Source organism: Oncorhynchus mykiss, chromosome 19 (assembly GCF_057628025.1).
Source record: "Oncorhynchus mykiss isolate SJ-2025 chromosome 19, ASM5762802v1, whole genome shotgun sequence".
Lineage (NCBI taxonomy): Eukaryota > Metazoa > Chordata > Actinopteri > Salmoniformes > Salmonidae > Oncorhynchus > Oncorhynchus mykiss.
The window spans coordinates 37,516,750-37,621,664 of NC_143040.1; the positions used below are offsets into that span (position 1 = coordinate 37,516,750).

At 44.0% G+C, this 104,915-nt stretch overlaps 2 protein-coding genes across 4 annotated transcripts; both read right to left on the reverse strand.

Moving 5' to 3' along the window:
• Positions 1-29,034: 29,034 nt before the first annotated feature.
• Positions 29,035-41,078, reverse strand: tmem229b (transmembrane protein 229B). Its single transcript, XM_021573860.3, has 2 exons — positions 40,819-41,078; positions 29,035-30,483 (listed from the first exon to the last, which is right to left on the reverse strand). Exon 2 carries the CDS (start codon positions 30,273-30,275, stop codon positions 29,724-29,726), a length of 552 nt encoding a protein of 183 aa, XP_021429535.3. The 5' UTR covers positions 30,276-30,483; positions 40,819-41,078; the 3' UTR covers positions 29,035-29,723.
• Positions 41,079-42,467: 1,389 nt separating this feature from the next.
• On the reverse strand, positions 42,468-86,551 carry mta1 (metastasis associated 1). Of its 3 annotated transcripts, none has more exons than XM_021573861.3 (18): positions 86,422-86,551; positions 86,229-86,329; positions 79,516-79,583; positions 71,665-71,758; positions 54,552-54,684; positions 54,301-54,364; positions 52,434-52,551; positions 51,766-51,868; positions 51,340-51,439; positions 49,945-50,133; positions 48,926-49,059; positions 48,300-48,490; positions 47,733-47,884; positions 47,364-47,553; positions 47,005-47,094; positions 46,660-46,815; positions 43,417-43,559; positions 42,468-43,183 (listed from the first exon to the last, which is right to left on the reverse strand). In XM_021573861.3, the coding sequence occupies exons 2-17, from the start codon at positions 86,254-86,256 to the stop codon at positions 43,456-43,458; spliced, it is 1,914 nt and encodes a 637-aa protein (XP_021429536.1). In that variant the 5' UTR covers positions 86,257-86,329; positions 86,422-86,551; the 3' UTR covers positions 42,468-43,183; positions 43,417-43,455. The 3 variants fall into 3 exon arrangements, with proteins under 3 accessions (XP_021429536.1, XP_090067067.1, XP_090067066.1); XM_090210941.1 differs by lacking the exon at positions 86,422-86,551 and adding an exon at positions 85,910-86,104 and having other exon boundaries at positions 86,229-86,349; XM_090210940.1 differs by lacking the exon at positions 86,422-86,551 and having other exon boundaries at positions 86,229-86,370.
• Positions 86,552-104,915: the final 18,364 nt, after the last annotated feature.

A 104,915-nucleotide genomic window follows, 5' to 3' on the forward strand; every position in this document is an offset into this window, starting at 1 on the left:
TTGTAAAATCTGAGTCCATAGAGGTGTGCTCAGGTGTTCCGCAAGGTTCTATTTTGGGCCCACTGTTGTTCATTTTGTATATCAACAACATTGGGGATCTTATTGAAACAGTTAATTTTTATGCAGATGATGCTGTTCTTTATTCAAGTGGTAGTAGTTTATCTTTAGCTTTTGAAAATGCCCAAAGAGCATTTAACATCATACAACAGAATCTGTATGATTTAAAGCTTATTCTAAATTCGGGTAAAACAAATTGCATGGTATTTTCAAATGCCGGGCATTTTACTAATCATGTCATTGCCACATTGGCTGGACATACTATAGAGCAAGTTAAAGTGTACAAATATTTGGGTGTGTGGGTTGATGACAAACTGAGCTTCACTGTGCATGTAGAGAACTTGATAAGGAAGCTCAAGCTGAAAATAGGATTTTATTACCGGCATAATGCTTGTTTTTCTTTTGAGGCCAGGAAGGAGCTGGTACAATGCACATTACTGTCGGTTTTAGATTTTAGTGATATTATATATATGCAGGCCTCAGCCACTACCCTGAGAGCACTTGATTCAGTGTATCATGCAACCCTCGGGTTCATTACAAATCAGAAACGTCTAACACATCATTGTGATCTCTACAGCGCTGTTGGCTGGTCGTCATTGACCTTGCGTAGGCTTAAACACTGGTATACACTGATTTATAAGGCCATATTGGGTAAAATGCCACTTTATCTCTGTTCTTTTTTAGTCAGGTCAGTAAATAAATATCAATTACGGTCCCATTCTGATTTGCTTCCAACAGTACCAAAACCTAGAACAGGTCATGGTAGAAATAGTTTTAGTTACTTAGCACCGTGGTCCTGGAATTCTCTCCAGAACATTTTAAAATGTGATGATCTAGTGTTGTTGGTGGAGTTTAAACACTTGATCGATGTATATATCATAGAAGAGTGTAATTGTTTTTAGGTCAGCTGTTTTTAGTCAAGATGTTTGTGTTTTTAATGTAATATGTTTTTGTTGTAATGTATGTGTGTTTATAGCTTTGTTTAATGTTGTGTTAGTGTATGTAAGTTGTTTTGTCTGAAACGTTGTTCCCTCTGCTGCTTTTGGACCAGGTCTCTCTTGGAAAAGAGATGTTATCTCAATGAGAAAAACCTGTATAAATAAAGGTAAAATAAAAAATAAAATCATTTCAGGGCAGTAGCAGAGGGTAGAGGTGTTGGCTGCCCAGGCAGCAGTGCTGATGTGCCGGGGCTGTTGCTGCTCGGGGTTAGAGGGCGTAGGGTCACGGGGTCACCCCCCCTCCACCCCACCCCACGCCCCTCACCCTCTCCTGCAGGTGTCACAGTGTGACCTGGGCCGAAACGCTGTGTGTGTGCCTTGTCCCTTAAGGAGTGTGGGAAGCGGATCTGTGACATGGCCGCTGTGATCTAGGCATGCTGTGGGCCTGGAGTGTGTGTGTGTGTGTGTTTGTGTGCATGTGCATGTGTATGTGTTGTGGGTGACAGACTGGGACCAGTCTGGGCAAGCGGGTCATTTTCCACCGGGCTGCTGGCTCCCCTTTGATGTCTGCTCCTTGGAACGCCTGACAGTTGGTCCCTCTCTGCCCCTTTCTGCCCCTCCAATGGACCCACATCAGACCACCCAGACCCCCAGGAATGTCCCGCCAGGTTTCTGCTTTCCTAGGAATGTGTCTCCCTCTGCCAGGCTCGTCCCTTCCAGACCCCAGCCCATCTGTACCCCTCTTAACCTGGGAGAGTCCGCAACGATCAGTGTTGCTGTGTGTGTGGTGTACAGCGATCCATGTCGCTGTGTGTGTGGTGTACAGCGATCCGTGTCGCTGTGTGTGTGGTGTACAGCGATCAGTGTCGCTGTGTGTGTGGTGTACAGCGATCAGTGTCGCTGTGTGTGTGGTGTACAGCGATCAGTGTCACTGTGTGTGTGGTGTACAGCGATCAGTGTCGCTGTGTGTGTGGTGTACAGCGATCAGTGTCGCTGTGTGTGCGGTGTACAGCGATCGGTGTCGCTGTGTGTGCGGTGTACAGCGATCAGTGTCGCTGTGTGTGTGGTGTACAGCGATCCGTGTCGCTGTGTGTGCGGTGTACAGCGATCAGTGTCGCTGTGTGTGTGCTGTACGACGGTCGGTGTGTGTGTGGTATGTACAATGTGTGTGGCCTGGCCTCTCAAAGTCGGATCATCAACTGACATGAGTTGTAAGTTAATACCTGAGTTTGAATTTTTATCAAGTCTAACAATGTCACCTGAGATAGACTAATGGGCCACCTCCTGTTGTATTACGATGTGTGTCGCTAACGTTATCTGTACCACAATCTTTCCATGTGACTGATTGACTGTGAAGGGTGCAGCAGGCCTTGGGGACTGTAAATGACTCAGGGTTCACCTATGTCTTCTGTTCTGTATTTGTGTTAATAAGTTACTGCATGGTGTGATAATAATGTATACATACTGATGTACTCATCCTTCATGTGAATGCTAAAGAGGAAAGCTCTTTCTGTTACACACACACACACACACATGCACGCACAAACACACACACACACGCACTCACAAACACACACACACACACACTCACGCACACTCACACACAAACACACGCACGCACAAACACACACACACACGCACGCACAAACACACACACACACGCACGCACGCACAAACACACACACACGCACGCACAAAGACACACACACACATGCTCGCACAAACACACACATGCACGCACCAAAACACACATGCACACACAAACACACACACACATGCATGCACAAACACACACACACACATGCACGCACAAACATATATACCCTGCTCCATCGTGTTAATAGTTGTGTGCGTGCATTTGTGTGTGTAAGTCAATGGCAAAGCGGTTTAGTGTGTGTTTTCCTAATCGTTGGTTTGGAGGACTTTAGCCTTTTTCCCTCTGGCACACACACACACAAATACACACTTATTGGTTGTGTTTATAGTCGTCTGGGACAGATATAGAGTGGCGGAGACCATAAAGACAGAGATAAAGAAACAACGCCCGTGTTTGAGCAGAACCGACCAGGAGTATCTGTTGTCTGAATGAGGGGAGAGAGGAACTCCACCCACCCAGGTGCACCTGTCCTGTCTGCAGTGGCCATCATTCAGGGCAAGTGGGGTGGAGCTTGTTTTGGATGTTATTTTGGCATTAATGCGTGTCACATATCAGTTTGCAAACCATATCTATCATTGAGTTAATAAAGACGCATAAAACACGGTCTCTTTTTTTGTTTTCTCGATTAAGGCATCTCCAGAAAATACGGAGCGTTGCGCCATGATTGGCTCAGTGTCACTGTCACTCATGGGGACACTATGTCACCGCCAAGTCTAAAGGTAGAGCTAGTAAAATTCTAGCCCCTTGGGTGCTTCCATAGAGTTATATTAGAAGTGTCCATCCAAGAAGGCTCAAGGTCATTGGCCACAGATAACATGACGTCAAATCACGTTATCTCTACCGTAGCTTTGATTGGACTGATCATGTCAACGTCATACTTTCAAAATCTTAGCTAGCAGTCATCATCATGAATCAAGTCGAAAATCTACTGGCAAATCCTTTTCAATCCTTGTCATATTAAGAGAAATAATGAAGAGAAATTATAGATTAAATGTATAGGTGCTCATCGGCCATTGGACATAAACATTAAGTTGGAAATCGCAAATTCAACAATGAGTGGTTTGGAAGGAATCAGTGACATTGGCTGTGTGGTCCCAAATCTGGGATTAAGGTGCTCTTTTCCAAGTTTAAAATTAAAAACATTCAACATTGGATATGCTGTTAATGAAGCAAGATTTTTGCCGCGCTCAAAACAACTGTTAACTTAGAAGTGCGAAAACTTGATTTCAGTGAGTTCAAAACAACTGGGAAGTCGAGAATAAATGAGCTCCGACTGGGAAAATACGTTTTGAACGGTCATCCAACTCGGAATTGTAAATCCGTCCTCTTTCTCGAGCAATGACCTGAAGATCAATGACGTCATGATTCAACCTGTTTTTTTCTGAGTTCCCAGCTGTTTTGAAAGCAACGTAAATCCATAGAATACCAGACTTTGATGAAAAGATTTGCCCACAAAGAAATGCCGCACCACCTTCCTGTTCAAATGAGCACAACACAACAAGGTGAGTCCACACATGTCTTGTATGCTGCTGCATAAAGGATGTAATATACCAGGGGGGGATATGTTACTGTAGCTAAGAAAGTTATACTCTTAGTAGACCATGTGCCTCACCCTAATAATTTGGTCTATTTACCCCTCTTAATTTCGCCTACTGTTCTGACTTGGTGGTGCACATAACCTGTTTTAGTGAAATGTAATCATCGAATAGTGTAAGAGCTTTCATTGTCTGCTTCTATGCCCCCTTTATTTATTCTATGGTTCTGATTCAGGGAGAACACTGTAGAACGGCCGATGTTCTGAATTCTTTCACTGTACATTTCAAAAGTGCTAAATAAATAGTTATATTGACTACGTCCATCCTAGCTTGCTCATTATTGTCTTAATCAAAATTACGGATGGCCTCTTATGAGCTTGTCGTCCCCTTATGCCATAGTTTGTACATCTCAATTGTCAGTAGAAACCACATTTGTTTAAGCAAGTCAGCCATATCAGCTATGTTATTTTAAAAGGCAGTAAATGAAGCTGAATGAACTGTTTCGCTGCCAGAAAAGGCTCCGCTGATAGCCAGGTGTAGCGGTGATAAGGTGTTGGGACTGCTGTTGGGACTGGACAGTTTGTGGGCACTATTTGTCACCGTTATAGTGCAATGAATGTATTGTAAATGCTGGCATGCACCCCACTTCATTTTTTTCCCCCCACAAAGATTTACATGCTAAAATCTCCACTGCCTTTTCAGGTTCTCAGTGTCTATCAGGGATGGAGTATTGTTCTTCGTTTTTATGGAATCATCCAGAACAGTGCAATGAGGAAGTGAAAGCAGTGCATCTACAGTATGTGGCTCCTCTATCTCTGTCTGTCTGTCTGTCTGTCTGTCTGTCTGTCTGTCTGTCTGTCTGTCTGTCTGTCTGTCTGTCTGTCTGTCTCTCTGGGTCGGCCTGAGTCCTGTGACTATCTGTCTGTCTGTCTTTCTCGGGGACAGCCTGAGTCGCCTGTCTGTCTGTCTGTCTGTCTGTCTGTCTGTCTGTCTGTCTGTCTGTCTGTCTGTCTGTCTGTCTGTCTGTCTGTCTCTTCCTCTGGGATTGCCTGAGTCCTGTGACTATCTGTCTGTCTTCCTCTGGGACGGCCTGAGTTCTGTGACTATCTGTCTGTCTGGAGAAGGAGGACAGGACAGGGCCATGTATACAAACCACTTCCTGACTCTGTGGACACTGGGACGATAAGCCTTCTCTCTCTTTCTCTTTCCTTCTCTCACTCTCTCTCACTCACTCTCTTTCCTTCTCTCTCTCTCTCTATCTCGCTCTCTCTCTTTCCTTCTCTCACTCTCTCTTCCTCTTCCTTTCTCTTTTAGACTACCACAGAGCCGTCCTAGTAATAGCAGGAGCAGTTCTGTGTTGTCCACGCCAGGGTGGTTGTGGGTAAGGTAGTGTAATGACTCCCCCTGCCACCATCAGACATGCCGGTGTGTGTGAATCATAGCTTTTGTTTGGTCTGTGTCTGTCTCTCTGTGTCAGACTCTCCTACAAGGTTGTTGTGGTTGTGTGTCACCAAGTCAGTGCTCTCTGGAACCAAGTTGACTCACTTCACACACACACACACGCACACGCACACGCACACACACACACACACACATGCACACGCGCACGCACGCACACACACACACACACACATGTTGCGTAATGCGTGAAATAGCATTTATAGTACAGTACCTTGTTCTATGTCTTCTCAATGCCAACAGGTATACCATGTATATAGCTAGTCATTACCTCAAACAAAACGTTACCCAACAAAACACAGCAGAGAAAGTGAGGGGAGAAAACGAGTCTGTTTTTTGTGAATGATTCCACCAACGTTTCCAACAGTTTTTGATTCTCTCTCTTTCTGTGTAAAAAGCAAGTGAAATAAGTTCTGCTCCAATATACCCAGAGCTATTTTTCCTATGTTTCCTGTCAGAAAAGGTGTAAAAACAACCACCCTCCTGTAAGAGTTTTCCCCTCACACCTAATGTTCTTTAATTGGTTCTTTAAAACCTTTTACAATATGGCTGACTCGCAGGGCAGCTCACAAAGCTGGCTGGCTGGCAAGCAGTTTGAAGCTTTAGACTGAGTCAATGGGAGCATTATGTTCCCCTATGGTGCTGTGGCCCTATAACTACAACCCTATAACCTGTAGACTACTGCACCACAGCACAGCCAGACTGCTGCTGGGGGGAAAGACCCCATGTGGTACTATGAAACCCAGCAGGGAAGCACACAAACACACACACACACACACACACCCACAACACACACACACACCCACATACGCTCAGTAATGCCCATGCATACGTGCACACACACACACATGTTAATGCCCAAGCACGCACACACACACACACACACACACACACACACACACACACACACACACACACACACACACACGTGCACACACTAATGTCAATGCAAACACGCGCACACATGAGAAAATACACAGGGGCACAGACTCACACGCTTACACAAAAAAAAAACACCCAAACACAACACAACATTTGAGTCATTTAGCAGACAATCTTATCCAGAGCGACTTACAGTAGTGAGTTCATACAAGCGCCATGCTCTACCAACTGAGCCACGCGTATTTCATAAGAGCATCATGACCTGATTATTACTGTGACCACAGGTATTGTGGGACTGGCTAAAGTGACAAGGACACTAGTTCTATTTTTAGACAGTTTCCCCACCCCAGGGCTGCCACTCCAGGTGTGCACTGCAGTATCTGTGTGCATGTGCGTGTGTGTGTGCGCGCGTGCACGTGTGTGTGTGTGTCTGTGCTCTTTCATTCAATTGTGTGTGTGTTTGTAGACCAAACCAATCCATCACTTAAGACGTTTAGAGAGGTCAGAGGCAGACAAAGGCAGAGCCCTCAGGAAGAGTTTCCCTGTGACTCTCAACAAACTCCCCACTCTGTCTGGTGACTGGCTCTGAGCCAATCAGAGCCCAGTGTGAGGTGTCTCCGGGTAGGACAAACAGCACAGTGGGAAGGGCCCGTCGTGATTAGTTGATGGATGTGGATCAAGAGTACTCGTCTTGTTCCCTGTGTGTGTGTAGATAAAGAACAAACCTCACACGTTTCAAATCTCACAGGTCACATCCTGTCTCTCTATCTCTCCCCTGATATCCAGACAATTTGATAGAGCACATCTGTGGGAGGGCCCAGTCTCCTAATCCACAGTCTGAACACGTAGAGAAACCGCTTGGTCATTTGGTGTTATTACACCGGAAGTTCCACATTTCTAAAGTTCCAGACTAACCTTCCGGACTGGTTCCAATCAACAGGTTCGCTCCAGTCACCTGCGGGCAATCACTCATCTCATGTCTCCCATTCACACACACAGACACACACACAGACACACACACAGACACACACACTGAGACACACACACAGGAACTATTATATGGCTCAACCCTAGCGTGCAAAGCTGCAGAAAGCTATATTTTCTTAATGACAAGGGAGATTTGTAAAGGGGGGGTGGGAGGTGAGCTGAAATGTTGTTGAGAGTAGACATGATGTAAAATAACTTGACTGCTTCATAAAGCATGGAGGGAGAGAGAGAGGGGGGAGGGAGAGAGAGGGGGAGGTAGAGAGAGAGGGGGGAGGTAGAGAGAGAGGGGGGAGGGAGAGAGAGGGGGGAGGTAGAGAGAGAGGGGGGAGGGAGAGAGAGTGGGGGGAGGGAGAGAGAGAGGGGGGAGGTAGAGAGAGAGGGGGGAGGGAGAGAGAGAGGGGGGAGGGAGAGAAAGTGGGGGGAGGGAGAGAGAGAGGGGGGAGGGAGAGAAAGTGGGGGGAGGGAGAGAGAGAGGGGGGAGGTAGAGAGAGAGGGGGAGATAGAGAGAGAGGGGGGAGGGAGAGAGAGAGGGGGGAGGGAGAGAGAGAGGGGGGAGGTAGAGAGAGAGGGGGGAGGGAGAGAGAGAGGGGGAGGTAGAGAGAGAGAGGGGGGAGGGAGAGAGAGAGAGGGGGGAGGGAGAGAGAGAGGGGGAGGTAGAGAGAGAGCGAGAGAGAGAGGGGGGAGGTACAGAGAGGGGGAGGTAGAGAGAGGGGAGAGGTAGAGAGAGAGGGGGGAGGGAGAGAGAGAGGGGGGAGGTAGAGAGAGAGGGGGGAGGTAGAGAGAGAGGGGGGAGGTAGAGAGAGAGGGGGGAGGGAGGGAGAGAGAGAGAGAGGGGGAGGTAGAGAGAGGGGGGAGGTAGAGAGAGAGTGAGAGAGGCGGGGGGGAGAGAGAGAGGGGGGAGGTAGAGAGAGAGAGAGAGAGGGAGAGAGAGAGAGAGAGAGAGAGAGAGAGAGAGGAAAAGGGACATTCCCCTAGCGCCAACAGGAGAGTTGGGAGTCACAGGCTGTCTACAAAAAGCAAGCTGAGCTCCACGGACAAAATCAACTTTGGTTATGCCAAGCAGATGCTTCTCTTCCCTCTAAACGATGCTCTTATACTTCACTATTTGACCTTGTTAATAAACAGCGAAAGGCTTCGTCCCAAAAGGCCACCTATTCCCTATATGGTGCACTACTTTTGACCAGAGCCCTATGAGAACAGAGATTACTTTAAGGACTGGAGGAAGGAAAGGACGCATTTGTAACAAATCTGAACATGGCCCTAGAACCCCACAGGATTGGATCAGACTATGACGGGACTTGAGGTTAAACTAGAGACTTTTACTTATAGAATGACAGCTCAACACTGTCCTGGATCATCTAAACTGGCCCTGTTCCAATCGAGTGCACTACTGGCCCTGTTCCAATCGAGTGCGCTACTGGCCCTGTTCCAATCGAGTGTGCTACTGGCCCTGTTCCAATCGAGTGTGCTACTGGCCCTGTTCCAATCGAGTGTGCTACTGGCCCTGTTCCAATCGAGTGTGCTACTGGCCCTGTTCCAATCGAGTGCGCTACTGGCCCTGTTCCAATCGAGTGTGCTACTGGCCCTGTTCCAATCGAGTGTGCTACTGGCCCTGTTCCAATCGAGTGCGCTACTGGCCCTGTTCCAATCGAGTGTGCTACTGGCCCTGTTCCAATCGAGTGTGCTACTGGCCCTGTTCCAATCGAGTGTGCTACTGGCCCTGTTCCAATCGAGTGCGCTACTGGCCCTGTTCCAATCGAGTGCGCTACTGGCCCTGTTCCAATCGAGTGCACTACTGGCCCTGTTCCAATCGAGTGTGCTACTGGCCCTGTTCCAATCGAGTGTAGGGTGCCATTTGGCACATATCCTATATCTCTATCACACTTCTGTCACATCAGACATTTCGGTAAATAAACCCACTCTCCCCCTGAAACTCAGTTTCTCTACTGGTATAATACACGCTCGCACAAACGCACGCACACACACTTGGTCCTCAGCCTGTGTACTGAGATACTAGAGCCACTCTCCCAGTGACCCACAGAGGAAACCAAGCTGTCTTTCTTGACTCTTAATGGCTGTTTTTTATACAGACCGAGTGGTTGAAAAAACAAAGGTGATGAATGTCTCACATATTTCATAATTGGACGTCATACATGAGCCACACACCTGCACAAACAGCACTCCCCCGTAGTCCTCCTGGTCTGACACAGGCCCAATGCCTTCCATAGGACAGTACATTATAGAAGTCCCACTCCCTACTGTCTCTCTCACACACACACACACGCACACGCACACGCACACACACACACACACACACACACACACACACACACACACACACACATACACACACACACACACACACACACACACACACACCCTTAATGAAATTCTGGAGTACCTCAGGAGCACAGTGACGCCCACACACACTGGAGCCAGATTGGACAGTTGGTATGGAAAACTCAACAGTCAACTTTTCTGCTGGAGGAAAACCTTCTTCCACATGCGGATCCTGTCTAGGAGGCTTAAGCAATGAGCTTACAGGCTGCAGGCGTTGTTCGAAAGAGATGACTGGTACAGTAACGTCTGCTTCAGTAGATAGTTCAAGGTTACTAAAGGTTTTAAAAAGCAGGCATTCACCAAGATCCTCCAGTTGTCATCCCTACCCCTAACAGGACCTACAGTGATTGCTGTACATAGTGCCGATATGACTTTATCTCCTTCCAGTCGACCAGGGGAACTAGACTGTGACTAGCTTCTTTATAGACTGACGTGATGGATACAGTATATTCCAACATGTCTGGTTGTACGATCAGGCTCACCATGTGTTGGTTAGCTAGCTAGCCCAAATGGCCTGACTTGGTCTGGGCATGGAGACAGACAGACAGACAGACAGACAGACAGACAGGAAGCCCTGGCGTTTGGAACTTGAGTTTGGACCCTATCAGAACCGCCTCTGACGTCAGAATGGGCTAAGTGTAAGGATCCCCACTTCAAAGTTCTGGCAGTGGGGACTAGGCTCCAGGGTTTCCTCCCAAATGGCACCCTATTCCCTATGTGGTGCACACGGGGCTCTGGTCAAAAGTAGTGCACTGTATAGGGAATAGGGTGCCATTTGAGACTAGCACTGAGCCTGGTCTGTTTGGAAAACCGGTGGAGAATGTGAAGACACTAAGCAGACTGGGGCCACAGGCCAGGGTGACTGAGGAATAGCTGGCATTAGAGCAGGGTGGCGGGTGAAGCATTAGAAGTGTTAAAAAGCATAGCAGGAGAGGCACACACACACACACACACACACACACACACACACACACACACACACACACACACGCACACACACACACACACACACAGGTTGTTGAAAGGTCTAGCACTAGTTAAGCTGAGACCTCGAATACCTCCACACACACACACACACACACACACACACATACAGCTCTCCAAGTAGTTGGCAGAGCGTGAATTATGGAAATGATTTTTTGCAGGATTGAAAATAAGAGCAGTTATTAAAATAAATGGGTGCTGCTTCTCCTGCGGTCTGGGGGTTGGAGCAGGGGTGTGTACCAGCCTTGATGTTAACAGGCCTTGATACAACTAATAGAGAATGACAGAATAAAAAAAGAGAAAGGGAGAGAGAGAGAGAGAGAGAGCGAGCGAGCGAGAGAGAGAGAGAGAGAGAAGTGCACAGACGCGTCAAACACACTTGAGCACTGGTGTTTACTGTACAAACAAAGCTCGCCGGCTCAATTTGAATATGGGAATCGGCGTGATATAAATGAAAAAGGTTGTTTTGGAGGCACACATGACTGTTTGGCAAGTTATCCTTTGAGTACAGGAGGTTGTGATTGAGTACAACGATCTATACTGTTAGCTTGAGACGCACACTACAACAACTACTACGACTGGAGATCCTACATTAACCCTCTGTATTGTGACCTGGGCTGGATGGTTCTGCTGCCTTCAGAACACATGTAGCCCACACTCTGAAGAAGAAGAAAGAAGTGTATTGTGACCCAAATCACCATCTTCAGAGGACCCACAAGGGTGTGCCCTCAGCCCCCTCCTGTACTTCCTGTATACCCACGACTGAGTGGCCTCACACGGTTCCAACTCCATCATCAAGTTCGCTGACGACACGACTGTAGTAGCCTGATTACCGACACCGATGAGGCGGCCTAAAGGTGCCAGGTAAACAACCTCTCCCTCAACATCTGCCACATATGACTATCAATCCAATCTATTCTACTCATGTGACACAGTTGAAGGAGAGGGAAACTGTTGCAGTTCTTCTCTTCTTTATCATGGGACAACCCTGTGTGCCATGATGCAAAGCAGCGTGGGAAACCTCTGTTCTCTCCGCAGTGGCACTGTATCTCGTTATGCAAAGCTTGGTGGGAGATAAGAACATGGCGACAACCGTTTCCATTACGGAAACAGCCTGCTATGAGTGAGCGTGTGCGCGCTCGCCCTAAACTGTTTTGTGTGAAACCTTTTTTTTCTCTGAAAACAACCGTTTCTATTTGACAAATTCAAGTAGGTCCCGCCCCGTTTCGTTCCATTTGCTTACGTTTGGATCACACTGAATACACACCAGGGTAGTACTATTCCACCGAAGGCTATGCACAGAATACAGGCCACAAACAAAACAGGCTCAAGAACATTTAAAAGAAGTGACTTGTCTGTATTGTTTAATGTGCCTTGAAAAGGGAAGTGGGATAAAGAAGGCTGCTTCTCCCAACAGGCCTATTGATTCAGCAATCAAAGTAGCCAATGAAACTCTGAGGAAGACTACTACAGATATGTACATAATAGCGATTTCAGAGATACATGCTAAAAAACCAATGGTGCTATATAGTGCCAAATAGAGGTTATTTGGCTTGTAACCATAGCAGAACCCTTTTTGGTTCTGCTAGCAATAGTAGAGTATTATATTTCTCCTTATTCCATTTGTTAACAAGTTGTATCAGGTGTGCTTGCTCAGGAACAGCTGGCAGTCCCAGAGGAGAGAACTACTGACTTAGTCAAGCATTCTCAAGTAACACAAGGCCCTCCATGAGTCATTTATAAGACATTATCTCTTCCCCTGCCATGTTTCACACTTGATATCATAACACAACAGATTAGATCAACTGGAATGACACTCTTACTCATGGTTGCACAAAAAAAGAGCTGTGTGCAAACCACGCCCCAAAATATTCTAATGAACCACTTCCCCCTATATTTGAATTATAACTAAAAAAGGAAAGAACCCTTTTTTTTCTATCATTGAAGGGCTCAAAGGGTTTTGGGGTCAGTATGTTTCCACATAGAACCATATCCCCTTCCCAAAGAACCCTTGAGGAACCCTCGTTTCTTAGTGCGTAGTCAGTCTAGTCAAAAGCATGAGCTGAAGCACACCAAATGTCTGACTAACAGAGAGTAAACTGTAGAAAAAGAAAGAAAAGACAGTGGTACACTATGTATGGTCCTAACAATTGAATGGGTCAAAGTTCCAGCACATTAGTGCCTACTTCAGGTTAAATTGTTGGGTGTGCGACTTTATTTAAAGGTCACACAGACCCAGAGAGAAAACCATTAAGTTACACTATAGCTCCAAAAGTAGCTGTAATCTATAACCCACACCCTGGTCTTCTGTACAGTCCCAACCAGACTGGAGGAGAAGAGGAGACCCAGTTCAGTTCAGTTTGCCAAGCGGACCAGATGGGGAAAAAGTGACTCAAGAGTCACAGTTTTCCAAAGGTCTCAACTAGACACACACATGAACGCACACACCTAAACTTCTGACTGTCTACGGCTGAGGCATACGAATGTGTTCCAGCGAAATCCAGAGGCATTCATTCATTTATTCAAACACGTCTTTCGCTTGTTTTTTCCCCCCTTTCCTTCTCGACCTGCATCCTGAAGGACAGCGAATGGACCAGGCCTTGGACTTGTTGAAGGAGCGATTCACTTTGGCAACCAACCAATGCTCCCACCCCTCGTACACACGCACACTCCCCCGACAACTAACAAATTCACCGCGGCGTTGTCACTCGCTCCACCTCTCTCCACTGCCAACGCTGACATGCAAGTGTTTAACACGTTTTGAGGACACCTTATACCCCTCTCACACCCCCTCCTCTCCCTTCAGACGCAGGGATCCAGTAACACTATATCTGTTCACCTCATTCATGCCTTTACGAACCACATGTGATGTGGGAAGGTGCTTTAATGTCGCTGTGGCTACTTCCTCCTTGCTGCTTGACTGAATTGGAAACTAGCCAAGACGAACACAAAGAAGTCACAAAAAAATGATCACTACACACACACATGTACACACACGGTTGAAAGACAAGTACAATTGTTCCTGGGAGAGTAGCTTCCATTGTTACAGGTGGACAACACCACCTTTCCATATTTGGAGTGCTGGACTGTGATTGGAGGGGAGATGGTAAAGTAATCCAGGTAAAGAGGTGGGGCATGACCAGGCTCTGTGTGTGTGTGTGTGTGTGTGTGTGTGTGTGTGTGTGTTTTTGTGTGTGTTTTTGTGTGTCTATGTGTGTGTGTGTGTGTGTGTTTTTGTGTGTCTATGTGTGTGTGTGTGTGTATGTGTGTGGTTTTTCTTTGTGTCTTCAAGTGCAGTAGAGCGCAGGGCATAGTGGACACACCCTCACCTGAGATTCAGGTGAGTCATAGGTCTACTAATCCCAGGGACAAGCCCAGGGCCCAGGGGCCAGCAACTGGCAATTAAAGGATTTGTGAAGAGTAATTGACCTAGATTCCAGCTTAAGCGCAAGCAAACACATACACACACATGTATGAGATTCTGACACACACGAAAGGTGAGGGAGGCAGTGAAAGTAGGAGAGGTAGAAGAAACACCATTCAAGGCATTGTCATTGAGATTTTAATAAGAGAAAATAAATTGTCTTTAAAGGACTAACTGAACATAAGATATGATGGAGTGGATGGAAACAGTGCTGGTGTGAATAACCTGTGTTGAGTGTGAAAGTGTTATCGTGTCAGTTTAACTCTGTGTAGAGTAAGGGTGTTTTCACATATAGTCCTCTTTAAACTCTTGGGTAAAAACAAAAAGCTAAATAACTCAGGTCTGTTTGTATTCACACTGTCCTTGCCTTTGAATGAGGGCTCAACTCTTTTGCCAGTTAACTTCACCTATTTTGAGTCGTCTTTGCATTCATATTGCTACGTTTAGAAAGGAAACAAGATTTTTTTCCAAAATTCACTCAATGCATTCTGGGTTTTGAACAAAGTGCAGGACAAGCCATTCCATCAGAACGTGTTATCGGGCAGCTGGACAGACCTACTTACATTTTGGAAGCTAATAGATTGCATTTAGTTAAAAGATGAGACATAATAATTATTTTCAGAAGATAATATTATTTTGTAAATATTATTGGTAACAGAATACGTAGCAGAAGAATAATACCGATTAAATACTGCTGCAATTGAACATTTTACACCCAGTGTAGGCTACTGCCCCTTTAAGGGCTAGCCTTGATTTTTGGGTAGGTGCTATCTGTGATCCTTGGAACGTCCCTCAATCCTAACCCCTACCCTTACCTTAACCGTTACCTTAACCCTTTTAAATGTTAACTTCAGTGGGTTAATGTCAGAGTTTGGACGTCCCAAGGCTCCCGGATAGCAAGCGCCTTGATTTTGTACCCTATGTTCTGATTCTCACCAAATACGAACCGGACCACGGAATTCAAGCAAACCGTAGTTGACAAAACCGCAGTTCACAAAAATTGTCTGAGAAGGACCAAGTGTGAAACAACCTCAAACACGACCCTCAAAAACCACACCCATCATGATCTTATTTCCCAGCATGCTCTACTGGAGATGGATATCAACGCAAGGCCGTATGATAAGCATCGTCGTTGACAATGTTATGAGAACATTTCCCGACCCGTTAGTGGAAGTTTAAAAGGTCTGCGGTTTTGTTGAATCCAATTCAAGTCTTTTTAAACACTTAGATAAGAGTATCTGGCAATTATTTGTTATTGTAATGTCCTTCATCCATCACTGAGAGGTCTTGTCAAAAGGTAGGGGATATCTAGTGATATCCAAGGCTTTCTTGAAGGCTTCAGAGCTTTCACCAAATTGTGCCCAAAAATGCTTCATTACTTTGAGCTTCATTATCAGTTTTACACGTGAGTGAAATCTGCTGCTCATCAATAAATAACAGCGTGTGAGGATCAGATAGATGTTTTTTTCCCCACTGTTTTCATCAGTACTCTGGCGCAGCGGCAAGTTGTTGGCTTTGTTGGCCTACAGTCAGTTGGAATACCAGGTTCGCCTCTTACACTGCTTCGAAGTTAGCTGCTTAACGATTTTGATGCGTGACTCAGAGCTCCGGTATCAAACGTAACATCACTATGGGATCTCAAATTGTAGTTAACAAAGTCAGAAACCCTGCCTATTTATTCAATTTATCTTCTTAAAATGTGATTTTAAACCTAACCTCTGATAACCTCAACCACACTGTTAACCTTATGCCTCACCTTAACCTTAAAAGAAGACATTTTCATGAATTTTGACAATATAGACAATTTTGACTGTGTCACGCTCTGGCTTTAGATATCTCTGTTTTCTTTGTATTTTGGTTAGGTCAGGGTGTGACGAGGGTGGGTATGCAAGTTTTTGTATTGTCTAGGGTTTTTGTATGTCTAGGGGTTTTGTAGGTCTAGGTCATTTGTATGTCTATGGTGGCCTGATATGGTTCCCAATCAGAGGCAGCTGTTTATAGTGGTCTCTGATTGGGGATCATATTTAGGTAGCCATTTTCCCTTTTGTGTTCGTGGGATCTTGTCTATGTGTAGTTGCCTGTCAGCACTCGTTTGTATAGCGTCACGGTTCGTTTTGTTATTTTGTTAGTTTGTTCAGGGTTCATTCTTTTAATAAATAAGAATGTACGTATACCACCCTGCACCTTGGTCTGATCCTTATAACGAACGTGACAGACTGTGGCTGTGGTAACTATTGGAAACCTTGTTAACCCCCTAGAGTCGAATTAGCATAATACAAAATCCCCATAAAAAATCTGTCAATTTAAGCGAGAGATATCTGCACTTCCGCATCTGCGCTGAGAGGTGAGAGCTAGAGCGGTGTTCGTCAGACCATGACACATCCTGAAAATCAGACTTCTCACAAAATTGTCTGTAGCTTCCGAACAGTTTAGCTATTATGGAAAGATCAAATCTTTTTATGGAAAGATCAAATCTCCCGAACACGATGGTGTTCTCTGTTTTCCTCTCCGACCCCCACAAGCGTCTTGGGACTCGTCTGAAAGTCTGTACAGATGATCTGCCAACTTCTGTTGTAGCGGCCGAACAGTTTTGGCTACACACTAACATGACCCCTCATGTACGAACACGTACATGTCGGTTGTTTGGCTCTAGGACGCTCACAAGACTCGTCTGAGGGTCTCCTGGTACCAGTTGAAAAAAATGTATGGAAGTATACAGTGCCTTGCGAAAGTATTCGGCCCCCTTGAACTTTGCGACCTTTTGCCACATTTCAGGCTTCAAACATAAAGATATAAAACTGTATTTTTTTGTGAAGAATCAACAACAAGTGGGACACAATCATGAAGTGGGACGACATTTATTGGATATTTCAAACTTTTTTAACAAATCAAAAACTGAAAAATTGGGCGTGCAAAATTATTCAGCCCCCTTAAGTTAATACTTTGTATTAACCTTTTGCTGCGATTACAGCTGTAAGTCGCTTGGGGTATGTCTCTATCAGTTTTGCACATCGAGAGACTGAAATTTTTTCCCATTCCTCCTTGCAAAACAGCTCGAGCTCAGTGAGGTTGGATGGAGAGCATTTGTGAACAGCAGTTTTCAGTTATTTCCACAGATTCTCGATTGGATTCAGGTCTGGACTTTGACTTGGCCATTCTAACAACTGGATATGTTTATTTTTGAACCATTCCATTGTAGATTTTGCATTGTTTTGGATCATTGTCTTGTTGGAAGACAAATCTTCGTCCCAGTCTCAGGTCTTTTGCAGACTCCATCAGGTTTTCTTCCAGAATGGTCCTGTATTTGGCTCCATCCATCTTCCCATCAATTTTAACCATCTTCCCTGTCCCTGCTGAAGAAAAGCAGGCCCAAACCATGATGCTGCCACCACCATGTTTGACAGTGGGGATGGTGTGTTCAGCTGTGTTGCTTTTACGCCAAACATAACGTTTTGCATTGTTGCCAAAAAGTTCAATCTTGGTTTCATCTGACCAGAGCACCTTCTTCCACATGTTTGGTGTGTCTCCCAGGTGGCTTGTGGCAAACTTTAAACGACACTTTTTATGGATATCTTTAAGAAATGTCTTTCTTCTTGCCACTCTTCCAGATTTGTGCAATATATGACTGATTGTTGTCCTATGGACAGAGTCTCCCACCTCAGCTGTAGATCTCTGCAGTTCATCCAGAGTGATCATGGGCCTCTTGGCTGCATCTCTGATCAGTCTTCTCCTTGTATGAGCTGAAAGTTTAGAGGGACGGCCAGGTCTTGGTAGATTTGCAGTGGTCTGATACTCCTTCCATTTCAATATTATCGCTTGCACAGTGCTCCTTGGGATGTTTAAAGCTTGGGAAATATTTTTGTATCCAAATCCAGCTTTAAACTTCTTCACAACAGTATCTCGGACCTGCCTGGTGTCTTCCTTGTTCTTCATGATGCTCTCTGTGCTTTTAACGGACCTCTGAGACTATCACAGTGCAGGTGCATTTATACGGAGACTTGATTACACACAGGTGGATTGTATTCATCATCATTAGTCATTTAGGTCAACATTGGATCATTCAGAGATCCTCACTGAACTTCTGGAGAGAGTTTGCTGCACTGAAAGTAAAGGGGCTGAATAATTTTGCACGCCCAATTTTTCAGTTTTTGATTTGTTAAAAAAGTTTGAAATATCCAATAAATGTTGTTCCACTTCATGATTGTGTCCCACTTGTTGTTGATTCTTCACAAAAAAATACAGTTTTATATATTTATGTTTGAAGCCTGAAATGTGGCAAAAGGTCGTAAAGTTCAAGGGGGCCGAATACTTTCGCAAGGCACTGTATATGGAGACTGTTTAATACCAAAAATATGGGGTTAAATACCTGTTTTTAATCAGGTATTATATCTCTCAGATATAGTACTGACACTTCAATTCAAACTTCAATGCATTTGTATGGGCTAATAGCAGTAAGGCCCTCAAAAATATATATCTTTTTTTGATACTTCAAGGGGTCAAATAGCAAAATGATCCTTGGTATGACTTTCTTAATTAAAACAATTCCAAAAAGTTTAGTAGAACCCTGCGTATGCTTATATACACCAACAATATATACTAAGAATGATGTGCAGTAGATATATTAGAGTGAGCTATGTCAATAATTCAGTATATAAATATGCAGTGTGTATAAACAGTGTAAGAAAAATGCAATGTACTGTACTGTAGTAGATATACTAGAATGAGCTATGTGAAGAATACAGTATACAGTATGAATACAGTGTGAAAAACAACAGTATAAAATAAATAGTGTCCAGTGTGTGTGTGTGTGTGTGTGTCCGTGTTCGTTTGTGAGTATGGGCGTATGCGTGAGTGTATATGTGAGTACAGGAATCTGTTTGTGTATGAGGTGAGTGTGTGTGTGTGTGTGTTTTGTTTGGGTGAGTCTGTCTTTGTCACTTACTACAGGAGGGCTCCCTCTTCTTTTTCATTTAAATTTAACCAGGTAGTCCAGTTGAGAACAAGTTCTCATTTACATCTGCGACCTGGCCAAGATAAAGCAAAGCAGTGCGAAAAAAACAATAATACAGAGTTAAACATGGGATAAACAAACATACAGTCAATAACACAATAGAAAAATCTATATACAGTGTGTGCAAACGGAGTAAGGAGGTAAGGCAATAAATAGGCCAATAGTAGCAAAGTAATTACAATGTAGCAAATTAACACTGGAGTGATAGATGTGCATGTGATGATGTGCAAGTAGAAATACTGGTGTTCAAATAAAAACATTATGGGGATGAGGTAGGTAGTTGATTGGGCTATTTACAGATGGGCTGTGACCAGCTGCAGTGATCGGTGAGCTGCTCAGATAGCTGATGCTTAAAGTTAGTGAGGGAGATTTTTGCAATTTGTTCCAGTCATTGGCAGCAGAGAATTGGGAGGAAAGGCGGCCAAAGGGGGTGTTGGTTTTGGGGATGACCAGTGAGATATACCTGCTGGAGCGCGTGCTACGGGTGGGTGTTGTTATGGTGACCAGTGAGCTGCAATAAGGTGGAGCTTTACCTAGCAAAGACTTATAGATAACCTTTTCTGTCTCCTGGAGTCCACAATCAGCTCCTTCGTTTTTTTTTTATCTTGATGGAGAGGTTATTTTCCTGGCACCACTCCACCAAGGCTCTAACCTCCTCCCTGTAGGCTGTCTCATCACTGTTGGTAATCAGGCCTACCACTGTCGTGTCGTCAGCAAACTTGATGGTTGAGTTGGAGTCGTGGGTGAACAGTGAGTACAGGAGGGGGCTGAGCACACACCTCTGGGGAACCCCCGTGTTGAGGATCAGCATGACGCAGGTGTTGTTGCCTACCCTCACCACCTGGGGCCGGCCCGTCAGGAAATCTAGGACCCAGTTGCACAGAGAGGGGTTCAGACCCAGGGCCCCGAGCTCAGTGACAAGCTTGGAGGGCGCCAGGGTGCTGAAAGCAAAGCTGTAGTCAATGAACAACATTCTCACATAGGTATTCCTCCTGTCCAGATGGGATAGGGCGGTGTGCAGTGCAACGGCGATTGTGTCATCTGTGGATCTGTTGGGGCAGTGTGCAAATTGTCGTGGGTCTAGGGTGTCGGGAAAGTTGGAGGTGATATGGTCCTGGACTTCATGGGTGTGTGAGGTACAGGCACAATGGTGGACATCTTGTGGGGACAACAGATTGGGATAGGGAGAGGTTGAATATGTCCACACTCCAGCCAGCTGGTCTGCGGGCCGGTAGCCTTCGGAGGATTAACACGCTTGAAAGTTCTACTCACGTCGGCTACAGAAATGAGGAACCCGCGGTCCTCGTGAGCAGAAGGGGACCACGACGGCGGCTATGTGTTGTTTTCCTTGAAGTGGGTGAATAACGTGTTACGTTTGTCTAGGAGGGAGGCGTCTATGTGGCTGGTGTCCCTTTCTAATCCTTGTTTGTCTGAAGTCCATGCCACGTAGGTCCCGTGTCTGAGCCATTTAATTGTGACTCCACCTTGTCCCTGTAATGTCTTTTTTGCCTCTTTGAATGACTTACGGAGGTCGTAGCTGGTCTGTTTGTACTCGTACTCGTTCCCAGTTACCTTCGTGTGGTTAAATGCGATGCTTTCGCGATTTCAGTTTCTTTGCGAATGCTGCCATCTATCTATGGTATTTTGGGTTGAATGTGTTCTAATCCTCACTGTAGGGACAACAACTTGCCTACAGCTAAACTATTGTTATGTTTTTACATTGTTATAATTCTAACACGTTGTCATGAAATGATTTATGTTGTCTTTGGCATATATGACAGAGTCAGGATAGAATGACTGCCCCCTCTCATTGAAGTAACAACGTTCAAGCCAGAATGCAGGCATTGTTTGCAGGAAACAGCAGTCCCATATTATAATGAATAGGAAAATGGCAATCTTCATTGTCAATCTTTCTGTAAAAAAATTAATAATTTGGAGACAATCATGGTACCAATAATTGCTTATTTCACCCCAGATGTATGTCCTTAAACCGATTGTTTTAAAATCGCACACAGAAGAATTTATAAGGATAATTTAGTAACTAATGGCAGCCTGCAGTACCCCGGTCGGCCTTCAACTTAAAATACTCAATTAGAGGATGCGTCACTGAGCTAGCCTCTGCAACGTCACTTCCTGGAGTAGCTCAAACGTCGCATGTAAGACACCATCTACATCGAACACGTACATGTTGGTTGTTTTGCTCTATGACTCCCACAGGTCTCACAAGACTTGTCTGAAGGTCCCGCTTTTAAAACCTTCAGAACAGGTGTTCCTGTTTTGAACATTCACTGTGTAGTTTTGCAACAATTTTTTTTCTTCCATACACATCTAAAATCTATTAATAAAAAAAATCTGAGAACAGTAATATTTTGCACTTCCTTGGCTTCAAATGCACTATTGAGTCTTCACATAGGAATGAATGGTGTCACGTGATCGATGGCTTTGTCCATTCGTATACATGGCACAAGGAGTGGAATGCTACTGAGACTGGTACCCAGGCTACGTTGCCTGACGACTCGGACTGAATTCTTCTGCTGCTCTATCAATCTCTACATACTTCATTAATGCATGAATTACTTCATTTCAGAGTAGAAACGAACGTTCGCGGGTATGTCGTGGCATTTGGCCGGAGCAATGGGCCAGTTTGTTTTGCAACGGGCCCTGTGCCCCGGGTGGGTGGAGGTTTCACTTAAGGACCAATGGAATGGTATAAAATGTGCCAGGTAAAGATGTGACATAGTATGACATTTTGTGGTCATTCAAATACATTATACTGTTTCTAAAAACTTGCTGTAAATGTAAAATAAATGTTTATTGTCGGCCCTTCTCGTTTTGAGGTTCTTTTTATTTCATTTGTGCTGGTTCCACCTGCAGTTGGTTTTTCTGGACCATTTCTGGTTTCAGGGTATTTAAGCCATTTGCTTAAGAAGAAAAGGGAAAAGGGTCTGTGGTACACACAGGCTTAGGAGATATTATACGTTTTTGATCTATGACGTAATCTTCATCTGCTAACATCCCTTTTTGTGAGTTTGAAAGCATTTATATAATTGAAACAAGCATATAAAGCACATAAAGGCTTCATAATTCATAAAGGTCATGTTTAACCGACTGACATTATCTCAAATTTTATTTTCGGCGCATATACCAAAACCTGATTGTTTCCCCATTAATTTCCCCCAACAAACAAGTAGAAAATGTAGAAAATGCTAATTAATGTCAGGTTTTTGGGACTACAAGCTGGCGAGCTATATTAGACTCATGTACAGGAAGAGTTTTTCTGAAGTTCTTGCCGTGTTTGGGCGTTTTGCCATGGTAACCTAAGTCTAATCCTTTTTTTGTCTGGTCTTTTTACATTTTTTAACTACAACCATTCTTGCCCTGAAATTCTGGACTACACATTTAGCAAATATCGTCATACCTTTTGCACAGTGGGCTTAAATAAAAACAGATTTTTTTTCAACCATCTTGCTCCAAAACCCAGCATTCCCACTGGCATCTTCTGACAAGACAAAACCCACTGATCTCATTATTTTGTAGTGCGAGAGCGACACCATGTGGCAGGATAATATCCCTGCAACACTACAGAAAGGTGGGTGAGAAATAATAGTAGCTCACTAGGAAAGTGCATCATCATCACTGCCCTCCGCTGTGTCCTATTGACATGCAGTGGATCTAGGGTTTCTATATTGAGATATAAAATATGTCTGGTCTGCTTACCCTCGTCACCCTCTTGTGTGTTTTAATGTGTTTACCTGGCTTGCAGACAGAGTGGACTTTGTCCGACGACTAACAGAGGAGAAGGAGACAAGAGGTTAGCCGAAGGGGCCTGTCGGTTCCATATAGCATCAATATTGTTAATGATTTCTCCACCCTTGTTAAGCATATGTACATTTACTGTACAGCCAAATGGTTATTTCTAAGTCCCAAAACCAGCTTTTTAAAAAATAAAATAAATAAGTTTATTCCAAAGACTTATTACAAATTAAACACAATAAATACACACTTGAAATGTATGATACAATACAGTGCAGTGTTTTCACAATATTTGTAAAAAAAATAAAAAAAATAAAATAATAATAATAATTAAGACAAATAAATAATTTCAGTGACTGATCAAACCAAGAAAATAGACAACTTGGTTTGGGAAGATTTACAACTGAAAACATTCTGTCATGCATGAGTCTTAGATTTATGTGGTGAGAGATCAGAAACAGCCTCTCTCCCAGCGTCACTAAACATGCAAACATACACACACACGCAACACTACGTGTAAGTTCTCATTTATAACTGAAAAGATGAATTCCAAAAGGCTACAGTACATAGGCATTTTCAGAAATGTTGGTCAATTACTGTTTAAAGAAATTCTGAAAGAGATTGGTGTGTTTTTTTCACTATCTACATAGAATGGGGTTGTTCAATGACAGACATCTATTTGTTTAAAATCTATCACTTGATGGTTTCATTTCAGAGACAAATAATCACGTTTTTTTTCCTAAACGATATATATATCCGCCTCACTCTCAAGAGAAATAAGGAGTACTGCTAGGTTTTACAAAGTCAAATGTAACAAATAACTACATTTTTTAATAAAGAAATGTACAAATGACAGAGCTGGCCGTCTGAAGGAAAACTTCGGAAAGTATTCAGACCCCTTGACTTTTCCCACATTTTGTTACGTTAGTCTTATTCTAAAATGGAGTAAATAAAGAAAATCTAAATCAAATCTACACACAATACCCCATAATGACAACGCGAAAACAGGTTGTAAGAAATAATGGTACATTTATTTAAAAAAATGTAAAACAGAAATACCTAAGTATTCAAACCCTTTGCTATGAGACTCGAAATTGAGCTCAGGTGCATTCTGTTTCCATTGATCATCCTTGAGATGTTTTTACAACTTGATTGGAGTCCACCTGTGGTAAATCCAATTGATTGGACATGATTTGGAAAGGCAGACACCTGTCTATATAAGGTCCCACAGCTAGCAGTGCATGTCAGAGCAAAAACCAAGCCATGAGGTCGAAAATAATTGTCCGTAGAGCTCAAAAATAGGATTGTGTCGAGCCACAGATCTAGGGAAGGGTACCAAAAAATTTCTGCAGCATTGAAGGTCCCCAATAACACAGTGGCCTCCATCATTCTTAAATGGATGAAGTTTGGAACCACCAAGACTCTTCCTAGAGCTGGCCGCCCGGCATAACTGAGCAATCGGGGGAAAAGGGCCTTAGTCAGGGTGGTGACCAAAAACCTGATTGTCACTTTATCAGAGCTCTAGAGTTACTCTGTGGAGATGGGAGAACTTTCCAGAAGGACAACCATCTCTGCAGTACTCCACAATCAGGCCTGGTAGAGTGTCCACACGGAAGCAACTCTTCACTAAAAGGCACATGACAGCCCGCTTGGAGTTTGCTAAAATGCACCTAACGACTCTGACCATTTCAATAAAAAAATGTTTTTAAAGGGAACCTCTACCACTGTGATGCAATGCCTTAATGCCTGCAATGCTTTAAACCGCTGCGCCACTCTCTGGTCTGATGAAACTAAGATTGAACTCATTGGCCTGAATGCCAAGCATCACGTCTGGAGGAAACCTGGCACCAACCCTACGGTGAAGCATGGTGGTGGCAGCATCATGCTGTGGGGATGTTGTTCAGCGGCTGGGACTGGGAGACTAGTCAGGATCAAGGCAAAGATGAGCTGAGCAAAGTGCAGAGAGATCCTTGACAAAAACCTGCTCCAGAGTGCTCAGGACCTCAGACTGGGGCGAAGGTTCACCTTCCAAAAGGACAATGACCCTAAGCACACAGCCAAGACAATGCAGGAGTATCTTCAGGACAAGTCACTGAATGTCTTTGAGTGGCCCAGCCAGAGCCCGGACTTGAACCCGATCGAACATCTCCTGAGATACCTGAAAATACAGTTGAAAGTCGGAAGTTTACATACACCTTTGCCAAATACATTTTTCACAATTCTTGACATTTAATCTGAGTAACAATTCCGTGTATTAGGTCAGTTAAGATCACATTATTTTAAGAATGTGAAATGTCAGAATAATAGTAGAGAGAATAATTTATTTCAGCTTTTATTCAATTCATCACATTCCCAGTGGGTCACAAGTTTACATACACTCAATTAGTATTTGGAAGCAGTGCCTTTAAATTGTTTAACTTGGGTCAAACGTTTCGGGTAGACTTCCACAAGCTTCCCACAATAAGTTGGGTGAATTTTGGCCCATTCCTCCTGAGAGAGCTGGTGTAACTGAGTCAGGTTTGTAGGCCTCCTTGCTCGCACATGCTTTTTCAGTTCTGCCCACAAATTTTCTATGGGATTGAGGTCAGGGCTTTGTGATGGCCACTCCAATACCTTGACTTTGTTGTCCTTAAGCCATTTTGCCACAACTTTGGAAGTATGCTTGGGGTCATTGTCCATTTGGAAGAACCATTTGCGACCAAGCTTGAACTTCCTGACTGATGTCTTGAGATGTTGCTTCAATATATCCACATAATTTCCCTTTCTCATGTTGCCATCTATTTTGTGAAGTGCACCAAGTCCCTCCTGGAGCAAAGCACCCCCACAACATGATGCTGCCACCCCCGTGCTTAACAGTTGGGATGGTGTTCTTCGGCTTGCAAGCCTCCCCCTTTTCCCTCCAAACATAACAATGGTCATCATGGCCAAACAGTTCTATTTTTGTTTCATCAGACCAGAGGACAGTTGCAAACTGTAGTCTGGCTTTTTTTATGGTGGTTTTTGACCAGTGGCTTCTTCCTTGCTGAGAGGCCTTTCAGGTTATGTCTCTATAGGACTCATTTTACTGTGGATATTGATACTGTTTCCTCCAGCATCTTCACAAGGTCCTTTGCTGTTGTTCTGGGATTGATTTGCACTTTTCGCACCAAAGTACGTTCATCTCTAGGAGACGCGTCTCCTTCCTGAGCGGTATAACGGCTGTGTGGTTCCATGGTGTTTACACTTGCGTACTATTGTTTGTACAGATGAACGTGGTACCTTCAGTCTTTTGGAAATTGCTTGTGGAGATCTACAATTTATTTTCTGAGGTCTTTCTTTTGATTTTCCCATGATGTCAAGCGAAGTTTGAAGGTAGGTCTTGAAATACATCCACAGGTACACCTCCAATTGACTCAAATTATGTCAATTAAGCCTATCAAAATATTCTACAGCCATGACATCATTTTCTGGAATTTTCCAAGCTGTTTAAAGGCACAGTCAACTTAGTATATGTAAACTTCTGACCCATTCCAATTGTGATACAGTGAATTATAAGTGAAATAATCTGTTGTTGGAAAAATTGTTGGAAAAATGACTTGTGTCATGCACAAAGTAGATGTCCTAACCGACTTGCCAAAACTATAGTTTGGAACTCTCTCCAAAAATTTGTGGAGTGGTTGAAAAACGAGTTTTAATGACTCCAACGTAAGTGTATGTAAACTTCTGACTTCAACTGTAGCTGTGCAGCGATGCTCCCCATCCAACCTGACAGAGCTTGAGAGGATCTGCAGAGACAAACGGGAGAAACTCCCCAAATACAGGTGTGCCAAGAATGTAGCGTCATACCTAAGAAGACTCGATGCTCTAATCGCTGCCATAGGTGCTTCAACAAAGTACTAAGTAAAAGGACTGAACACTTATGTAAATGTGATATTTCAGTTGTTTTTGTTGAATAAATTAGCAAAAAATTCTAACAACCTGTATTTGCTTTGTCATTATGGGGTTGTGTATGTAGATTGATGAGGGGAAAAATCTACTTAATCAATTTTAAAATAAGGCTGTAATGTAACAAAATGTGGGACAAGTCAAGGGGTCTGAACACTTTCCCGAATGCAGTGTATTTAAACAAAGGTTGTTGAAAGTGATTCTATACAGTAATAAGAGATCTGTATGTAAAACATTTACATTTGACATTTTAGTCATTTTAGACGTACACCGAGTGCATTTATCTTAAGATAGCTTCATGAGACAACCACATATCACAATCAAATACACAGGAAACAAACATTCCATTGAGTGTAGAAAACATAGGGAGCATGAGATTGACTGACCAGGGGAATCCAGGTGAAAGCTATGATCCCTGTTACGTCACCTGTAAAATCCACTTCTATCAGTGTCGATGAAGGGGAGGAGACAGGTTAAATAATTATTTTAAAGCCTTGAGACAATTGAGAAATGGATTGTGTGTGTGTGCCATTCAGAGGGTGAAAATATTTAAATGCCTTTGAATGGGGTATGGTACAGTAGTAGGTGCTAGTTGCACCGGATTGAGTGTGTCAAGAACTGCAATGCTGCTGGGTTTTTCACGCTCAACAGTTTCTCAACATGAACGGTCCGCCACCCAAAGAACATCCAGCCAACTTGACACAACTGTGGGAAGCATTGGAGTCAACATCCCTTTTTAACGCTTTCGACACCTTGTAGAGTCCATACCCCAAATAATTGAGGCTGTTCTGAGGGGAAAAGGGGGTGCAACTCAATATTAGGAAGGTGATGCTGTTTTGAACACTCACCGTATAGAGTTTTGCAACAAAACAAAAAAATCATACACAAATCTATGAATAAAAACATTTGAGAACAGTAATATTTTACACACACATGAACGTACCCATAAGCAATCATTTCTGATGAAAAAACACAAATGTGAATAATTGGTGGACATGGCGTTTTGGAAATAAAAGCAGTGCATTTTTGAATAAAGACATTATCTGCACAAAGTTATATACTGGTAGACGGTAGTCAAACTACAGACTTCTATGTTGAGTCAAGGATTCATATAATCATTGCTGAAAGGCCCAATGCAGTCAAAAATGTGATATCCTGTGTTTTATATATATATATATATATATATATTCACACTACGAGACTGGAATAATACTGTGAAAATTATGATAATGCCCTTTTAGTGTAAGATATGCTTGAAAAGACTGCCTGAAGTTTTTGTCTGTTTTGGTGGGATAGAGTTCTGGCCCTCCATCGTGACATCACTAGGCGGTAAATTAGTTAATAAACCAATAAGAAAGACAGTTCCAAATCTCTGCCAATAACAGCTAGTTTTCAGTTTTCCCCTCCTCACTCAGACCACTCCCATACAGTCCTATCTAAATTCTTGCTTGAGAAATTGACCCTTTACTCCTTTACTAAGAAGCTTGTTTTGATTCTTTTTGACCATTTTAATTGAAAGCGATCACGGTAGGGCACTTAATTGTTACACAGAAATGATTTGATATTGAGATAAAAACGGCTGCATTGGGCCTTTAATGTATTGCGTTTGAATCCACTCGGTGGTTTGAGATCCACATTATTTTGCATCATCAAAACAGTGCCAGAGGCCATAAAGCAAGGGCCATTATAGTGAAAAACCAAAGAGATATCTGGGAGGAATACAGCTCCTGTCGGTCTATTTTTGAGACTTCAGATGACACTTTCAGATGCAGTATCATGTCAAGTCCACAAGGCAGCAGCAGCTCTTTCAGTGTGGTGACAACGTCCTTGGCTAATAGTGAATGATTACATCACATGAAAATCAGAAATCCTGATTCGAACAGATATACAGTAGAAATAGCACACAATTTGTTGAGTAAGTTACCTGAGACCTAATTTCTCAATAGGCAAATAGCTTATGAGTAAACAGACTGCAGTGCATACAGAACCTTTGGGGTAAACACCTCCCTCATTGCATTTCCAAATATTGTGGGTTATCACTAACTGTAGAAAATCATTCTCCATGACAATCAATTATGAACATATTGCATATAGCACCTTATTCAGATTGCTTTTGAAGCTATACAGAAATACAGTACTTGTGTATTTCGTTTAAAAAAAAACGTGTTATACATTTCCATACAATGTTTTAGTGCTTGAGTGTGATTCCAGAGTGATTCAGATTGAGTGGCCTTTCCTCAATTGGATATGCTCAACTCCTGTGTCCTCCCTCCTCCAGCCTCTCTGGCCTCCTTTTGAAAAAGGTTCAAGGTAATCGTGGAGAGGTGGCGAGGAGAGGGAATGTGGATGAAAATGGGCTTGTGTGAAATGAGACTCTCCTTCTCCAATCATGAGTCATCAAGCAAATGACTTTTAAAGGGTGGAATCCCCAAATAAATGTATAAAGTGATCAAAACAACTGTAGCCAGTCGTGCAAGACATTTTGTAGATAAAAGGATAAGTAGCATATCGTTTTTAAATGTTTGTATGATTTTCTCCTTTTTGCTGATTCAAAGCGGGTATGGCAGATTTCAAAACTCTTCCTCAAAGGACTCAGGTATGATACACTTGTGCTTCCTTGCCAAAAGGAGGCTACCATTTTTCTACTAACAAGTTGACACACTCCTCGACCAAGAGACCACTTATTGGTTTCCAGGTAACAGAAGAGAGAGGGCGGAGGTGCGAGGGTGGAGGACGGACTTTCCCCAAATGAGGAAATGCCCTTGTTCTTTGATCAGTCCGATTTAAGATAGCAGTTGGCTTCTCTTTGTTCGCCCCACACTTTCCTTCCTCCTCCCCCGCCTTCATCCGACTGGTCCCCTTCCACCCTGTCCCTGTCCATCCGTAACCGCAGTGTGTTGCGTATAACCAGTCGCTCCGTCATGAAAGATGCACAAAACCAGGGCAGGGCGTACTCCGCTGTGATCAACCCCATAAAGTTATACTGAAAATGGGAATAATCCCAGGGACAGGCGTCGAACTGGGTCAACAACAGCCCTGTACCGAACTCCCAGATATACGTCCATAGGGTATAGATGAGGCATCGCAGCAGCACGGGGCAGCGGAGAGCTCGGAGGGCCAGGTACATGTGCTCCACGATGAGGATGCAGGTCCCGTAGATTAGCAGAGCCCATACACTGGTCACACCAGGAAACTTCCAGTTGCGGTTGACCACGAACTCCCAGGCGGCGGTGAACATGACCTCGCAGAAGTAGCCGTGGATGGCGTACAGGTACCAGCGAGACAGGACCGTCAGAGGCACTGGTGGGGGTGCCGGGGTTGCCATTGCGGTGGACGCGATTTGGAATTACGCCCTCGTGATAAGGCAGTCCTGCCTGAGAGACGGAGGCCCAAATGTCACCCTCAGACCACGAGGATTTCCTCTTGGTCTAATGGTTGGTTTGGCGTGCCATACTGTAGGTCTAGTTCAACGACACCCGTTACACCATGGTGACCGCCCCTCGCTCTTTATCTAGTGGAGGAGAAGCGTAGGTCTGTAAGGGAGAAAGGACAGAAAAGTGAGTTAGTCAGTTTGGTGTTATAGAACGAGATAGGCAGCTGGAGTACCTCTGCTACGTCAAATGCCTACCGTATGCATGTGGGGCAAAGGGAAGTGCTTCATAAGGGCAATACTACACTCTTAGAGAGAAAAACAAGGTGCTAAGTCGAACCATACAGGCCTCTTTAAATTGTCCCTATAGGGGAACCCTTTGCATAGGGTTCTATCTAGAGCACTCTATATAGGGTTCTTCAAAGAACGACCTGTACATAGTTCTACCTAGAAACCTCTATGAAGGCTTCTGCCTAGAACCCTCTATGAAGGGTTCTACCGAGAACCCTTTTATCTTTGGACGGTTCTTCCCAGAACCCTCTACGGAAGAGTTCCACCAGCCTTATTAGCCTTTAATATCATAAGGACTTTTTTTTTAGGGCCTATTTATAACCTAAGCCTGCTGGCTTGTAAAGGGATGTGTAATTCCAATAGGAAGCCAGACAGAACTGGGATATCCAACAGGTGGAATTGTTAATCAACCGCAACCTGCACTCCGAATGGCTGCCAGAGTAGGGAAGATTGAATACTGAGACTAACCCAATAATTTAAACTGGGACATCCACCTCAGTAACGGGTGCAATAAATCCAACAGATTGGATTCGTTTAGAAAACTGTGTTACTTATCTTTGTGTAGCATACAAATGTATCAACCATCAATGTACATGCAAAAATACTGATATTATAGTAAAATAAACAATTCTGAAAATCTCCCTGCAATAGAGCATGCTAGGAAATATTAGATATGATTCTATGTAGAACCCTTCTTGCCTTCTAAAGAATCATCAAAGAACCCTTTCTCCCAAAAACGGTTCTCAGGATGTTAAAGGTTCTAGGTAGAACCCTTTACCTTCCAAAAAGGGATCTTCTGATCAAAACAGAACCCTATCCCTCTGCAAATAACTGTTTTGGAGCCCTTTTTTCTAAGAGTATGTGGAAACTACACAGACTGCTAATGATTAACCTTCAGATGACTTGAGGCCTCTTAGATATCCCTTCCAACATTGTTGGCTGCTGGTACAAGGTCTTACACTGACCACTTGACATTTGAATTAACGTCAGCTTGCATTTCTTTCCATGTCCGTTTGCAATATTAGAACCCGTGAGAATCAACGACTGATCATAAAGGAGTAGGTTGAAGTGGCCTCTAGAGCCTGATCTTGGGTCAGTTTCGCATTTCCCCCACCAGTGGTTAAGGTTAGGATTTGTCGTGGATCTGTAACTAGAGAAAACTTCACTCCTCAGCAATCGGAATGTTGTATCAGCCACACAATGCCATTACATCACAAGTGGTATCGGAGGTCAGACTAACACAATGCTATCCCATGTAGAGAGAGTTAGAACAGCCCCCCCATGATCTGTGTGCATAATGTGCCCTTGCTTTCTGCAGTGTAAATCCCCAGGTCAGACCAATGACTATATAAATAACGGGTGCAAGGCCAGACACAGGCAGTAAGCACCACTGGTATCAAGTGTCAGGAGGCCCTAGCAGGGATGCCATCTCTCAACCACTCCGTCATTGTATATAACCTCGTCCCCAGGCCCCATTGGTTTTGACAGAAAGCCTAAAGTATATCAAGATTCTATAGTATTTACAGTATGTCTGAATCTGTTTGATTCCACTGCATAGGCCTACTGACTGGCACAGGCACATTGGAAAATGGAACCAGTTTACAAGAGGTCAAAAACGTTCAGCTCTAACAGTCACTAAAAAAGAAACACTGAGTGTACAAAACAGCAAGAGGATCTGCTCTTTCCATGACATAGACTGACCAGGTGAATCCAGGTCAAAGCTATGATCCCTTATTGATTTAAGTGCCTTTGACTGGGGTATGGTAGTAGGTGCCAGGCGCACTGGCTTGTGTGCAGAGCTGCAACGCTGCTGGGTTTTTCACACTCAACAGTTTCCTGTGTGTATCAAGAATGGTCCGCCACCCAAAGGACATCTTGACACAACTGTGGGAAACATTGGAGTTAACATAGGCCAGCATCCCTGTGGAACGCTTTTGACACCTTGTAGAGTCCATGCCAAAATGAATTGAGGCTGTTCTGATATTAGGAAGGTATTCCTAATGTTTGGCATACTCAGTGTATATATAGTTCTGTAAATATTAGTAAGTAAAAGGAGACAATTGTTTCATAATAGTCAAGATTGTAGTTCACAATCGTCAAAGGGGATGATTGTGGATTACAGGAAAAAGAGGACCGAGCACGCCCCCATTCTCATCGACTGGGCTGAAGTGGAGCAGGTTGAGAGCTTCAAGTTCCTTGGTGTCCACATCACCAACAAACTATCATGGTCCAAACACACTAAGACAGTCGTGAAGCGGGCACGACAAAGCCTATTCCCCCTCAGGAGACTGAAAAGATTTAGCATTGGTCCTCAGATCCTCAAAAGGTTCTACAGCTGCACCATCGAGAGCATCCTGAATGGTTGCATCACTGCCTGGTACGGCAACTGCTCGGCCTCTGACCGCAAGACACTACAGAAGGTAGTGCGTACGCCCCAGTACATCACTGGGGCCAAGCTTCCTGCTATCCAGGACCTCTATACCAGGCGGTGTCAGAAGAAGGCCCTAAAAATTGTCAAAGACTCCAGCCACCCTAGTCATAGACTGTTCTCTCTGCTACCGCACGGCAAGTGGTACCGGAGCGCCAAGTCTAGGTCCAAGAGGCTTCTTTAACAGCCTCTATCCCCAAGCCATAAGACTCCTGAACAGCTAATCAAAGGGCTAACCAGACCCCTAGTTTACACCGCTGCTACTCTGTTAATTATCTATGCATGGTCACATAGTCACTTTAATATCTCTACCTACATGTACATATTACCTCAATTACCTCGACTAACCATTGACTCTGTACCGGTGACCCCTGTATATAGCCTTGCTATTGTTATCTTACTGCTGCTGTTTAATTATTTGTTACTTTTGTCTATTTTTTTACTTATTTATCTTTTTTTCTTAACTTCTGAAAGCATTGTTGGTTAAGGGCTTGATAGTAAGCATTTCACTGTAAGGTTGTATTCGGCACATGTGACAAAATAAAATTAGATTTTGATTTGAAGATTATACATCCAACCGTAATACAATAGTACAATTAAATCCTATCAGAGAGAGGTTGTGAGTGTGACCATGTACAGTAAGAACTGGCTTGAAGAGCAGATGGGGGCTCAGCGAAGTGGGCAGCGAGCCAGGCTAATGAGGATTTTCCTAACAAGGAACAAATGGGCCAGGAGACTGGACTGACCTGTCGCAACCCTGTTTCCCTCACCTTCACATTCTTTCTGCCTCCCTCTCTCACCCTGTCTTGCCCCACTGGATCCTAACTCCTGCTCCCTTGAATTCCCCTGAGCTCCTTCTAGTTCCCCTCTCTCCCCCTCTCTCACCCCATAGCCCCCGTTCCCTCCCTCCCCATCTGTCTCCTGCTGCCTCTAAAACATTCATAGCGTCCCTACCACCACAGTGTCACCTGACCCACACCCAAACACCCTTTAGCATGCCTCTGTAGCCCAGCTTGACCCAGAGCTAAATCGTGACATACAGTGGCTTGCGAAAGTATTCACCCCCTTGGCATTTTTCCTATTTCGTCACCTTACAACTTGGAATTAAATTGATTTTTTGGGAGGTTTGTATCATTTGATTTACACAACATGCCTACCACTTTGAAGATGCAAAACATTTTTTTATTGTGAAACAATCTAGAAATTGAGCATGCATAACTATTCTGACCAGAGTACCTTCTTCCATATGTTTGGGGAGTCTCCCACATGCACTTTGGCGAACACCAAACGTGTTTGCTTATTTTTTTCTTTAAGCAATGGCTTTTTTTCTGGCCACTCTTCCATAAAGCCCAGCTCTGTGGTGCCTACGGCTTAAAGTGGTCCTATGGACAGATACTCCAAACTCCGCTGTGGAGCTTTGCAGCTCCTTCAGGGTTGGTCTCTTTGTTGCCTCACCGATTAATACCCTCCTTGCCTGGGCCGTGAGTTTTGGTAGGCAGCCCTCGCTTGGCAGGTTTGTTGTGGTTCCATATTATTATTTTCTTTCCATTTTTTTATAATGGATTTAATGGTGCTCCGTGGAGATGTTCAAAGTTTGGAATATTTTTTATAACCTAACCCTGATCTGTACTTCTCCACAACTTTGTCCCTGACCTGTTTGGAGAGCTCCTTGGTCTTCATGGTGCTGCTTGCTCAGTGGTGTTGCAGACTCTGGGGCCTTTTAGAACAGGTGTAAATATACTGAGATCATGTGACAGATCATGTGCCACTTAGATTGCACACAGGAGGGCTTAATTTAACTAATTATGTGACTTCTGAAGGTAATTGGTTGCACCAGGTCTTACTTAGGGGCTTCATTGCAAAGGGGGTGAATACATATGCACGCACCATTTTATTTTTTGAAACAAGTTATTTTTTTCATTTCACCAATTTGGACTATTTTGTGTATGTCCATTACATGAAATCCAAATAAAAATCTATTGAAATTCCAGGTTGTAATGTAACAAAATAGGAAAAATGCCAAGGGGGATGAATACTTTTGCAAGGCACTGTGGTGAGCTGGAACTGTTGGGTGTTGTTGTTGTTGATGATGATGATGATGATGTTTTTGTTGTAGGTCCTCTCCAGTGGTAGAAAAAGTACCAAATTGTCATACTTGAGTAAAAGTAATGATACCTTAATAGAAAATGTCTCAAGTAAAAGTGGAAGTCCCCCAGTAAATTTGATGAAAATCCTATTCGACTAAAGGTCAAAACAATATTTGGTTTTAAATATTCGTAAGAATCAAAAGTAAAATGGAATTGCTAAAATACACTTACGTATCAAAAGTAAAAGTATAAATCATTTTAAAATTCCTTATACTAAGCAAACCAGGCAGCACCATTTTCTTGTTTTTCTAATTTACAGATAGCAAGGGGCACGCTCCAACACTCAGACATCATTTACAAACTCAGCATGTGTTTAGCTAGATCAGAGGCAGTAGGGATCACCAGGGGTGTTCTCTTGATAAGTGTGTGAATTAGACCATTTTCCTGTCCTGCTAAGCATTCAAAATGTAACGTGTACTTTTAGGTATCAGGGAAAATGTATGGAGTAAAAACTACTTTCAAGTATTTTTTTACTTAATTAAGTACTTTACACCACTGGTCCTCTCCCACCTCCCCACCTCCCAGTTGTCATGTCAGTTTTGGTATTGCTCCTTCCCTGGCATCAATGGACAGTTTAATGGCTTCTCACTGCTTTTTATTGATCATGATGATCTGTTCTTGTTATTCTATTTGTGTGCTGCCTGGCATGAGGTGTTGGGTTATAGGTCCAGATCAATAGGAAAGATAGCTCATAAGCAATTACTTCTGGACTGCCTACTGGGTCTTGGCACTGCCCCCACTCTGAGTCCCACTGCCACCTGGGACCCCTACCTGCTTCTGTACATTGGGCTCAGAGGGTGTAAGAACAGGCCAAAAATAGCACTAATATCTGCTCTAATACATACTACTACGCACCAACAGAGATGTGATGCAGAAGGAATGAACTGGTGATCAGGTCAGTCTGACTGTGAGAGTCATCCACTGGGAGAAAATTGCTGGGTGGATTATATAAAAAGAACCGGGTGATGCTGATGGAACAGAGAGAGAAAGATTCAGCGAGGGATTAAAATGCTCCTATAACGCTCCAGTAGGCAGGTTTAAAGGTTTAAACTGCTACGTATGGTCTGCGTTCCCATAATGACTTAAATGTGCTACCTGTCCAAAATGATTGCACAACTGTGATCTACTATTGCTAGGGATCCTCAGGAACAACCGCACAAACTTGACAAGTTCCTTTCATGTTTTCTTTGAAAGGTAAACCAAAGATGTAATGTAATGATGCAAAATGTAAGGAAACTAACACTAAGGTGGAAATAACTGATTAAGTAGGCCTACCATGGTGGCTAATATTTAAAGCTGCAATATGTCACTTTTTGGGCAGCCCACCCAAATGCACATAGAAATGTGTGTTATAGATCTGTCACTCATTGAAAGCAAGTCTAAGAAGCTTTATATCAGGGCAGCAAGTATCCAAGCGGTTAGAGCGTTTTTACTAGTAACCAAAAGGTTGCAAGATCAAATCCCTGAGCTGACAAGGTAAAAATCTGTCGTTCTGCCCCTGAACAAGGCAGTTAACACACCGTTCCTAAGGTGTCATTGAAAATAAGAATGTGTTCTTAACTGACTTGCCTAGTTAAATAAAAAATAAAATTAAATATCTCTTCTATGTGTGCTATTTCTATGCCCGCCCCTTCTTTAAGTTTGATTATTCTCCTGACAATGACTAACACCTGCCTCTGATTGAGAACCATATCAGGTCAAACATAGAAATAGACAAACTAGACATACAACATAGAATGCCCACTCAGCTCACGTTCTGACCAACCCTAAAACAAAGAAAACACAAAAGAACTATGGTCAGAACGTGACAAACTGAAATTAAGTAAACTATTCAGGGGCAGCTCAGGACCGAGGGGCAGCTCAAGACCGAGAGGCAGCTCAGGACCGAGAGATAGCTCAGGCTGGTTGACGGCTCTGGCCGATCCTGGCTGAATGGCCTGGCGGATCCTGGCTGACTGGCGGCTCTGGACAGGCGGGAGGCTCTGGCGGCTCTGGACAGGCGGGAGACTCTGGCGGCTCTGGACAGGCGGGAGACTCTGGCGGCTCTGGACAGGCGGGAGACTCTGGCGGCTCTGGACAGGCAGGAGACTCTGGCGGCTCTGGACAGGCGGGAGACTCTGGCGGCTCTGGACAGGCGGGAGACTCTGGCGGCTCTGGACAGGCGGGAGACTCTGGCGGCTCTGGACAGGCGGGAGACTCTGGCGGCGGCTCTGGACAGGCGGGAGACTTTTGGGGTTGTGTCTCGGGCTTCCATCCGCGCCGCCGTGCTGCCTCGTCATACCAGCGCCTCTCCGCCTTCGCTGCCTCCAGCTCTTCTTTGGGGCGGCGATATTCTCCTGGCTGTGCCCAGGGTCCTTTCCCGTCTAGGATCTCCTCCCAAGTCCATGTCTCTAAATAGTGCTGCCTCTCCTGCTGCTGCTGCTGCCTCTCCTGCTGCTGCCTGTTACCACGCCGCTTGGTCCTTGGTTGGTGGGTGGTTCTGTAATGGTTTTCTTCCGTTGAAGGTGAGGAGGACCAAAATGTGTATGTGCAAAGTTTTCGACAGATCCAATGAACCATTCCATATCTGTTCAAAATGTTGTATCAAGACTGCCCAAATGTGCCTATTTGGTTTATTAATAACTTTCTAGTTCATAACTGTGCACTCTCTTCAAACAATAGCATGGTATTCCTTCACTGTAATAGCTACTGTAAATCGGACAGTGCAGATAGGCAGAAAGCTTGAATTCTTGTTAATCTATATCGGATATGTCTGTCCTGGAACTTTTTTTTTGTTACTTACAACCTCATGCTGATCACATTAGCCTACGTTAGCTTAACCGTCCCGTGGGAGGGACACCGATCCCCTGGAGGTATATCAAAAAGCATTATGAAGATTCCATAGGTAGATGCAAAAATGTGGATGGGTTTTTCTCTTACATGGTAGGCCTACTGTGTTGTCTGTATCCAAGTTAAATCTGTAATTCAATGATTTACAGAAAAGTACAATCTGTGGTCTTTCTTTAATTCTCTCAATTTTAATGAAAGACCCTGGAGATGTGGAGTTAATCCCGGACATCTTTGTCATGTCCCTGGGATTAGGAATCTGTATGCTCAAATTGAGAGGAGAAGACTTTGTTAAGATTTTGTTAACTCTTTAGTAGATTCACATATGCATATCTGGAGTGAATAATGATTTCCCTTTATCAAAATACACAGGGAACAGGGTGTGTAAATAAGGCTTGCAGGTTGGCTGCGACTCCTTGTGCAGGCCCAAGAGAGGAGTTACCGTTACTGCAGAATCACTGTGACGGCTGCCCCATAGAGATACTAATTTGGGGGATGCCCCTCTCTCTCACTTTTGAAACTGTGACAACCTCAAATAACCTCACTGCGGCAACCCCACTGATAGTGGGAGAAATGTTGATGCCATATAGGACTGTGACAGTCATGGAATATTGGAGGACAGTAATTGGCCAGTAATAATCCTTTTTATTAGATTTTTTGACACATTATCTCCTCTCCTCTCCTCCACTCCCGACTGCATGTGCCGCCATATACAGTGCATTCGGAAAGTATTCAGACCCCTTGACTTTTTCCACATTTTATTACGTTACAGACATATTCTAAAATGGATTGCAATTGTTTTCCGCCCTCACCAATCTACACACAATTCCCCATAATGACAAAGCAAAAACTGTTCTTTATACATTTTCGCAAATGTATAAAACATTTAAAACTTAAATATTATATTTACATAAGTATTCAGACCTTTTACTCAGTACTTTATTGAAGCACCTTTGGTAGCGATTACAGCCTCGAGTCTTCTTGGGTACGACGCTACAAGCTTAGTACACCTGTATTTGGGAAGTTTCCCCCATTCTTCTCTGCAGATCCTGTCAATCCCTGTCAGGCTGGATGGGGAGAGTCGCTGTTCAGGTATTGTCAGGTCTCTCCAGAGATGTTCGATCGGGTTCAAGTCCGGGCTCTGGCTGGGCCACTCAAGGTCATTCAGAGACTCGTCCGGAAGCCACTCCTGCATTGTCTTTAAAGGGTGCTTAGGGTCGTTGTCTTGTTGGAAGGCGAACCTTCGCCCCAGTCTGAGATCAAGAGCACTCTGGAGATTTTCATCAAGGATCTCTCTGTACTTTGTCTGTTCATCTTTCCCTCAATCCTGACTCTTCTCCCAGTCCCTGCTGCTGAAAAACATCTCCACAGCATGATTCTGCCACCACCATGCTTCACCGTAGGGATGGTGCCAGGTTTTCTCCAGACATGATGCTTGGCATTCAGGCCAAAGAGTTCAATCTTGGTTTCATCAGACCAGAGAATCTTTATTCTCATTGTCTGAAGAGTCCTTTAGGCAAACTCCAAGTGGGCTGTCATGTGCCTTTTACTGAGGAGTGTCTCCCGTCTGGCCACCTGATTGGTAGAGTGCTGCAGAGATGGTTGTCCTTCTGGAAGGTTCTCCCATCTCCACAGAGGAACTCTGGTGCTCTGTCAGAGTGACCATCGGGTTCTTGGTCACCTCCTTGACCAAGGCCCTTCTCCGATTGCTCAGTTTGGCCAGCTCTAGGAAGAGTTTTGGTGGTTCCAAGCTTCTTCCATTTAAGAATGATGAAGACTACAGTGTTTTTTGGGACCTTCAATGCTGCAGACATTTTTTGGTACCCTTCCCCAGATCTGTGCCTCAACACAATCCTGTCCTGGAGCTCAACGGACAAGTCCTTCGACCTCATGGCTTGGTTTTTGCTCTGACATGCACAGTCAACTGTGGGACCTTATGTAGAGGTGTGTGTTTTAGAAAAAGGCTGTAACGTAACAAAATGGGGAAAAAGTCAAGGGGTTTGAATACTTTCAGTATGCACTGTAAATAAAACGAATAGAACAGGCACTCCCATTCAAATCAATGATAGCATAATGAGTGGACACTCGTCTGGCGGCTATTGCGAGTGTACCCATTGGAGCAAAGCAGAAAGTAAAAGCAGGAAGTGTACCCATCAATATGTGCTGTGATTTGTTGATTCAACTCAACTGACATTACAAATACATTCCATTGCATGAGTCACATCAGATAACACATCATTTGAATTAACATTCTACATTTCATTAAGGAGCAACAAAGTTTCATCACGTTGTTAGGGGTCCAAGTTACCGCAGAAACGGACTCAACCGAATGCTTAATTTTTCTAGTTCATGACTTCTCATCCATAACCTTCGGTTATACGGTTATATGGTAATTGTGCCAGCCCTAGGCAATGCCTTGCCTACTCCCCCCAAATGAAATATTGATTGCTCATGTGATGGCTTGGGCTGCATTTATATTAGGCTATCCTACAGTAGCCTATGCCAATAGTACACATTTTTCACATGTATCAGTGAGCATAAAAATGGCTAATATTATAGGAAACACATACAAATAATGGGAAATGCGAAAACTGTTATAACCGCGGGAAATATGTGCTATTCATATTGTCCTCCCCATGGACAGCGCGTCAAGTGGGGCAGCATAGTAAAAAAAAAAAACAATGAATTTAATCAACTGTATTCCTATGTCAGGATGACCAAAATACAGCCTGTCTAACCCCTGTCCTGTGCTGTTTCAAGTAGGCAGTAAAGTGGAACAAAAATTATATCAACCCGCACATCTTACCGGGAGATTGTCGCCCACGGTTGTAGATTCCACGGGAATGCACCTCAGGACCAACGGTCAATGTGAAGAATCACCATCCGCAAACAGGACATCGTCTGACCGTCAGTTACAGGCTCATTCACCATTCCGGAGGGGACTACTGTCCAATGAAAATTGACACATTTTCCTTCACTGCAGTATCAGCCAGGACAGCAGCACATGCTCAGAGACAGACAGAACGGTCCCTACTCCTGCTGTTCTTGCATCTTTCATTAACTCTTTCTTCACCTCAGTGAGTAGTGGGTTTTATTGAGCTCTGGCAGAATTCAGAGCTGGGTCATGTTCAGTAGGGAGAAACGTTTTAAAAAGCAGAGGTACAGTGCTACCTGAACTTGTCCAGTATGAACAGGTTTTAGTTTCAATCTTCCATAGCTAAACGCTTTGCTACAGTGGGCCTGTTTGAAGAGGACCCAGGCCTTTATACCCCAGGAAAACAGTTTCTCTTGACAGTGGGGACATACAAAACACAGTGTCAGAGTGCATAACTTAAGCACCGTTATATGTAATACCTTTGGGAATTGAACTCACTATCTTGGTATTTCTATTGCGACGCGCTTACCAACTGAGCCACACTGAACTCCAGTCACCATAAGCATTGACCAGAGAAACCGCTCAGGAATGGGAGTTTCCATTAGAAATGAAATGGACCCATACCCTGAACATGATATAGAGCCTTGTCTCTAAAACGGTCCGTCATTGACAGAACCTCTGTGACCTCTAAGCACTTTTAGAGGGAGTGGGCAGGGCCAAACCACTGCAGTTGTAAAACAGTAAAAAAAAAAAATTAAAAAAAGATCTCAGCGCCCAATCAGAGGTTGCATATGGCAGATTGGGTTTGTATCAGGATTGAGATCCACATATGGAGGTGGTACGGTATAAATTGGAAGGCAAAAGATCAGATTCAATATAGTCCCTATATACACCCCTATAGTAGGACTGGGAATTGCCAGGGACCTCACAATAAGATATCAAAATACTTAGGTGGAATACAATGTATTGTAATCACAGGTGGTTGGTGGCACATTAATTGGGGAGGACGGGCTCATAGTAATGGCTGGAACAGCTTATTGATATGGTATCAAACGTGTTTGATGCCATTCCATTCACTCCATTGCCGCAATTAGGAGTCATCCTCCCCTCACCAGCTTCCGGTGACTGCCATTCTATATGCATCACGATGTACTGCGATTCGATAGTTTGGTTTTATTCTGATTCGATGTTTTAAATACATTGCTCATGGTGTCTGCTGCAGAGGTACAAGACACCACGAGAAAAAAAACGTTGATTCATCATGGCAATAAAAGTGGTGAAAAGATGTTGGCTCACCACTTAAAAATAATATTGAGGCCAACCTATAGAATGAGAAATACTGGAGTTTTGGCACAGGTACAGCCGACTAGCACTAGCCAACTACCCAAAAACATATCTTATAGAATCTTTACTTGGGAGTAACTCTACTATAACGATTTCTATTGTGCATGACTTTTGCCCAGAACCCTGAGCCCTATGGTCAAAAGGACTGCACTATGTAAAATTTAGGGTGCCAAAATTTTGGGACAAACCAAGGTGTTCCACAACCAGAACAGTAATCCCACACAAGAAAAAATAAATAAAAAATCAATCATCTTTTTAATTACATCATTGAAGCATAGATGCATTACTTGTGAAAAAGGTAGAAAAAACAGCATGTTTCAGTTTTTCTCAATAAGTTAAACCTCTCGGGCCAAATAGGGTCGGGCCTGCTCACAAAAAAACAGAATCAGAAAACTCTAGAAGCTTTCAAAAGAATAAACAATAACAACCAAGGAATTATTCTTATGTCATTGAAATTAATTCTCATTGTTGTGTATTTAATAAACATGTAAAAAAAAAAAAAATTGCAAATGGCTTTATATTACAATACAGTCGTTCTTTCACCCTTTTCCACAGGGGTTTTCCACGCAACAACGCCAAGAAGTTGTCATGAAACTTTTAAGTTATCGTTTTTTTAATTAACAATTAAACTGATAAGCTGTCGGGTTATAGTTGGTAAAAAAAAACAAAAAAATAATAATTATAATTACAATGACGACAGTAATAACAAGGTTAAGTAATAAACACAGTCCTGTAGAGTCAGGAAGTCTTCTGATAGGCCAAAGCCTTAGAGCCACTCCTTCTATTCCCAAAAACAATTGGTCCATTGGTCTTTGACAGTTTTGCAGGCTCGTGCCGATTGGGTGAGATGATGGACAATCAATGATGGTGCTGCGGCTGTCAGCTCTCCTCCACTCAAATCCCCCCAACTCCATCTCTGGATGTGGAAAAATACATTCCCCGTTTCATTTACCTGGGGTAAGAAAACAAGAGGGTTTAGACTTCATCTCTTATACTCCACTATATGATTCTACTTCAGAACACAAAGTACTATTTAACAATGTAAAGGCATTACTTTTGGAATATCTAGTATCTTATGAGCCCATAAAAATCGACAGGACATCTTAAAAGATGAAAGTCAGTGAAATAACAAATACACCAAATCAATCAGCCAACAAATGAATCCTTGAACGAGAGGTGTCCTACCTTGTGTAAAGGTTGTAGTGAGGTTCCTGCTGTGGTCAGTCAGTCCAGCTCATGTACCTGCTGCATAGGGGCAGAGGTGGTCCGGCCTGGCTCAGCAGTCCTCTTGGCCATGATATCCCACTGAGGGGCTTTGGGCTTCATACCTGGCAGAGGAAAGATGGATATTAATACAGTCACAGACACTAGGGAAGGGCATGTGAAATTATTGCACCATTTAAATATCAGGATTTTTGGAACGCACAGAGAGACCGAGTAGCCAAACGTGCGCTAGTTAGACAAACGTGTTGCTGCAACAGGTTCTCTCATCGGGTAGTGGTGGTCTCGACTGCATCAAATCGATGTGAAGAAGATAGCTAGCTAACGTAACGAGGCTAATTGAGGCTATTTTGCTGCGCTCCCTGTCCTAGTCTACAACAACTCCATATTAAATCATCATATAGCAGTTGGTTGATCGTTGTAATTGTAGCCTACTCCCTCATTTCGCCAACCGAATCCCATCATTTTAAATTCCATTTTGCATTGATTAGAAATCTCCCACTTCACTTGCTACACACAGAGCCTCTGACTGTACTGCCGCTTTGATTGACAGACAATAACACGCTACAAGTGTGAAGTGCGTAGGCTACCGGTACATCTTTTTGTTAATAGGGCACGCTCATAAAAACTGTCATAAAACTGCTTTATTAAAATGTCTAATGTAATGGTCTATCCTTGCAGACTATGTAGCAATGTCATATACATCATTTCACTTTAGACAAAGCCTTTTGTGGATACTCTTGCAAGTAATGGAATACTAACGTCTGCTCGGATACTGAAATATTCTAATACCCGTGCCCATGGCTAGCAGACAGAATCAAGATTCTAGTCTATTGTAAAGCCTTTGCGCTGCCTTCAGCACTGAGCGACTGATGCTGATGGAGCAGCAGAGTTAAAAGGTTACCTCTACTGCCCCGTTGATCTTCTGTAGTACTGCATGTTCATGCCTGACCTCTCCTGCCCCCTGTTGGTCTTCTGTAGTAATGCATGTTCATGTCTGACCTCTCCTGCCCTCTGTTGGTCTTCTGTAGTAATGCATGTTCATGTCTGACCTCTCCTGCCCTCTGTTGGTCTTCTGTAGTAATGCATGTTCATCTGCCCTGCAGCAGGAGATCCACTCCACCCAGTGACACATCTCCTGTCCCAAACCCTGACCCCCACTCCAGACAGAAGGGTGTCTTATTAGATATCAGACAATTGTGTGAACAGGGCTATAATCAAACTGATCTATACAGCATATCAATGAGATTGATGGAAACTTGCTGTAGCATATTCATGTTAATAATGTAGTTGTGCAGTCCGTAACGTGTGCGTAACCAGAGGACAGATCAATTAATTTTCCTAAATGAAAATGAGTCATGAAGTGGCGTTCAGACAGACAGCACATACAGTTGAAGTCAGAAGTTTACATGCACCATAGCCAACTTCATTTAAACTCAGTTTTTCACAATTCCTGACATTTAATCCTAGTTCAAATTCCCTTCCTTAGGTCAGTTAGGATCACCACTTTATTTTAAGAACTTGAAATGTCAGAATAATAGTAGAGAGAATGATTTATTTCAGCTTTTATTTCTTTCACCACATTCTCAGTGGGTCAGAAGTTTACATACACTCAATTAGCATTTGGTAACATTGCCTTTCAATTTTTCAGTTCTGCCCACAACACGGCTGCGTGGTCCCATGGTGTTTATACTGGCGTACTATTGTTTGTACAGATGAACGTGGTACCTTCAGGCGTTTGGAAATTGCACCCAAGGATGAACCAGACTTGTATAGGTCTACAATTTCTTTGAGGTCTTGGCTGATTTCTTTTGATTTTCCCATGATGTCAAGCAAAGAGGCACTGAGTTTGAAGGCCTTGAAATACATCCACAGGTACACCTCCAATTGACTCAAATGATGTCAATTAGCCTATCAGAAGCTTTTAAAGCCACGACATCATTTTCTGGAATTTTCCAAGCTGTTTAAAAAGCACAGTCAACTTAGTATATGTAAACTTCTGACCCACTGGAATTGTGATACAGTGAATTATAAGTGAAATAATCTGTCTATAAACAATTGTTGTAAAAATTACTTGTGTCATACACAAAGTAGATGTCCTAACCGACTTGCCAATACTATATTTTGTTAACAAGAAATGTGTGGAGTGGTTGAAAAATGAGTTTTAATGACTCCAACATACGTGTATGTAAACTTCCCACTTCAACTGTATTCTAGGAGTCTTGTCTCCTGTCCAAACCCAGAGAAGATGTCTGTAGACACCAGCAGCACTGCAGGGTTACCCAAACTCAGTCCTGCTCCTCCCTGGGTGCACGTTTTGGTTTAATGCCCTAGCACTACACACGATTCAAATAACCAACTCAGCATCAAGCTTTGCTTATTTGAATCAGAAGTGTGGTGCTAGGGCCAAAACCAAAATGTGCACCCAGGGAGGGGCAGGACTGAGTTTGGGAGACCTTGTATTAGAAGACACGGAAGACACTATAGCTCCCTCCCTCCCGCCGTTACGCTCCACATCTTCCCCCTCCACGTTTCTCCTTCTATCTCTATGTAACACACACATTGACAGGTGCCCCCTCCTTCCTGATCATGGACATAGTCCCTAGTGAGTGTGGACTAGCCCTGCTGTGGTCCAGGAGAGAAGGCTTATTAGGGAGCGAGGTCCCAGCGAACCACACCACCCCTCTGGTCTCAGATAGGTCCTGGCTACCGCACCGTTACCATGACAACACCCGTCGTAGCCTAGAGCGATATACACCACAGAGAAAGAAACCAGCCTTCACTACAGCCTACTGAGATGGATGTACAGAGACAAAGAGAGAGACACGGAGAGAGCAGAACAAACAAAAAGAAGAGAACGGTGCAAGAGAAGAAGAGGGGGTAAAGGAGAGAGCGACGGAGACAGATGGTGCAAAAATAATAAACTGTCAAGGGAGAGAGAGAAAGTGAAAGGCGGAAAGTTGGTGAGCGAAAAAAGAGGGGCATGTATAACCAGTTACATTGAGACAAAGGGAGATGAGGGGGAGGGGTGGAGAAAGGGAGTCTGCAAAAAAAAAAAAAAAAAAAAAGAAAGATGGCTGCTAAGACAAGACGTTGGGGTGCCGACTCAAACCCCAATGGAGTGCAGCAATGACCACAACGGTTTTCCATCAACATCCCAAGGGCTCCAACCCCTTTCTACTCCTCTCCCGCACCTCGGTCTCTCACCATCAATGCCGTTGTGCTGCTCGTAGGTGCGTTTGCCCAGGATGGTGGGCGAGCCGTTGTTGAGGATGTTGGGTGTGGACTTGATGGGTGTCAGGCTACCCGTGGTGACCGTCTGGCCACGCGGGGGGTCATGTTTGGGAGGACACGGGTGGGCCTCTGGGGACCCGGAGAGAGGAGGAGGACAGAAGACACAGGAGAAGAGACAGGTGGGAGAGAAAGGAAGAGAACGGAAAGATATGAGTTTAAATCGCAAAATCAACACTGGCTAAAACAGACAAGACAATACAGTATACCATTTAGCAGACTGAAAATTAAAGACTACAGATGGGCGTAACAGATCCTCACCTAGATATCGGACAACAGACTCCAGAGGCTTCCTCTCAACTGGCTTCAGCGGCAAGGGCTTTTTGGGCTCGTCTGGCAACCGCAGCACACCTGAAATGCACCAGAGTCAGAATGCATGTACCACATTTCAGCAGACCGTTACATAAGACAGCCACTGAGACCTTTCAAAACATTTTGCACCAGGAAAATAAAACGAGCGTTTCTTATTGGACAATTCCAGGTAGTCCCTCCCTGTTTTACTTAGTTTTCGTCCGTTTGGTGCCTTAATGAACAGGACCCAGGTCCTTGTCGTACTCTCGCTACGCCTTGATTTTGGGTGGTGAGGAGGAGGGTAGGGGGTTGAGGGGTACAGTACTCACACTCTTGTTTGATTTGGGCTGTATTGAGAGGGAGGTAAGGGTGTCGGGCGAGGAAGCGCGGTCTGATGATGTCCTGACAAACTCGTCGGGCGGCGCGTGTCACCTGGGTGGTCTGTAGGTAGAAGGCCTGTTTCGTCTTCACAGCAAACTTGGGGCTCCCACCGTGGCGCATGGGAACACTGTGAGGAGACTGGCGGGTGGGGGAAGAGAGAGAAATTGTTAAGAGAATGGACAACAAATCAGAGACAAGAGTGGAGTCCAAGACAAAAAGTTGTTATACAGAGGGGCTGGGAAGTTTTCTGGTCAGTTTCGCATTATCCTTGAAAATGGTTTTATCCAATACATGATCTCTCAGTTTGAGTTGTTTACCATGTTGTTGCGGTTGGGTCCAGGTCGCTCTCCTTCTAGTCTGGTTGGCATCTTCAGTCCTCCATACTTCTTCCAGTAGGTCCAGCAGGAGGCACACAGACGACACTGCATGTTGGGGGGACCCCACGAGTACCACTGGTACGAGCTGGTGGCTACACGCACAGAGAGAAAGGAGGACACACACACACACGTCGAGAGACATCCACACACAGACTCAGTGAGTCTTTAAATCATTAAAGACTTTATTAACACTACTAAAATGGCTCTGAATAGATTCTACTGCAGCGTGAGCTGAGCTTTGCCTCGCTCTCCCGTCTTAAAAACTCCCACTCCTTCATTGTTAAAGAACAGCAATAGAGATGGAGGCTTGGCTTGGAGCCTTGCTACCCAAGCATGGGGAAGAGATCATACTAGGATGAGAGTGATTCTCACGGTTCTTCAGGAGGTACTGTATATCTGTACTAGGAGTACTCTTGACTCCCAGGTTTACTTCCTGGTCTCTTTTCTAACATCATCATGGTCTTTATTTCATCATCCAGGAAACAGGACAGTTGTGGCGTTACTCACTGTAGCAGCTTTCGCAGGCGCGGCCCAGACCTGGGGTCTGTCCTGGGGGAACTGATATCACCCCCAGGGCTCCAGGCAAACCCCCGGCTCCGACTGCGGCTCCAGCTGCCGCCCCGGAGCCGTTCACCAGGCCTCCCACACCTCCAGGCTTTACACTGTTAACACTCAGCTGGTTGGGGTTGGGCTTGTTGCTATGAGGAAGTGGGCAGAGGATCAGAGACAGAGATGCAACGTACTGTATAATCTGCGGTCGTCACTATCTGGGCAAGTTGCAAAGTCATAAACCCCGCCTATTTCTACAATTTATCTTCTTAAAATCAGATTTTAAACCTAACTGATAACCTTATGCCTAACCCGAACCTTAAATTAAGACCAAAAAACTTTGCAGCTTGACCATCTAGTGGGAACCGTCATCTGCAGCCAGTCCCAAATATCTCCCTAACCCTTCGGCACCATCCCTCCATTGTTTGCAGACTCTCCACCATTGCCGATTACACTTATACAGAGCATTCCGATCTGCAAAGGCCGAAGACTTAGCGGCAGGGTGCAAATTGGGACCCGCTGTAGGAGCCTGACAAGAAATCACAGTATCCCAGTCCCCAGTAGCCAGCCAGACAGATACTCACTAGTTGGGGATGTAGACTTGCTTCAACTTGCTCTCTGCCTCTGCTGCTTTTAACCGTTTCTGCTGTACGTATCTGTCTGTGGTCTTCCACATATAGTAGTACTCTATGATACTGGTCAGGGATTTCCAGGGGAGCTGCCGAGGAGGACGAGACACAAGCGGTTTCAACATCACAGATATCCCACCGTCATGCTTTAGAGCCGTTTCCACCTCACAGCAAAGCGGTCCTCGCCATCATGCTTTAGGGCACTACATTAGTACATTTCCTACATCTTTGTAAGCAAATACTTTGATCTTCGGCAGGGGGAAATGAGCACTGCGCTCTTAAAAAAAAAAAAAAAAAAAAAAAAGTTTGAAAGAGGCAACTGAATTGTCAGGATGCCAGAGAGCAAGCCCCACCCCTAACAGCAGCCCGTGGCTGTGGGCTGAGTAGTGCACCGACTAACCCACCACCAGGTGGCAGAATGAGGCACAGTGTAAAGACAGCAGAAACCTCATTTATTCTTCCCCCTCAGGGCAACAGCAGCACCTGGCTGACAGAGATAGACATACAGTATCCATCTCTATGGCTACAGCAGACATGCTGGGCTCTCAATAGGATGCCTGTGAGTCTCTGAGTTGAGTGTCTCACTATTAGAGACAAAGGATGGGCAGCTTTGATGGGGGTGGGGGCCACACAAAAAAAATAAAAAAACATTGGCCCCCCACCCACCTTGCGAGCAAAACATGTTTACCCTCTTGAAAACAGAGAGAAAACATTTATGTTTTACAGTTCATTTCCTGCAATGCTACAGATTTTGCCATGGAGTAAAGATTTAGCTATTTTCTAACTAATTTAATGTAATAGTCATTCTGCCATGGGGAAATTGATCCGCGGGCCACCAGTTGCCCATCCCAGAGATACATATTGTGAGCCTTGAACTGAGCCGGTTCCATGTAGATCAGAGCCTCCTTGTCGAGGCTAGTCCAAGCCAAGGCAGCAGAACCTTCCTGACTGGCTACCCGTCGGTCTGTACTCACAAAGTCCTGTTGTATGTCTGTGAAGTCTTTCCCGTATTTCTCCAGGGCCTCTTCAAACAGGTTGGCCTCGGAGGCGCTCCACTCCTCCATCTCGTCCCGGCAGAGAACAGGCCCTCCCTGGGGAACCAGCGCAGCGATGGCCCGCGTCATGTCATAACGTGTCTTATCCAGGCTGTCCATGGCATGGAACTGGGGAGAGGAGAGGGGGGGTAGTGTTCGGTAGGCACAAAACAGAAGAAACGCATCATAACTGGGGAGGTACCATCTGTACTGGTTCAATATGAAACACTTCTGTGCGTTTTTTAAAATTCTATTTAACATTATTGAGGCAAGTCAGTTAAGAACAAATTCTTATTTACAATGACGGCCTACCAAAAGGCCTCCTGCGGGGACGGGGGCCTGGGATTAAAATAAATAAAGAAATGCAATATAAATATATTTTACCTTCTAGGCAAGTCAGTTAAGAATAAATTATTATTTTCAATGATGGCCTAGGAACAGTAGGTTAACTGCCTGTTCAGGGGCAGAACGACAGATTTGTACCTTGTCAGCTCGGGGATTTGAACATAAAACCTTTCGGTTACTAGTCCAACGCTCTAACCACCAGACTACCCTGCCGCCCCACAACAAGACAGACAACACAACAAACAGAAACCTAGGACAACATAGCGAGGCAGCAACACATAACATGGCAGCAACACAACATGGTAGCAGCGCAAAACATGGTACAAACATTATTGGGCACAGACAACAGCACAAAGGGCAAGAAGGTAGAGACAACAATACATCACGCAAAGCAGCCACAACTGTCAGTAAGAGTGTCCATGATTGAGTCTTTGAATTAAGAGAGAACTGTGTGCCCTAATGAACACAACCCTGGTTTACGGTGTGCCCTAATGAACACAACCCTGGTTTTTCCACATACACCCAGCAAACAAAACCCACCCTCGTAACATACAATTCAAGCAAAGGGTCCCCATTATTCTGCTTGTCAAAGCCATCAAATGTAAGGAACAAAGCATAGTCAAAAAACAGAAGTGGATGGGCTGTTATCTTGTCACTTGACTTCGTGTGAGCGTCTCTATTGGCGAGTCTGAGAGGATGTGTGTTGTGCGCATGTGTTCATGGATGTGTGTACTCTGAAAGCTGTAGCTCGGAGGCCTGCGTTTCATGTTTTATATATGAGGTGCAGAAGTGGGCCGGAACGTGTGGCGTCTGGGGCAGGCTGAAGCCTGCTCGTTACTGATCCTCACACTATGGCAAGCGAACACACACAAACAAGCTCACATACACACCTTCTACTGTAGCTCCCAGCATACCCCTGGGCTAACAGCACTCAACTCTGGCCTGACCCTACCTAGGGAAGTGGGCAATGTGTGTGTGTGTGTGTCTTACCAGGGTGATGTCTCGAGAGGCAGCAGCAGCACTCATGTGAAGACTGGGCTGCCGGACAGAACTACTGCAGTCTAGAGCCCGCGCAAAGGTACCGACTGACCTGAGAGAGAGAGAGGGAGGAGGAGGCAGAGGGAAAGAGATGGATGAGACAGGGATACAATTTTTACATTTACGTTATTTAGCAGATGCTCTTATCCAAAGTGCCAGATATCATGTTTTTGGCAATAGTGCAAATCTGACTAGATGGACCAGTCTTCTTACTGATCCGATACCCTTGCACCCCGTTTTACCGAGCCTGACAAAAAATGTCTTACTGAAAAATATTTTACATTGGCTATCCAGTTCACAGCAGTCTTACCAAGGCACTGCCCCTACAGTAGAACCACTTACCCATTCACCACAGCCCACCGGACCGGAGCCACTTACCGAGCCACAACCAGGAACTGGTCGATCTGTTTCTCTGTGAGGGGACTGCTGGGGTCCCACACCCTCTCCTCCAGCTCGGCCAGGTCCCTGCCATCCTCCTCACCTGGGGGTCCAATTAGCACAGTCACCAGTGAGTAAGCAGTCAGCACAGTCACCAGTGAGTAAGCAGTCAGCACAGTCACCAGTGAGTAAGCAGTCAGCACAGTCACCAGTGAGTAAGCAGTCAGCACAGTCACCAGTCTGATACACTCTATCAGACTAGACAGCCCTGTGGTTAATCAAAGTCAATTTAGTTCTGGCTTTCCAACAGTCTTGGGGTGTTGTGGTTACGATTCCTTCGATAGAGGGATCCACAAAACTGTGAATATCCTGCCCTTTGACCCTCACCAACACTATTGGTGTGACATGGCTCCTCAGTAAAACTCACTTTGATAACACACTCCTTGTCATAACGTTGCAAAACTGTTCCAATTGCAGTGGGTTTATTAGGCAGTGGGACAGACGCCCATGCCCTCCCACTGACTGAGCCTTGAGATGGGATCGGACCCTGCTTGCACTACCAGAGAGAATACTAGCCAGGAGGCTAATCTACCAGCTAGCGTGTCACATTTACCTATGGAAAATGCTAACAGTCCAGTTTTGTGTACGAGTGTCTCTGGCGTGCGTACCCTCTTTAAGGAAGTCTGTGATGTCTGCCTGGTACTTGTTCCCCACCCTGATCTCCCCTTTATCAGCCAGCAGAGTCTTCTGTTGGGGGTCGTAGACCAGGGAGTAGAAGAACGCATCCTGGAGAGAGAGGGAGAGGGAGGAGGAAGAGAAGTGAAAAAAAAGGAGGGATAGAGAGAGGAGACATTAGAAAAGAGTTAGAGAAGTGGGAATTAAGAAATTGAGTGGGGTTGTGGATTGTTTGCATGTATGCATGTATGTAGAGAGCAGTCTTTCATTTCCTCATTACTGACTGTGAGAAGAACATTCTGGGTCAACACACTGAATTATTCATACAGCACTAAGACTCACAACTAACACACATCACAGTCAGTAGGACACAGGCACACAAACTCACCCAACATGGTCATACAGTACCAGTCAAAAGTTTGGACACATCTACTCATTCCAGGGTTTTTCTTTATTTTTACTACTTTCTACATTGCAGAATAATAGTGACATCAAAACTATGAAATAACACACATAGTAACCCCAAAAAAGTGATAAACAAATCAAAATACATTTTAAATTCTTCAAAGCAGCCACCCTTCGCCTTGACAGCTTTACGCACTCCTGGCATTCTCTCAACCAGTTTCACATGGAATGCCTTCCCAACAGTCTTGAAGAAGTTCCCACATATGCTGAGCACTTGTTGGCTGCTTTTACTTCACTCTGCAGTCCAACTCATCCCAAACCATCTCAATTGTGTTGAGGTCAAGGGATTGGGGAGGCCAGGTCATCTGTTACAGCACTCCATCAATCTCCTTCTTGGTCAAATAGCCCTTACACCGCCTGGGAGGTGACAAAATATATCCAATCTAGTTTGCGCTTAGTGGGACTATCGCTGCAGAATGCTATGCTAGCCATGCTGGTTAAGTGTGCCTTGAATTCTAAATAAAATCAATGAGTGTCACCAGCAAAGCACCATTACACTTCCTCCTCCATACTTCACAGTGGGAACCACACATGCGGATATCATCCGTTCACCTACTCTCACAAAGACACAGCAGTTGGAACCAAAAATATCAAATTTAGACTCATCAGATTAAATGACAGATTTCCACCGGTCTAATGACCATTGCTTTTGTTTCTTGGTCGAAGCAAGTCTCTTATTCTTATTGTCTGTTACTTGAACTCTGAAGCATTTATTTGAGCTGCAATTTCTGAGGCTGGTAACTAAAGAACTTATCCTCTGCAGCAGAGGTAACTCTGGGTCTTACTTTCCTGTGGCGGTCCTCATGAGAGCCAGTTTCATCATAGCAATTGATGGTTTTTGCGACTGCACTTGAAGAAATGTTCAAAGTTCTTGACATTTTCCGTATTGACTGACCTTCATGTCTTAAAGTAATGGACTGTTTCTCTTTGCTTATTTGAGCTGATCTTGCCATAAAATGGACAAAATATCTTCTGTATTCCCAACCCTACCATGTCACAAGACAACTGATTGGCTCAAACGCATTAAGACATTCCACAAATTAACTTAAGGCACACCTGTTAATTGAAATACATTCCAGGTGAATACCTCGTGAAGCTGGTGGAGAGAACGCCAAGAGTGTGCAAAGCTGTCATCAAAGCAAAGGGTGGCTACTATACATTTTGATTTGAATAATATTTTTTGGGGGGTTACTACATGATTCCACATGCGTTATTTCATAGCTTTGATGTCTTCACTGTTATTCTACAATGTAGAAAATAGTTAAAAAAAATAAAAACCCTTGAATGAGTAGGTGTGTCCAAACATTTGACTGGTACTGTACATCAAAGCCATACATAAGAGGCTATGGCACACACCATTCACTCTCTGAGAAGACAGTAAAGACAGCCACCTACCTCCCGGTCCAGATATGACTTCAGAGCCTCAGTCTCATTGAGCAGAGTGACACAACACTTCCCCCTGAGACAGACACACAATCTGATTGAGATGTAGCTCTTAAATACAGTACAGCCGTATAACACCAATGCGTTCCTATAATACAGGTGAAAGTGCCATCTGTTTTCCAGGCTGTGTTTTAACATATACCAACTCTCATGGTCTGTAGCAAGGAGCTAACATAAGGTGAGATGGTAAGGACATGTCATACCGGATGTGTGTAGCAGGTAATGACTCTAGCTGCCGGGACAGGAACAACTCTCTGTGTCTCAGCTGGTGTTTCTGTTTCTCTGGCAGGTCAACTGGGTTCAACTCCGGGTTCTCCATCTCCTCCTCCAGCTCTCCTGATAGGGGTTAAAGGTCATGTTAGTTAGTTAGCTCACACACACACACAAACGGGGGTTTCGGGCAGAACTGGCAAGGACTGAGCCAAGTGCGGGCACCACATACTGAAGAACCAGAGACCTAGAGCCAAACTAAAGGATTAGATGCTACAGAGATTTGTTTTCCAGGAAAACAGTGACAACAAACAAAAACAGTATTCACACCATGAAGGTAGCTAGGGTAATGAGGCAGATGAGCTAGGGTAATGATCCAGAGGAGTTCACGTCAATGCTTTGTGGCACTGCAGGTGCCAGGCTCATTTAGTAAATGAGAATATTGATCCCTGCCTGGACTGGCGAGTTTCTCTATAAGCCCCTCTATTCTCCCCCAGCATGTTTCTCTCTAACCTCTCCCTCTACTTCTTTCTTTATACCCCCTCTCCATGTGGGAGAAGACACAGAAGAGACGGTATTGCAGCAGGCGTTGGATGCGTGTGATCTATGAGGAAGGAGCTCAAGGCGGGAGGGAGACGATGGGGGAGGCGGGAGAGCGACAGTGCATTCGGAAAGTATTCAGACCCCTTCACTCTTTGTTACGTTAAAGCCACATTCTAAAATGGATTCAACTGCCCCCCCCCCCCCCAGTCTACACACAATACCCCATAAAACAAAGCAAAAAAAATCAGAAATGTTCGAACAGGTTCAGGTTTGGCCTCTAGCTGGGCAACTCAAGGACATTCAGAGACTTGTCCCGAAGCCACTCCTGCATTGTCTTGGCTGTGTGCTTATGGTCGTTATCTTGTTGGAAGGTGAACCGTCGCCCCAGTCTGAGGTCCTGAGCGCTCTGGAACAGGTTTTCACCAAGGAGCTCCCTGTACTTCGCTCCATTCATCTTTCCCTTGATCTGGATTATTCTCCCAGTCCCTGCTGCTGAAAAACATCCCCACAGCATGATGCTGCCACCACCATGCTTCACCGTTGGGATTGTGCCAGGTTTCCTCCAGATGTGACACTTAGCACTTAGGCCAAAGAGTTCAATCTTGGTTTCATCAGAGCAGAGAATCATGTTTCTCATTATCTGAGAGTCCTTCAGGTGCCTTTTGGCAAACTCCAAGCGGGCTGTCATGTGACTTTTACTGAAGAGTGGCTTCCGTCTGGCCACTCTACCATAAAGACCTGATTGTTGGAGTGCTGCAGAGACGGTTGTCCTTCTGGAAGTTTCTCCCATATCCAAAGAGGAACTCTAGAGCTCTGTCAGACCAAGGCCCTTCTCCCCCGATTGCCCAGTTTGGCCGGGCGGCTAGCTCTAGGAAGAGTCTTGGTGGTTCCAAACTTCTTTCATTTAAGAATGATGGAGGCCACTGTGTCCTTGGGGACCTTCAATGTTACAGAAATGTTTTGGTACCCTTCCCCAGATCTGTGCATCAACACAATCTGTGCCTCCCGGAGATCTATGGATAATTCCTTCTCTCTCATTGCTTGGTTTTTGCTCTGAGATGCACGGTCGACTGTGGGACCTGATATAGACAGATGTGTGCCTTTCCAAATCATATCCAATCAATTCAATTTACCACAGGTGAACTCCAATCAAGTTGAAGAAACATATTAAGGATAATCAATGGAAACCAGATGAACCTGAGCTCAATAGAGTCTCATAGCAAAGAGAATTAAAAACCTGTTTTTGCTTTGTTATTATGGGGTACTGTGTAGATTGATATGGAAAACATTTAATTTAATCCATTTCAGAGTAAGGCTGTAATGTAACAAAATGTTAAATAAGTGAAGGGGTCTGAATACTTTCCAAATGCACTCTGTGTGATTAAGATCCACATCTATATATAAGGAGCGAGGGTGACCGAGAAGAAGAAGGGAGAGGGAAGACGAGAGAGACCAGCAGGCACGTACTCCAGCTCATTTGAAGTTTCATTAGAGAAGGCGCTAGACCGGAGACAGGGAGACCCAGGAGAGAGGGAGACTGAACCCAGAGAGAGGGAAACCGAGACCGGAGAGAGGGAAACCGAGACCGGAGAGAGAAGCAATCAAAGGATTTCCAGGAGAAGGGAAGTGGGACCAGAATCAATAAGTGCTCACTCTCACCAACACTCACTCAGCACTCACCAGACAGACTCTTATAGAGACTCTCTTCTTATAGACACCATCACAGAATGGACAGACACTACAGTCCATAGTCCCACAGCCAAACCAATCTGACAAATCATGTACGGTCAGGCAATAGATAGTTGGCCAATGGGCATAAATGAGGGATCTTTTACAGCATTTAAGCTTGCTTCTGTGTAGTTGCATGCACGATATATATCAGTTAACATATCGGACAATATTAGCTAAAAATGCCAACATCGGTATCGGCCCGATGTCTAGTTTAACACCATGCCTAAACCTGATGCGCGCATGTGCAAATTGATTTTGTCCCCCCCCCCACACCAAACGCAACCACGACACAGGTTGAAATATCAAAAACTCTGAACCAATTATATTACATTTGGGGACAGGTTGAAAAGCATTAAAACATTTATGGCAATTTAGCTAGCCAATTTGGGATATAAACGTTGATTTGTTATTTTACCGCTACTCCGACAATTAATCCACACATACAACGGTCAACCGAATCGTTTCTAGTCATCTCTCCTCCTTCCAGGCCTTTTCTTCGTGGACTTTATACGGCGATTGGCATCTAACTTTCATAATATGGTGTATTACCAGAACCGACCGACCTCAGTTCATCTTTCAAATCACCCACGTGGGTATAACCAATAAAGAGCTGGCACGTGGAGATATTCTTCTATAAACCAATGAGGAGATGGGAGAGACAGGACATGAACGGTGTTTACACAATACCGTGTTGGTAATAAAGTATTATTTGTTCGACCGCAACTTCTGGGGTACCTAGCTAGCTTTAGCTTGGTACCTGGCTAGCACCAATACAACCAGCCTGAAAACAATGACCAGTAGAAACTGCAGTCATTTTCATTATTCTTAGCAATGATTTAGGAATCCTTGTGAGTAAGTATTAGCTAGGTAGCCACTTGTTCACCTTTTGAAATTGAACCTCAGTTCATGAAAATAAATAGCTAGCCAGCTACTTAGCCCTGTTGCCCAAAGCTAACGTTAGAAGCAGCCAGCCAGCGCCATCTGGCTAGTAGGCTCGACCGGACCGGGTCGTGTTGTGAAGCTAGCCACAATAAGGATTAGGCACAATAGTTGAACTTGCAGTTTGCCTTCAACATAAAAGTACCTCTTTGAAAGAACTGCAGAAGGTTACAATTGATGGAATCATGCCATATTTAGACTAGATAAATGTTAAACAAGGTTGGAATCTGAAGTTGGAATGTGAAGCAATGAAATGGGGTATCAGTCTACTCGGTGCCACCCACAGAACACAACTGTTAAGAGTTTACACAAATATTAGCGTTGTAGCTCTTATCTCGGGACTGTGTGTGTGAAATCACCTCCCCAGTCAGCCCATTGCGGGTATTGACATTCATAATGCACTGTTCAGCTTTACCTAAGGATTGGGGATTAATGAAATGGGGTATCAGTCTACTCAATACTAGAGGTCGACCGATTATGATTTCTTAACGCCAATACCGATTATTGGAGGACCAAAGAAGCCGATACCGATTAAATCAGACGATTTTTTAAAATGTATTTGTAATAATGACAATTACAACAATACTGAATGAACACTTATTTTAATCTAATATAATAGATCAATAAAATAAATTTAGCCTCAAGTAAATAATGAAACATGTTCAATTTGGTTTAAATAATGCAAAAACAAAGTGTTGGAGAAGAAAGTAAAAGTGCAATATGTGCTAAGTAAGAAAGCTAACGTTTCAGTCCCTTGCTCAGAACATGAGAACATATGAAAGCTGGTGGTTCCTTTTAACATGAGTCTTCAATATTCCCAGGGAAGAAGTTTTAGGTTGTAGTTATAGGAATTATAGGACTATTTCCCTCTATACCATTTGTATTTCATTAACCTTTGTTCTTATAGGCACTTTAGTATTGCCAGTGTAACAGTATAGCTTCCGTCCCTCTCCTCGTTCCTCCCTGGGCTCGAACCAGCAACACAACGACAACAGCCACCATCGAAGCAGCATTACCCATGCAGAGCAAGGGCAACAACTACTAGAAGGCTCAGAGCGAGTGACGTTTGAAACGCTATTAGCGCATGCTAACTAGCTAGCCATTTCATTTCGGATACACCAGCCTCATCTCGGGAGTTGATAGGCTTGAAGTCATAAACAGCGCAATGCTTGACGCACAACAAAGAGCTGCTGGCAAAATGCACGAAAGTTCTGTTTGAATGAATGTTTACGCGCCTGCTTCTGCCTACCACCGCTCAGTCAGATACTTAGATACTTGTATGCTCAGTCAGATTATATGCAACGCAGGACACGCTAGGATAATATCTAGTAATATCAACCATGTGTAGTTAACTAGTGATTATGATTGATTGATTGTTATAAGATAAGTGTAATGCTAGCTAGCAACTTACCTTGGCTTACTGCATTCGCGTAACAGGCAGGCAGTCTCCTTGTGGAGTGCAACGAGAGAGAGGCAGGTCGTTATTGCGTTGGACTAGTTAACTGTAAGGTTGCAAGATTGGATCCCCCGAGCTGACAAGGTGAAAATCTGTTGTTCTGCCCCTGAACGAGGCAGTTAACCCACCGTTCCTAGGCCGTCATTGAAAATAAGAATGTGTTCTTAACTGACTTGCCTAGTTAAATAAAAAAGGTATAAAAATAAAATACATTTAAAAAAAAATAATAATAAAAATCAGCACCCAAAAATACCGATTTCGACTGTTATGAAAACTTGAAATCGGCCCTAATTAAAAATCGGCCATTCCGATTAATCGGTCAACCTCTACTCAATACATGTTGTTTTCCCAACGTCCTCCTCAGAGTTATCAGACTCCAAAAACATCCATGCTGTATTGTTTTTCCTCGGGAATAGTGTTCAATATACATAGGTTGACAAAATGTGGCTCAATTCACAGTTGTTTCAGTCCCGCAATAAGAGCTACGACGCTAATGTTCTCTGGGTGTCACTGAGTAGACTGATAACTATGGATTGTGGATCAATGACATGGGTTAAGACTGTACAGTGAAATAAGTATGCCCCCAATGTAATTCTAAAGAATAATACATTCCGTGTGATTAACAGATGTGAAATTAACAAATTAGTGTCTTTTGTTGATTTTATAACATTCCATCCTCATTTAGCATGATCTATTCAATTATGGCATACATCTACTTTGTATTCATTTACATCACTGTCTATGACATACTTTTATTTTGAAGGCTAACCGCAAAGTCCAATATTGGGCTTATCCTTATTGTGGCTAGCTTCACAACTGGGTCCGACCCACCATTAATCAAACAAGAGCCGTCTTATGGTTATGGTTATTTAGGGTTATTTTTAGACGACACCTAGCTATATAGTTAGCTAGCAACTATAGCTACTGAAACAGATGTCGTTTTGCTATGTTCTTGTGGAAGAACATTGTTTGCATCCATGATCTAGCTAGCTTTTTTTTATTTTTATGACCAGCCCTGTAGGTGAGTGAGACAACTTTACCAGCATCACAGCATACGTATCAATGAAGCATTGTGACATGAAATACGAGTGTGTGTAATCAATGTGTAATAGCCACGGGGGAAAAAATGAATGAACACGTTAAATTATTCTGTGACGTGCAGTCATATTCAGGTCCTGATTGGTCAACAAGCTTATTTGACGTGTATCTTATTTGACACGCAACGACTCAAACGGCGTTCCATAGAAATCCTGGTTGAGAATGAAACGACTGTACAAATGAACAACGAAACAGCACAGCAAATATATGAAAGAAATAGGTTTTGATTATGTTTTACTGGTAATGGGGACATACGTAAACGGTCAGAGTGGTGTGTGTGTGTGTATGTGTGTGTGTGTGTAACCTTTATTTAACTAGGCAAGCCAGTTAAGAATTATTTTTTACAATGACGGCCTGGCCTACCCCGGCCAAACCCGGACAAAGCGGGGCCAATTGTGCTCCGCCCTACGGGACTCCCAATATTAGTTTTGGATTACATTATATTTGACTAGTCGGCTGTACCTGGTCAATAATACAGTCGCAGTACATATAGAATCACAATACATATTGTATAGGCAGAATTGTGTTAATATCGTCCCAGGCAATTCCCAGCCCGAGTTGAAGAGGGTCAACCATCAGGCCTGCTTTGGCCTGGGGGTATGTAGCCAGGTGGTAGACAGGTGCAGTGGCACCATTATCACCAGTCCCTGACTGACTCCCTGAGCCATGACCCACTCTATCCATAAAAAGACACAGCCAATTTTCTGGCACAGCACCAAATCCATACTCTCCACAAATTGCCTCTCCATCTCACCTGCCCGTACCAATTCTCAATTATTGATGAATGAGAGGCCTTACGAGTAGAGGGAAAGAAGAGAGGAGCGACACCTCAGATGCTGAGCTCTGAAGGACTTTTACTTTATTTCAACGATGCATTCTTCTAAAAGTTCTGAAGTCTAGCCTACATTGAGAAACAGTTCTGTACTTCCCCACTCGTTTTTTTGTGTGTTTGTGAATGGATTCATCGTCACCATTGGTGTCTATCGTTTACTGAAACCAACGGCCTAGAGTTCTAGAGCTCTCAGAATAGAAACGGAAATTAAAGTGAGGCTAAGTCATATGGGCCTGAGGGAGGGGCCAGAGGAGCAAAAGGCCATGTCAGTGGAACCGACCACTCAGGAGGCAGCTCTGCCGACCGGGGCGGGGCTAAGACCTGGAGTAAGGGTGCAGTCACAGGCCCTCTTAGGGAAGGCTCCAACCGAATCCCGGCAAGGGAAATATTTGATCTGTGACTCACAGCACACACACACACCGCACAGGCAATAATCCAGAATGGAGAAAGAAAGCCATCCGGTACAACACAAGGACAATGTTCCACAGGGCCACTCTCAGAGTGTAAAGTTCCCTCTCCCATTTCCAAACACACACACTGTTTGGGAAAGCCAACAGGCCCTCAAATTTCCCCCTTTTCCCTCTTTGTCCTTGGGCTGACGGCTCCAGAACTCAGACAGGATACAGCAGCAGCCCACCACCACACCCATGGGGTGAAGAGCCATTCCTTACATGCATACTTCACATATTGCAAATGGCTGTCTGGGGTAACGTCCCAAACGGCACCCTGTTCCCTACATAGTGCACTGAGTCCAGGTCGCAAGTAGTGCACTATATAGGGTGCCATTTGGGACAATTAAGAATTCTGGAGGGACTGACTGATGGTGCTGGCTGCACATAGAACCAAGAGGCCCATACTCCACACACAAACCAGCACAAGTTGGGACTGTCCGGGTCACACACGGCTCTCAAAAATGAACAGTGGTTCTCCCGCAGGAACACACAGAGAAAGAGAAGAGAGGAGAGAGCTCATCGGCTCCTTGGTTCTTCTGTAAAAAATATTAGAGTTGGATAAATGTAGATAAACTTGCCTTTTTTCACAAGGACTTATACAGGAAACTAACCTAAACATTAAAACCTCCAATCCAATTTTTTTTTAAACTTGATTTTGGACAAAATGACCTGAATGGACTATTACTAACAAGGACTATCAAGGAAAAAGAATTCTAACAAACCAAAACCAGCAGAAGAAACAGTGGAACCTGGAAATACCCTCCAACACAAAACTGAGTGAGTAATATTCAGTCCGAAGCTACTAGACAAAAATGAAAGGACAATAATCTCTAGGTAATTTTGTTATGTAAAGCTACACTAAGTCTGATCACACCTCTTCAAACTAAAGGATAGTCACACACCACCCACCCCCGTCCAGCACTGAACACACCCAGGTCCCACAACTGCACTACTCCTCCATCACTAAGAGAGAGAGACACGGTGGAGCTCAGAGCGAGAGACACGGTGGAGCCCAGAGCGAGAGACACGGTGGAGCCCAGAGCGAGAGACACGGTGGAGCCCAGAGCGAGAGACACGGTGGAGCCCAGAGCGAGAGACACGGTGGAGACACGGTGGAGCTCAGAGCGAGAGACACGGTGGAGCCCAGAGCGAGAGACACGGTGGAGCCCAGAGCGAGAGACATGGTGGAGACACGGTGGAGCTCAGAGCGAGAGACACGGTGGAGACACGGTGGAGCTCAGAGCGAGAGACACGGTGGAGACACGGTGGAGCTCAGAGCGAGAGACAAGGTGGAGACACGGTGGAGCTCAGAGCGAGAGACAAGGTGGAGACACGGTGGAGCTCAGAGCGAGAGACACGGTGGAGCCCAGAGCGAGAGACACGGTGGAGCTCAGAGCGAGAGACACGGTGGAGACACGGTGGAGCTCAGAGCGAGAGACACGGTGGAGACACGGTGGAGCTCAGAGCGAGAGACACGGTGGAGACACGGTGGAGCTCAGAGCGAGAGACACGGTGGAGACACGGTGGAACTCAGAGCGAGAGACACGGTGGAGCCCAGAGCGAGAGACACGGTGGAGACACGGTGGAGCCCCCCCCCCGCCCCCCCCAACAAGATCTGGAGGGCAGAAGGTGGAAATGGACGGCTGTCAGAGAGCTGGCTGCTCTACGGACTGAGGTAAGAGAACCTAAAGAGGTACAGATGGCACTGAAGGACGAGGTCAGAAAGCTGAGGTGTGACAGAGAGCAGGACAATCCCCCAGACAAGACAGCAGAACAGCCCACCTCAGACCTGGACCACAACCTCAACACCACAGTGGGACAGACAACAAAGGACCCGTCAACCCAACAGACACCACCCCCTCCTAACAGCCCCCCGTCAGCTCCCCCGATAGCCCTCCTGACAACCCCCCCCCCACATCCACTGAGGACACACATGACAGAGATTGTGCTACATTGACTTAAAATGGCAAATACACTCAATAGGATAAACTTTTTCCCAAACACAAAGTGGCTAAACCCTGGTCCCCAAACACAAGGCATGTCCTGGAGCTATTGTCAGAGGACAGACTAGGGTTCCACAGCCACATAATTCACACAGGCACAAATGACCTGAGGGGCCAGCAGGAAAGGGTGACAACAACACTCAAGGGAGTAATCGAAAAAGCTTCTTCCACTTTCCCCAACGCACAAGTGGTAATCTCCACCCTGCTACCACGAAAATACTTTCACACTGACACCACACAAAGGGTGAATGCAAGAATTTCACAAGACTATACCTCAAAACCTAATGTCTACCTGGCCCACCACTCCACCCTGGACTTGAACAGCCTTTACAGCCAGGTCCACCTCTACAAGGCAGCAATCCAAACTTTTGCCAGGACCCTGAAGGACATCACCCTCAGCTGCAGCCCCAGCACCTACGAAAGGAGCAACGGACACCAACGCCCAGACCAGCGAGACACCCTCCCAGACCGGCAAAACCCCCTCCCGAAGGACATGCAGAGAGAACCCACGCCAAGAGGACCTACACCCAGACCACAGCATCACCAGCCACACCCCAACCAGCTAAGACCACCCCAAGCAAACCCTCACCACACCCTATGTAGGCCACCCATATCAGACCTATGACCCTTCTGCCCGACCTATGCCCCCCGCCCCTGCGGCAAGGACCTCAACATAACAGGCCATGAGCAGAGCAACAGGCCCAACCCTCACCATTACCCCCACCCAAGCCCATCCTGCGACCTAAGCGGTATGTATCAGATGCTCAACATGCTCTGCTCACACTTACTGTGATGGTCTGGGCCTAAACCACACAAAAACAACACTAGACGCTATGGAACACAAAGCTTCGACTATCTCATCCAGGAATATACAAGGTCTGAGGTCATTTGCATTTGGCCTAAAGAGCAGCAAACTAGACTTCAAAGAAATTGGAAATACAGACAGTCATCCTACAAGAAACACTGTATAAAAGAGCTGGATGCACTGGTTGCCCTCTAGGTTACAGAGAGCTGGTAGTACCATCCACCAAACTACCAGGTGTGAAACAGGGAAGAGACTCAGGGTGTATGCTAATTTGGTATAGAGCAGACCTAATCCACTATTAAATTAGTCAAAACAGGAACATTTTACATCTGACTAGAAATTATTAAGGAAAAGATGTCAGAGAAAAATGTCCTCATGTGCTAGCTATATCCCCCCAACAGAATCCCCATACTTTAAACGATAACAGCGTCTCCATCCTAGAGGGGGATATCAACAATTTCCAGGCTCAGGGACATGTACTAGTCTGTGGCGAACAAAATGCCAGAACTGGACAAGAACCAGACACCCTCAGCACACAGGGGGACAAACACCTACCTGGAGGTGACAGCATTCCCTCCGCCACATGTCTCACTAGACACAACATACTGTAACCAACAAAAACGGGTCACAGCTCCTGTAGCTCTGTCACACGCTGGGTAAGTACATAGTCGATGGTAGGCTGAGGGGACTCCTACGGTAGGTACACCTATAGCTCATCTCTTGGCAGTAGTACTGTCGACTACTTTATCACTGACCTCAACCCCAGAGTCTCTTAGAGCATTCAGTCAGTCCACTGACATCACAGAAATCATGTGGCATTAAAGCCGAAAGGAATTGAAAAATAAATAAATGCTATAGATGGAAGGAAAATAGTGTGGAGAACTACCAAAAAACAATTAGGCAACAACAAATTCAATCCCTTCTAGACAATTTCCTGGAAAAAAGGTTTCACTGTGAAGGTGTAAACTTAGCAGTAGAAAACCTAAACAGCATATTTGACCTCAGCTTCCCTATCAACATTTTTTAAATGTAAAGCAGACAACCTAAGAAATTAACAATGACAAAAGGTTTAATGAAGAATGCAAAAACCTAAGAAATTGAGAACCTATCCAACCAAAAACAGAGACCCAGAAAACCTGAGTCTACTCCTTCACTATGGTGAATCACTAAAGACAGAAATACACTACGGAAGAAGGAACAGCACATCAGAAAACTGCTCAATGTAATTGAAGAATCCATCAAATCAAACCACTTCTGGGAAAATTGGAAAACTCAAAAACAGAGTTATCTAAAACAGAGATGTATGGATATACCACTTCTCCAATCTTTTTTGCTCTATAACAAAGATCAGAAAAAAACATATACATGATCAAATACAAATCTTAGAATCAACTATTAAAGACTCCCAAAACACACTGGATTCTCCAATACATTGAATGACCTACAGGACAATATACAAACCCTCCAACTCAAAAAGGCCTGTGGGGTTGATGGTATCCTCAATGCAATTGGCTATACTTAAACTGTTTATCATCCTCAGCTCTGGTATCTTCCCCAATATTTGGAACCGAGGACTGATCACCCAAATCCATAAAATTGGAGACAAATTTGACCCCAATAACTACCAGGGGATATGCGTCAACAGCAACCTTGGGGAAAATCCTCTGCATTATCATTAACAGCAGACTCGTATGTTTCCCTTAGAGGTCGACCGCTTAATCGGAATGGCCAATTAATTAGGGCCGATTTCAAGGTTTCATAATGAGCATTTTTGGACACCGATCATGGCCGATTACATTGCACCTGTTATGCGAGTGCAGCAAGGAACCAAGGTAAGTTGCTAGCTAGCATAAAACATATCTTATTTTAAAAAAATGTATCTTAGCATAATCACTAGTTAAACTAGTAATATCATCAATCATGTGTAGTTATCTAGCTTGTCCTGCGTTGCATATAATCGATGTGATGCCTGTTAAGTTATCATTGGATCACAGCCTACTTCACCAAACGGGTGATTTAACAAGCGCAGTCGCGAAAAAAGCACTGTCGTTGCACCGACGTGTACCTAACCATAAACATCAACGCGTTTCTTAAAATCAATACACGAATATATATTTTTAAACCTGAATATTTAGTTACTATTACCTGCTAACTTCTCTTGCGTTCTGTGCAACAGAGTCAGGGTATATGCAGCAGTTTGGGCCACCTGGCTCATTGCAAACTGTGTGAAGACCATTTCTTCCTAACAAAGACAGCCAACTTCACCAAACGGGGGATGATTAAACAAAAGTGCATTTGCGAGAAAAAAAAGCACAATCGTTGCACCTAACCATAAACATCAATGCCTTTTTTAAATCAATACACAAAAGTACATTTTTTTAAACCTGCGTATTTAGTTAAAATAAATGCATGTTAGCAGGCAATATTAAACTCTGGGTAATTGTGTCACTCTTGCGTTCATTGCACGCAGAGTCAGGGTATATGCAACCGTTTGGGCCGCCTGGCTCGTTGCGAACTAATTTGCCAGAATTCTACGTAATTATGACATAACATTGAAGGTTGTGCAATGTAACAGGAATATTTAGACTTATCGATGCCACCGGTTAGATAAAATACGGAACGGTTCCGTATTTCACTGAAAGAATAAATGTTTTGTTTTCGAAATGATAGTTTCCGAATTTGACCATATTAATGACCTAAGGCTTGTATTTATGTGTGTTATTATAATTAAGTCTATGATTTGATATTTGATAAAGCAGTCTGACTGAGCGATGGTAGGCAGCAGCAGGCACGTAAGCATTCATTCAAACAGCACTGCATTTGTCAGCAGCTCTTCGCTGTGCTTCAAGCACAGCGCTGTTTATGACTTCAAGACTATCAACTCCCGAGATTAGGCAGGTAATACTATAGTACCTATAAGAACATCCAATAGTCAAAGGTATATGAAATACAAATGGTAGAGAGAGAAATAGTCCTATAATAACTAATAGACAAACAAAAAGGCAAAATCCTTATGCTTTGTTGATTTCAAAAAAGCATGACTCAATTTGGCACGAGGATCTGCTATACAAATTGATGGAAAGTGGTGTGGGAAAAAAAAAAAAAAACATACAACATTATAAAATTGGCAAAAAAAATGTTTTATTTCCACAGGGACAGGGGGGACGGGGAGACAGGGATGCAGCTTAAGCCCCACCCTCTTCAACATACAGTGCCTTGCGAAAGTATTCGGCCCCCTTGAACTTTGCGACCTTTTGCCACATTTCAGGCTTCAAAAAAAGATATACAACTGTATTTTTTTGTGAAGAATCAACAACAAGTGGGACACAATCATGAAGTGGAACGACATTTATTGGATATTTCAAACTTTTTTAACAAATCAAAAACTGAAAAATTGGGCGTGCAAAATTATTCAGCCCCTTTACTTTCAGTGCAGAATCCTCAGTGAGGATCTCTGAATGATCCAATGTTGACCTAAATGACTAATGATGATAAATACAATCCACCTGTGTGTAATCAAGTCTCCGTATAAATGCACCTGCACTGTGATAGTCTCAGAGGTCCGTTAAAAGCGCAGAGAGCATCATGAAGAACAAGGAACACACCAGGCAGATCCGAGATACTGTTGTGAAGAAGTTTAAAGCCGGATTTGGATACAAAAAGATTTCCCAAGCTTTAAACATCCCAAGGAGCACTGTGCAAGCGATAATATTGAAATGGAAGGAGTATCAGACCACTGCAAATCTACCAAGACCTGGCCGCCCCTCTAAACTTTCAGCTCATACAAGGAGAAGACTGATCAGAGATGCAGCCAAGAGGCCCATGATCACTCTGGATGAACTGCAGAGATCTACAGCTGAGGTGGGAGACTCTGTCCATAGGACAACAATCAGTCGTATATTGCAGAAATCTGGCCTTTATGGAAGAGTGGCAAGAAGAAAGCCATTTCTTAAAGATATCCATAAAAAGTGTCGTTTAAAGTTTGCCACAAGCCACCTGGGAGACACACCAAACATGTGGAAGAAGGTGCTCTGGTCAGATGAAACCAAAATGGAACTTTTTGGCAACAATGCAAAACGTTATGTTTGGCGTAAAAGCAACACACCATCCCCACTGTCAAACATGGTGGTGGCAGCATCATGGTTTGGGCCTGCTTTTCTTCAGCAGGGACAGGGAAGATGGTTAAAATTGATGGGAAGATGGATGGAGCCAAATACAGGACCATTCTGGAAGAAAACCTGATGGAGTCTGCAAAAGACCTGAGACTGGGACGGAGATTTGTCTTCCAACAAGACAATGATCCAAAACATAAAGCAAAATCTACAATGGAATGGTTCAAAAATAAACATATCCAGGTGTTAGAATGGCCAAGTCAAAGTCCAGACCTGAATCCAATCGAGAATCTGTGGAAAGAACTGAAAACTGCTGTTCAAATGCTCTCCATCCAACCTCACTGAGCTCGAGCTGTTTTGCAAGGAGGAATGGGAAAACATTTCAGTCTCTCGATGTGCAAAACTGATAGAGACATACCCCAAGCGACTTACAGCTGTAAGGTGGCGCTACAAAGTATTAACTTAAGGGGGCTGAATAATTTTGCACGCCCAATTTTTCAGTTTTTGATTTGTTAAAAAAGTTTGAAATATCCAATAAATGTCGTTCCACGTCATGATTGTGTCCCACTTGTTGTTGATTCTTCACAAAAAAATAAAATGTTATATCTTTGTTTGAAGCCTGAAATGTGGCAACGGGTCACAAAGTTCAAGGGGGCCGAATACTTTCGCAAGGCAGTGTATATATCAACGAATTGGCAAGGGCACTGGAACAGTCTGCAGCACCCGGCCTCACCCTACTAGAATCTGAAGTCAATTGTCTGTTTGCTGATGATCTGGTGATTCTGTTCCCAACCAAGGAGGGCCTACAGCAGCACCTAGATGTTCTGCACAGATTCTGTCAGACCTGGGCCCTGACCGTAAATCTCAGTAAGACAAAAAATGATGGGTGTTCCAAAAAAGGCCCAGTTGCCAGGACCACGAATACAAATTTAATCTAGACACCGTTGCCCTAGAGCACACAAAAAAACTATACATACCTCGGCGTAAACATCAGCGCCACAGGTAACTTCCACAAAGCTGTGAACGATCTGAGAGACAAGGCAAGAAGGGCCTTCTATGCCATCAAAACAACAAAATTCAACATACCAATTAGGATCTGGCTAAAAGTACATGAATCAATTATAGAACCCATTGCCCTTTATGGTTGTGAGGTCAACTCACCAACCAAGAATTCACAAAAAAATTCTCTGCGTACAACGTAAAACAGCAAATGCCTGCAGAGCAGAATTAGGCCGATACCCGCTAATGAACAAAATCCAGAAAAGCGCTGTTAAATTCTACAACCACCTGAAAGGAAGCAATTCCCAAACCTTCCTAACAAAGCCATCAACTACAGAGAAATTAACCTGGAGAAGAGCCCCCAAGCAAGCTGGTGCTGGGGCTCTGTACACAAACAGACCCCACAGAGCCCCAGGATAGCATCACAATTAGATTCAATCAAATCATAAAAAAACAAAAAGATAATTACTTGACACACAGCAAAGAATTTACTGGCCCTAAATAGAGAGTACACAGTGGCTAATACGTGACCACTGTTCCCGACCCAAAATTAAGGAAATCTTGACTGATGTACAGACTTTGTGAGCATAGCCTTGCTATTAAGAAAGGCTACCACAGGCAGACCTGGCTCTCAAGAGAAACAGGCTATGTGCACACTGCCCACAAAATGAGGTGGAACTGAGCTGCACTTCCTAACCTCCTGCCAAATGTATGACCATATTAGAGACACATACTTCCCTCAGATTACACAGATCCACAAAGATCTCGAAAAATAATCAAATTCTGATAAACGGCCATATCTATTAGGTGAAAAACCAGTGTGCCATCACAGCAGCAAGATTTGTGACCTGTTACCACAATGGCAACCAGTGATGAAAAATACCATTGTAAATACAACCTGTTTATTTATTTTCCCTTTTGTACTTTAACTATTTGCACATCATTGCAACACTGACATATGACATTTGAAATGTCTTTATTCTTTTGTGAGTAAAGTTTACTGTTCATTTCACTTGTTTTTTTATTTTATCTATTTCACTTGCTTTGGCAATGTAAATCTGTTTCCCAAGCCAATAAAGCCCCTTATAAAATGTAGAGCTCCTCCTTGCTGGTCCACAAAAAACAACCCACTGCCACAGAACACCCCTTAGGCTCCCTTAGGCTTTGGAGTGCTGCAGTCCAGAAGGCTTAAATTCTCTAGTCAGTCAGACCCTGGGTCTGATGCAGAGCTCCCTCTTCTCAGTCTCAACATAAAAAGGTCCAGTAATGAGCAACCCAGTGAAACCACATCCACCACCCTCACAACTACCGCTCCCCCCCTCCCCCCGATCCACCACCCTCAACAGCTCCCCCCTCACAGCTACCACCCTCACAGCAACAGCTACCACCCTCACAGCAACAGCTACCACCCTCACAGCAACAGCTACCACCCTCACAGCAACAGCTACCACCCTCACAGCAACAGCTACCACTCTCACAGCAACAGCTACCACCCTCACAGCAACAGCTACCACTCTCACAGCAACAGCTACCACCCTCACAGCAACAGCTACCACCCTCACAGCAACAGCTACCACCCTCACAGCAACAGCTACCACCCTCACAGCAACAGCTACAACCCTCACAGCCTCAAACACTGCAAAGCTAGCTTATATATACACACACACAAATAAAGCAATGCTCGCATGCACAGTCATTCACACACGACGACGACACAAACACTGCATAGACGAGCAAACATACACAAAACACTGACATTTGCCTAGATTAGTCCAAGACGGATACATAGGTCGTTCACTACACATTCACTCTTCAGGCAGAAGTCATTAGGTTAAATTAGGTTTAGATTGCACATCTGAAAACCTTATACACCGAGCACTTGTGTTAAACTGTCCATTTGATCTATACAAGGCGATGAAGTGTCATTGGATGCTGAATGGTGGTTAGTGAACAGGTCTCTCTTGCAAGACGTTTCATCGGAATGAGAATAGCCTGTTTAAAGGTTCCATCCATTTAAAAGTGGTTTCTGACTGAACAGTCACTCTACTAGGGGATTTGAATTTTGGCATTCGATGTTGAACAGTGGTTAGACGGTGAAGACTTCTGACTGAACAGTGAACCGTGCGTGTCACTCACGTGCGTGTTTGTCGGCCAGGGCGATGAGTGTCGAGGAGATGTCCCTGCGTCGATAGAAACACACCACTTTAGCCTCCACGTTTCCATTGGCAGTCTGCAACACAACACAACACGAGAGAGAGATGAGATGGAGGGTTACCATGGTAACGACCGTAATCCGCCAGCCCAGCCTGCCACACGTCATTGGTCACACACCGAGAGAGTAGAGTTGGAGTTTGCTGATGATCTGAGAACAGAAAGATCAATACCAGCTAGGCTTATACGTACTAATGAGAAACTAGCCTGGTGAAGTTTTACATGTTGTAGAAACAGTAGCACAACTAGGCTAGGCCTACATAATAACTAAACTATTTGACATTTCAGTGTTGATTGGTTGATCAAAGTGGGTCAACTACTCATTGATGAGGTACATTTTTCTGAATTAGCCTTCGCTTGATTCATCACCTCCTTCCTTCTCAAACGGATTCGGAGTAGATGACCCAAAGTCCCTCCCCTCTTACCTTTTCCTCCAATGCGTTGAGGATTCGGAGAATGAGGGATCCAGGAGAGACTTATCGGGAAAGAGACAGTGTTATGCCTGTCTGGGCAGACTGACTGAGTGACATGAGAGAGGCAGCTTAGCTAGGCCTACACTCAGCTCTGTGTCTACTGTCAATCACAGACACTAGTCTCCAGTACAATTAAACAACCAGACAGGACAGTTGGCACCTGTTAGGACAAGGGCTGTTACAGTGACAGTATCACCACCACACCGGCAGTCATGAGTCATACCTCACCAAATTCCACATGACCGTTGAATCACAGTAACTAGGCTTCTCCAAAACTGCACTCTGATGTCGCAGATGGTCATTAGTAGCCTACCAAACTTGCTAACAGCTAGTCGCTAATGGTCTGGTACTCAGCGCTCCACTGTCCCGCTAATCACTCGGACGTCAATGCAAATACAATCGAATTAAACACTTCATGAGAGCCCTGGCATTCAGAGTTTGAGCGGAATAGGATCCCCAGTTGCCCAGCGAAAGACCGGCTCCTCATAGCTGGTTGATGCATGGAATGAAATAAGTGTTCCTATAAGTAAGTGTTGCACAACATTTCTTCTATAGGCTTTGCAACAAAAAATAAGCTCTCTCTAGGCTTGGCCTATTATATTTATTTCTCAACTTTCCTAATATTAAGCACATTGCTACGCTTTACAACTGGAGTAGCCTACCTGGCTGGCATGAAAAATAACTGCCGTAAAAGCTTGTAGATGGTGGTTGTAAGATGGCTGCCGTATCATGGGCTCTTCACCAACCTTGCTATTTTGTTAGTTTTTTTGACTTTTTTTGTACATAATGTTGCCGCTACAATCTCTTATGACCGATTACTCACCTTGAACTGGACAAAGAATTTCTCTTTAATGGAGTCGGGCAAGAGGGATTTACTCCAGGCACCCGAACAGGCCCTCATCTCCGTCATTCACAGGAGAAAAAGACAGAAGAGGTATAGCGGAAAGAGATCGGGGTGTCTTGTGAGGATACACAGCCGAGTGGCTAAACTGCCTTTGCCATCCGTACTATTGGCCAACGTACAGCCGCTGGATAATAAATTGGACAAACTAAAAAGCAACTATATCCTACCAACAGGAGATTAAAAACTGTAATATCTTGTGTTTCACCGAGTCGTGGCTGAACAACGACATGAATGACATACAGCTGGCGGGATATACACTATCGGCAGGATAGAACAGCGGCCTCTGGTAAGACAAGGGGTGGTGGTCTGTGTATATTTGTAAACAACAGCTGATGCATGATATCTAAGGAAGTCTTAAGGTTTTGCTCACCTGAGGTAGAGTCTCTCATAAGAAGCTGTAGACCACATTATCTACCTAGAGAGTTTCTACATTTTTCGTAGCTGTCTACATACCACCACAGACCGATGCTGCCACTAAGACCGCACTCAATGAGCTGTATACAGCTATAAGCAAACAGGAAAACGCTCATCCAGAGGCGACACTCCTAGTGGCCGGGAACTTTAATGCAGGGAAACAAATCCGTTTTACCTCATTTCTATCAGCATGTTAATTGTGCAACCAGAGAAAGAAAAATAACTAGACCACCTATACTCCACACACAGAGAAGCGTACAAAGCTCTCCCTACATCCTCCTGATTCCTGCTTACAAGCAAAATTAAAGCAGGAAGAGTGACTCAGTCAATATTATATATTTTTTTTAAGCGGTCAGATGAAGCAGATGCTAAGCTACAGGACTGTTTTGCTAGCACAGACTGGAATATGTTCCGGGAGTCTTCCGATGGCTTTGAGGAGTACACCACATCAGTCACGGCTTCATCAATAACTGTAACGATGACGTCGTCCCCATAGTGACTGTACGTACATACTCCAACCAGAAGCCATGGATTACAGGCAACATCCGCACTGAGCTAAAGGGTAGAGCTGCCGCTTTCAAGGAGTGGGACTCTAACCTGGAAACTTATAAGAAATCCCGCTATGCCCTCCGACTAACCATCAAACAGGCAAAGCATCAATACAGGACTAAGATCAAATCGTACTACACTGGCGCCGACGGTCGTCCGATGTGGCAGGGCTTGCAAACTATTAGAGACTACAAAGGGAAGCACAGCCGAGAGCTGCCCAGTGACACAAGCCTACCAGATGAGCGAAATTACTTCTATGCTCGCTTCGAGGCAAGTAACACTGCAACATGCATGAGATCATCAGCTGTTCCGGGCGACTGATCACTCTCCGCAGCCGGTGTGAGTTTGGGCTTTAAACAGGTCAACATTCACAAGGCCGCAGGGCCAGACAGATTACCAGGACGTGTACTCTAAGCATGCGCTGATCAACTGGCAAGTGTCTTCACTGACATTTTCAACCTCTCCCTGTCTGAGTCTGTATTACCAACATGTTTCAAGCAGACCACCATAGTCCCTGTGCCCAAGAACACTAAGGCAACCTGCCTAAATTACTACCGACCCGTAGCTCTCATGTCTGTAGACATGAAGTGCTTTGAAAAGCTGGTCATAGCTCACATAAAAAAACATTATCCCAGAAACCTTAGACCCACTCCAATTTGCATACCGCCCCAACAGCTCCACAGATGATGTTCTCTATTGCACTCCACACTGCCCTTTCCCAACTGGACAAAAGGAGCACCTATGTGAGAATGCTGTTCATTGACTAGAGCTCAGCGTTCAACACCATAGTACCCTCAAAGGTCATCACTAAGCTAAGGACCCTGGGACTAAACACCTCCCTCTGCAACTGGATCCTGCATGCCCCCATGCTCATCGACTGGGCTGTAGTGGAGCAGGTTGAGAGCTTCAAGTTCCTTGGTGTCCACATCACCAACAAGCTATCATGGTCCAAGCACACCAAGACAGTCGTGAAGAGGGCACGACAAAGCCTATTCCCCCTCGGGAGACTGAAAAGACTTGGCATGGGTCCTCCGAGCCTAAATAGAGATTGGATCATCAGTGGATCGGTTGGTGCGGTATGTAAATTGGAGTGGGTCTAAGGTTTCTGGGATAATGGTGTCGATGTGAGGCATGACCAGCCTTTCAAAGCATTTCATGGCTACAGACGTGCGCGCTACAGGTCGGTAGTCATTTAGGCAGGTTACCTTAGTGTTCTTGGGCACAGGGACTACGGTGGTCTGCTTGAAACATGATGGTATTACAGACTCAGACAGGGAGAGGTTAAAGTGGATACAGGTGCATGAAAATGGCCCATTCTAAGTCCAAAACTAATTTCACACATATTATTTAATATATGTAAAAGACTAAATTGAGAATAGTCTGATGGGTGAGAATATCACTTGTGAATGACAAGAAACTGCACATACATTACGACTTTTTTCAAATCCTAGTGGCATGCATCATATAGTCGATCCCAAAGAAACCTCAAAAACATATAGGCCCATCACAACTAAAGAGTCCAAATAACTCCAAAACATAGCCAATAGGCCTAGGAGTCCTGGAACATGGTTGCTCATAACCTACACACAGAGCCTAATGGAACGGATGTGTGAAAACAGAGCTTTGACTCCCCGCTATTTAAAAGAGGATGCCAGCTTCCTCGTGCTGCTATATTTATTTGCTCAATTCTTAAAATGAAGCACAATCAATCTGCTTTACAACCGGTGTAGCCTACCTGGAACATTAAAAACATAGCCATGGGAAGCTCTTCCTCCATTCCCTATTCAAGTGCAGCCTACAGATTACATGTTTTTTTTTTTTTGTGGGCCATTCTAAATAACATAAATCCACACATAATAGTAGATTTGTAAAGACCAGATTTAAATTGACAATAGTCTGACAGGTGAGAATATTATCAAGTGCTTGTCAAATTGTGGATGAAAGACTGATGACGTGAAATAGCAGAGCTCTTTCCTTTCATGCAACTTTTTCAAATCATTAGTTGCATCATGCAGCCTTAGAATGTAAAAAAGGCAAACATGTATGCATAGTTTGTATTAGTGTTGTCACAATAGGGGGGGGGGGGGATACTTGTTGACACTTGTTCCCGTTCTGCGCGTGTGCTATGCAAAAACCTGTCACTGAAATTCACACTTCTACTCAATACAGCAGATTGAATTTACTTTCACACTGTTTAGTGAATAATAGAATACTGCATAGAACGCAAATATGAGCAAAATCAGCCAAAGGCCTACCTGTGATTTGGCTGGAGGAATGGGAGGAAGGAATATACAGTTGAAGTCAGAAGTTTACATACACCTTAGCCAAATACATTTAAACACAGTTTTTCACAAATCCTGACATTTAATCTGAGTAAAAATTCCCTGTCTTAGGTCAGTTCGGATCACAACTTTAAGAATGTGAAATGTCAGAATATGATTTATTCCAGCTTTTATTTCTTTCATCACATTCCCAGTGGGTCAGAAGTATATATACTCAATTAGTATTTGGTAGCATTGTCTTTCAATTGTTTAACTTTGGTCAAATGTTTTGGGTAGCCTTCCACAAGTTGGGTGAATTTTGGCCCATTCCTTCTGACAGAGCTGGTATAACAAAGGTTTGTTGGCCTCCTTGCTTGCACATTCTTTTTCAGATCTGCCCACAAATTGTCTATATGATTGAGGTCAGTGTTTGGCGATGGCCACTCCAATAACTTGACTTTGTTGTCCTTAAGCCATTTTGCCAAAACTTTGGAAGTATGCTTGGGGTCATTGTCCATTTGGAAGACCCATTTGCGACCAAGATTTACCTGACTGATGTCTTGGGATGTTGCTCCAATATGTCCACAATTTCCCTTCCTCATGACACCACCTATTTTGTGAAGTGCACCAGTCCCTCCTTCAGCAAAGCACCCCAACAACATGATGCTGCCACCCCCGTGCTTCACGGTTGGGATGGTGTTCTTCGGCTTGCAAGCCTCACCCTTTATCCTCGAAACATAACAATGGTCATTAAGGCCAAACAGTTATATTTCATCAGACCAGAGGATATTTCTCCAAAAAGTACAATCTTTGTCCCCATGTGCAGTTGCAAACCGTAGTCTGGCTTTTTTATGGCGGTTTTGGAGCAGTGGCTTCTTCCTTGCTGTGTGGCCTTTCAGGTTACGTAGATATAGGACTCGTTTTACTGTGGATATTTGATACTTTTGTACCTGTTTCCTCCAGCATCTTCACAAGGTCCTTTGCTGTTGTTCTGGGACTGATTTGCACTTTTTGCACCAATGTACGTTCATCTCTAGGAGACAGAACACGTCTCCTTCCTGAGCGGTATGACGGCTGTGTGGTCCCACTATTGTTTGTACAGATGAACGTGGTACCTTCAGGCGTTTGGAAATTGCACCCAAGGATGAACCAGACTTGTGGAAGTCTACAAATTTGTTTCTGAGGTCTTGGCTGATTTCTTTTGATTTCCCCATGATGTCAAGCACAGAGGCACTGAGTTTGAAGGTAGGCTTTGAAATACATCCACAGGTACACCTCTAATTGACTCAAATCATGTAATGTTCTGATAAGCTAATTTACATAATTTTCTGGAATTTTCCAAGCTGTTTAAAGGCAGTCAACTTGGAGTATGTAAACTTCTGACCCACTGGAATTGTGATAGAGGGAATTATAACTGAAATAATCTGTCTGTAAACAAATGTTGTAAAAAAATACTTGTGTCATGCACAAAGTAGATGTTCTAACTGACTTGCTAAAACTATAGTTTGCAAACAAGAAATTTGTGGAGTGGTTGAAAAATGAGTTAACGACTCCAACCTAAGTGTATGTAAACTTCCAACTTCAACTGTAGATGCATAATGATCTGCATGTCATTGTGTTAGTAAGGGAAACACTGCATGAAACCTTCTACTCTTCAGTTAAAACACACACACACACTCTCCTTCCTTTCCTCACACACTCTACTTCCCACACCGTCTCCCTCATACTAAACACACACCATTCTCACTCTCCCACAAACACTGCTCCCAACTTTTAATACGTTAGGCCACAAACTAAATTTAAAGGAGCACCAGAAAGAAATTGATTTGTGATACAGTTTAGGCTTACATTAGGCCTATATGAATCCTACCTTTGAAGCACATCTCACGAGTAGCAGACTCTTTTCCTTTCTTCCTGTGCCAATCAAATTAGCCTAAACCTACTGTCAAGTTACATTACCAGGTTGTTAGCTAGCTAGGTGACATGACTGAACAACGTTTGTTATCAAAGCAATAGTTTGCGAGCCAGGATTAGTTTAAAAACGGCCCGAAAACACAGTTTGTGAAACTATATAAAAATGCACGTGAAACTCGATAGAGAGTAAAATATGCTGGGCGCTGCTCCAATGTAACAAATCCCCCCCCCCCTATGGTATCGTGATACCACTAGGTATTGTAATACTTGGCCTGGAATCGTTAGTTACATTTTGGTATCGTGACAACACTAATACAAACCTTAGAATGTATTCGAAAAAAAAGAATATAGGCTGACACAGCATGGTGCAACTGGTCTCCCCGAGTGGCGCAGCGGTCCAAGGCACCGCATTGCCGTGCTCGAGGCGTCACTACAGACCCGAGTTTTGTTCCCGGGCTGTATCACAACGGCTGTGATTGGGAATCCCATAGGGCACGCACAAATTGGCCCAGCGTCGTCCGGGTTAGAGGAGGGTTTGAACGGGCAGGGCAGAATGTCATTTCATATAAATAAAGAGGTAGTACCATACGAAACAGAACTACAGTATTCTAAAATGTTGGTATCATAAGTATGACATTTTGGTAACATGATATTACTGTGGTACCGGTATACCATGCAACACTAGTGTTTATCACAAATAACTAAATTAGGCAATAAGAGGATCTGTTTCTTCATTAACCTCGCAACACAGAATATTTGGAAATAGTTCCGGGAAAATATCCTTGCAATTTTACTCAGCCATGTTCAACTGTATTCTCCTTACTTTAAAATAATGTAATGCTACAGGAATTAGAAGCAAATCTTACCTGCCAAATGAACTGCTGCAGCCCACGGCCATATAGCATAGCTAGATCAGAGCCTAACATAAGACTCAGAATATGCCATTTCTGTTCTTCTGAAATATGATATGAGATAATGTAGCCTAATGTTTCTTCAGCCTAAATTAAATCACGGATTTATTGTGATGGTGTCGGCTATAATAAATGGATTCATGTTCCAAAGATCCGAATCGGTGGCTTGCTTGAAGGCTACGCGTGGAAGCCCTGCGATGCTAAAACGTGTTTATGTTCATTTAAAAAAAGGTAAATTACTGTGAGACCAGCAGTTATTTGAGTGACAGTTACCGGCTGACAATTTCATGACCACCACAACCCTAGTTAGGGCCAGAGAGACTGTACACACACACGCACCACCGTCTCACCTTGTTGAGCTCTTCTATCCGCCGGATCAGCAGTGGGTTACTGGATGAGTTTTCAAAATAAACATAATCTGTTGAGGAAAAGGGGTGGAGGGAAGAGAAGTAGGAGGAGGGAGAGAGAGAGAGAGAGAGAGAGAAAACACGTCAGTAGAGCGTCTTAACAAGGTTAGCCTACTCTGTATAGCCAACAGACAGAGACAGCGTCAACTGTATTCTTGCGGCGTGATTTGGCCACCTGGACCAATGGAGGACTTCAATAGCTTGTACAGTATATCAAAACACTATTTTCAATATTTTCTTCCCATTCTTTGTCCACTGCATTTCTAGCTCCCTCTCCTCTTTCCCTCCCTCTCCTTGCTCTAAAACTAGCCCCTGTCCTCCTCTCCCGCCCTGCAGTCCTCCCTCGCTCCTCTCCGCTCTCCCTCAGGCCCTGGGCTTAGTAGAGTGCGTGCCTTTCCTCTTAAACCTGCATGCAACTTGACTAATGTCAGATTATCATACCCCACACTTGATAGGCTGCCTGGAGCTAACCCCCGTAGTCTCCCTCCACTGTCTACCCCCATCCTCTCCAGTCCAACTCTTCATCTCTTGTCTGACTGAGCAGGTCTCTGTTCTCCTAGGAATTATATATATTATACATATACACACACACACAAAAGTTTGGGGTCACTTAGAAATTCATGTTTTTGAAAGAAAAGAAAATTGGCCATTAAAATATCAAAATGATCAGAAATAGTGTAGACATAGTGAATGTTGTAAATTACTATTGTAGCTGGAAATGGCTGATTTTTAATGGAATATCTACATAGGCCTATAATCAGCAACCATCACTCCTGTGTTCCAATGGCACGTTGTGTTAGCTAATCCATGTTTATCATTTAAAAAAATGCTAATTGCTCATTCGAAAACCCTTTAGCAATTATGTCAGCACAGCTGAAAACTGTTGTTCTGATTAAAGAAGCAATAAAACTGGCCTTCTTTAGACTAGTTGAGTACTTGGAGCATCAGCGTCTGTGGGTTCCGATTACAGGCTCAAAATGGCCAGAAACAAATAACTTTCTTCTGAAACTCATCAGTCTATTCTTGTTCTGAGAAATGAAGGCCATTCCCATGCGAGAAATTGGCAAGAAACTGAAGATCTCGTACAACACTGTGTACTACTCCCTTCACGGAACAGCGCAAACTGGCCCTAACCAGAATAGAAAGAGGAGTGGGAGGCCTTGGTGCACAAGTGAGCAAGAGGACAAGTACATTAGAGTCTAGTTTGAGAAACAGACGCCTCACAAGTCCTCAACTTGGAGCTTCATTAAATAGTACCCGCAAAACACCAGTCTCAACGTCAACAGTGAAGAGGCGACTCAGGGATGCTGGCCTTCTAGGCAGAGTTCCTCTGTCCAGTGTCTGTGTTCTTTTGCCCATCTTAATCTTGTCTTTTGATTGGACAGTATGAGATATGGCTTTTTCTTTGCAACTCTGCCTCGAAGGCCAGAATCGCCTCTTCGCTGTTGATGTCGAGACTGGTGTTTTGCAGGTAAAAATAAAGAAAAGCCCTTGAATGAGTAGGTGTGTCCAAACTTTTGACTGGTACTGTATATATCACCCCCACCCCCAGTTCATATAAACAAAGAGCTCTGTCAGGTTGGATTGGGAGCGTTGCTGCACAACAGAAATGTTCGACCGGGTTCAAGTCCAGGCTCTGGCTGGGCCACTCAGACATTCAGAGACTTGTCCCCAACCCACTCCTGTATTATCTTGACAGTGTGCTTAGGGTTGTTGTCCTGTTGGAAGGTGAACCATCGCCCCATTCTGAGGTCCTGAGCAGGTTTTCATCATGGATTTCTCTGTCCTTTGCGCCGATCATCTTTTCCTCGATCGATCCTGACTAGTCTCCCAGTCCCTGCCGCTGAAAAACATCCCCACAGCATGAAGCTGCCACCATCATTCTTCACCGTAGGGATGGTGCCAGGTTTCCACCAGACATGACGCTTGGCATTCAGGCCAAAGAGTTCAATCTTGGTTTCATCAACCAGAGAGTGTTGTTTCTCATGGTCTGAGAGTCTTTAGGTGCTTTTTGGCAAACTCCAAACGGGCTGTCATGTGCCTTTTACTGAGAAGTGGCTTCCGTCTGGGCACTCTACCATAAAGGCCTTATTGGTGGAGTGCTGCAGAGACTGTTGTCCTTCTGGAAGATTCTCCCATCTCCACAGCCTAACTCTAGAGCTCTGTCAGAGTGACCATCGGGTTCTTGGTCACCCTCCTGACCAAGGCCCTTCTGCCAGCACTAGGAAGAGTTTTGGTGGTTCCAAATTTCTTTAATTTAAGAATGATGGAGGCCAGTGTTCTTGGGGACCTTCATTGCTGCAGACATTTTTAGTACCCTTCCCCAGATCTGTGCCGACACAATCCTGTCTCGGAGCTCTACGGACAATTCCTTCATGGCTTGGTTTTTGCTCTGACATGTACTGTCAACTCTGGGACCATTCCAAAGCACGTCCAATCAATTGAAATTTTCCACAGGTGGACTCAAATCAAGTTGTAGGAACATCTCAAGGATGATCAATGGAAACAGGATGCACCTGAGCTCAATTTTGAATCTCATAGCAAATGGTCTGAATACTTATGTAAATAAGATCTGTTTGATATATTTTTTATAAATTAACAAAAATGTATAACAACCCGTTTTCTCTTTGTCATTATGGGGTATTGTGTGTAGATTTGAGGATTTTTATTTATTTAAAACATTTTAGAATAAGACTAATGAAAAAAAATTGGAAAAAGTCAAGGTGTCTGAATAGAGGCACTGTACATGTTCAGCCATGCACTCACGTGTGTACTCCTGTAGCAAGTACACTAACCAACTCAATTTGAGCGGTTTACTAATGGGAAACATCCAGCGAATCTTACGCTGAACATGCTCAACCACAGCCTTCAAAAGAGCTCAAAAATGCAATAAAAACATACAGAACAGGCAAACCTGCCTGCCCGTCTCTCCAGCTCACTCTGTCGATCTCTCTTCCTGCCTGCCTGCCTGTCTCTGCCAGCCCTCGCCTACCCTCCTGCCAGATCAGCCTGCATGTGCCCACAGCCCGCGTCTGCTACCCCCACCCCTCCCCCACTGCCTGCCTCAGCCAATCATGCGCCATCACTACCCGCCACGTCACAGTGCAGTCAAATTCCCTCAGAGCCAATCATAGCATGTAGCTGAGCCCCAAAGACAGTGTGTCCATCCATCTCACTCAGATAAAATGCAGGGCCTATTCTCTTTACCCAACACCAGCCAAACTTGGCATGATCATCCATACTGTCTGTGACTGTTAGGGAAAAGGTGGAGGCTATGCCTTCTATCTGAGCGGTGTGTTCGCCCTCTGTCAGAGAGCCTGTATCAATTCTGCTGCCAAGGAGATGCTATGTATCTATGCCGTCTACCACAGTTCGGCTCCAAGGAGACGCTGTGTATCTATGCCGTCTACCACAGTTCGGCTCCAAGGAGACGCTGTGTATCTATGCCGTCTACCACAGTTCGGCTCCAAGGAGACGCTGTGTATCTATGCCGTCTACCACAGTTCGGCTCCAAGGAGACGCTGTGTATCTATGCCGTCTACCACAGTTAGGCTCCAAGGAGACGCTGTGTATCTATGCCGTCTACCACAGTTCGGCTCCAAGGAGACGCTGTGTATCTATGCCGTCTACCACAGTTAGGCTCCAAGGAGACGCTGTGTATCTATGCCGTCTACCACAGTTCGGCTCCAAGGAGACGCTGTGCATCTATGCCGTCTACCACAGTTCGGCTCCAAGGAGACGCTGTGCATCTATGCCGTCTACCACAGTTTGGCTCCAAGGAGATGCAGTGTACAAACGTCTGTGTTGCTACTGGTCACTTGTCATTTTACAATATGTTCTCTCTGGGAAAATGTTTTGGTTATTGCTGTGGATCGAAATCACATCAAATGTATTAATAAAGAACCTTGTCACAAAGTACTTATACAAATACCCAGAGAGCAAGCAACACAGAAGTACATCACACTCAAGGGGTCAGTGATTGACATTTCCACTGATGGCCACTTGCTGAAGATACTGCTGCTTTTTGTCCTTACGGTCTTCCTTTACCCAAACATCGATCCCATCATGCACTCTCTGCATGACATGTAGCCAATCACATCTGTAAGGAAGATGCCATGTGATAGTGCCATGGGGGGGGGGGGGGGGGGGGGGGCCTTTCACCAAAGAGCCAATTCAACTGAATAGTCAAGCTTGTCCAAGCAACCAACTACCTGGATCCTCTCCTGAACTTTGACCCCAGGGGGCCTGAGTTTACACACCTACAGGGAAAGTGGCCATGGTGCTTTCAATTTGGTGCTCATTCAGTGCATGTTAGCCAAGACAATAAGCTGAAAATGCCAGATTGATGCTACTGATCAAGCAACTTTCCTCCTATGCCAGAGACAGCACATCGGTTTAGGATATTATGATGTTAGTTCACAATAATGCTGTGTGAATCCAAAATCAAAAGAAACCATACAGACCCTTGTTTTTATCATTTTCCTTGGGTTTTGGAGGGTAAAAATGGTCAGGGACCCTAAATGCCAGGTGAGGCTCGCTCTCCAGAAGAGTGATCTACAGAAAACAAAGACATAAGCGACCTATCGGAAGGAATAAGGGTAAATGGACTTTGGGGTGTAAAATGTTGAGGGCCCAGAAGAGTGATCTGCTGTGGGAAACAAAGACATTAGGGCCTAGTTAGCCTACTGTGTATGTGTCACAGGCTTTGTCTATACTTCAGCCACAAGGGAAGTCCTCCTCATTGCCTCTGATGATCCAGCATTGTCCACAGCATTGTATTTTTAAGTGTCAGCTATCTTTGAGGGGAACCCAGCTTTGCTCAGATGCCAGGCATTGCCCTAGACTGGAGAAGGGGACAAGGCACCTACCCAGAGAAGCATCCATTTGATCCTGGACCTTATTAGATTTCAGTGTACTGCCATGAGCGGTTCGACATTGAACCAAAGAGCTGAGGCAACGACTGTGGTTGTCGGGCCATACGCGACCTAAAGGGGATGTAAGCAGGTCAGAAGAGGACTGGCCACCCCTTGGGAGCCTGATTCCTCTCTAGGTTTCTTCCTAGGTTACTGCCTTCGAGGGAGTTTTTCCTAGCCACTGTGCTGAACGGCCTCTGCATTGCTTGCTCTTTGGGGTTTTAGGCTGGGTTTCTGTAAAGCACTTTGTGACATCTGCTGATGTAAAAAGGGTTTGAGAAAATACATTTTATTGATTGACATGGCAATTCAAAATAATTTCTGCCTCTAAAATGTAGGCTTACCTTTACTATCTTGGCACTGATTGATTGAATGGCTATTCAGAGGTTCTTGAGAAACTGTCAAAACAGTTCCATCAAAAGTCCATTTCTAAAAATGAGTGTGCAGCAGTACTGAATCTGCTGTCAAAAAGTTCCATTCCCCAGCTATCAATTAAAATGATATGCTGTAAACTACTCTGTGTGCACCAACTGTGTGCATAGCAATGAGTGGCTTAAATTCCCCACTTTCCAAAACAATTAGATGGGTCCTCTATTCAGCAGAATCAGCATGATCACAAGCAGACAGACAAACTGTCACCATTTCTGTACAGTGCCAACTAAACTATATATCTTATGAACACTAGCTTGATTGTCTCACTCTGTCTGACAAACAAATGAGTCATAACACAACTGGAAGCCAGTTGACATGAGTTAATAGTAAGAGACTAGGCTAGGCTATTGTTATATAGTAGTGTTTCCTCCGTGTTAAATAGTTCCGATAAAAATAAGTAAAACATCGTTTCCTCTAGGTCTGGTCACATTGACCCCATCCATCACAATCCACAACTGGTGCTGCTGAACACACACTGTCGTGGTCGAACAGAAACATGTTCACACACCAGCTAACAATGAATGAAGCTTGGTTTAAAACCCGTGGCATGACTAGCCTACTGCTGGATACAGTTGCCAATTTGATGATTCAAATGTATTGCAAGGGGGAGGGAGTGTGACACCGGACCTCAGTATGCACCGAACGAGCCAGGTGAGTTGAAAACTAAATTTAAGTCAACTTGAACCCGAGTAGATTAACCTTGCTAGGTAGCTATTGTTACTGTAAAGTGGTACATATTATGAAATGCAAACGCTGATCCATTTGATATAGACTAAAAAAAAAAAGGTCGGTCTAATATAAAATACAGATGCTCTGATTAGACAATAGGCACCATCGTAATGTATTTTCATTACTCTGAAAGTACAACTTCAGAGGCCAGCAGCAGTTAACGTTACCGTGCTCTGCCTCAAAATGCTCAACTCTCTCACCAGAGCCAAATAGCCTGTTAGCCAACTAATGCGTTAGCCAGCCGACTGGCAAGCCGAACTTACTTTTAAAAGCGAAACCGTTGAATAATTACTTTAATAGAAACAAAAAAAAATGTTAACTCTGAAGACGACCATATTGGTTTGTGACAACAACAGCGAGACGTTTAGAAACAACGAGGGGGGGGAACCCGGGGTCCCTACGAGACTCTTCATCACCATCCTCCTCCTCCTCACAGTCACCATCATCTTCATCACCGACTGAAAGCACAAGGCACTTTAGCTTTAGGAAATAAAATTTAAAAAAGACAAAACCATGCTGCAAAACCCGCGACGAACTAGGGAGAACGAGACACAAAATTGTCCATAGCTGTGTTCCCCTTACCTCCAACCCGGTACATGTTCGCTGCCATGACTGCCCCGGGTCCTGGCGTCTCCAGGTAGGGCTATCTCTCGCAGGAGCCGTCGCTGTTACCACTGCCGCCGCTGTGTGTTGGAAAATGGTGGATTGATCAATACGAAGCAGACTAGCCAAGAGATCTTAAAGAGACAGTACGCGTTATTTCTCCAACACCTACTCGTCCGGGTAGTCCTGCTGTATTTTTTAATTGAGACGGACTTGAGTAACCCGCGTAAAATGTGGATACAGTTCGTAACAAAGCGGTTTCCCCTGGAAAGTCAGTGCACGAACGAGGAGTGGGCTGCAGTGGGAGGGGGGGGGGCACTATTCAGCATCGTTGCCCTCTCACTACCCCGCCTCCCTACCTGCACGCAACACAACAGTGCTGTGTTATTTCAAAACTAACGGGAACATTTATAAACTATTAAACTGTTGCTGTTTGAGTAGCCTACAAAAAAAAAAAAACATTTGATTGTGGCCAGTTCCTTTAAAAATGTATGTTCATATCTCCCTCTGTCTAGCCCCCTCAACCTCACTGAAGCCAGTTCCACTGCTTTTTTTCATTGTTCCCCTCAAATCAGAGATTTATTTAGACCTGGAAAACCAGGTGTGTGCAATTAATTATCAGGTAGAAGAGAAAAGCAGGCTCCAGATCTCTTAGGGTAAGAGTTGAATAACCCTGATCTAGCCTTTTCATTGTCCCGTCATCTTCAAATGGAAGAGAGAGATGGATAATGCTGTAGTCTTTAACTAGACTATATTGTAGGCTATGTGTTTTCAATTACTATCAGACAAAGTATAGTTTAATTATCGTATGATCACTCCTTTGTTTTGTAAAGGATAAGAGCAAAACAGAGTAGAATAGAAGACCATGATTAGGCAACACATGTCCTGGACTGGTAGGCCAACATTGATGTCACATAACAGCTAATTCTGAACTAAATTAGGTAAAACATCATTATGGGAGTTGCTGTTTAAAACAGTTTGATAGTGGCCTTAGGTATCCACTATCCACACCGTAGTCTTTCTGGTTTGGAGAGCTTCATGCCTTCAAGAACTGTGGTGTGTGTTATAGCCTATGTCTGAGTCCAAGGAGATGTAGCTTGCTCTGAAAACATGATCCTGGGTGGTCTCCTTAGAGAGAGAGATAGAGAGAGAGAGAGAGACAGACAGACAGACAGACAGACAGACAGACAGACAGACAGACAGACAGACAGACAGACAGACAGACAGTGACACAGAGAGAGAGAAGGAGAGAGCGAGAGAGAACAGAGAAAGACTGGGAGAGAGATAGAGATACATAGAGAGAGAGAGACAGACAGACAGACAGACAGACAGACAGACAGACAGACAGACAGACAGACAGACAGACAGACAGACAGACAGACAGACAGACAGACAGACAGTGACACAGAGAGAGAGAAGGAGAGAGAGAACAGAGAAAGACTGGGAGAGAGAAACCCATGGAGAGGAGAAAAAGAGAGGAGGGAGAGTTTTTTTTATCCAGAGCAGAGAGTCTATTCCAGGAAGACAGTGCTTCCTCTGATGGTGTACTGAATCTCTACCGTGTTTTATGAGGTGGTTTTCAATGTAAATGTAGGCATGGAGGAATTCCCCTGGTGTACATCTGATCTATACCATATGGCAGAGTTCCCAAATAGGTGGCCTGCGGGCCAAATTCAGCCCGTGTGTGATTTTATTTGGCCCCTAAAGTCACCTGAGAACAAAACAACATGAGCTCAAAGTGATTTTAATTTAGGAAATCTGTTCCCAAGTATCCCCACACCTAAGCAGAGAGGCATATGTGATTGTGTATCCCAATGCAATCAAGGTTTGAAATTATTATATTTTTCTCAAATGCTATATCTGTTTGAGATTCTGCAGTGTACAAATTATTTATAACTCTGTTCCGACCCCCTAAAAAAAGAAAAAATAGACCAACTGCCGAATGTAACTGAGCACCCTTCCATATGGAAAGCTCAACTACTAGGCCAAGCGTCTGCAGTCATATGACCATGGTAAGCCAATCACAAGTCTCTCTATATATTTTACCACCAGTGCACTCAAAGTGAAGTAACTCTTTGCAACAGTAGAGAGGGATACTATTGTCTACTTGCACATTCAAGATTAAGTAACAGTGTGTGTGTGTGTGTGCGCGCGCGCTTACCTATATCCCACTGTAGGCTGGCACTTCTATACTTTTACCAACGTTGTTGCCAGTGTGATGTAATTATAACTAGACAGCATCTTCCTGTGACTACACAATCCTAGCCTGCATTCATCAGAGATCTAACCCAAGCCAATATGCTCTCAATTTGAACAAGAAGAAAGTTGTTTCCAACTTGTTTACCTGCTTTATACTATGAACTGTTAGTGTGCACGTGCGCGTGCATGTGTGTATGCACTCGTGCAGATGTGCGTGTGTGTGTTTGTAGGGAACTGGGAACTGTGAATAGGAGTTCCTGCGTGATGCTGTTTGTTTTCTTGGCTGCGCTCTGGCTGCTGTGCAGACGTCTTTGATTGGCTGGCTCCTCTTCCAGATGTTGGTGATGTCAGAGCTCTGTATAGGCACTGTTCCTAGGCCGTCATTGAAAATAAGAATTTGTTCTTAACTGACTTGCCTAGTTAAATAAAGGTCAAATAATAAATAAATAAATAATATTGTTACTGCACCATGCATTACTCCGTTCCTGTACTGGTATGAATGAGACAGCAGGTGGCACTGTTGTCCCATTTTCCATTACTTCCATGATGCACTAAGATGCAGTTTCCTATCTTCACCAGCAGAGATCGCTACAAACACATTGTCCTCACATGCTCCCTTGACAGCAGTGCTGAATGGACAGCAGACAGGGCAGACTGTTCAGGCTGTGCAGCGATCCCTGAGGATCCAGACATGACACTTCATTAATTGATTTATTATGTATTTTGGGGCTGTTTGAGTCACACAGTCAGTGTTTTTCAGACTGAGGCCCAGACCAGCCAACAGAGCTTTAGCCTCTGCTGACCTCCATTAACATCATTTTATTAATTGAGGCACTGTTTTTATTTCCACCATTATTGCCCTCGCCTTCCCGTTCCTTTCCCTGTTGGTCTGTTATATTAGGAGGAAGAAAGAGTTTTGTGGGTTGTGCGTGTGTGAGAAAGTGCGAATGATAAAGGTTGGCAGTTTGGGTGTGGAGAGACAGTCCATGGCAAGATAAGGGCAGTGCCATGAAGGAGGGCGGTTATACAAGGTTAGTGGAGATTTCACTCCTTACCAGAACCAGCATCTCAGCCTATGTTGTTTTCATCCCAAATGGCAGTATTTCCTTCAGAAACCCTTTCATCATATTTATTAAATATACTGAACAAAAATATTAACGCAACACGCAACAATTTCAAAGGTTTTACTGAGTTACAGTTCATATAAGGAAATCAGTCGATTTAAATAAATAAATTAGACCCTGGCTGGGCCTGGGAGGGCATTGGCCCACCCACTGGGGAGCCAGGCCTTGCCAATCAGACTGTTTTCCCCACAAAAAGACTTTAGTACAGACAGAAATACTCTTCAGTTTCATCAGCTGTCCAGGTGGCTGGTCTCAGATCATCCCGCAGGTGAAGAAGTCGGATGTGGGGGTCCTGGGCTGGCGTGGTTACACGTGGCCTGCAGTTGTGAGGCCGGTTGGATGTACTGCCAAATTCTCTAAAATGAGGTTGGAGGTGGTTTACAATAAGGCTGGGCCATATATCAAATTAATTTGATTGAATATAATTTATGTTATTGCTCGATATTCCAAACGTCTGTATAGCAGAATCAAGTATTATTTTTTTTTAATTTTTTTTTTTAGCATTTATGTATGCTTGCTCTCTTGTTGTATTTTTGGTATCGTCTCATTCGCTCCTTCTGTGCTGTGTGCACCTTCCCATTTACACCAGAGATTTGTATAATGACGAGATGCTCATGTCTAAGCCCTAACAATGGGAGTCGTTGTTCCAAAGGCGAGAAGGCAGGTGACAAGTTTACGTTCAAAATAAGCGCATAGAAACGTATTGGGCTGATTTTGGACAGATTTTGGCGTGAGTGAAACCTCCCGCTTCGCCTCTTTCTCCCAAGCCCCTCTCCCTACCACTCACAACAACAAAAATGAGTGATTACTTCTTCCTGGTATTATTTTACTGTATTAGAGGAGAAGTTAACCTTTCAAACCATACCCTGTTTATGTTTCAACCCCTAAAATTTTGAGAAGAGCAGACTATTAAAATGGATGTACCAGTGAACATTCATTCTGACAAATGAATGCTCAGTTGGCCGTGCGCACATTACGGTACCACGTATCTCTAGCAGCATTTTAGTCAAATAAAGATTGCTATACTAGCTGTTTAGTCTGTGTTTTATAAATGTGCAATATGCATAAAACAATTATATAGGGTACTGGCAACTCGTTCTCATTCTGAGAAATAAGGTAGGCCACTTGATTGAAACATCTGAACAAAGTGGACAGGCTAGCATGCTGTTCAAACTGGTGGAGACGGACAGAAGGGTGTGTTCATAACAACTGTTTTGCCTTGTTAGCTGAATTCAGAGCTTGTGAAATTACACCTAGATCCCAGTTGGCTAAACTTGAAATATAAATATTAGCTGGCTACTCACTAGCACGTGGACTTGTGCTTGAGATATTGTTTATGAGACAGGTGTTAATTGTCTAAAATATTAGTGAATGGGCATTATGCTTGGTTCTGGTTAGAACTGTAACAAAAAGGGCATTTTTATAGACAGACCTGAAAGCCAGATCAGTGATTATTGCAAAAAAAATATTCAATTATTAGTGGGTCTTACGGTTGTGTAAGGCCTAGGTATAATTTCAAAAGCTCTGATTTCATTAGATTATTGCTGGCTGTTTTAAATACAGTGTATTTGACCTTTAATTGTACATCAAAGAGTTTTTATACAGTACCAGTCAAAAGTTTGGACACACCTACTCATTCAAGGGTTTTTCTTTATTTTTACTATTTTCTACATTGTAGAATAATAGTAAAGACATCAAAACTATGAAATAACATACATGGAATCATGTAGTGACCAAAAAAGTGTTAAACAAATCAAAATATATTTTAGATTCTTCAAAGTAGCCACACTTTATTTAATAGCACACTCTTGGCATTCTCTCAACCAGCTTCACCTGGCATGCTTTTCCAACAGTCTTGAAGGAGTTCCCACATATGCTGAGCACTTGTTGGCTGCTTTTCCTTCACTCTGCTGTCCAACTCATCCCAAACCTTCGCAATTGGGTTGAGGTCAGGTGATTGTGGAGGTCAGGTCACCTGATGCAGCACTCCATCACTATCCTTCTTGGTCAAATTTTTATTTTATTTTATTTCACCTTTATTTAACCAGGTAGGCTAGTTGAGAACAAGTTCTCATTTGCAACTGCGACCTGGCCAAGATAAAGCGTAGCAATTCGACACATTCAACAACACAGAGTTACACATGGATTAAACAAAACATACAGTCAATAATACAGTAGAACAAAAGAAAACAAAAAGTCTATGTACAGTGAGTGCAAATGAGGTAAGTTAAGGAAATAAATAGGCCATGGTGGCGAAGTAATTATAATATAGCAATTAAACACTGGAATGGTAGATCGGCAGAAGATGATTGTGCAGATAAGAGATACTGGGGTGCAAAGGAGCAAAATAATAAATAAATAGATACCAGTATGGGGATGAGGTAGGTAGATAGATGGGCTGTTTACAGATGGGCTATGTACAGGTGCAGTGATCTGTAAGCTGCTCTGACAGCTGGTGCTTAAAGCTAGTGAGGGAGATGTGAGTCTCCAGCTTCAGAGATTTTTGCAATTCGTTCCAGTCAAGGGCAGCAGAGAACTGGAAGGAAAGGCGACCAAAGGAGGAATTGGCTTTGGGGGTGACCAGTGAGATAAACCTTAGCCCTTACACAGCCTGGAGGTGTGTTGGGTCATTGCTCTGTTGAAAACAAACGATAGTCCTACTAAGCGCAAACCAGATAGGATGGCGTATCGCTGCTGAATGCTGTGGTAGCCATTGCTGGTTAAGTTTGCCTTGAATTCGAAATAAATCACTGACAGTGTCACCAGCAATGCACCCCCACATCATCACGCCTCCTCCATGCTTCACGGTGGGAACCACACATGCGAGATCATCCGTTCACCTACTTTGCGTCTCACAAAGACACAGCGGTTGGAACTAAAAATCTCACATTTGGACTCATCAGTCCAAAGGACAGATTTCCACCAGTCTAATGTCCATTGCTCGTGTTTCTTGGCCCAGCAAGTCTCCTGTTCTTATTGGTGTCCTTTAGTAGTGGTTTCTTTGCAGCAATTCGGCCATGAAGGCCTGATTCACACAGTCTCCTTTGATCAGTTGATGTTGAGATGTGTCTGTTACTTGAACTCTGTGAAGCATTTATTTGTGCTGCAATTTCTGAGGCTGGTAACTCTAATGGACTTATCCTCTGCAGCAGAGGTAACTCTGGGTCTTCCTTTCCTGTGGCAGTCCTCATGAGAGCCAGTTTCGTCATAGCGCCTGATGGTTTTTACGACTGCACTTAAAGAAACTTTCAAAGTTCTTGAAATGTTCCATATTGACTGACCTTCATGTCTTAAAGTAATAATGGACTGTAGTTTCTCTTTGCTTATTTGAGCTGTTCTTGCCATAATATAGACTTGGTCTTTTACTAAATAGGGATATCTTCTGTATACCACCATTACCTTGTCACAACACAACTGATTGGCTCAAATGCATTAAGAAGGAAAGAAATTCTACAAATTAACTTTTAAGAAGGCACACCTGTTAATTGAAATGCATTCCAGGCGACTACCTCATGAATGATTGAGATAATGCCAAGATTGTGCAAAGCTGTCATGAAGGTAAATAGTGGCTACTTTGAAGAATCTCAAATCTAACTTTTTTGATTACTATATGATTCCATTTGTGTTATTTCATAGTTTTGATGTCTTCACTCTTATTCTACAATTTTTGCTGAGGTACTCGAAAATTCAAGCCCCTTGGGTGCTGCCATAGAGTTACATTAGAAGTGCCCATCCAAGAAGGCTCAAGGTCGTTGGCCACAGATAAAATTGAGTCAAATCACGTTATCTCTACCGTAGCTTGAATGGACTGATCATGTCAACATCATATTTTCAAAATCTTAGCTAGCAGTCATCATCATGAATCAAGTCGAAAATCTACTGGCAAATCCTTTTCAATCTTGTCATATGAAGAGAAATGATGGCTAAAATGTATCGGTGCTCATCGGCCATAAACGTTACACAACAAGTTGGAAATTGCAAATTCAAAAATGAGTGGTTTGGAAGGAATCAGTGTCTAACTGCAAGCATTGCAAAGCAACTACTAGCCTGCTATTCAGTGGAGTGGGTGTGTGGTCCAAGTCTGGGTTTAAGGATCTCTTTTCTAAGCTTAAAAAATAAATATTCAACATTGGCTATGCTGTCAATCCAGCATGACTTCTGCCGCGTTCAGAACAACTGGAAACTCAGAAATCTCAGACTTCAGTGAGTTCAAGATAACTAGAAAATAAGTTTTGAACAGTCATCCAACTCGGAATTTCAAGTCGGGAACTCAGGCCTCTTTCTAGAGCTCCGACCTTAAAGATCACTGACGTCATGATACTGCCTTCTTTTTTTCAGAGTTCCCAGTTGTCTTGAAAGCACCATAAAGTGAGCACAGCTGTGCAACCTTCCTGTTCAAGTGAGCACAACACAACAACGTGAGTCCAAAAATGTATTGTATGCTGTTGCTTAAATGATGTAATATGCCAGGGAGTTATGTATACTGTAGCTAGGAAAGTAATACTAAGTGCATGTTGTGTAGTAAGCTGTTAGTAGTCCATGCTGAACAAATAGTTACAGTAGGGGGAAAAAGTATTTAGTCAGCCACCAATTGTGCAAGTTCTCCCACTTAAAAAGATGAGCGAGGCCTGTAATTTTCATCATAGGTACACTTCAACTATGACAGACGAAATGAGAAAACAAATTCCAGAAAATCACATTGTAGGATTTTTAATTAATTTATTTGCAAATTATGGTGGAAAATACGTATTTGGTCACCTACAAACAAGCAAGATTTCTGGCTCTCACAGACCTGTAACTTCTCCTTTGAGGCTCCTCTGTCCTCCACTTGTTACCTGTATTAATGGCACCTGTTTGAACTTGTTATCAGTATAAAAGACACCTCTCCACAACCTCAAACAGTCACACTCCAAACTCCACTATGGCCAAGACCAAAGAGCTGTCAAAGGACACCAGAAACAAAATTGTAGACCTGCACCAGGCTGGGAAGGCTGAATCTGCAATAGGTAAGCAGCTTGGTCTGAAGAAATCAACTGTGGGAGCAATTATTATTACCTTCTCCGGATCATGAAATTTCTTCGGACCTCAAGTTCTGTGAGGTGGAAGAAATTCCTTTGTTCTCTATGAAAATTCACTCTGTCTCTTATACTGTGTGGCCATGAGGCAGGGTCTTCTCCTCAGGAATTTACGACTTCTCTCTGACCACAGCAGCATAGTTGAAGGAGGCAAAGGGGGAGGCAGGGAGAGGGGGATGGGGCTTGCTGTACCCAAAGAGGGCAACGTCATGACACAAGACTCCGCTGATAGCCAGGTGTAGCAGTAGTAAGGTGTTGGGACTCTGCTGTTGGGACAGCTTTATGAAGGCCCTAACATACCTCCTAACAATTTGTGGGCACAGTTTGTGGGCTCCGTTTGTCACCGTTATAGAGCAATTCATGTATTGTTCAGTGTTGTCTTGTGTATTGGCTTTGCTGACATGCATACAAAATAAATTGGGGAGTTTGCCCCACCTAGATTTGCATGCTAAAATCGCCACTGTGTACAATGACGAAAATATGACTAAAACATTGACAACTTCGTCAGGAAACATAAGGAAACAAATACTGTACAGTTCTTGCATTCACTCACAATGAAGGATAAAACATGTTATAAAACCGGAGATTCTCTGCACAGCCACAGGTAGTGAACTGAACTTGGGAGTTAGGCTAATTAACACTGTGAGCTCATGCTGCTAGCTGTGATGTCGTGAGTCACTGTTAAAGGGACAGGCTTTCTTACAGGTGAATGAAATTAATATAGGACTGTTGTTTCCGATCAATGAAAATGTTGTAATTAATTCAGAAAATCTGGAGGGTCTCCGACTGATTATAGATGCATAAGTTTAATAAGTTGTGACAATAAAATAATAACAAAGCTTATAAGCAATAGAATGGCAAACGTCTTACCAGACTTGATACACATAAAATAAACAGGGTTTATAAAAAATACACCCTTACTAGGAGATACAAGAACATGTTTCAGTTTAATATAACACGCAAAATAACAAGATATACATTTATCAATAATGGCTGTTGATGCTGAAAACACTTATAACTGTCTTGAATGGCCTTTTCCAGGGCCGGCTCCAGGCATAAGCAACATAAGCTGTCACTTAGGGCCCCAGGCCTCAGTCAGGGTCTCAACATACTGTTAAGAGATAGATTAGTAGAATACACAATGTGCAAGTTCGGAATTTGGTTGTGCATCAGCAATTTGGTTTTGTTATTTCAGTCACTCACAGTCACTCAATTAGTCCATGTCGGCCCCCATTTGATATCACTCAGATATCATGGCATAAGTCATGGTAAAATGTGTAGAATTGCAGGAAATTAGCTTTAAAACTGAACAAAAATTCTCCCCGCCCCATGGCAAAATGTGTAGAACTGCTGGAAATTAACTTTAACATTTACATTTTTCACTCCAACCTCAAGGGGGGGGACTTTTCTATTCAAAGCTTTGGAAGCTTTCAACTGTCCAACTGAAATAATACATTTAATACAAATATTATATACAGTGCCTTGCGAAAGTATTCGGCCCCCTTGAACTTTGCGACCTTTTGCCACATTTCAGGCTTCAAACATAAAGATATAAAACTGTATTTTTTTGTGAAGAATCAACAACAAGTGGGACACAATCAGGAAGTGGAACAACATTTATTGGATATTTCAAACTTTTTTAACAAATCAAAAACTGAAAAATTGGGCGTGCAAAATTATTCAGCCCCTTTACTTTCAGTGCAGCAAACTCTCTCCAGAAGTTCAGTGAGGATCTCTGAATGATCCAATGTTGACCTAAATGACTAATGATGATAAATACAATCCAACCGTGTGTAATCAAGTCTCCGTATAAATGCACCTGCACTGTGATAGTCTCAGAGGTCCGTCAAAAGCGCAGAGAGCATCATGAAGAACAAGGAACACACCAGGCAGGTCCGAGATACTGTTGTGAAGAAGTTTAAAGCCGGATTTGGATACAAAAAGATTTCCCAAGCTTTAAACATCCCAAGGAGCACTGTGTAAGCGATAATATTGAAATGGAAGGAGTATCAGACCACTGCAAATCTACCAAGACCTGGCCGTCCCTCTAAACTTTCAGCTCATACAAGGAGAAGACTGATCAGAGATGCAGCCAAGAGGCCCATGATCACTCTGGAGGAACTGCAGAGATCTACAGCTGAGGTGGGAGACTCTGTCCATAGGACAACAATCAGTCGTATATTGCACATATCTGGCCTTTATGGAAGAGTGGCAAGAAGACAGCCATTTCTTAAAGATATCCATAAAGTGTCGTTTAAAGTTTGCCACAAGCCACCTGGAGACACACCAAACATGTGGAAGAAGGTGCTCTGGTCAGATGAAACCAAAATGTAACTTTTTGGCAACAATGCAAAACGTTATGTTTGGCGTAAAAGCAACACAGCTGAACACACCATCCCCACTGTCAAACATGGTGGTGGCAGCATTATGGTTTGGGCCTGCTTTTCTTCAGCAGGGACAGGGAATATGGTTAAAATTGATGGGAAGATGGATGGAGCCAAATACAGGACCATTCTGGAAGAAACCCTGATGGAGTCTGCAAAAGACCTGAGACTGGGACGGAGATTTGTCTTCCAACAAGACAATGATCCAAAACATAAAGCAAAATCTACAATGGAATGGTTCAAAAATAAACATATCCAGGTGTTAGAATGGCCAAGTCAAAGTCCAGACCTGAATCCAATCGAGAATCTGTGGAAAGAACTGAAAACTGCTGTTCACAAATGCTCTCCATCCAACCTCACTGAGCTCGAGCTATTTTGCAAGGAGGAATGGGAAAAAAGTTCAGTCTCTCGATGTGCAAAACTGATAGAGACATACCCCAAGCGACTTACAGCTGTAATCGCAGCAAAAGGTGGCGCTACATAGTATTAACTTAAGGGGGCTGAATAATTTTGCACGCCCAATTTTTCAGTTTTTGATTTGTTAAAAAAGTTTGAAATATCCAATAAATGTCGTTCCACTTCATGATTGTGCCCCACTTGTTGTTGATTCTTCACAAAAAAATACAGTTTTATATCTATATGTTTGAAGCCTGAAATGTGGCAAAAGGTCGCAAAGTTCAAGGGGGCCGAATACTTTCGCAAGGCACTGTAAATGTCCTAATGTAAAATTATACACAAATAAGACATTATCTGATTAAATTGCTTTAGAAAAGGGCACAAGACTGGGATGTCCCCCCTCCCCTCTCCTGTTTGCACTGGCAATTGAACATCTTGCAGAAAGAATTAAACAGGACCCAAACGTAACAGGTATCAGTATTGGTAAACATGAATATACATGAAACGTCTTTGCAGATGATCTCTTGATATACTTGACCAATATCGAAAACTCAATGTCCCCTTTGCTAAAAATATTTTCAGAGTACTCTAAAATCTCAGGATGTAAAATGTATGTGGATAATGGCAATAGGAAAAAGAAAAACAGTAACTCACAATCTACAGAAATCCTTTTCAAGTGAACCACAAACAATATTAAATACACATGTTGCTTAATAAGTGACAACAAACAACAAATATATAAAGACACCTTTATTCCATTACTCAACAATATAAAAGCAGATCTAATTCAATTGAACAATCTTCCCATAAATCGTACAGGTACTGTAGAATAAACCATACAGAATGGCATGGCTCCCAAATGTTTTATCTTTATTTTCAGTAATACCAATTACCCCATTGAATATATTATTTAAAAATGTATACTGGGTCATAACAGACTTCATATGGGCAAATAACATTCATAGAATTAAAAGGAATGTTTTACATCTTCCTAAGTATGAGGGTTTTAACCTTCCAGACTTGGAATTGTATCAACTCGCTACCCAAGGCTTTTACTTACGACATATTATTTAATGCACTAAAGAGGAGCAATGGGCACATATTGAAGATGCGCATGCTCATCCCCAGAATCTTTTTACGTGTGTAATTTTAAAAGGATAAAGCTAAGAACATTAACTTCATAGTTAGAAACACTATAACAATATGGAAGAAAATGAAACGTGTTCTACACGAACCAATATCACTCCCAAAAAACACATCCGTATGGAACAATCCTTGGATAGCGTTTCGGAATTCACAGATAAATTGGTCCACATGGAAAATTAAAGGCATGGAAACCGTAAATGACTTGGTAAAACAGAAATACATTCCCATTACAGCTTTTAAAATACATTTTGGATTGACCAATGTAGATATTTTCAAATACATGCAACTTAAGTTTTATGTCAGAGCAATCTTGAGGGAATTCTATTTGAGTCAGAAAAGGATATTCATATGATTGGTAAGCTATACAGAATCTTGCAGAGAGCCTATCCAACTGACAATCTCTTAGAAAAAATATAAACTTTTGGAACCCAGACTTAAAAATAACTGATGTTGGAAGGAATTTTGAACCAAAACTAATGAGATTACAGTTAATGGTAATGTAGGCTTAAAACTTCTTAAGGCTAGGGGGGGCACTATTTTCACATCCGGATGAAAAATGTGCCCAAAATAAACTGCCTGCTACTCAGGCCCAGAAGCTAGGATATGCATATATGTATATTTGGATAGCAAACACTCTAAAGTTTCTAAAACTGTTAAAATTATGTCTGTGAGTATAACACAACTTGTTTGGCAAGCGAAACCCCGAGGACAAACCATCCAGGAAAATGTGTTTTTGAGGTCACTCTCTTTTCAATGGGTTTTCTATGTGGATCTAGAGTTCTGAGGCACTTGCTTGCAGTTCCTATCGCTTCCACTAGATGTCAACAGTCTTTAGAAATTGGTTGATGTTTTTCCTTTGAGAAATTAAGAAGTAGCCATTTCCTATCTGAGTGGATAGCCAAGTGTACTGTTGTCGTTGGTGGGCACGACCTGAAAGCTCGCTCCATTTTGTAATTCTTCCGGTATTGAACACAGTTTATTCCGTCTTAAATTTGATCGATTATTTACGTTTAAAAATACCTAAAGTTGGATTAGGAAAGTTGTTTGAAATGTTTGGATCAAGTTTACAGGTAACTTATTAGATACTTTGTAGTTATGTTGTGCGCGTTGGAACCGGTGTATTTTCTGAATCAAACGCGCCAAATAAATTGACATTTTGGGGACATAACGACAGAATTTATCGAACAAACGGACCATTTTGATGTTTAATGGACATATTGGAATGCCAACAGAAGAAAATCTTCAAAGGTAAGGCATGAATTATATCGTTATTTCTGACTTTATTTCTGACGGATGAATTATGATTTCCATGTGTTTGTTTGATGGGGTGCTGTCCTCAGATAATAGCATGGTTTGCTTTCGCCGTAAAGCTTTTTTGAAATCTGACACTGTGGCTGGATTAACAAGAAGTTCATCTTTAAACCGATGTACAACACTTGTATGATTTATTAATTATTATTATGAGCATTTCTGTTTTTAAATTTGGCGTGCTGCTATTTCACTGGGTGTTGTCAAATCAATCCCGTTAACGGGATTGTTGCGCGAAGGGATCACTAAGAAGTTAATCCAGCATAAATTAATGTTTTAGAATTTATTATACAAGATACAAAAAACATAAATTCTACAGCACAATGGCAGAGTCCCCCCAAGGTGCGGACTCCGGCCGCAAAACCAGAATCTATAGGGGAGGGTCTGGGTGGGTGTCTGTCCGCGGTGGCGGCTCAGGCGCGGGACGTGGACCCCACTCCACCATAATCTTTCTCCGCCTCCATAACCGCCTCAGTGGCCTCTTTAGAGCGGCGACCCTTGCCGCCGACCTCGGACTGGGGACCGTAGTAATGGGTCCCAAATGGACGGGAGATTCCGGCAGCACCGGACAGGCGGGAGACTCCGGCAGCTCCGGAGTGAAGGGCGATTCCGGCAGCTCCGGAGTGCCGGGCTATTCTGGTAGCTCCAGACTGACGGACGGCTCTGGCAGCTCCTGGCTGACGGACGGCTCTGGCAGCTCCTGGCTGACGGGCGGCTCTGGCAGCTCCTGACTGACGGGCAGCTCCTGACTGACGGGCGGCTCTGGCAGCTCCTGACTGACGGGCGGCTCTGGCAGCTCCTGACTGACGGGCATCTCTGACAGCTCCTGACTGACGGGCGGCTCTGACAGCTCCTGACTGACGGGCAGCTCCTGACTGACGGGCGGCTCTGGCAGCTCCTGACTGACGGGCAGCTCCTGACTGACGGGCGGCTCTGGCAGTTCCTGACTGACAGGCGGCTCTGGCAGCTCCTGACTGACGGGCATCTCTGACAGCTCCTGACTGACGGGCGGCTCTGACAGCTCCTGACTGACGGGCGGCTCTGGCAGCTTTTGACTGACGGGCGGCTCTGGCAGCTTCTGACTGACGGGCGACTGTTGCAGCTCAGGACAGACGGGCGACTCTGGCAGCTCAGGACAGACGGGCGACTCTGGCAGCTCAGGACAGACGGGCGACTCTGGCAGCTCAGGACAGACGGGCGACTCTGGCAGCTCAGGACAGACGGGAGACTCTGGCAGCTCAGGACAGACGGGAGACTCTGGCAGCTCAGGACAGACGGGAGACTCTGGCAGCTCAGGACAGGAGGGAGGCGCTGGACAGACGGTAGACTCTGACAGCGCTGAGCAGGCGGGAGCACCTGTAGGGAGGAGACGGAGAGACAGCCTGGTGCGGGTGCTGCCACCGGAGGGCTGGTGCATGGAGGAGGCACCAGATAGACCGGACCGTGGAGGCGCACTGGAGGTCTCGAGCACCGAGCCTGCACAACCCTACCTGGCTGGATATTCCCCGTAGCTAGGCCAGTGCGGCGAGGTGGAATAGACTGCTCTGGGCTGTACTGGCGAACCGGGGACACCATGCGTAGGGCTGGTGCCATGTACCCCGGCCCGAGGAGACGCACTGGAGACCAGATGCGCTGAGCCCGCTTCATGGCACCTGGCTCGATGCCTACTCTAGCCCGGCCGATACAAGGCGCTGCTATGTAACGCACCAGGCTATGCCTGCGCACCGGGGAAACCGTTGCTGGTCCACCTCTCTTCATGGTAAGCACGGGGAGTTGGCTCAGGTCTCCTACCTGACTTAGCCACACTCCTCATGTGTCCCCCCAATACATTTTTGGGGCTGCCTCTTGTCCCAGCCGCGCTGCCGTGCTGCCTCCATCCTTCGGTATCCCTCCTCGCACTGTTCCACTGCTATTTCACTGGGTGTTGTCAAACCAATCCCGTTGCGCGAAGGGATCACTGAGAAGTTAATCCAGTATAAATTAATGTTTTAGAATTAAGATACAAAAAACATAAATTCTACAGCACAATGGCAGTCATATTGTAACGGATGTCTTCCTCCTCCTCAGTCGAGGAGGAGTAGTAGGAAGGATCGGAGGACCAATGCGCAGCGTGGTATGGTTCATATTGCTTACAACGTGAATAACAACGTGAATAAATGAAACAAACGAAACAGTCCCGTGTGGAACAAACACTGACACGGAAAATAATCACCCACAACTCAAAAGTGAAACCAGGCTACCTAAGTATGGTTCTCAATCAGGGACAACGATTGACAGCTGCCTCTGATTGAGAACCATACCAGGCCAAACACAGAAATCCCAAATCATTGAAAAAGGAACATAGACAACCCACCCAACTCACGCCCTGACCATACTAAACAAAGACATAACAAAAGAACTAAGGTCAGAACGTGACACATATCTGACGTGTAAAACTAATAATGACTCAATAATCCATGCCTTCTGGGAATGTTATAAAGTCAAAAATTGTGTGGGTTGTGGTCTAATTAAGCAATAAGGCCCGAGGGGGTGTGGTATATGGCCAATATACCACAGCTAAGGGCTGCTCTTATGCACGACACAACGAGGAGTTTCTGGATACAGCCCTTAGCCATGGTATATTTGCAATATAACACAAACCCCCAATGTGCCTTATTGCTATAATAAACTGGTTACCAATGTAATTAGAGCAGTAAAAATAAATGTTGTCATACCCGTGGTATACGGTATGATATACCATGGCTTTCAGCCAATCAGCATTCAGGGCTCGTCCCACCCAAGTTTATAATGCCTCTTTTATGAGTGTGTGTCTAATGCACCTCCATTTTCTTCTCCTGAAGCCAAGGACCACTGTCTCCGTCTGCTCCAACCTGCAGGGGAATCCACTCACCCTCCATAGCACAGGAGGAACACCATATGCCAAGAATACCAGGCAGGATCCAACCAAGACCCGGATACGTTCAGTTGGAGAGATAGCTGTTACAAATGTCCTCCAAGTGCTGTTCAATCTTCACAGAGAAACCCTGAGAGTTGGTGGAGGGATGATGGTATGTGTGGTGTATGCTGAAAACCACAAAGCAGAGACCATGAAAATGGTATCAATGCCATGGCAAAGATATCAATGGAATATGGAATGGCAATTGGCTTTAGAGACTCCCAATTCAGAATTGATCTTATTCCGAATTCCAGGTCTGTCTTTTTATTGGCTATCACCACACCACCACCTTGCAAAGCTGTGATACTTCAAAGTCTGGCAGTTAGCTGCTACTTCAGTCATCTGGTTATACAGTACACACCCACACGCGTTTCAATATTTGCCAACCATTTTCTTTAGCAGGCCTCCTCCTAGTTCTGATGCATTGCTAAATGGTATAGTCAGTGTCACAGAGTGTACTGTACTGTGTGCCCAGACTGCCTACAGATGCAATGTGGAAATAGTGAGTTCTGTAAATGGAGAAAGAAAGGGGATGGTGGAAACGTACATGTGGTTGTTTTACCTACTTTAGTTAAGTGCCCTGATTGTATGTCGTTCGGATAAGAGTGTCTGATAACTAAAATATAAATGGTGTGGAGTCAAGATCAGGTGTACCAGATGGCGAGGCTGAGGCTGCACTAGAGCTGTCTGCCACAGACATCCACACCTCAAGCCCTGTTCTCCATTAGGAAACAGCAGGAAAACTCAAGGGATGTCCTCTTGTAAAGGGCCCTTCCAGGATCTAACTAACAACAGGATGGGACCTGTGTGTACCTCAGAGAGACAAGAACTCTTTGTTTTCCTGTTCCGTCTAGTGCCCAATGTTGAAAGGGTTTATTTATGCGACACGGAGCAGAACACTGTGTGCGCTAACTAAGTTTCCTTGCTTGCGTCAAGTGGAACAAAACTGTGAAAATAAAATGCTGCTGGCTGAGACCAAGTGTACTGACTAGGCTCTGTTATAAATTTAAAAGGGCCCCTTGCCTTGCTATGATGTAGAAACACAGACTAGTCTTTGTTAAACGCTGGCGTTCAGGAAACTTTCCAGTGGGATTTTATCCTTTTTATTAGAAAAAAATTGGATTGCCATGGAAGGGCCATGTGGGCAAGACCTCCTCGCTGAAGCAGAGCAGATATCGTTCCCGATTTAGCCAGGGAGTTCCCAGCAGAAAAAGATAGCAGACAGAATATGTCAAACAGGAGACAATGAACTATTTTCTCTCTCCCTCTCTCCTTCTCTCCTCTACTCTTTCTCTCTCGCTCATTCTCTCTGACACACACACTCACACACGCAGCCATGTCAAACAGAGCAAAGATTGAGATCTGTTTTTTGACAAAAACCTTTTTTCATTTTGAATCCACAGTTGGTTTGATTTACGCAATCATTCTTGAACGATGTAAGAGCTTATTGCATACAGAATGTCCTCAATACAAGTTGGTGCAGATTCAGTGAACTGCAGACATACAGTAGGGATGCGACTCTGTAGTTCTCTGAATCTGCAGCACCTCGTATTGAGAAAGCTCTTTATGTGATAAGCCCTTAGGCTACATCGTTCAATAATGATTTGTATAAGTGAGACGGACTGGGGTTAAAATATTGGGATCCTTCCTCCTACAACCATGTGTTAGCTCGCTAACACAAGTCTTGAAGTCTCAGACAAAGTTACTTACTCATCATCACACCGGCGTAGTTCACCCGAACCACCTCTGTTACATTAGCTTGTTAAAGATGCACTCTGGGATCTTAAGCACAACACATTTGTATTAAACAGCCACGTGGGCCTTGGTGGGCCGGGTCCCACCCACTGGGGAGCCAGGCCCACCCAATCAGACTGAGCAACAACAACAATAAATATGTACAGTACCAGTCAAAAGTTAGGACACACCTACTCTATCACTCCCTGACCTTAGAGAGCCTTTTAATGTCTCTATTTGGTTTGGTCAGGGTGTGATTTGGGTGGGCATTCTATGTGTTGTATTTCTTTGTGTTTGGCCGAGTGTGGTTCGCTATCAGAGGCAGCTGTCTATCGTTGTCTCTGATTGGGAATCATACTTAGGTA

What these genes read in the sequence shown, in the direction of transcription:
- tmem229b (XM_021573860.3), bottom strand. Translation starts at nt 30,275, where the DNA reads ATGGCAACCCCGGCACCCCCACCAGTGCCTCTGACGGTCCTGTCTCGC.
- mta1 (XM_021573861.3), bottom strand. Translation starts at nt 86,256, where the DNA reads ATGGCAGCGAACATGTACCGGGTTGGAG. An exon ending in GAACATGTACCGGGTTGGAG is followed by an intron (nt 79,584 to 86,228) that starts GTAAGGGGAACA and finishes TTTCCTCAACAG; the next exon opens with ATTATGTTTATTTTGAAAAC. An exon ending in TTACCTGCTACACACATCCG is followed by an intron (nt 54,365 to 54,551) that starts GTATGACATGTC and finishes TGTCTGTCTCAG; the next exon opens with GGGGAAGTGTTGTGTCACTC.